Source organism: Leucopleurus acutus, assembly GCF_964270905.1.
Source record: "Leucopleurus acutus genome assembly, chromosome: 3".
Lineage (NCBI taxonomy): Eukaryota > Metazoa > Chordata > Mammalia > Artiodactyla > Delphinidae > Leucopleurus > Leucopleurus acutus.
This window is the reverse complement of record NC_139145.1, coordinates 2,336,709-2,464,575: the sequence shown is the minus strand read 5'-3', so window position 1 is coordinate 2,464,575 and position 127,867 is coordinate 2,336,709. Positions and strand designations below refer to the sequence as shown.

Sequence of the window (127,867 nt, the reverse complement as noted above, 5' to 3'; positions counted from 1 at the left end):
TCAACAACAAATGTGAGAGAAATATTTGCACATACTTGCAAAAGATTTTTGCCAGACAACAAATATGTAAAGAGTGCCTACAAATCAACAAGAAAAGACCAACTGAAAAAAGATGCAAAGGATATGAACGGACCATCCCAGAAAAGACCTGAAAGAAATAAAAATGGATTCAAAATCTGTGAAAAGATGTTTGACCTTATAGGGTGAGACATTCACAATAAAGCTACAATGGGATTTCTATCGTTTGGATTGCTAAAAAGCTAAAGTTTTCTTGTATGCTGCATTGTAAGTCATGGGGCACTGGTTCTCAACCAGGAGTGATTTTGACCCCAGAGGATACTCTGTGATGTCTTAAGACATTTTTGATTGTCATGACTAAGGGGAGGAAGCTACTAGGATCTAGCGGGAGGAGGTCAGGGGATGGGGTTCAACACCCGACAATGCACAGGATGCCTGCCCCTCCCCCAGCAAAGAATGCTCCAGCCCAAAACGTCAATAAGGAAGCAAGCTCTTTTGTGTATTACTTGGGAGAACATACATGTTTTAGAGGCAATTTGGTATTATAGCATCTGCCAAAGTTTAAAGTGCAAACATCTTTTAAAAAATTTCTTTTTAATTGAAGTATAGTTGATTTACAATGTCGTGTTCATTTCAGGTGTACAGCAAAGTGATTCAGTTATGTATATATTCTTTTGCAGATTCTTTTTTTTTAAATTTATTTTACTTATTTATTTTTGGCTGCGTTGGGTCTTCATTGCCGTGCAAAGGCTTTCTCTAGTTGTGGTGCTCAGGCTTCTCCTTGCGTTTGGCTTATCTTACTGCAGAGCACGGACTCTAGGCACCCAGGCTCAGTAGTTGTGGCTCGCCGTCTCTAGAGCACAGGCTCAGTAGTTGTGGTGCACGGGCTTAGCTGCTCTGCGGCCTTTGCGGATTCTTTTTCCTTGTAGGTTATTACAAAATATTGAGTCTAGTTCCCTGTGCTATCCAGTAGGTCCTTGTTGGTTATCTATTTTATACATAGTAGTGTGTATATGGTTTTAAAAAAATATTTATTTATTTGGTTGCACCAGGTCTTAGTTGCAGCAGGCGGACTTCTTAGTTGCAGCAGGCGGACTCCTTAGTTGTGGCTCGCCAACTCCTCAGTTACGGCATGCGAACTCTTAGTTGCAGCACACATAAGGAATCTAGTTTCCTGGCCAGGGATCAAACCCGGGCCCCCTGCATTGGGAGTGCAGAGTCTTAACCACTGCACCATCGGGGAAGTCCCTGTAGTGTGTATATGTTAATCACAAACTCATAATTTACCTTTCCCCCCAACCCGGCAAACACCTTTCAACACCACATTTCCAATTCTTGCAATATATCCTACATGTCTGCAGAGATACATGTGTGAAGGTATTTGGCACCATATTGTTTGTGGTAACAAACACTGGTAACAATCAAAATTAGCCTCAAGAGAAGACTAATTTATACAAACCGTGGTCAGCAGAAAACAGGATGGTGGTTCCTCAAAAACTTAAACACAGAATCACCATATGACCCAGCAATTCCACTCCTGGGTGCATCCCCATCTGAATTGAAAGCAGAGGCACAAAGAACTATTTGCACACCCCATGTTCATAGCAGCATTATTCACAACAGCCAAAAGGTGGAAGCAACCCAAGTGTCCGTCGACAGATGATGGATAAACAAAATGTGGTCCATCCACACGATGAAATATATTATTCAGTCTTAAAAAGGAAGGAAATTCTGACATGCTCTCCAACATGGATGAACCTTGAAGACATCATAGTGAATGAAAAAAGCCAGACGCAAAAGGACAAAGTGTCTGATTCCACTCACGTGAGGTCCCTAGAGGAGTCAAATCCATAGAGACAGGAAGTAGATGGTGGGGACCAGGGGCTGGGGTGAAGGATGGGACGTCAGTGTTTAAAGGGAACAGAGTTTCAGTTTGGGAGGATGAGAAAGTTCTGGAGATGGATGGTGGGGATGGTTGTACGACAATGTGAATGTGCTTAATGCCACTGAGCTGTGCACTTAAAAATGGTTAACATGTTAAACTTTATGTTATACATCTTTTACCACAATTTTTTTTTTTTTAAAAGTGTGCATCCATGCAGTTGACTTCAGTCCTTAACAAGCTGCTTTGGCTGTTGATGGGCAACCATCTCTTAGGACAAACCAAGCGATAAAGGCTGCAATGCTTATGGGTCCCGCGAGAGGGCAGCACATGACCGGGAGACCCGCCTTAACGCTTTGATACACGTTGGCACGTTACTGAAGGTTTCCTTTCTGTTTCCCACCTTTTTTGTTTTGTTTTATTTACCTCTGTATTTCTATCCTTTTTTCCTATTACTGTTCCTCCATAGGCAAACGTCTCAAGTGTTCAACGTGTGTCTTTTTTACATCTATGTGTCATTGAAAATGTATTTTGTTAGGTTGCATGTGTAGGTGATATGCCTAGAAAGATGATGCATGAGTGACTGTGTGGCTGTGTGCCAATAAAACTTTATTTATAATAGCCAGGGATGGGCTGTGTATTGGTCAGGGCTCTCCAGAGAAGCAGAACCAATAGGGTGTGTGTGTATGTATGTGTGTGTGTGTGTGTGTGTGTATAGACATAGACAGATAGATGTAGAAATAAAGATAATTATTTTAAGGAGTTGTCTCATGCTATGTAGGAGCTGGCAAGTCTGAAATTTGTAGGGTAGGCCAGCATGCTGGAAATTCAGTTATGAGGCAGTGTTGCAGCCTTGAGCCTGAAATCTGTAGGCCAGGCAGGCTGGAGACTCAGGCAGGACTTCTGTGTTACAGTTTCGAGGCAGAATTCCTTCTTTCACCAGGAAACCTCAGTGTTTGCAGTTAAGTCCTTCGACTGATTTGACGCGGCCCACCCACATCCTGGAGGGCCATGTCCTTCACTTAAAGTCAACTGATGCAAATGTGAACGGCATCTACACAATCCTTGCACAGCAACATTTAGACGAGGGATCACAAAATGTAACCATCCCAGGCTGAATTTGATCCATAGGCCACAGCGTGCCAACACCCATGTCTTAATTTCCTGGGGCTGTTAGAAATGTCACAAATCAGGTGTCTCGAGCCACAGAAATTTGCTGTCTCACAGCTCTAGAGGCTAGAAGTCCAAAATCACGGTGTCTGCAGGGCTGGTTCTTTCTGAGGCCGTGTCGAAGAATCCGTTCCACATCCCCCTCCTTGGCTTGTAGACATCTGTCTTCATGTTCACACGGCCTCTCCCTGGGTGCACATCTCTGCCCACATTTCCCCTTTTTAGAAGGACACCAGGCTTATTGGATTAAGGCCCACCCTAATGACCTCATTTTTAGCTTGATCACCTCTGTAAAGGTCCCATCTCCAAGTACCGTCACATTCTGAGGTCCTGGGTTTTAGGACTCCCGTGTACGCATTTGGGGAGGATACAATTTGACTCGTAGTAACCTGTTATAAATGTGGATGGTTCTTTCTCCTTACTGTATAATATTCCATTGTATGAACATACCTCACTTTTTTCTTCTGTCCTAGTAAGGATGGGCATTCTGGTTGTTTCTATTTTGGGGTTTTTATGAGTGAAGCTGCTATGGCCGTTCCTATATGTGCCTTCTGGTGAATAGATGCAGCATTGCTGTTAGGTGTGTACCTACCTATGTCAACTGATAGTGACAGGATGCTTCCCAGGGGGCTGCCGCAGTCCACACACACACACACACACACACACACAGGTGGGTTCCCAGCAACCCTCAGCATCATCTGTCTTTCTCATTTTGTCCCTCAGACAGGTGTAAAGTGATACAGCTGTGCTACTCTGCATTGCTCCTGGGTTGACCACTTCTGCTTCCCTCTGAAAGTCGCCTGTTCACACACGTTGTCCACTTTGCTCTAGGGGCGTCATCTTTTTGTAATGGTTTTGAGGAGCAGGGCCACTGTATTGCACACCTCCAGGGCAAACATTCCCAATGGGTTGTCTTAGAACTCAATTAGACTAGAGTGAGAATGACTTCCCCTGCAATATGCAATACAGCAGCCCTGGGTAGGAGTTCCTTGTATATTCCAGCTATTGGCCCTGCTATTTCTCCTCCTGTCCCATCATCTCTCTATTCACTCTGTTCCTAGTGTCCTTGACTGGACAGAAATCTTTAATTTTAATGTCATGGAATTCACACATCCTCTGCCTTCTGGTTTGTGTTTCTGAGGCTTTGTTTAAGAAGTTCTTTCTGGGCTTCCCTGGTGGCGCAGTGGTTGAGAGTCCGCCTGCCGATGCAGGGGACGCGGGTTCGTGCCCCGGGCCGGGAAGATCCCACATGCCGCGGAGCGGCTGGGCCCGTGAGCCATGGCTGCTGAGCCTGCGCGTCCGGAGCCTGTGCTCCGCAACGGGAGTGGCCACAACAGTGAGAGGCCCACGTACCGCAAAAAAAAAAAAAAAAAAAAAAAGAAGTTCTTTCTCACCCCCAGGTCCTAAAGTTCTTTTCCTACATGTTCTTCTATCAATGTTCCCGTTTTTTCTTTCACATTTAGGTCTTTAATCTGGGGGGCATCCATCTGCAGGTGACATCAACCAGGGAACCAGTTTGAGTTTTCTCATGCAGCAAGCAAGTTTTCCTCAATGCTGTTGGTCCAGCCACCCCCGTCTTTTCGTCGTTGGCTTGAGGCATCACCTCTGCAGATATCCGAGGATGCACCTCTGGGCTCTCATATCTCTCTGATGGGCTCTCATCTCTCTCTGATGGGCTCATTTGATTATTTTAAACATCTTGCCCCATTGGATGCCGTTGGTGAGGTGTGGACACTTACTCTATTTGACAGTTGGGGAAACTGAGGCTCGGGGAAGGGAAGAGAACTCCCAAAGTCATACTGTGGGAGGATGAGGGTAGAGTCAGGACCGGAAGCTGGGGCAGGTTGAGTGTTTTCATCGGTTCTGTTTATGTCCGTTAGTGTAAAGCAGGGGGTCGCAAGTTTTTTCTATAAAGGGTGGATAATCAATATTTTTAGCTTTGTGGGCCAGTCAGCCTCTGTCATGACTATTCAACACTGCAGTTCCAGCATAAAAGCAGCCATAGATGACATGTAACTAAATGGGATGGCTGTGTGCCAATAAAACTTTATTTCTAAAAACAAGTGGTGGGCCGGACTTGGCCCCTGGGCTGTAGTCTGCTGACCACTGGCCTAAATGTTTAGCAAACCCTGCTGGGTGTCCAGCTCTGTTCTGGGCACTGGAGATACAGCAGTGACCAAGACAGATGTGCACAAACACAGAAATGAATAACTTCTAACAATGAGGAGGCTATGAAACAAAAACCAGGATGACTGGTGGGTGGCAAGTGGGAGGGGAGAAGGGAGGGAAGGCCTCATAAAGAAAGTGTCCTGAAAGATGAGAAGCCAGCCTTGAAGAAATTGGGGAAAGATGTCCCTGGCCAAGAGCGCAGCCCATGCAAAGGTCCTGGGGCAGGACTGGGCCTGGAGTGTTGGAGGAACAGCGAGGAGGCCCGTGTGGCTGGAACAGAGTGAGCGATGGGGAGAGAGGGAGGAGGGGAAAGCAGGGAGGGGACGGGGCAGGTCGTGCAGGGCCTTGTGGGCTGTGGGGAGGACAGTGGGATTTTATTCTTAGGGTGATGGGAACCATGGAGAAATCGAGGGCCTTTTTACAGATGGGATGGGGTAGGGGCAGGAGTGAAATCCAGGAAACCAGAAAGGAGTTGCAGCAGCCCCCATTGGGCAAATGGCTTCACCTTCCAGATTCTCAGTTTCCCCATCTGTAGAATGGCACCCATGAAACCCACTTACTCCACAGCAGAGCAAGAGCCCACGGTATGTTCACACGCGCAGGTCCTGGAGTCGGATGAAGATCCGAGGTCTAACTTGAGCTGCTAGAAACCACCTAGGCCCGGTCAGTGCCCCCCACACAGTAGGCCCGCAGGGATGCTCCAGGGTGTGAGCAGTGGCGGAAACTGGATAAATGCCCAATTTCAGGAAGATAGAGGCACGGAATGGGGGTGCAGAGCAGAGGGTGAAGGGTTAAAGCCGTGCCCTGCTTGGCAAGTCCTCGGGGACAGAACCCCTCCTGTCCTCTCCCCTTTCACTCTCCCTGGGTCTGTGCCAGTCACGGGGTGGGGGGTTCCCCAGAACTTCCTAGTAGATTCAGTTACTATGATGGGTGTGGTTCCTGAAAAGGCTGGGGACTGGTGGTAGGGATGGGAGGGAGTGGATCATGGCGTAAGCCAGCACGGGGACCACCCTGTGGGACGGCCTGGGCCATATAAGGAGCCTCTACTGCCCCTTCCCTGCCTCCGGGGACATCAGACACCTGCAAGGGGCAGCGGGCAGCCAGCCCGGGAGTTGGGAGGAGTGGGAATTCCAGCCTGTCCCTCATCCAGTCCAGTTACTGCTGCCAGCCGAGGCCCTGACCTTTCTCCCAGATCCTGGAGCTGAGTAATCGTTACCGGAAAAATAAGTCAGGCAGCTGAGTAGCTGCAGCGCATCCTCCTGGGGTTGGGGTCACTCTGGGTCCCCAGTCTGGTTGCTGGAGACCAGGGTACCATGGCCATGATGTGTACCGGGTCAAGGTTCCTCCTCCCCTCCCCCTGCACTCTCTACCCGCTACTGTGCCCACACTGCCCCCAACACAGGTTCCCCACCGCCCCGAAGTGACACTGCCCACCCCTCTCACAGCTCCCTGCAAGGTCTGACAAGTGGGTGCAGAAAAAGGCCCAGGCATCCCTGGCTGCCCCAAGCATTCTTGAGCCTTGGTCCCGCAGACGCCTGGATCCAGGAGGAGCAGGGCAGCAACTTGGCTGGGAGTCTTGGACATCAAAGGGAGCTGGATTTGAACTTCAGCTCTGTCATTTCTTTGCAGGGTGACCTTGAGCAGTTGACCCTCCCTTTCTGAGCCTCAGTTTCCACCTCCGGGAAATGGGAACAATAAAACAGCCCTTCCTGGTTTTGTGAGGCTCCCGAGGGATGCCCATGTGAACATCCCAGACAGAGCATGGTCCTGAGCGGCTATACAGTACACACGAAGGGCTCCCCAAATGTGTGCAGGGTGCTTCCCGGGTGCCGGGTCCCTGTGGAGCTGGAATTCCAGGGAGAGAGACAGACCACAAAGGAAGAAGAACAGTGTTGAGGGACCCTGAGTGCCATAAGGAAAACAGAAATGATCGTTAGACTTTACTGTTGTTTCACCTGGCGTTGTTGATAGCCAATGGGTCGTGTGGATAGCCCACGTTCCACACAAGGCCTCCCAAGGCCTGCGATTATTTAGTGCCAACTGTGTACCATGCTCCAATCGCGGCTTAACCCTGCAAAACCCATTTCCCAGAAGAGAGTGTGAGGTCTCGGGTTTGTCCAAGGTCACGAGCCAGTTGTGCAGGCAGGGCCTGGGAGCGGACCTGCCGGGCGGCACACTTCCTGGACCTGCCTCCCCTCCTTGGGCAGAGTTGGCATCCTCCCAGCTGCACCGGCCCCACCAGCCCTGAGCTTCCCCCCAGCAGGGGTCCAGGAGGGCTGGACTGGGGAGGGGTGTGGCCGGGGCGGACACTGGGGCAGGGCAGAGAGGGAGCAGGGTGCTGCCTCTGACCCCCAGGGCTGCCTGGGAAACGCCAACGCCTAATCCTGGCTCCAGAGGACACGTTGTACTAGAGATTATATAAACCAACCTCTCCATTCGTTGGCTTAATTCTTTCAGGCTTTTCCCCTCATCTGTCATTCTTTAATCGCCCTGTTAACGGAGCTCCCGGTCAGGCCTCTCTCTGCAGCCCGAACCCCAGCCACTCCCGTCTCTCTCCATGAAGATCCAAGTGGGGGCCTCTGCCGCCCCCCAAGGCCAGGTCGAGGTGGTGGAAGGGGTGCCGGGAGGAGGGGTGGGCATAGCGGATGCAGCGTGTCTGAGAGACGGGAGCATAGGGCCCAGAGCAAGGGCACCCAAGTCAGGCTCTGACCCCACTCTCAGTTTCCTCCTCCAGAAAGTAGGGGGCCCGACCTCCAGGTTGCGGAGAAGGCCACGAAAGGAGCGAGCACATAGTAGGTGGTCAGTTAACGCGGGCCGGTCACCATTCTGATGAACCAAGAGGTGGGATGCCCAACCCCACCATGGGGCAGTGGGTACAGGACAGCCCGGGACTGGCCCTGGGACCCCATCCCCATGACCCTGGTGACCCTCGCCAAGACTCGGTGCGGCCCTCTGTGAAGTGGGGAGGCCACCTCCCCTCAGCTAAGCCTGTCAACAGAGTAAATCCTGAGAGTTCTCATCATAAGGAAAATTTTTTTTTCTATTTCTTTAATTTTGTATCTACATGGAATGATGGATAAATGTATGGTGGTCATCTGAAAAATTAAAATAATTAAAAAGCCTCTTATCCTTGAGAAAAAAGAAAGTTAGAACCTAAAAATAAGTAAATAAATAAATACATACATAAGCCAGGCCCATTGCACAGATGGGCAAACTGAGGCTGGGTTCCCCTGTGCGTCCGGGACGGGGCTGGGAGTTGGCGCCCAGTGGAGGGGAGGCTAAGATGGAGAACTGAGCTGAGGGCATCAGTCCCCATGGCCCGATTCCAAGTCATGGCCACCCCTGCTCTGAACCTCTGTTTCCCTCCTCCAACAGATGGGCCGGGTGGGTGGCAATGTCAGGGTGCCCGCCCTCCCCACCCTGCCACTCTGCTCCTTTACGTAACCCAGCAGCACAGCCGGAAATCACAGTGCCAACGACTCTCTCCCTCTGTAACCGACTTCCTGTGGTTATGGCCCACCTTGGATGCCAGCCGCCCTCTCCCCACCGCGCCCCCCACCCCGGGCCGCAGAGCCAGGGAGTCCAGTCCTTATCCGAGGCTCCCACTCCCAGGAAGCCAACCCCCTCAAGTGGTATGTCTACCTGGGTGACCGTGGCTGCCAGGGGCCATCACCAGGCTCCTTCTGCTGCTCGCCTGGGAAATCGCTTACTGGCTGCCTCCTAACCCACAGCTGGAGGTCAGAGGGCAAAGGGCAAAGGCCAAGGAGCTCCCTTTTCAGATCTAGAGGAGCAGGAGTTGCCTCCTGATTTCTGGAAGGCAAAGAAACCTCCCATTTGGCAGGACTTTTCTGAGCTGCTGGCAGGATGCGGGAGGGAGCCCCCATGGTGGGAAGAGGAGACCCCAGCCCTGTTCAAGGGACGTGAGGGGGCATCTGTGGGGACACTCCTACAGCCAGCAGGGCAGCCTGCAAATAATGGCAACCACGGCCATCATATGACTATGCCCATTTTACAGATGGGCAAACTGAGGCAAGGATGCCTCCTGCCTGAGGCCACGCCATCTGTGAGCAGCAATGCTAGGGTCTGAGCCTCCAAAGGCCTGACTGCTGGGGCCTGCTGGGTGGGGGTGAGGGGAGGAGGTCTCGCAGTGCCACTCCCGCTCCCATTGTTGCACGGAACTGGATGGTCTCTTCCCTGCAGTGGCCCCTGCCAGGCACGTAAGTGAGTTCCTCTGGGACAGATGGGGAAAATGAGGCCCAGAAACTGGAAGCAACTTGTCCTGAGTTCCCACGCGGCGGTGGGAGATGCCTAAGCTGGGCAGTACTGGGGGCCAGGTGGGCAGTGTCCCCACGCCTGCCCCGGATGGCTCAGCAACTCCCACCCCGTGAGATCCGGCCTCAGTTTCTCCAACTGAAGGAGAGATGCCAGAGAGACACGAGCAGGACCTCGGAGGTTGGGCCCGGGGCCGGCGTGTGTGGGCAGGTTTCGGAGTTCCAGGCGGTGCCCGAGCCTACACCCAGGTGCCCGCGCCAGGCCCTCCGGCAAAGGCTCTGGGTGGAGGCCTTCCCCGATCGCCTCCGTGGAGGGCTGGGCTTGACTCCGGCCGCCACATTCCATGGTCTTCTCGCTGTCCCGAAACATGGCAAGCTGCCCCTCCAGGTCACCGGGCAGGCATGTGGCAAAAGCAGGATTCCAACCCGGCTCAGCCCAACTCCAGAGCCAAGGCGTCTGGAGAATTTCAAAGCGTTCAGGGATGCAGCTCGCCGGCCAGCCAGGAGTCCCCCTGCCCACAGGCAAGGGCTCACATCTTCCCTGTCTCGTCCGGAAGGGTCATCATTCACCTGCTCTTGCTCTGCTCCACTTTCAAGGGCGTGAAATGTGTCCAGAGGGGGAGAAATTCGGGGTAAATTTCCTGTTCCCCGGGTCTCCAAACCCAGGAAGTGCTACCAGGTGTCTAGCCCCAGTCTCTCTTGCTGCTTTGCTTCCCTTCCCTGCTGTTTGGAGGGCTGCAGAGATGAGCCCAGAGAAGCCGGGGGCGGCGGGGGTGTGTGTGTGCTGCATCCTGAGCAGGTCGACAGCAGCACCTCCCACATTCTGGGAGTGTTGGGGTGAAGGGCTAAGGAGGGCCCAGGTCGGCAGAAACAGGGGTGCAAGTCTGAGGTGACCTGGGAACTTGTATGTCACATGGGGCCACAGAGTCCTGAAACGGACCTGCTCTTCTCTGGGCCTCAATTTCCCCATCTGTAAAGTGGGGGCAATAGTACTACACCCCCTCATAGGGCGGCTTTGAGAATCCCTGCATTGAGTGTGTAAAAGAGTTAGCACAGGCTCGGGCCCCCAGCAGGCACTGGTTGATATCGGCTATTAATGCTCCTATTATGATACCAGTGAGCGAGTCTGTCTACACTGCAGGCAGCGGTGCTACCCAAAGCATTTAACGAGTAGCAGAGCCCAGGCTGACTAATAATAGACTTCAGCTATGGACGCTGGGAACCGACCTCTGGATAGGTGAAGAGGAGGCTCTGTGTCCCAGGGAAGCGACCGTGGTGGGGGGCGGGGGGTGAGCTGGACCACAGGCCCGCAAATTGTGCGTTCTTGTGGAGCCCAGGGCAGCCTGGGGAAGCAGACACAGCGGTCACAGGGCAGAGGACAGAGAGCCCAGGACAGGACCAGGGCAGTGAGGAGGCGGAGGGAGCCTGAGCTGGTCTCGGGCTCAGTGTGTGATGGTGGGTAGGTGCCTCGGTTTGCGCTCCTGTGAAATGGGTTGAGGAGAAATGGGCCCGTCGATGGGGGATGTGTGTACCCGATGGAGTCACATGTAGAAGAGGCATGGGAGGTACCTGGCACAGAGTAGGTGCTCGAGAAACCTGTCGTGCTTTTGTTGTCCATGCCTCCCATAGCTGTCAGAAGGATCAGTGAAGTCCACCCTGTAAGGGCCTGGGCTGCGGCAGCAGGCAAATACATGCTTGTTGGGTAAAGCGTGACGTTCAGGCAGCCTCCTTCTCGCACACAATGTTTTTCAGTTTCCAAAACGCCTCGACCTCTCCTGCAGAGATTCTCCCCGCGTGGACCCTGTGGGTATCTGGGGCCACGTCATTCTCTGTGGGGCTGTCCTGGGCACTGTGGGCGATGAGCAGCCTCCCTGTCCCCCGACCCGTCATGACAACCACGAATGTCCTCAGTATCCCCTGGGGGGCACAACCGCCCCCTTGAGAATCTCCATGGCCTCAGTAGCACCCTCACGTTCAGAGGTCTCCTTTAGCAGAAGAGAGAATTCAGGCTCAGAGAGGGCGCACAGCACATCAGGGTGGAGCCAGCCCCTGCTGCTGCCCCAGGCGTCCGCGCTGCGCAGGACTCTGGTCCCACCTGGGGAGAGGTGGGCAGTCAACGCCACCGGCCATGCCAGGGTTCCAGGAACTGGCAGAAGGAGCCAAGACATGCCACAGTTGCAAAATCTAAGGGCGGCATGCCGGCATGCCTGGGCAGTGCCACTGCCTCGGCCCCGTGGGCACCGCCAGGAAAGAAAAAGCAACTCAGAACTGGGCACCAGCACAAACGGTGGAAACCGAGGCATTGGGATGCGGCGGTGGGGGCGGGGAGGGGAGGAGAAGGACCCAATCAGAGACTGTGCCTTGCTGTGTGGCCTATCAGGACACAGCTGGGTACGTGCTGACCAATGAGAATGCCACAAAGAGTCAGGCCCCATCTCCAAGCGAAGCCCATTGGCCCAATGAAGGGGTGCGGGGTGGGTCCATTTGGTCCCCCAAATCTAGCACTCTGGGTCCCTTACAGACATCCCTTTGCTGGTGCTTCTTAATTTGGGGGCCCCGGGGTTGGTTTGAGGGAGCTCCTTGCTCAGTTACGTGCCCCAGGGCTGTTATCACCTTATCAAAGCCAGAATTATACGTAAAAGTTCAGTAAGTCATTCACTAAACACTTATTGATCAATTGCCACGTGCTGGGCAGTGAGCAGGTGAAGATGAGCAAGGCAGATGCGGAGGAAAAGCCACACTGAAGGAGAGGAGTCTGGGAAGAGGAACAGCCCGTGCAAAGGCCCTGGGGCAGGACCGGGCCTGGCATGTTGGAGGAACAGCCGGGAGGCCCATGTGTCTGGAGCAGAGTGAGCGAGGGGGAGAGAGGGAGGAGGGGAGGGCAGGGAGGGGACGGGGCAGGTCGTGCAGGGCCTTGTGGGCCGCGGGGAGGACTTTAGTCATCCTGAGGGCAACGGAGCCCTGGAGGTCTTTAGACAGTGGGATAATGTGTTGTGCCACCGAAGGACTGGGATTTGGGGTACGGTCCTTCCTTTCTCTGGGTCATAATCTCCTCATTCATCAAATTGGGGAGCGATAATACCTACCTAGGGAGCTGATGTGACGGTAAAGGAAGGTTCCAGCAAGGCAGCTGGTACACGGTGGGTACACAGCCTTCACCTGATCCAGCCCAGCCCCCATTACCACCCACCTGAACCAGCACATCCCCTCATCCTGGTTTCCAGCTCCCACCCGTGCCCTCAGTCTGTCCTCCGCGCAGTAGCCAGGGGGCCCCTGTGAGCACCTGAGTCAGGCCCTGCCCCCTCCTCTGCCCACAGCCCTCCAGGACTCCCACCTCCCTCCCAGTAAAGATCCAAGTCCTCCTGGGACACACAAGGCCCTGCACGACCTGCCCCGTCCCCTCCCGGCCCTCCCCCCCGCCCCCCCCTCACTCTGTTCCAGACACACAGGCCTCCCCGCTGTTCCTCCATTGCACAAGGCATGGCCCTGCCCAGGGCCTTTGCACGTGCTGTGCCCTTTGGAACGCTCTCCCCCCAGACACCTACATGGCTCCCCCTCCACCCCCCTTAGGTCCCAGCTTATTATATTGCACCCCCAAGCTTGACCCCCCACTTCCCCTCCCTCTCTCTCCCTTTCTTTATTTTTCTCCGTGTTGCTCATCACCACCTGACGTCTCCCTCCACATCTGGCTCCCTATCTGTCTCCCCCACTGCACCATCAGCTCCATGAGGGCAGGAATTTTGCCTTTTTTGTTCCCTATGGCAACCTCAGTGCCCAGAACAGTGCCTGGCACAAGAAGGTGCTCTATAAATGTTAACGGATGAATTAATGAAAGAAGACTTTAATTATCTTTACCCCCCCCCGAACTGTTCCAGCTCAGCCCCTGTCCATCCCCTCCAGCCCACCCCTTCCCCACCACCCCCAGCCCTGGGGGCACCCCCGGGGTTCGCTGGGCCGAGAGAGGGAACAGCAGGTGTGGTGAGAAGTACCAGGCAGGGGCCCCCCAGCGCTCCAGAGTCTGGACAGGGCCCCCCACGCGCTGGCAGCAGGGCAGCCCCCTCCAACAGCCGTCAGCCACTTCCGCTGTCTGCAGGATTTGCTTTTTGAATTAGAGGAGGGGGAGTAATCGGGGCGGACCGTGTTTGTGTTTGTGGGAAGGCTTCGTGGCCTGGTGGCCTGGCGCGGCCTTGCTAGACGGCTGGCTGGGACTCAGTTCTGGCCCGATTCCCGGGAGGGAACCGAGGAAACGGGTCCATGTGGGTGTGTGCAGACGTGTGTAGGGGTCTCGACCCCCCATCCGGCCCAGAAGCCCAGCTTGGCTCATCTTGGGGGGCGCCGAGGGCTGGGCAAGCCCTCCGCTCCTGTATTTGGGCGCAGGGTCCCTGCCCCGCAGCTCCAGAATCTCTGCCAGCCAAACCCTGGTGCTGAGGTTTTCGATGATGAACAGATGGTCTCAGGCCTGGCGGGGAGTGGGGTGCTGGGCTGAGCCTTGGAGGGGCACCGCAACCCCCCTGGAGGCATCGCCGGTGCAGGGAGTGCCTCTGCGTCCGGGGTTTGGGGGGTACCATCCTCGGAGGGTCCCCCGGTTTGGCCACGTCATGGTTGGCAGAAGACAGCCTTGTGGGGAGGGCGGAGGCCTGGGCCCGCTGCCATGTCAAATTCCTCCCAGCAGCAGTTGGGGGGTGGGGGGAGGGAGAGGTTTTTTTGTTTTTTGTTTTTTTTCCAACAGAATCCAAAGGAGGAGAGAGAGCTTTTGGCAGGAGGAAGGCATTGGAGCTAAGCCTGGGCCCGGCTCACTCTGAATCACGCTCCTGGCCTTGCGCTCGGCAGCTGGAGGGGGCTGGCGGGAAGGGACAATGGTACTTCTCCTCTGCCTGCACCACCTTCTCAGAAAAGGGGGTGGCCTCCTCGAAGGACAGCAGACCTGGCCTTCAACCAACCCCCAACCCCGGCTGCTGTCCCATCTCCCTCTAACTGCTCAACGGGCTTTGCTGCTTCCACACCTTTACTTAGGCTGTTCCTTCTGCCTGGTTGCCCTTCCCATCCATCTCAGGGTCTCCCCGGGCCACCTCGGATCTGGTCTTCCATCCCCCTGGGCCTAGAGGCCTGAGGTTGGAGCCTGAGGCCAAAAAAAAATTTTTAAAAATCAGTAATACCAATCCTGACTTTATTTACACGTGACATTTTGTTTGTCACAGATTTTCTGCAGATGCTTTAACAGATTAGTTGTCTTGATGACTGAGCTTTCGGTGCCCCCTTAAATATTGCACCCCTCTATAAGTGCCTCTACTGGCCTCATCCACGTTTCAGCCCTGGGGATCTAGTTTGTGCCAGGCTGAAACCAAGGCCTGGGGATGGAGACAAGGCAAAGAATACGAAGGTCAGGCGTCTGGCCCCCATCACTGGAGACACACACTGAAAAGGAGAGAGCCACATGGGCGCTAGCGATAATGGAAAAGCGCCAGCACTGAGAGGCCCACTGGTCACTCAGTTTACCCGCTGTGTGACCCTGGGTAAGTCATTTCCTTCCCTGGGCCTGAACGAGGCCTCTTCTATCAGACAATCTAATAAGGGTTTTCCTGCCGACCCCGAGGGCTGTTTGTGCATGAAATGGCATAATAGCCGGAGATGGCTGCCTACACAATGTAAGCTGTTATTAGGGCTTCAGGGCCACCCTTGGGCCTCAATTTCCTCATCTATAAAATGGGCGTAATGATACCTGCTATGGCTAACCTCCCAGGGCCCTGGAGGATTCAAAGCGGAATAATGATGCTTTGCAGAGGGACCTTGTGAAGGCTGAGAAAGTGGGGACAATCGCTTCTGTTGGGAAGTCTGGACCCCTCGCCCCTCCATTAGAATAACACCTCCTGCAGAAACATTGAAAAGGTATACTGGCTGTGTGACCTTGGGCAACTCCCTCAACCTCTCTGGGCCTCAGCATCCCCATCTATACCATGGGAATGATGACAGTACCTTCCACTCGGAGCTGTAACAATGAGTTAATGCAGAGATCAGCAAACCACATCCCAGGGGCTAGATTTTTCTGTTCAGCCATCAAGCTAAGAATGTTTAAATGGTCGAAAGAAATCATAAAGAATAATATTTTGTGACAATTATGTGAAATTCTTATTTTGGTGTTTGTCAATAAAGTTTTATTGGCACCCAGCCATGCCCATCCGTTGACATGTTGTCCAATGCAGCTTTTGAGCTACAAGGGCAGAGCTGAGTGGGTGCAACAGAGACCCTCTGGCCCGCAAGGTTGAAAAGAGTCATTCTCTGGCTCTCTGCTGAAAAAGTTTGCAAGCCCTGGCTTCCTTTGAACTTCAGTGGGCACAAAATGAGCTTGGTCCAGGTGTGTCCACTACTGTTATTAAATCTGGGCTCTTTTTCCCCTGTCGATGTCTAATCTCCAGCTTCTTCCCCACACCACTGAGGATTCTTGAAAGTCTGCCTTACTCCCCCATCCTGTGCTATCTCCTCCACAATCCCCTGCGGCTGGGCACTTAGGTTGTTCCTATTTGCTAAGGCAGAGCTGCAGTGGACAGCCTCGTGTCTCAAGCTAGTTTGCTTTTATGCAACAAACGCCCTCCATCATACACTGGGTGCTAGGTCCTGTCCTAGGCACTTGGCAAATATCGACTTATTTCATCCTTGGTATGACTACTGTGTTCCCCTCCCTCATTTTACAGATGGGCAAACTGAGGCTCAGCAAATTGAGGTGACTTGCCCAGGGTCACACTGCTGGGATTTGAACCCAGGCTGGGTGACTCCTGTCTGTGCCTTGGGCCGCTCTCCTCGTTCCTTGAGGTAGAGACCCAGAAGCCCAGTCCTTGCAGCAGAGGGGGACAAGGATTCGAAGACTCCATTGGTTCACTGGCAAACTGTCCTCACTGGATATATCTGAAGATCACTTAGGGCCAACGTGGCGTCTGATGCTTGAGCCCCACCTAAGGCCTCCCGAAGGCAGGCCCTGGACTCTGAGATTAGCCAGGAGAACTGGCCATTTCTTCCAGGACAGGGAAGTGACAACCCTTGGGTAGAATCCAGGTGTGGATTTGGGGGCCCCCGCCCCAAACCAGTAGCTGCTTTTCCCTCGGGCCTGGGAAGGGGGGCGGGGCCCGCAGGGCTCTGCAGAATCCAGCAAGCTTTGGATTTATCCCTCACCTTCCCCGCTCCCCCACCCCTGCTGCCATCTGATTGGCACTCTCCCCATCACTCACCAGGTCTGCAGTGATGCATCTGCTCCCGTGTTTGTTCAGTCTTGGCCACCGGATGTGGGGCAACTGAAATTCCCCATCCCTTTGGAGGGCGTGTCAGATGGTGCAACCACTTTGGAAAATAGTTTGGCAGGTTCTTAAAAAGTTAAACACACACCTACCACCGTGGGATCCAGCTTCTACTCCTAAGTCTTTTGTCTAAGAGAAACGAAAGCCTATGGCCATGAAAGACTTTGACATAAATGCACTTAGCATACGACTCATTCCACTGCCAGACGTTTACCACCACGAGCAACAAAGCAAATGTTCATGCGAAGGCTTGTGCACGGAGGTTCATAGCAGCTTTATTTGTAATAGTCCGGAACTGGAAACAACTCAGATGTCCCTCAGCAGGTGAACGGATACAAGGTTAACACATCCAGACAAGGGAATACTAGCCAGTGATAAAAAGGCATAAGCTACTGGTACATGGAACAATGTGGATGAGCTGCAAAATAATTATGCTGAGTGAAAGAAGCCAGACACAAAAGAATGTTATTGACACTTGACCACGCCCATTGGTTTACTTACTGTCTGTGTCTGCTTTTGTGCTAGAGACAGAGCTGAGGAGTAAGTGACTTTGGGTAGTCAGTAAGTCAGTCTCTGGGCCTCAGTTCCCACATCTGTAAAAATGGGGCTAAGCATATCACCTACGCACAGGTGTGGGTATCTCTGTGACTTTCTTCATGTTCTTATGTAAATGTTGGACGCGTGTCTTTATCATTCAGCGATTTGGGTTTTCTCTTTTTTTTCCTCTGCATAATAACGGATCTTGGAGATTAGCTCATATCAGTGCTGTGGTTGAGGAACGCTGGTGCGTGTGTGTGATTCTTTTAAATATACATGTAACATATACACATATTATATAATGTACAAATATAAATTATATAATATTTAATAATTATACATGTGTTCATAATATATACTACATAATACATGTTGAGTACCCATAAATTTTATGTGATTCATTTTTATATGTATATAAAGACTGAAGATACACACACATATGATTCTTTTTAAAAATGGGATTTTAAACAGGCGTTGTCCCTCGGAGACTTTCACTTATTCAACAAATATGTATTGAGCATCTACTATGTACCAGGCACTGTTCTCAGTGCCAGGGACACAGCTGTGAACCATACAGACAGCCTCCCCTCCCCTGACATGGAGCTGAGAGTGTTCCCAGAACATCCTAATTTTGAGTTCGTGATTTAGCTGTTTATTTGGGATTTAGATGCTGGCATGAGTTTAATCCCAGTCTGAGTCACGACTTGCACTTATCATTGTTCCATTTATTAGTAAATTTAAATGTTTGCTAATAGAATAAATACCCAAATCCTCAAAATAAATACCACCAGGGTAAACAGAACTTTCACAATAACTCACACCTCAAAGTGCTTCTTCCCCGTCCTATTTTCTGGGCTCCTCTCCCCAAAGTTAACCATACTCCTGAATCCTCTCTTTTCTTGAAAATAATTGTATCTCAAATATATATTTCCCCAAAATGTCGTCTCATTTTAGTTACTCTGAATTCATAAAGCAGGACTCACGCTGCGTCTAACATTTGGGGATTTTCTGTTCCACTCCGTGTAATGTTGCTAAGTCTATCCTTACTGTTTGCCTGTGGCTGTGAACACCACTGTGCCTGCTGATTAATATGCCACTGGATGAATTTCCCACAATGCACTTCTCCATTCTCTCAGCAATGAGCACATTTGGGTTGTTTCTGGGTGCCCGCCTTCTTCACAGTGCAGTAATGATGATTTTGTGGCATGTTTCCTGGGGCAAAAAGCCAGGGTTTCTTGTGGCTATGTATCTAGGCGAGGAAAGGCTATGTTATGTGGCACATGAATGTTCAGTGTTGTCATTCATATCAATCTGTTTTCCAAAGTGGTTGCAGTGTGGAAGAGCCCTGTGGACCCACAGCCTCTCCATCATTTGGTATTGTTGGACGTTTTCAATTTGGGGCAATGATAACGGGGCCTTGATGTGGCTTTGTCATGCATTTCCTTGATCCTTAAAGAGGTTGGACATCTCTTCATGCACTTATTGGCCACCCATGTTTCATTGTTGTTTTGCTTTTTGCACACTTTCTTTTGGGGCAGCTGCCTTTTTCATACTGAAACTTCTTTTTTTAAAATTTATTTTTATTTATTTATTTATTTATGGCTGTGTTGGGTCTTCGTTTCTGTGCGAGGGCTTTCTCTAGTTGCGGCGAGCGGGGGCCATTCTTCATCGCGGTGCACGGGCCTCTCACTGTCACGGCCTCTCTTGTTGCGGAGCACAAGCTCCAGACGCGCAGGCTCAGCACTTGTGGCTCACGGGCCCAGGTGCTCTGCAGCATGTGGGATCTTCCCGGACCAGGGCTCGAACCTGTGTCCCCTGCATTGGCAGGCAGATTCCCAACCACTGCGCCACCAAGGGAAGCCCTGAAACTTCTTTTTAAAGGATTGTATCATCCCATCAGAAGGCTATACCATTATTTATAGCATGCATTCTCAGCAGGGACAAAAATGAGTTCTTGGGGGGGTGAAAAAAATCTTACTCTTTTAATGTACAAAACGCAGATATACATACAGTATATAAACAAATATTCAGTATATCTGGGTATTAAAATTTCATAAGGGGTGATTAGGAAAAAATGTCTAAAACAAGTGGGGAGATAATGAAAAAAAGGCTGAGAAACACTGACTTATAGCAATTGTCACAAGTCTATGGCGATGAGGGGCATACATACCTTTTCCCAAGTTCAGGATAGACTCCTGGAAATTGGACCATAAGGTTTGAACTTGGCTTAGGCCTCTGCCATGCCTGCCAAACTGCCTTCCCAGTTCATATACACATTTACCTCCAGGCAATTTAGGAAAACGCCTGTTTTTACCACATCCTCACCAGCACTGGGTTTTATCAACTTAGAAATCTTTACTGATTTTGATGGGTGCCAAAGCATGGTAGGTTCTCATCGTTCATTATCCTTTCTTTGGTCTATGTAAGCCTGAACATTTTTTATGTGTTTACTAATCAGTCTGTCTTTTGGGAATGTTCTAGGGTGGAAGCAATGTAAGCCAACACATCTGGAAGAAAGGGGATCTTTTATATACAGTGGCAGTAACTTAGCAGAGTTGTGTCCTATAGTTATACAGAAAGCAGAACTTGTAAGTGATGAACTTGGATATTTAGCAGAGGGGACTTTCCAGTCAAGTGTCGAAGGTGCAGCCCCGTTTCTTCTCGCTGCTTATAGCAAAATGTGAGAGGAAAGAGATAGATAGATAGAGGGAAGAACTGTTAAGTTGGGAGATTCTCGCAAAAGAAGCCAAAATCAGGAGGTTCACTGTCAGGAAAGTGTCCTCCGGACCATCAATCATCACTTACCGACTGGGTAAAATTGGGCAAGAGTCTAAACCAATCTGAGCCTCAGTTTCCTCATCTGTGAAATGGGGATACAAAGGTAATAGCCATCAACTACGTGCCAATAAAAATTAAAAAAAAAAAAAGGTAATAGCACCACCCACCTCATGGGGCTGCTGTGAGGGTAAATGCATAGCCTCGTGTAAAGCATTTAACTCTATGCCTGCAGGCCCAGGGGTGGCCTTGTGGGGAAAATGATGGGTGGGGGACAGCTTCTGTGCCCCTACTACTGCCATCTGGACCCGAATCCCTGCCTGGCTGACATCAGTCCACCCCCCCCTCCTCGCCTCTCCTCCCAGGTACCTAATTCCCTGAGGTAGGGGAGGAGCTGAGGGTTCAAGCTGGGGATTAACAGAGGCAGATTAGAGTCGAGCTGAGAGCAGGGGGTCTCTATCCTCTTGACCCTTTCCTCTCCGGAGCCAGAGCCGGTATATCCACCCTGGCTCCTTTTGGCTTCAGGTTTGTGAGAGGGGAGGCCACCTCCAGAACCTCACCCCCTCACCTGCAAAGCACCCTGGAAGAGCCGTCAGGATTAGGATCCTTGGGCTTCTGACGTGCTGGTTGAGGAGCTCGCCCTCTCTTGGCCTCACTTTTCTCTTCTTAAAAATGGGGAAAGGAATGTTCAGATGAAGTCGGAAAAGCTCAGCGTCCCAGAGCGAACGCTCCCTGGACGCCTGAGATATTGGCTACATACTGAACACCTACTATGTAGGCAGAGCTGCTGTGAACCACCGTTTGCCTGAGATTTTCCGGCCCCCGGGGTGCCCAACAACGCACAGAATTAACTTCCCGAAGACCCCAGAGTCAGCCATGGCTCCAAGGGCGGGTCAGGGCCTGATTCTGTTCCCGGGGTGCTGCCTGCCCCCGCCCGAAACCCTGGCGTCCTCCCTGGGAAAGCTGAGAACCACCTCCCCAAAGGGGTCCCTGAATACTGGAGCCCCAGTTGGGGGGAAGTGAGGTCGCAGGCAGGGGGAAACCCAGGCAGAAGGACGGCAGCAGAACCTCCTCCACCCCACCAGGTCGCGGCAAGCCCCCTCCCGTCGTCCCCCAGTTGCGCCAGACGCAGAGCCTGAGGGGGGGCGGGGAGAAGGGGGCGGTGCCTACTCTGCGGCTGCCGGAGGAGGGGGGACTGCGGGAGAGCGCGTGGTGGGGGGCGGGGGCGCTGCGGCACGGCTTCCCAGCCCGCAGCAGCCCGCGCAGCAGGGGCGGGGGCGCTGACCCTCCACGGCCCGGCCCCTCCCCCCGCTGCGGAGGCTTCTCCCTTAATCTCGACCCGGGGAGGGGGCGCCCGCTCCCCCCCACACCTACCGAGCCGCCGCGCGCGCTCCCCGCCCCCCGCCCCGCCTGGAGCCCCTGCGGGACCCCCAGGGAACCCCTGCCCCCAAGGTCTGTCACCCTCAGTGTCCTAGTCTCTGTCTGTGTCCCCATCTGTCCCGTCTCCCCGCTGTGCGTGTTTGTGTCTGTGTATCCGGGACACCTGCACTCAGGGGCAAGGGTGGCTGCTGCGATGGCCTGGGGGAGGGGTCCTGGGGGGGGGGTCGGCGTGTGGCTCAGCCCGCGGTCTGAAATATCTTTCTACGATTGTCAATCTGTGTGCTTGTCTGAGTGACACCCTGCTGGCTGTGAGTCTGTGTTTGTGACAGCGTGGAGGCTGTGGGTGTCTGGGTGACACCCCAAAGGCTGTGAGCATGTGGGTCCCCGTGTGTCTGTCTGGGTGACACCGCAGGTTGTGAGTGTGAGTCTGTTCGTGGCATCCTGCAGGAGGTGTGCGTCCAAGAACCGCATCGGCTGTGAGAGTGGGCCCCGGTGTATCTAGGTGACACCCGCAGACTGTGTGTGCCTGTAACACGCCGCAGGCGCGTCGGTGTGTGTTCTGTGTCGGTGTCGGAGTCGAGGAGGCCCGGGCCGCGAGTGTCCCCAGCTGTCTGCGTGCGTGTGTGTGTGTGTGTGTGTGTGTGTGTGTGTGAGCGCGCGCGCGCCGTGAAGGTGGATCCGCTCCCTCCGCAGCGAGCCCGACCCGGGCCCCACGACCCGCCGCCGCGGCCGTTCGCCTGGCCTCCCCTCGCGCGGGCCCGGCCGGGGATGGAGCCGCAGCCAGAGCCGCCAGAGCCGGGGCCGGGGCGCGGAGCGGCCTGAGGCGCGGGCGGCGCGCGGGACCGGGGGGAGGGCGGGCCGAGGGGAGGGTCCTGGGCCGGGGGGGCGGGCACGGCGCGCCCCCTCCCTCGCGCGCTCGCTCCCTCCCCCGCGCGCCCTCCCTCGCCGCCTCCTCCCGCCGCCTCCGGCCCCCCCTCGCCGGGGACCGAGCGCGCTCGCTCCGGCGCCGGCCTCGCCTCCTCGCAGCAGCGCCATGGTACGTCGCCGCCCCCACTTTCGTTTTCGCCCGGGGAGTTTTTGGGGTGGTGCGTGGGCTCCGGGCGAAAGTTGAGAGGTCTGGGGGGGCAGGGGGCGGGGGCCGCCCGGGGGAGGGGCTCGATGCGGGGACCCCACACACACCCGCCGCCCCGGGACCCCCGCCCGCCAACCCAACACCCCCGCGGCTGGGGGCGGAGCTGGCGCGCGGGGCGCAGCGGGGGACCCCAAGTGGGGGGCCCCTCGCGGGCACCAAGGAGTTGGAGGGGAGGGCGGGGCTCCCGGGAGAGGGTCCCCCACAGGCCAGGCCTCCGCCCCCTCCCTGGCCTGGCGGGAGAAGGTAGGCGGGAGGGCGCGGCTCCGGGCGCAAGACCCCCAAGCGCGCAGCCGGCTGGGAAGCCGGGCCCAGTGAGGGGGCGCCCGAGGGGGCCGTGCGGGGCGGGGGTCGCGGCGGCCCCCGCGGGCTGCCCCGGCCCGGGCGAGCGCGGCGCGCCAGCTAGCGGAAAATGGCCGCTGCGGAGAGGGGCGGAGAGCGCGCAGCGGCCGCCGCCGGGCGCCTTGAACTTGGAGCCGGGAGGGCGGCCGCTCTCGGCGCCGCGCAGGGGCAGCCACCCGGCCGGCCCTAGCGCCGCCTGAGCCCCGCCCCTCGGCCGACCCCAGCCCCGCCGCGGTCCCAGCCGGGAGGGGTCACCGGGTCTACGCCGGGCGCGCCCCAGGCCCGCGAGCGCCGGTAGCTGCACTTGAGGGTTCCGGTGTCCGGTCCGCCGGTGTCAGTGGCATCTTCACTCGAGGGGTGCGTTTGGAGGCCCCTGTGCTCTCAAACGAGTCAGCACGGGAATCCGGGGGTGCATTCGCGGGTCTGTGCAGCTAGGTGGTCCCATGCCTGTCCGTGGGTCCGTGGGTCCCCGGGCGTGGGGTCCTCTCCTTTATGTATCTGTGTGTCTGCACATCCACGTGGCTGTGTGTGTGTGTGTGTTGTGTTGCGTGTTGTTAGAGCATTGTGCGGCTATGGGACAGTGTGTGTGTGTGTGTTAGGGTAACTGGGCGACTGTGCCACGGGTCCCCGTGGGGCGGTGTTGTGAAGCCGTGTGGCTGAGTTGGATGTCCCGGGGGACGTGATGTCCCTGGATGACCATGGGGGTGTCCACGTATGAGTGTGTGGAGGTTAGGGGATTGCCAGTGAGTGGGGAACTATGTCGCGTGGCTGCGTCTCAGGGGACAGTTGGGTGTCGCTGTGTGCGTTTGACGCGCTGAGTGACTATTCCTGGGGATGGGTCTACACTCTCCCCCCCCCCACCCCCCACCCCCGCCCATTTCCTTTTCTCCTGTAACCCGGGCTGCCGGATGGGGAACGGGTGCTTCCTCCACCTCGCCAAAGCTCTGTCCTCTCCTCTCACTCCCTACGCCGTCCGCTCCAATTACCCCTGCCTCGGGGTCCCCTATCTGCACGGCCCCAGGTGGTCCCAGCTTGAGGTTCGGGCGCGAGGTGGCGCCGGGACGCGATCACTCGGCGCCGATGTCTCCCGCCAGGGGCTGCGCGTGCGCGTGGCCCAGAGGGGGGCGGGGCGGCGGGGTGTCCCCCCTCCCCCCCAGAGGAGGTCTCGAGGGATGGATGGTTACCGAAGCGCGTGGGTTAAGTCTGGACCAGGGGGGTGGCCAAGGAGACCCCCTCGCCCGGATGGGCAGGGAGACGCGCCCCCAGCCCTACCTCCCAGCGCTTGCCCGGGACCGGGCCAAACCCCTGGCGGGCACACAGGGTTGTTTTCTCCCCTCCAGGGGAATCCCCGTCGCGCCCCCATCCCCACCCCAGGGTGCTTTATATAATTTTCTAAATATAAAAGCCCCAAGGCCAGGTGGGAGTCTCTGCTTTCAACTTTCAACCCGCATTCCCTTTTGGGGGGCTGTTTGGGAAGAGGAGAAAAGGGGTCCCACGTTGACACAGGGGTGCATCCATACGCAACACTCAGGGATCCCCGCTCAGGTAAGATCACCCATCCTCACGCCCCGCCGTTCCCCGTGCTCACCCTGCCCTACACCCACTGCCAGTGCTCAGACGCAGCGCTCCCCCACCCCACACCCGGGCACTGCCCTCCACCACACTGGCCTCCATCCCCACCTGTCACCTGGTGCACAGTCAGCAGCACACGCTCCTGACACGCTCTTACAGCTATCTGTTCACAGCCACACGTGTACAGAATTCTGCCCCCACACAGGTGCACACACAGCCACACACAGAGGCACGCAGACACTCGTAAACAGGCACCTGCGTTTGTGGGAGGGGGAGGAGCCAAGCCCATCGCGCCCTCCCCCCACCTCCATGTCCGAGCCAGGTCCCTGCAGGATCTGGAGAGCAAAGACCCCAGCTGTGGGCGCATTTGGGGGGAGGACAACCATGAGGGGGGAGCAGGAATGCGGGTGCTGTGTGTCACCGGGTGTGTGTGTGTGTGTGCCAGTGTATAAATAGTGGGAGGGGTTCTGTCCATGGGTTCGTGTGCTGGTAAGTGTATACTTGTGTTCTGGCGTGTGTGTTATTGTGGCTGGTTGCACATGTGTTGTGTTTGGGCTGTGCATGACCTCGTGTGGGTCTGTGTGTCTCTGTGGGAGTCTGCATGAGTCTGTGTGTGTCCCCTCGGGTCTGGGTGTCTGTATCTGCTGGAGTCTGTGTGACGTGTGAGAATGTGTGTGTCTCCGTGTGGTGTGTTTCTGTGTGTCTTTGTGTCTCTTCGTGGCGTGGTGTGTGTGTGTGTCTCTGTGTTGTGCCTGGACCAGCCCATACGTCATACCCCGTTACTTCTCAAGGCAGAGGACCTTAACATCCCCTTCTGGAGGCTCAATTTCTCATCTGTAAAATGGGAACACACAGGATGCCCCACAAGGTTGCGGGAGGGGTGGCAATGTCAGCCGTGCTTTCACAGGTCCTGGCCCCCTGGCTGTGTCCTCTATTCGCTGGGTACGGCGCCGCTGTGGAGTTCCCTGGTGGTCTCAGGCTTTGATCATCCCTCCCTGAGCTGCTCTCACTTTTGAAAGTGCTGCTGTGAATTCCACTCACATGTTTTAAGTTTGCTTTTTAATAACATGAGCGACTCATGAACATCTAAAAGGATGCAGAAGTACCCAGAGTAAAAATCCAACCTTCCTCATCACCCCCACCCCGCTGGGACCCCCTACTCCAGAAAAGCCCTATTTCATCCAGCTTTGTCTGAGCAACTCCACATGTCACAGATACACATTCTTATAAAGGACACACGTATATTCTTATAAAGGATGTATGTATATTCTTGTTTAAAAAATCCCAAATGAGATCTTGAGTCTACTTGCTGAGTCTACAGCAATGGTTCTTGACTGGGGTGGTTCTGTCCCAGGGGATACTGAGTAATGTCGGGGACACCTGTGGTTGTCCCACTGGGGGGTTCCTGGCACCCAGGGGGTGGGGGCCAGGGATGCTGCTCCACCCCACAGTGCCCAAGACGGCCGCACCAGGGATGGTCCATGATGCTGAGGGGGGAGGAGTCCTGCGCTGCAGCATGCTTTCCCCTGCGCGTTTCTTGGAGGCGTCTCCACATGGGGGTCCCTTGTTCTTTTGTGGAGCTCCGTAGTATTCCAGCCTGTGCCCCCGGGTGGCACTGCTGAACTGGTCCCCACAGATGGACACGGTGGCTGGCTCCAAATTGGTGGCATTAGTGTTACAGGGTGACAGTCAACCCTCATGCGTCCGTATCTGGGACAGTCCCAGATACAGTCCGTATCTGAGCCTAAGAGTGAGTGATGGGGAGAGTGCATTTTTAAACTGAAATGAGCTAAACTGTGCGCCGAAGTACCAGGAGCTAAATCATGCGGCCCCTTTCTGGGATGTGATACACACAGGTCCAATCCAGCAATTGCTTTGTTTAGAAAACACTAGGTGCGGTCCAAACACTGGCTGGTTTACCCACAACAGCCCAGAGGGGTAGAAACTATTATCGTCCCATTTCACAGAACGGGAAGCTGAGGCACAGGGAGTTTTAGCTCCTGGAGGGAGAAGACATAGACCCAGGCTGCAACCCTGCACTGCAACTGGCCTGCTTTGGACCTACTGTGTACACTGTAGGGACCGCTCCTGCTGAACTGGATGATATATATATATGTAACGCTTCACTGATGTTTGTGAACTGGCACCTGCCACCACTAATATAGTAACTCAGTCTTCCCACACGTTATCTTAAGGATTCCCATCTGCCCAGACTTCCAAAATGCGAGATGCGTCTATTGTTGCCATTTTACAGATGTGGAAACTGAGGTTCAGAGAGAGAGAGAGAGAAAGAGAGAGAGAGTCTGTGGTCTCCAAACTGTGCCTTCCAGAGTAACCTAAACGGCCTTGGGAAGGCTGCCCGTGGGGCAGGCGTGGGGGCAGTCTGGGGGTCACTGCCACCTGGGAGAATGCTCCGAAGCCAACGTGTACTTGGAAATGTCTGTGAATTGGGGATTCTGCCCTCCAGGTGTTCATGGCGTCTTTGTAAATAATAAAATATTGCTTTATGTTATGTCGGCATTTGGATTCCTAGACACCTGCCTCTCCCTTTCTTTCTCGGGTTTAAATGCCCCCCGTGGCTGCACAGTGGGTTTTTTTTAAAAACCAATTGTGAAGTGCTATTTGAATGACCGTCACCCACGTGCAGGGGGAGCCGGCGGGACGGAGGGCATATGTGTCATGTATGAATCCTGCTCACTTGTGGTCCAGCCCCAGGGCCCCAGGTCAGTAGCATCCGTTCCTGGGGCGTCGGTTTCCTCCCCTGTAACACGGGAGAATAACAGAGTTGCTGGTGTCTTCCATGCCCCGGGCATGGGGCAGCTGCCCGAAGTTGGCGAGAGGTTATCATTTGTACTCGGGACACACGGGGCAAAATGGCCAAGCTTTCTAAGAATGTCTCTGTGCATATTTGACGGAAGGTCAAGGCGCTGCTAAGTGCCAGTATTCTTATGCTGATCAACCGCATGGGGTGGGCACTGTTCGTCCACTTCACAGGGGAGGACACCAATGGGGGAGCATGCTGGTCTGCTAGGTGGCCCGAGGCCTCTGAGCGAGCCTGGGAGGATTCTTGGAGTGAACTGGGGGAGGGGTGAGGCTAGTTGTCCGCGGCAGGTCTGTGCCCATCTATTCCAGAGGGAGAACAACCAAGCTTGCAGAGTGTGGGCCCTGGGGCCAGGTAGCCGGGCTCCAAGCCACTCCACATGCCTCAGTTTCTGGATCCATGAAATGGGCACACTGCGGGGGTAGGCAGTAGGAATTACCAGACACTCGGGAAGAGGCTGCGAGGTGTTATCTGGCCAGCCTGAGGTACTGCCTGGACACCTTACTCCTGGGGTACGGGGGCGACATATGGGGGAGGCCGAAGACCCCCCAACTCCCAGTTCCCCTTTGATGCTGGCTGAGGAGGAGACAGCAGATTTCTGGAGGCTCCCCTGTTGGTTGAGGCCCTTCTGGCCACGGAAGGGCAGTTGTAGCCAAGCTCCTCTGCCTGGGAACTGCAGCCCCTGTCTGGCTCTCGGGAGGAGCAGGGGGAGAGGATGCCGTGGGACCCCTTCTCCCGCCAAGCACCCCGGGTTGTACATCTTTAAGGGGAAAGAGGCGCGCTCGCGCCGGGCCTCTGCACACGTCACTTCTTCGTTCTTTCCCAACCCCCCCACCCCCACCCCGCTCCTTTCTCCAACTTCCCGGCTCGCTCGGGGCGGGTTGGGGGGGGGTCTTCAGAGTCCACCTATGGACCCCAAATGTCCTGCAGCCACCCACCCCCTGCCCACTCGACTCGGGCTGGCGGTCCAGGGGGACCCGCTGTGGTCGGGGTGTGCGTGGGCCCGTGGGTCCCCGTCCGGTGGCCCGGCCCAGGGCGGCTGGAAATTCGTAATAATAAGCAACGATGGGGGTTCAGGAGGCATGGAGAGGGGGAGCGACTTTCGTTCCTCGCTCGCGCTCTTTTTTCCCTCGTTTCTTTGAAAGTTGGATGTTGAGAAGTGGGAGGTTCGGGGTGGGAGGGGAGAGAAATTGGGGGAGGGAGAGAGGAGGTTGCCAGAGGGAGGAGAGACAGAGACACAGAGAGAGACAGAGACAGAGGAGGAGGTGGGGGGGGGACAGGAAAGGAGAGAGAGACAGAGAGAGGGAGAGAGAGAGGGAGTCGGGCGCAGGAGGGAGGGAGAGCGCGGGAGGGAGGAGGGAGGGAGACCGAGGGAGGAGGCGGCGAGGAGCGCGCCGGCCGCGGCCGCGGGGGGGGGGGGGGTTTGGAAAAATGACTCAGTAAGTTCAGCGCGCCCGCTCCGGCCGGCCCTGCGCCTCCCGCCGCGCCCGGGATGTATTCGTCCCCGCTCTGCCTGACCCAGGTACGCCCCCCGCCCGGCCCCCGGCCCGCGCCCCACTGTGCCCCGGCCCCGCGTCCCCCGCAGCCCGGCCCCGGAGTTTGGAAGCCCGAGGAGGCGGGACGAAAAAGGCGCGCGTCCCTCCCGCCGCCGCGGCCGGGATGCCCCCGCCGCCGGCCGGGGTCCGGTGGGGGGTTGGTTTGGGCCGGGGACACCTCCCCCCCCACCCGGGACCCTCACCGGGGACTCCCGCCCCGCCCCCCGCGACCTCTCCCCCTGGCTCGCCCTACAGCCTCGCCCTCCCCGGACGCAGGACGCGCTCCCCCACCCCAGCCGGGAAGGTCGGGGGGCGCCCGGGAGAAGGCCAAAGGTGGGGCTCTGCGCGAGCCCCAGGCCTCGACCCAGGCCTGCCCCTAGGAGGAATCGAGGGAGTCCTGGTTGGACCCTGGATGCCCGGGGACTGTTGAGACGAGGACCCCTCTGATGCGTTCCCCGGAACCCCCCCCCAAGCTTGTGTGCCGCCACCCAGGCCCTGGACAGCCTTTCCCCCCATTATTGGCCCACGTGTGCGCGGAGGGGGAGGGGGCCCGCAAAGTTGGAGGCGCCAGCAGTGGGGGGAGGGGGGCCCCGACGTCCCGGCTCGGTCTTCCTCTCCCCCCCTCCCCCTGTCCCTCAACCCCATCCCCATATTTTCGCCGCATCGATTGTGAGTTATTGAGCCGCCGCCGCCGGGAGGAGCCGGGAGGCCTGGCGTTCCGGGGTCTGGTCCGGGCACTGCGGCGCTGCGGACGCCCTCGCCAGCCCGGCACCTGCCCCTGCCCCCGCCCGCTGCCTCTCACCCCTGGCCGAGCTCCCAGACTGCCCGGGGCTCGGCCCTTGTGCAATGACCCAGGGGATGTGTGGGAAGGGGGCGACTGCCCCTGTCCCCGGTCGCCCCTGGGGGACCCCTTCCCTCCCCCAGCTCCATGGCAGGGAGGGGGGCCACCCTCCCAGGTCTACTGGTTCCACCCTCCAGCTCTGCCCCCACCCTGGGTCTTTGTGTGTCCTTAGGCCATTGGGGTCCCGGCCTCAGTTTCCCCTGAAGTGACACGGAGCTAAGGCAGGTTTCGGAGAGGGGCAGTGTGGCCTCCAGGCTGTGAAGTGTGGGGCACAGGGAGGTGGGAGTCAAGCCGGCGGCTGAGTGTCCTGAGGACCGCGGTACAGAGAACACGTGGATGCCAGTCTGCAATGGGGGTCCCCCATTCATGATCCGAGGGTGCCCCTCACTCGTGGAAGGTTCCCTCTCACCAGCCCCCTCCAGCTCCTCCAGTTTCTGGCTCCCCATGGGGAATGTCAGGGGTGGTGCTTAGGGGGTCTCAGGGCCTGTCCTACCCATCAACCCCGGGGTGACCTTGGGCACGTCTCTGCCCCTCTCCAGACCTTCCTTCCCCTCCAGAGCAACTTTGGGGGTCCCCCGACGCAGTCATCACTGGCCCCCCTCTGCCTCTTATCGCCCGAAGCTCCCCAAGGCCGCGAGGGTCCTAGTCAGGGTTGCCCGGTGACCTTGGGCCTCCCAGTCTCTGGGCTCAGGGGGTGGCCTGGGTGGCCCCGGGGTGCCCCCGCCTCTTCCACCCTTTCCTCGCGCTCGCTCCCAGAGCTGCCCAAGGGGGCTGAGCCCAGGGAGGCTATTCCAGGCGAGGAGGTTGGACGGTAGCCTATTGTCACTGGGCCCTGGAATTCCCCCATCAGGACTCCTCGGGAGACAGCCTCCGTCCACGTTGCCCAGAGTGGGTGGCAGTGAGAACCAGAGCTGGTGTTGCGCTCCCTGGCTTTCCCTGGGGCGCAGGGCAAGGGTCAGCCAGGCGGGCTCTTGGTGGAAACGTGACAATAAAAAATACCTGAGGTTGCTGTGTGCGAGGGACAGGGCGACCAGGAGACAGAGACAGGCAGAGAGAGGACCAGGGAGCTCCCAGGCTAGGATGGGGATGGGGTGGCCCAAGCGCAGGGGGCCCCCGTCCTCTGCCTTTTCTCCCATGGGTGCCCCCACCCTGGAGGGGAACCCAGGTCCCCCTCCCAGGACTCCCTCAGTGTAATCCTCGCAGCTGCTTGCAGGCCCAGCCTGGTCTGTGTCTCCAGCTGGGGAACCCGGAAGGACCCAGACTACCCACGCAGGACCCCCACTCCTGGCTGCCTCACCGCGCCCTACCCGTTCCTCTCTGTCTGCGTCTCTCCCTCTCCTTGTCTCGCTCCCTCTCCATCTCTGGCTCTCCCTGTCTCTCCATCTCTGGGCCTCCATCTCCCCCCTTGACTAATTTTACAACCTGAGCCCATCCTAAAATAGCTCCCTTTTAGCCGATCCGACCCGGATCCTGAGCCGAGACCGGCTCGGGGCGTGTGAAGTGGGGGGACGGGGGGGGCTGCTCCCGTGCCAGTCCGCCCTGTGCCCCCGGGGTCCTGCCCACTGAGGGGGTGGCAGCCGCGGCCCGGGTGGCCCTGGAGGATTCTGGGAGCCCCGTCCCTGTTTCAGTGGTGACTCAAGTGCTTTTCACTTTTACTCTGAAGAGGAACTGTGTGGGGCAGCCGTTACTTCCATAAATCCTGCCGCCGGGAAGGCCGGCCTCCCCGCGCTTGCCCCGCTCTGGGCCTCCCTCCCGCCCGCCTCCACCGCCACGTTAGTTATTCCGGGTTTGGGGCCAAATCCCTCTTGGCTGCAGTGCCCAGGATTCCCCGGGGCCGCAGGCTGGGCCTGGGCTGCAGCCACGGCAGTGCGGCTGCCAGGGCCCCCTTCCTCATTCATTCATTCTTTCCTTCATTCCTTCTCCTCATTGCCTTGCTGGGCAGCACTCTCTTTACCCCATTTCTCCAGTGGGGAGACTGAGGCTGCAAGAGGGTCCCCGACTTTGTCTTGATTGAATATAATAGATCTTCATTAAGCACCTCCTATGGGCCAGGTGTCTGTTGCGGGTTTGGGGGGGAAGGCACGAGGGGCCAGCCTGGTGTGGGTTCTGGGAGGCTCTGCTGTGATTGAGGGTCCCCCAGCACCTCAGGGCTGGGACAGGGGCCAAGACCAGAGAGGGCTAGGGCCTGCCCGGGGTGGCACAGCATGGCTGGTGGGGCTGGGGATTCAGGGCCACTGCCCACCTGGCTGTTTGGCCAGGCTGGGCAGTTGGGTGCTCCCTGTGGCCCCCCCCACCCGTGGTCTGATGGCCTCTGATTGGCTCCTGTACGCACAAGCTCGCCCCACATCTCTCTCCCTCTTTCTGTTTCTCTCCGTGTCTGTGTCTCTCCCCCATCTTTTCTCTGCGGTGGAGGTGCCTCTGCGCGTCAGGGTCGGCGCCTTGTAAATCACGACGCTGGGATTCTGGCCGAGTCAGCGTTCTCTCCCTCCCTCTCTCCCTCTCTCCCTCTCTCCTTCTCTCCCTCTCTCCCTCTCTCCCTCTCTCCCTCTCTCCCTCTCTCCCTCTCTCCCTCTCTCCCTCTCTCCCTCTCTCCCTCCCTCTCTCCCTCTCTCCCTCCCTCCCTCCCTCCCTCCCTCTCTCCCTCCCTCCCTCCCTCTCTCCCTCTCTCCCTCTCCCTCTCTCTCTCTCTCTCCCCCTCTCCCTCCCTCTCTCCCTCCAATATCTCTCTTCTTTCTCTCTCTCTCTCCAATGTCTCTTCTTTGCCTGAACCTCCTACCTCCCTCACACCAAATGGATGGGACACGCCAAATGTCCTGGGACCTCCTGCCCCGCGAAAGCACGTGTTCACGGCGACCCGCGCGCGCGTGCACTGCCCCCTCACCTGGGTGTGTGTAGACTCTCGGCGCGTAGTGCCTGCAGTCCACGCTCCCACACGCGTGAGCGTGCAGATGTGCACACGTACGTGCCCTGACGGGTCACCGGGCAGAGACCCAGGGCGGCCTTGCATCTGCATGCAGATCTCGCCCAGGTGGCTGTGTGTCTCTGGGCAGGTGATCTAGCCCTTCTTCAGATGTTTCCCCCTTAGCGCAGGGCCTGGTATACAGTAGGTGCCAAATAAGCTTGGCCGTGATTGTGGTTTCCTCTAAAGTAATAACTGTATTAAACATCCCATAGGCATTTTCCAACCTGCCCTCCTTTCCTTCTGTCGCTGTCTGCTCTGCTTGGGCCGGGTGACAGGGACAGTGGTGACTCCCCCAAACCTTGAGACCTGACCCCCCCCCAGCCAGGGTGTCTCTCTTGGTCTTTCCTCGCCGCCCGCCCAGCCCTGTCCAGGGTCTCCCTGAGTTTGGCCAGACCCACGTGGGTACCAGCATCCTTTGTCCGTCGGGGTGTGTGCATAGGGAACAGGCAAAGGGTGAGATTGCTCCATTGCTGATCTTCATGCTGAGGACGCAGCAGTGGATGAAACAGATCAAAGCCGTGCCCTCGGGGGGCTACAGTGTCAGGGGAGGGGCTGTCAGGACCGTGCTGCTGCTTTGGCACGTGACCCAGGGCTGAGTGGGGAAGCGGGCCACACGGGATTCAGAGAGAGCAGGTGGGGTGCAGAACGGGCGTTGCTGGGAAGTCCCGAGGATGGGGCCAGACCCTGTACCCAGGGAGCTGGCAAGTGGGTCCAGGGAGTCAGGAGGCACTCAGGTCCAAGTCCCAGCACGGCTCCTTCCTTGTCTGCGTGACTTTGGGCCAGTGGCTTCAGTGCTCAGTGCCTCAGTCTCTCCTTCTGGGCAGTGGGCACAACAGTTGTTCCCATTTCGTAGGGTTGACAGTTCAGTACACGCTCCGCCTGGCTCCCTGTCTGTCTCCCCAACACCGTGGCCTTCTGGCTCAGCCCCCAGCATCCACCCGGGACACCACGGCACGGAGAGGGAAGCCAGGAGACCCAGGGCTCAGACTCGCTCGTCACTTTGGTGGGGACTTTCTACTCCCTGGACTTAGTTTACCTGAAGTCTTCCCAGGGGTCCTTACCTTCCTGCCCTCACCACCTCCACTTTCCCTATTGTTCACTCTGCTCCAGCCTCACCGGCCTCCTCGCTGTTCTCCCCAAACATCAGGCATGGTCCTGCCTCAGGACCTTTGCATGTATTGTGTTCTCCACCTGCGAAGCTCCTACCGTGGAGTGTCATCTTTTAGGTCTTTGTTCAAGTGTCCTCTCCTATGAGAGACCCTCGCTGACCGCCCCCAGCTGAAAAAAAACAACCCCCTACCCCCTCCTCAAACTCCTTTAAATTTCTCCAGAGCATTTTGTTCAACCTGGCATCTTATTCCATGTTTATTAGCTTGTTTAATATCCATCCCTGCCCACGTCAGGATCTGGGTGAGGGCTAAGCGGAGGACACTGCTGGGTCCCCAGCATCATGCATGGAGCTGACAAAAAGTACATACTCGGTAAATGTTTGTTGAACAACCAAATGAATCTCTCCTTCATTGGATAAGAGCTGTTCATAAGCTATGATGCTCTGAGCTTGAGGGGAGGAACCACTCTAGGTTAGGAACACTTACTCTGGCACCAGATGGGCCTGCGTTCGAATATGAGCTCCGTTGTTTGACATTTAACCTGGAGGAGGGGACATTGGAACCAGGGCTTTGAAGGGTACATAGGGGTTTGGGATAAAAGCTTAGGGATGGATAAGAGATTCTCAGTAATGTTTGTTGAATCACTGAGTGAATGAAGGAGAGAGAATCCTTCGTGGAAAACTTTTGGTTTGGGAATTGGAGTTTCACGTCCTGGTTTGCTGCCCTGGACTGTCAGGATGGGAGGGCTACAGGGAGGCCCAGAGTGGGGCACAATCCAGTGCACAGTTGACCAGTCCATAGTGCCCAGCAGGGGCTTGGACCTCCCAGCTGCTGCTGTCCTCTTTGGCCAGGAAGTCCCAGCAGGGAGAGCAGGAAAGGCTGCCTGAAGGAAAGAACAGTGAAGACAGGGTTTTGAGGGATGTGTAGGAGTTCAGGAGGATTCTTGGCATCTAACTTGCCTTGGCCAAGTGGGGTTTCTGGGAAAGGTCTGGTCTTGCTGCCTCCCCTCCCCTTGCAGCTCTGATTACCAGGGCAATGGATAAGCCCCCGGGGCACTAACCCCCAAAAGGGTGCAATGTCCTTTTCTGCCCTTTGTACAGAATGAGAAACAGGCCCAAGGTGGAACAGTGATTTGTTCCTGGATCATACAGAAGGTGAAAATGGAGGCTGTTGTCACCCAAGCTCATTCCCTCAACAAGTCTGCCTGGCAGTGAGTGCCTCAGCCCTGGGCCTCAGGGTTGGGGGAGAGCAACTGAGCTGGACTCAGAGACCCCAAGTTGTGTGGTCCAGGCTGGGTCTGGGAGAACCCTGAGGAGAGCAGGAAAGGCTGCCTGAAGGAAGGAACACTGGAGAGAGGGCCTTGAGGGATGTCTAGGAGTTCGGGAGGATTCTTGGCATCTAGCTTGCCTTGGCTGTCTCCCTTGCCCTGTCAGCCAGTGAGGGCATATTGGGAAGTGCTTGGGGAAGAGGCATTGGTTGTCACAGGTCTTATGGGACAAAGAGAGTGACAGGCCTGCCTCTCACCTGGGTTGACCTCCCCAAGAGGATGTGGGAGGCTAGGGCAGCAGGTCCATGACCCAGTTACAGGCTGTTTGTCTTCCTCCAGGACCAGCTGGGGTCACCAGTGACGTGGGCTCCCGCCCCTGCCCGCCTCCCTGGCATCTTTCCCCAGAGAGGGCCTGGGGAGGAGGGGGTAGGGATAAGGCAGGGGCACGGGGGCTTGGAGAGGGGAGGAGCCAGAAGAGGAGAGGAGCTCAGAAAAGGGGGAGGGGGCTCAGAGACAAAGGGGTTCAAGGGGATGTGAAGAGTCTGGGCCCAAAACAATCGTAACAACAACATCAATAATAATAATAGCGTAATGCAGGCTTTTGAGAGCAGATAATGGGGTTCATATGCTAGGAAGAGGTGGCATCCCGTTCAAGAAGGCCTGCTGGCTGACACTCCAGCTGCCCCTTCCCAGCTACCTCTTATTACCGCCCCAATAAGCTCCAGGCCTCGGGTGGCAGCCACAGCCATTGCCCAGGCCTCCTGCCACCCTGGCGTCCCCTCCACAGGGGACAGTGTCCTGTGCCTCCATCGATTTCCCACCCCAGCTTCTCTGGCCAGACGACCTGGGCTCTGGTCCCGGCTCTGCTGACCGGCTGTGTGACCCTGGGCGAATCTCTCCCCACCCCTGGGGCTGGCATGTCAAGTGACATGGTGACACAGAAAAAGCACCTCTGAGGTTGGATAGGGCCTGACAGGGGACTGGCCCCCTCCATCCTCCCTCTGCCTCAGCAGGTCAGCTGGGGTGGGGACGGGATGGGGGAGCGGCGGGAAAGGGCCCCGAGGTCTGGTCCCCACCACAGCTGTTACTGTGACTCACACGTTGGGGGCCGTTGGCATGGGGGAGCTGGGCTGGCACAAACGGAGCCCCGTTCTGCCCCACCCCGCGAGGGCAGGAGGCTATTTTCAGAGTCTCAGTAATAGAGGAGATCTGAGGTCATCCCCCAGCCCCAGCACCCCATGGCCAGAGGTGGCCCAGGGGAAAGGGAGCTCAGGGCAGGCAGGGGCGCTGGGTGGGCGGAGGTGGGAGCAAGCCTGGCCACATCCATTTAGCAAAACCAATTCGTGGCCCAGAGCAGCGGTTTCCCTGTCTCCCCGAGAGACCCCGGCCTCACGGAGAGCAGGCTGCTTGTTCTGAGGAAGGGGCCGATGGGGTCCTGGGCTCTTGTCCTGACACTGCCTCTGAGACCCTCCAGGACCTTGGCCAGGTCTCTGCCCCTCTCTGAGCTTCGTTTCTCCATCACACGAGTCATCGTGGAGCCTCGGGCCTTTTCCTGCCCCAGGGAGATTGTAAGCAACGGAAATAATCTTTACAGCAACAGCAATGTCAATAATAATAATAATAGCATAACAGGCTTTTGAGAGCTGGGCGGATAATGAGATTCACGTGCTAGGAAAAGACATCGCTCCCATTCCAGAAGCCCAGCACAGCCCCCAGGCAAGAGCGGGGAGGGGGGACCGAAGTTTCTCTTCTCTGTCTTCTTTTCTCCTTGAATTTCTCATCCCTTGAGGCTGAGAAACCAGGTCCTGGATGTTATGCAGACTCAGTTTCCCTTGCTGAAAAATGGCGAGAAGGAGACAGCCCCCGCCCACCCCTGTAGAAGGGGATGGGGGCCTCCCGTGGCCCCACGTGATTCTCTGAGGGGCCAGATGACGGCTGCCGTTGTCTTCGTGGGGAAGTCAGATGGGTGTGGGTTCCTGTCTCAGCTCTGCCCCTCATGATTGGGTCCCCTCTTGGGGTCTGCTTCTTCATCCACAAAATGGGTGTTGTGGCCACCCAGCAGCACCATTCAGGCAGAGGGAGGGGGATGTTGAAGTCACAGCTCTGGCCAGGTCGCTGAGCCTCCCAGGCCTCGGTTTTTCCAGCTGTGGAATAGGTCTATGGGAGACAGGGTAGGGTGAACTGGCCCCCAGGGGCCGCTCTCTCCAGCTCTAAACCTCCATGGCTGAGCTCCCCTTTCTCTGGTGCGTTCTGCTCTCTTGCCTCCTTGGGCCTCAGCTTTCCCCACCCCTATTATGGATCTATGCAGGAACCACCCCCTCTATGCAGGAACCGTGCCCCCCGCCCCTTCCATCAGCCCCTGACATCCAGGTGGCCCATCTTGGCCTGTGGACCTCAGCCAGTCCTGTCTGTACATCTGGGCTGTAGGAATGACGTCTTGTCCTCATTTTTTTCATCACTGCCAAGAGCCGGTTGAGGCAGCCCTTGGACCCCTGTCTGGTGTCAGCTTCCTCTGCTGAGCAGTACGTCTGACAGACGAGCCCCAAATGACCCTCTGAGCCTAGTTGCTCCTGGAATCGTGAGCATCCAGTGTGTGCTCCGCCCTGCTCTGGACATTTGAGCTCACACTCTAGTTCAGTGGTTTGCAAACTACAGTCACAGGGCCCAGTGCCCACCGTCTGTCTTTATAAATAAAGTTTTATTGGAACACTGCCATGCCCATCCCTTACATCTCCTCTGTGGCCAGTCTTGCACTACAGTGCAGAGTGGAGCAGTTGAAACAGACACGAAAATACTCACTATCCGGTTCTTTATGGTACTTTTAAAGTTTGCTGACCGCAGTTCTAGAAGGCAGAGAATGGATCTGTGCCACCAGCATTCCACCATCCTCAGTTTTCCCCATCTGTACAAAGCGTCCCCATCAGCCTCCACCTGGGACCCCCAGCTTGTCCTGTCTGTACATTGGGGTTCAAGACAGTCCTCCATGAACGGCTGCCTTCGTCTGTGCCTCCCACGTGGTCCAAGCCTCAGTTTCCCCATCTGGGCAATGGGTTCTCAAACGACCCGGTGAACCTCTGCTGGGTCCCCACTGGCCTCCACTTTTTTCCCCAGGACGTGGAGGGATCTGCAGCAGACCCCTGCACGCCTCTGCCTGGCCCTCCTTCTAGCGGGTCTGCCTGGGGCCCCTGCGGCCTCATTCTTACGGGCGGGGCAGTGGGTCCACGGCCCCCAGCGCCTCCTGACCTCTGGTCTTTCCCGCCCCGCAGGATGAGTTCCACCCGTTCATCGAGGCGCTGTTGCCTCACGTGCGCGCCTTCGCCTACACCTGGTTCAACCTGCAGGCGCGGAAGCGCAAGTACTTCAAGAAGCACGAGAAGCGGATGTCGAAGGACGAGGAGCGCGCGGTGAAGGACGAGCTGCTGGGCGAGAAGGCCGAGGTCAAGCAGAAATGGGCGTCGCGGCTGCTGGCCAAGCTGCGCAAGGACATCCGGCCCGAGTGCCGCGAGGACTTCGTGCTGGCCATCACCGGCAAGAAGGCGCCGGGCTGCGTGCTCTCCAACCCCGACCAGAAGGGCAAGATGCGTCGCATCGACTGCCTGCGCCAGGCCGACAAGGTGTGGCGGCTGGACCTGGTCATGGTCATCCTCTTCAAGGGCATCCCGCTGGAGAGCACCGACGGCGAGCGCCTGGTCAAGGCGGCGCAGTGCGGCCACCCGGTGCTCTGCGTGCAGCCACACCACATCGGCGTGGCAGTCAAGGAGCTCGACCTCTACCTGGCCTACTTCGTGCGCGAGCGAGGTGAGGCGGGGCTTGCGCGTGCACGCGGATCTGGAGGCCGAATGGGGGTGCGTTGGAAGGTCGTCGAGGGGGGGAGGTGGGCGCACGCAAAGGTAGGAGGCAGGAGGCGGGCCTTAAAGTCCGAGGGCGGGGACGGTTGCCAGTGTGAGGATCTGAGCCCTGTGAAAGGCCAAGGGGAAGAGGTATGGTTCAGGGAGAGCCTGGGGTCGGGGGCAGGTGCGTCCTGGGGCTGTGAAGGTAGAGGCAGGCCCTGACCTTGGGGGGTCAGGGGTCAGGAGGTGAGACCCTGTCCCAGGAGGTCTGTTGGCAACAGGGGTGAGGATAGGCCAGTGACGGACGCGCGGGGGACAATCTTATCCCTCCTGGGAAAGCTGGAGGAGAGCTGGGGTTGCACTTTGTGACTGATGGTTGATCGACTCTCGGACTTCCCCCAGAGACCTGACAGGTCCCATATTTCGGCCGAGTGGGAAGCTGGGGCGCTGTGTGACTTTGGCTAGGTCACCAGTCTCTCTGGTCTCCAGCGGCCCCCACTCTGGCCCTTCGAGCTGGGTGTTTGCTGGCTCTGTGGTCAGATGGCCCACATGGAGACTAGCAGGGTTTGCGAGGATGGGGAAATCCACGGCAGCTTCCCAGAGGAGTGGACTCCACTGAGCTGAGCTCTGCAGAACGACTGGGCAGTGATGAGAGTGGGGATATCCCAGGAGGTCAGCCGCCTAAACAGAGGTGTGGAGGTCAAGGGCAGGCCCTGGCTGGGAGGGCAGTGGGGTCTGTTGCCCCGCTGTTCCTGGTGGTGTGGCCAGTGGAGCCGTCAAATGGAGGGTATCAGCATCCTTACCTGGATTGGGCTTGGGGAGACTCGCCGAGATCGTGTGTGTGTGTGTGTGTGTGTGTGTGTGTGTGTGTGTGTGTGTGTGTGTGTGTGTAGCACGTTGGACTCTGGCCTGCCACGTGGTGGGTGGCAGCCGTGACTGTCTTCATGCGGATGGAATCAGGGGTGCCCGGAGACCCTAACAGGCACATGTCCCATGCCCCCACCGTGCCCACCCAGGCTGGTACACACGTGGGTGCGAACCCGCACACATCCGGGGCTGCCTGAACGTGTCAGGTGGGTGCACTCGGGTTGCAAACCCAGCCCTAAGCCCCCGTAGACCCCACGGGAGCCCGTGTGATCACAACCAGAAATGATGGCGGAAGGCTGGGGGAGGGGTGGTGAGAAGAGGCGAACTCCGGGGCTGGACTGCCCAGATTCCGAATGCAGCCCTGCCATGTGGTGTGCTGGCTGTGTGACTTTGCCTCAGGCCCTGTCCTCTGCCTCAGTTTCCTCCTCTGTACAGTGGGGGTAACAACCATGCCAACTCTTAGCGATGCTGTGAGGATTCCATGAGGTCTCCTGGTCTCCACTGTGTGTGGGAGGGAGAGCTGGGGCAGATTTGCCCAGTCTTGACCTTGACCCCATCTGCCCCTCCCCCGCCCCCACCAATTAGCACTAAACGCAGGGGGCCAGAGGCAGAGGGGTAGACTAGGTGACTGTTTGCTGCGGGCCGGATTGGGGGTGTGGGCAGGGGCAGCCTTGGGGGCTGCAGTGCCCATTACCATGCAGGTCCTGGTCTCTCTCACCACATCCATCCTCCCCCTCCACGCTGAGCTGATAAAATTTTGAAGCGAGTTTTCTGCCAGCGTCAGCACAATCTCCGGGCGCCTCCCCTCCCCCATCGGCCCCCGCCCCCCTCAGCTCAGCAGGCAGACCAGGCCTCCGCGCCTCCCCAGACACCTTCGCGTCCGACTGCCATGCCTTTGCTGGTCAGCATCCTCACGTGAGGGCCGGGGAAGGTCAAGGCTGCTGCGCCCTCCCGTGCAGGCTCCATCATCCCAGGGGACCACTGCTGCTCAGACAGGCCCCAGCTGGCCCGCTTCAGCTGGCTGGGAGTGAGGGTCGGGCGTGAGGGCCGGGCCGGGCACCCACTCCCAGCCCAGCCGCCTGCCTAAGGGCCGGGTGGTCCTAAACAAGTCGCTCAATCTCTCTGTGCCTGCCTTCTTTGATTTTAAAATGGGATGCTCAAAAATGGCTGGCCGGTAGGAATGTTGTGTTCTCGTGGCAAGCGTTCAACAAATAACCCCCATGCTGTCCTGAACACAGGTACCAGGCACAGGGCTAGGGCTTTGTGGACCGTTGTTATCAACGTTACCATCCTCATTAGGATTATGATTTCCCGCCTCCATGCCTTTGCCCATGCTGTTCCCTCTGCTTGGAATGCCTTTCCCGTCTGGAAGACTCCTACTTACGCTTCAAAACCCCAACTCCCAGCTCCACCTTCTCTCCATCAGGCATTTTTTCTGAGGATTTAGCAATTCTTTTCCATTCTCATGGCAACCTTGCAAGGCAGGGATCATTGTACCCATTTTACAGATGAGGAAACCAAAACCCAAAGAAGATAACTGCCCGGCGCAAGGTCACACAGCTAGGAAAGGGCAGAGTTAGGGTTTGGACGTGGGCGGGTTCTGTTGCTGACACCCCTGCTAGCCTTCTACGCTTGGTGGCAGAAGGGGATGGAAGTACATCACAGTGTAGGGTGTGGGTATCCAGTCATCGTGGCTGGACCACCTCCGGGCTGGGTCTGTGTTCTAGGCTCCTACCAGCTAGGGCCTCCTCCGGGGTTCCCAGGCCGAGGCTGGCCCCCAGAACCCCCTGTTGAGCTTCAGCTCCCCAGCTTCCACAGCAGGACCCCCGTCTTCATCTGGGCCAGAGTTATGTCTCTCTTCTCAGCCAGGTAGTCATCTGACCTCAGAGACAACTGGTCACCTCCCTCCTCTCACCTGGTGGGTCCCAGGGCTGCAGGGGGTCCAGGCCAAGGCCAGAGTGCGGTGTCCGCTCAAATCAGCCCTGCTAGGAGGCCATGGGATTGATGGGGAGTGGGGGAAATGGGCCTCAGTTGGCTTCTGGGGGCGGGTGTCACAGGGTGGATGGTGGGACAGGCACCCGCCATTCGGCTGAAAAGGAGGTACCACCTCTAGCGTCAGAAGCGGGGCCTTGGAGCCGAGAGAATGACAGTGAGAGAGAGAGACAGAGAGACCCAGAGACATGGGGAGACACAGAGAGACCCACAGACGCATCATACACTCGGCCCTTCCCTGTCCCAAGACAAGGGGACAAAGTCCAGCTCCCCCCACGGCCTCTGTCGTTATCTCTCCCAGGGGGTGTCAGGCAGACTGCTGGAGCTGCACCCCAAAGGGGAATCCCAGGCCTCCATCCTTGGGTTTATTTTGGAGGAGAGAAGGGTGGGGACGAGCCGCGAGGAGGTCCCTTTAGCGCTGGGGCTGCCAGGCTGATCAGAGCCCAGGGTACCGCCTGGGGCCGAACTTGGCAGCTTCAGGCATCCATCTGGCACCGTTGTGGACACAGGGGCCTGATTCCAGGGGTGGACTCCGTGTGTGCCCTGGGGGTGGGCTAGGGGGCAGCTGGGGGGCCGTGATGAGGGGGAGACGTGAGCTCCACCTTGGGACATTGGGGCTGCCCGCTCAATGCGTGCACTTCAGGGGGAGGGATGTGTGCAGTTAAGCAGGGCGTGGGCAACCTGACAATTCTCAGTTAAATTAATACAAACCTAAGGACAGGGAGGGGTGAGGAGAGGGAGGGCGGGGCAGGCACTCTGGCCAGGGAGGGCCTGAAAGAAGTGAGGGAGCTGCAGAGGGATGTGAGTGAGAGTGTGCCAGGGCAGTGGGGGCGGGCACAGTCAGTGCAAAGGCCCTGGGGCTGGAATGGCCCAGAGCACAGGTGCTAGTTGGGGAGGTGAGGCCCTGTGCCTGCTGTTGGGGAGGCCAGGAGCGGGTGAGCCGGCTCTCCTCTCTCCTGCCTCCCATTTGAGAAGGAGTCCGGAGAAAGCAGGGCCCAGAGAGGGAAGCCGCCTGCCCAGCCCCGAAGCCCAGCCAGGCCTCCCCGCCCCCTCTGGCGGCCTGAGAAACCTGAGGCGCGGGCGGGCACCGTGCCAGGGCGGGAGGGGGAGGGGCTGCCAGGCCCGCCCGCTCCGGCAGCTGCCAGCCCGCCCCGAGCCCCGCCAGCCCAGATGGTGCCCATCTGCTGACGCTGCCGTGGGCTGGCCTCCCGTTCCCGCCTCCTGTTCCCGCCTTGTTCGGTGCCAACCTCCCGGAAGGGCGCTGTGGGCAGGGGCTGGCTTGGGAAGCTTGCAGCTGCTAGAGGAGCTGCCCAGGGTGCCCAGGGAGGGGTCAGGAGGAACTGGGGGCAGGGGTCCCCGTCGCCTCCTGGATGGACCTGGGAAACAATAATGACAACAGAGATAATAGTAACAGCAAAAACATCGTGTGCCCGATGCTGAGCCCATCCTACATCTGGTTTCATTCTCTCCACCACTCTGGGAAGGAGGGACTATTGCCTTCTCCCCTGTTTCAGATAAGGAAACAGTCCCAGAGATGGTCAGCGACTTGCCCAAGGTCACACAGCTCCTAAGAGGTAGGGCGAAATTAGAACCCACAGATCCTGACTCCTTGAAACCATGAAAGGAAAAAACCTAAAAACCGCTTTTGAGGTTATCAGATGGAACCCACACCTTCCTAGTTGTACAGATCATGAAAAGAGCTGGCCCGGAATACACAGTGAACGAATTAACGAATATCAGTGAACGTTCCCGAAGTGCCTACCGTGCCCAAGGCTGGGGGCTGGGGTCTCCATAAAGCACACCCTGGGCTCGGATGGCAGGAGAAAGGGCCTGGAGCAAGGGGGCCTGGATCAGTCTCAGCTCTGCTCCTGGCTTGCTGTGTGACTTAGGGCAGAGCTCTGCCCTCTCTGGTCTGGGGTTGGAGGAGAGCTGAGGCCAGGAAGGTAAGGCCTTGTGGGGCCACAGAGAGAAACAAGCCAGACCCTGACTGAGGGTCCTGCCGTCTCCTCCAACCCCTGTTAATCTTCATCCCAACACTGGCCGTGTGCTGGGGAGACAGAGGGCGGATGTGGACAGGAGGGCGTGTAAGGGCACCCGTTGGCTTGTGTAATGGATACAGTTTGTGTCCACACGTGCTCCAGGTTGTGTGAGGTGCATTTCCCTCTCTGCGCCTTAGTTTTTCTATCTGGAAAGTGGAGAAAGTAAGAACTGTGTCCACTGCATTGATGATTGGAGTGATCCCTGGACAGCATACAGGAGGCCCTGGATAAACGCTCAGTCCCTTCCCGGATCCTCTTCCCAGCCCCAGGTGGCAAAGGGGAAGAACCTCACTGCATCTAGTGAACCAGCAGGGGCACCTGTGACCCAGGATGGGCCCCCCCCCCCCCACTGGAAGCCACCTCTCCAGGTGTCTGGGTGGCGGAGGGGTGAGGGGCTCTTGGCAGCCTGGATTCCCCCGGGGCTGAGCAGCCAGGTGGACCAGCCGTCTGTCTGTGCAGAGGAGGTGGCTGCCCGGGTTGAGGTCCAGACACCAGCTGACGATGTATTTATAGCGGCAGCAGGAGGCCTCTGGGCTCCTGGTTAGTGGTGCTGAGGGAGCCGCTAACCCAGCAGGTGGGAGCCCAGTGTCCGGAAGAGGTAGGGGCACGATCTGTAGCCAGATGGCCCAGGTTCAAATCCCGCCACTCGTGAGCTGTGTGACCTTGGGCAGGTGACGTCACTGCTCTGGGCCTCAGTTTCCTTCCCTCTGAAATGGGCATGATGCAGATGGTGCCTGCTTCACCGGGCTGGGTAGGGTTAAATGAGTTAATGCGTGAAGAGTGCTAGGACAGGGCCTGGCACACAGTAAAGTGCTCAAACATGATTTGCTGCCTTAAAAAGGAAGGCGATTCTGACACCTGCTACACCATGGATGGACCCGGAGAACATGATGCTCAGTGAGAGAATCCAGACACAAAAGGACAAATACTGTTTAATTCCACTCACAGGAGGTCCCTAGAGAGTCACAACCACAGAGACAGGAAGTCGATGGTAGGGGCCAGGGGCTGGGGGAGGGGCTGGGGAGTCCGCGTTTCATGGAGACAGAGTTTCAGTTTGGGAAGATGAGAAAGTTCTGGAGATGGATGGTGGGGATGGTCGCTGGACAGTGTGAATGTACTTAATGCCACTGAAATGCACACTTAAAAATGGTTAAAATGGTAAAGTTTATGCCACTGATATTTAAAAAATTATTTGTTGTTGATAATAATAATTTGCAAATCAACTAGACTTCCATTTAAAAATTCAAAAAAACGATAAAAATAATGAATAATAGTACATCATCTATTATATTGCAATGATAAATAATAAAATCAGTGATGGTAATATAATCCTAGGAATTATTATCAACGCCTTTATTATCATGATCATTCCTTTGTTTCTAGCCCCAGCTCTGCCCTCTGGCCAGCTGGGCAACCTTAGGCAAGTTAGTGCCCATCTCTGTGCTTCTGTTTCTTCATCTGCAAATTGAGCATAGGGAGTGTCCAGCGATTGGAGTTAAGGTCGTATCTGTGAGAAAGGAGCCTCTTAGCACGATGAGTGCTCAGAAATATTTGGAGTTCTTTCCTGGGTAGCCGGAGTAGGTCCTCCCTCCCCCATGGACACCCCTGCATGGGCGCCCAGCTTGCACGCCTGCACCTGCCAAGGCAGGGCTTCAGAGGCTCCTGAGGGCCCGAGAGGTGCGGAGCCCTCACAAAACGGGAGGCATCTCGGTGCACCTGTGGCGGCCACCCCGGCGTGGCGGGGCTGCAGTTGCCACCCTGGCCCTGTGCCCAGCGAGCCAAGGGGAGGCTGAGGGCAGCTAGGGACATCTCCGGCCCCCCCCGCCCTTCCGCAGACAGCTGCCAGGCCGGCCCCTCTCCCTCCAGCTGGGTGTGGGCAGGAAGTCACAGATGGTCAGAGTCCGTGAGGGACAAGGGAGGGGGCACGTGGGAACACTGGATGTCTTGTCCAGATCAGGAAACTGAGGCCCAGAGAGGGGCGGGGCATTGCCCAGGGTGGCCCAGTAAGGGCCCTTCCTCTGGTCCATTCTGTCCCATCTTCTGTCCCAGGCTGACTTGGATGGGTGCCGGGATGGGGGACCCGGGTACTTGAGGGTAAATGGCTTGCAAATGGGAAAGGGGTTTCAAGGCCTGGGGCGGCGGTGGGGTGGGTGGGTGGTGGTGCTCTAGGTTGCCAGAGCTGAGGTCTGCTCTAGATCCTCCAAGGGACAAGTTCTGGAATTTCCAAGGCCTGAGTTCTAGACGCTTCAGAGCCGGGATCTTTACCATCTGACAATTCTAGAATTCTCCCTCTGGGTTTAGAGCAGCACAATTCAGTAGAAATACAACTCGAGCCACACAGATAATTTTTCTGGTATCCACACTTAAAAGTATAAACCTACAGGGGAAATTAATTTTAACAGCCTATTCTGATTAACCCAGGACATCCAAAATATTGTCATTTCGACACATAATCAATATGCAAAAATTATTGAGATGTTTCACCTTCTTTTTTGTCCTAAGTCGTTGAGATTCACTGCGTGTTTCGGACCGGCCACATTTCAGGCGCTCAACGCCACACGTGGCCAGTGGATGCCGTGTCAGCACTAGAGCATCTGCGTTCCAGAGAATTCCGAGGCAGATCTCCAATCTCCCAAGTTGGGTTCTTGAGAATGTGAGGACAGATTCTAAAAGTCCCAAATCAATCATCAATTATCCAAACAAGTATTGGTTTCTTCAGTATCCAAGGAGCCCTTAAGTGTATTCGTGACCATGGACGACGGTTTCCAGAATTCCACTCGTTGGGTTTTCACGAGTCCTTGGCCAAGGACAAGCTCTAGAATGTTCTCGAGCTGGGTTCTAGAACATCCAGGGCAGGTTCTAGAATTCTCTGAGGCAGGGATCCAGAAAGTTCAGGTCAGAGTCGAGTAAGCCTGTCCTCAGACCCCGGGTGACTGAGCAGAACATTACAGAAAAGATGCCTACAGAGGGAGAAGGAGGTCGATTTTCATTTTTTCGAGGCTCTTTCCAGACTGGCTGAGTCAGGGGCTGCGTGCTTGGGGGCAGCAAGGTGGATGGGGGCCCTGTTGTGGGAAGAGGTTTGGGAGCAGTTCGTGAGGATACATGACTATGAGAACCTGGGACTAGGGGGGCCCAGGAATAAGAATCAGGACTTTGTTTAATCCCCAGTAAATGTCTGTTATTTATTAGATGTTTGGACATGGAACCCCGCGTGTGTTTCCAGAGGCTCTTGTGGGGCTGTTTTGGGAAAGGGCGCTTAGTAGGTCCTCGCTGGAAGGCAGTGGCTATAGTTGGGGATTGTGACATCTGGCAGGAGGCAGGGGTTGTCTGTCTGTGTCTGGGGTGTTGGGGTGCGTTTATGGGGGAACTGCAGGCATATTGAGGGCTTACTAAATTAAACTCTGAGTAAATGTCAGGAATTGTTAGTACCATTTCATTTCACCTTAATTCCACAAAGGTAGAGATTATCATGAACCGCATTTATCACATGGGAAAATTGAGAACCAGAGAGGTTAAGACACCAACCTGAGGTCACACAGCTAAAAGGTAGCATCTGGATTCAAACCCAGGTCTGAGGGCAGATCTGAGGACCTATAACGGTCCCCTGGGAAGGGGCTGTTTGGGGTGTGTCAGGGACCTCCCCCAGAATGTCCCAGGATCCCTCCTTTGGGCCTAGAGGATTTTGGTGCTGGTGAGTGGATGCCAGGTTCAGCTGGATCAAGGAGCACCTTTGGGGGCTGCAGCCTGGCCGGGACCCGGTGAGGGGGGTGGCTAGCCTCAAACCCTCGACATGGGGAAACCAGGAAGGCGAGAGATGCAGCCAAGGTCACGTGTTCCCTTTCAGTCTCTGTCTCTGGATCTCTTTTTCCATCTCTTTGTCTCTCTCAGCCCCTGTCTCTGCCCAGCCCCAGTCTCTCCTGGTCTAGGCCAGTCTCCTCCCCTCACCGCCTCCGGGCAGCCTGTGGGCTGCCCGGAGGTGGCAACAGCAGCTGAATGGGCCCCTTGTTCCTGACCACACCCTCCCCTTAGGGTCACCCCGGGACGAGCTCCGGCAGCCTGCTGTCTTAAAGAGCCAGCGCCCAGAGAGAGGGGAAAAGAGGGGGCCGCTTCACTCCCAAGCCCCACCCCCCAGCCTCCCAAGGATGGAGGAACTGAAGCGCATACATGCTGGGGAGCATCGCACCTGGACATCCCAGCCCCGTGTGAACAGCGGTGGCCCTGGGGCTGTGTGCGTGGTGGGGCTTGGGTTTCATCTGGGACAAATTCCTTCTCCTGTCTTGGCCGCCGTTGTTTCCCCATCTGTATCTGCAGCTCCTTGTGCCCACCCGGGGGGCGGGGGGTCGTTGGGCAGAGAGAATAGTATCTGGGCCAGGTTTGGTACACAGTCGGCGCTCTTCTGTGCCCATCGTGCAATTATGTAGCCCCATTTTACGGAGGAGCTGAGCGGTAAGGCTCTGGCTGAGGCTACGCAGCCCAGATTTCACCCAACTCTGCCACCTCCACCCTCCGCTCGGGGCTGTGAAGCCTCACGTTGCTCGCTTGCCGTCTCTGGGCCTCAGTTTCCCCTTCGGAGCAATGGGAACGGCCCCTGCCCACTTTCAGGCTAGAAGCCCTTCACTTCTCCCACCCCGAGGATGCCGTGGCTGGGAGTTCTGGACATCCCCCAGATAGGAGCCAACCCAGAGGGCCTCGAGCGGGGCTGCACCCGGTAGCCACTCTGCGAGGCCTCGGCGCTCCTGTGCCCCAGGCCGGCCCCACAGACAGCCCGGGACAGGTTGCTGCCGGATGGACAAGCCTGTTCCCTGCTTCCTTATGTAACCAGGTTATGCAAGGGCAGCTGGCCTGCTTACATAAGGGGAGGCCGGGCCAGCCCCAGCTGGGGAGGGGGAAGCTCTTAAAGGGGCTGGTGTCTCCCGAGTCTCCCCTCCAGGGCCCTGTGCCAACCCACGGATGGGAGCCTTATAAACTCCGGCGAGCGATTCCGTGCTCATCAGCGCCATCATTGCCATCATTATTATTATTGCTGTTGATGTTGTTTCGCGTCACTCTGTTCTTTCCCAGGAGGCACAAAGCCCACACTCTGCTTCTGACCCTCAGCTAGTCCCTTTTCTCCCTGAGCCTTAGTTTCCCCATCTGGGCCAGGTGGGTGGTGTCAGTGAAGGAAGGCAGTGGGGCGTAACGGGGGTGCTGGCCCCACCACCTGCTCGCTGTGTGACCTCAGGCAAATGGCGATCCTCTCTGGGCCTCGGTTTCCCCTTCTGTAAACTATGCTTGCCTCTCTGGGTTACTGAGGGGGAAATGAATTCAGACGTGCGAAGGGTTAAGATGGCATCGAGCACACACTCAGCCAGTACAACTTCTTGGTAGTCAATAAATATTTATTAAGCGCTTACTGTGTGCCAAGCCCTGTACTGCGAACAAGACAGACAAAAATCCAGGCCTTGCGGGGCTCACAGTCTGGTGGGGGAGATGGACAAAAAACAAGTTCGTGATAAGGGCTACTGAGAAAAAGAAAGAAAGGCAAGGAATAGAGAGTGGGGGGCTATTTGGGGAGGGACTGTCTGAGGACTTGACATTTGAGCTGAGACCTGAGGGTGAAGAGGAAGCAGTTGTGTGAAGAAGTGGGGAAGGGCACCTTAGGCAGAGGGCACAGCCTATGCAAAGGCCCTGGGGCAGGACCTGGCGTGTTGGAGGAACAGCCAGGTGGCCCTAGCGGCTGGAGCAGAGGGAGGGAGGGGGAGAGAGGGACGAGGGGAGGGCAGGGAGGGGACTTGGGTTTTTACACCTAGGGAGGTGGGAGCCCTGGAGGGCTGTGGGCAGAGGAGGGGCGGGGCCTGACTCAGGTGCTCACAGGCGCCCTCTGGCCACTGTGGGGAGGACAGACTGTGGAGGGTGAGGGTGGGAGTTGAGAGACCAGGGCTGAGGCCACCGCACTGGTTCAGGCTTAGGCAGGCGACAGTGGGGGCCAGCCAGGCAGAGGCTGATTCCAGAAGCGTGAGAATTCAGTGGCAGTGGTCAGCCTGGGTGGGGCAGGACAGTGCACGTTGGTCACCTGGATTACGGGGCCCCTTCGGAGGCTGGCGCTGGCCCCCTTGCTTCCTGCTTGGACTTAGGCAGGGAAAGGAGGGGCGGGCAAGCGCAGGGCCATGGGTCACACCCAGGGCCCCTCCTGGAGTCAGGACGTCGTTTGCGGGCAAGCTGGGGTAGGGCTCTGGTGCCTGGGTGGCCCGCGGGGCTCTGGGCGGGCTGCGCGGGCAACTGCCGGGTGCCCAGCCCCAAGCTGGGTGTTCCACCTGCATGGCTGCATTGTTCCCGTTTTTATTCCCCATCTCGCCAGGTGAGCTTGGGCTGGCATCTGCCCCGCCCTGCACCTCAGTTTCCTCATCTGTGAAATGGGAATGATCATCTGTAACTGCTCGGCGGGTTCCAGGAGCACTGGTACACAGTAGGTGCCCATTCAGTGATCAGCAGCAATAGTGCAGGAGGCTTGGGAGTGAGGGAGCCCCCCGGCATGGGAGGCAGGCATGTGGAGACCCACGATACTCACCGAGATGGGCCACTGGGCAACTAACTGAGTCCCCGTGACTGAGCCCCTGTTTTGTCCCTGCAAAATGGGACCACCGTCACAGAACCCCTGTGACACCTGGTCAAAGGCCAGCACAGAAAGGCATGTAGGCTGCTGTCACACTGTCCCAGCCCCGTGTGACACCTGGGGAAACTGAGATCCAGAGAGAATGAGGGTGCTTAGCCTACAGTCACACAGCCAGTCGGGCAAGGAGATGCCCCTGGAACAGATGGCCTGGCTTCAAGCCATTCAGAGGGCCTCAGTTTCCAAATCCGTGAAATAGGCACACTGCGGGGGTCAGTAGGAATTACTGGACACCCAGGAAGAGGTTGCAAGGATTTATCTGGCTAGTCTAGACACCTTCTTCCTGGGGTACTGGCATGACCTATGGGGGGGGGGTCTTTGGTCTCCCCCCATCCCCCTAACCCAGTTCCCCTTAGGTGCTGGCTGAGGAGGAGATTCCTGGAGGCTCCTGGGTTAGCTGGGGCCCTTCTGGCCAAGGAGGGGGCAGTAGGAGCCAAGGCCCCTCTGCCTGGAAACTGCAGCCCTGTCTGGTTGGAGCAGGCCTGTCCTCCTCTGCCCTGTAGAAGGGCTGGAGCTGGACAGTCTGGCCCACCCCAGACAGACAGGGCTGTCTGTCTTTGCTGCATACCTACCATGTGCCTGCCTAGCCTCTGCCAGACCCAGACACGTTCAGCGAGGCAGCAGGTGGTGCGGCCAAGTCTCTCTGGTCGAGTCCCAGCTTCGTGCACTTGGCCCAATTGCCTAACCTCCCTGAGGCCTCCTCTGCCCCTCTGTAAATCTGTATGTAGCTCCTGGCAGTATAAGCACTCAATAAATGGAAGTTATGATTATTATAATTTTCATACACTGTTCTCTCTCCCTACAAGCCCCTTCTGTGCCTGGCAAACTCCTACTCAGACATCAAGGCCCCAGCTCCAATGTCCCCTCCTCCAGGAAGTCCTCCTGGGCCCCCAGGCCAGGTTTCTGTTATTTTCTTGGGTTCCTCCTGCCCAGAGGTCCTGCCCTCTGATATCCAGGACCTGGAGCAGTTGGGTGGGCTTCCCAAAAGAGGATTTCTGCTGATCCTCAAAGAATGAAGGGGGCCCGAGATAGGCAATGCTTAAGTGATATTCTATACCCCGCCCTCTGCCTGTTGTAGAAATCCCTTGTATCACCACTGGCTGGAGTCCACGCCCTTAAACCTAGTCTTTCCCTCTGAATATCCCCCAGTTTTCCCAACATTCCTCAGATCCCTTTGTCTGACAAGCATTTATTTTGCACCTGTTGTATGCCAGGCCCTATCAGGATCATCCCAGTTATTCATGCAACAGGCATGTATCGGGTGCTGTGTGCCAGGCTCTGCTGGAATAATCGCACTCACTTGTCTGCAAACATCTGTCGACTGCCAGCTATGTGTAAGCATTGCTTGAGCACCGACTGCATGCCAGGCTCTGGGAAGAGAGGAAGCCCAGGGGAGGAAAAAAGTCTCCCACTAACCCTCCCTCCAGGCTTGGGCCCTCTAGTCTCCACCCTCCTCCTGCATTCCAGGCAGCGGGTTAAAAATGTGGGCGCTGGAACCAGAGTCACCGAGTCCCCATCCGCTTGTCCACTCACTGGCGTGAGACCTGGGGCGAGCCCCTTCCCATCTCTGACCCCCTCTGTGAAACGGAGCGCCCAGCAATCTGCTTGCAGCTCAAAACCTACTTTCTGCAGAGAAGGAAACTGAGGTACTAAGCAGGCAGGCTCCCCAGAAACCCCTCCGGGCAACACTGGGAGGGAACCCATCTTAGCTCAGAGAGGGGCAGGGCTGGCCCGAGGGCACATAGCTCCTGGTTGGGACCCTGCCCTGCTCTGGAGCCCTCCCCTTGGTGCCCGCCTCCCTGGCCTGGCTGCCAGCCTCCGGCCTTCCCCCCACCCCACCCCACCCCCGACTCCCGCGGGGCTGCCGCGTTGGTGACGCAGCCGGAGAAACTTCAGAAGGAAGGGAAGCTGGGAGGGGCCGGGCTCCTCGGCAGACCCTGGCTGGCCGGCCGGGTGCCCCCACCCCGTCCTTGGCAGGGGGGATGCTGCGGGCTTCCGCCGCCTCCGTCCACCGCGTGGCCGCAGACGGCTTCCGGGGCCGCGTCCCCTCTTGTGGCCACACGTGAGCGCTTAGCCCGTGGACACATGTGGCTCCCCGGCTCCCAGCCCCCAACCCGCGCCCCCCCCCCCCCCCCCCGCCGGGCTGCCAGGGAGGCAGGCCGAGGCCTTGGCTTGGCTGCTGGCAAAGCCAAGAATCTGCTCCAAATGTAAACAGCGAGTTATTTTAAGTCTGCCCCCCTCCCCGGGTGGCGCTGACACATTTGACATTGGAGGGGACCGGGAGGGGGGAGGGGGGGCCGAGGTTGCGCGTGTGGGTATTTTTAACCTTGTTTTTCACATCCTTGGTGCCACCCGGAGTCTGGTTTGTGCCGAGCGGCGGCGGTGGTGGGGAGCACGGGGCTCGGGTGGCAGCGGGCGGGCGCCTCCCCCCGCCTGGCACGGCAGCCGCCCTCCTGGCACAAGCGCCTTTAACCCGCGCAGGCCGCCCCAGCCCACCCCACCCCACCCCGGGAGGGGAGCCTGGGCTCCAGGCCCCGCCAGCCCGCTCCTCCCGCGCCTACAAAATGGCCGCCAAGGCCAGAGAAGCATCTGGAAGCCGGGAGGGAACATTGAGAAAATGGCCGCCAGAGCGCTGATGTCATCGGTGGCGTGGCCGCCAAGAGCGGCCGGGGTGGGACGAGTCCCGGCCTGCAGGCCTCAGAGTGGGCCCCGCGGCCTATGGGGGCCTCCCCGCCGGCTTTTCGGCCCGGACGCCCCCAAACCACCTGTGCCAAAGCCCCCCTGGAGCCCGCGGACGCCCCGAGTTCAGCCCAAGGCCGCGCGCTCACCGCCCGGGCCTGCGCTGGGGCCGGCGGGGGGCGGTGGACGGCCGCTGCCCTGACCCGCTGGCCCGAGGTGTCCACCAGTGCCCGGCAGGGCCCGCCGCCAGGCCGCGGAGCAGGCGGGGGCGAGAGCCAGGCCGGGTGGGAAGAAAAAAGAAACTTTTCTTTGAAAGTGATTCCGAAGCAGGTTGGCTGGGGCCCAGGCGGCCGGCGGCAGGGCAGAGGGAGATGGAAAGTGTGGTCCAGACTCGAGGAACGCGGCGGGTCAGGAAGGACAAGGCGGGGGAGGCCCGGGCGGGGGCCGGCGTCCGGGAGGTCACCCCGGCCGTGGCCTTCTGCCTCTCGGCCCTGACGCCTTATCCAGATTTCCCCCGGGGGCGGATGAAGGTCGTGAACGTCTAGCATCTTGCTTTTTTCCCTTGGATTTGTCCAAACAGCCCCTGGAAGAGTATCGCCTGGGGGTTTTAGATCGTGTGTACCAGGATGTGGAGGCTCAGAGAAGGAACGTACTTTTGCTGAGGTCACACAGCATTGGTGAGACTGACATCCAGTTCTCGTGATTGCTGGCCTTGGGGGCCTGCGGTCTTGAGCCTGCAGGGGCAGGATGGGGCGTCTCCAGGGAGAGTCAGGGTTTGTACTGGAATTGCTTGAAGCCCAGGGCAATTTCCGTCCTGGTCGTCCTGCTACACTACCAGGGAAGTCCAAGTTCAGTCTAGCCCGAAGCCTTCGTGCTGTGACTCAACTCCTGGCCCTCCTCAAGATGACCAGGAGGAAGCCTTGACGATGAACCTCATGCGGCAGAACTTTGTGTCTGTTTTGTTCGTTGCTGTGTCCCTGGATCCTAGGACAGGGCCTGGTACACAGTTCGTGCTCAGTACGTGTGTTAAGTGAAAGAATCATCGTTTCCCCTTATGCTTGGGTTTGCACAGACAGTCATATGGGATGGGGGTAGAGACTCAGGACACAAAACAGGTTGTAACATAGCTGGACATACGCGGGAATCCCTTGTCACACTTCTTAGAAGGGATACGAGGACATGAGACCCAGATTTCCAGAGCGTCAAGCCCAGGTCCTGTGGACACATAATCCCCCCCCACCCCACCCCCCCCGCCCCGCTCCTTGGTCTCTTGGGCAAGAGAGGGAGCTAGACCAGGCAGGCATTTGCAGGAAAGGCATTCCAGGCAGGGAACAGCATGTGCAAAGGCCCTGGGGCAGGACTCTGCCTGGCATGTTGGAGGAACAGTGAGGAGGCCCGTGTGGCTGGAACAGAGTGAGTCAGTGGGAGAGAGGGAGGAGGGGAGGGCAGGGAGGGGACGGGGCAGGTCGTGCAGGGCCTTGGGGAGGACTTGTGACCTTCATACGTTTAAATGACCCAGACTCAGTCCAGTGTGATGAGAGCTAGGACAAGGTTTGCACAAGGGGCCAGGGGAGGGTGTTCCAGAGAAGGAGACGTTAGAACCGGGCTTGGAGAGATGGTTGGAGTTTGCCTGAGAGCGAGAGGGGCAGGGAAGGTTCATGGCAAGAGCGAGAAGGATAAAGGCCAGGGTCGCGTGTACGGTATGGCCTTCCAGGACAGAGAAAGTTGAACCTCAGCCGGCGATGTTTAAAAATGGCTGGTGACACTGGGGAGCTGGGAATTCCAGGGCCTGGCTTTGGGTCTCTCTCTAGCTGGCTGGCGTTGGGAGGCGGACGTGGCAGCAAGGCAGAGCCAGCTACATTTGGAAGCCCGCTGAGGTTGGAAGAGAAATCCTGCGGGCGAGCTCACCGTGGCAGCCGAGGCGGGCCCAGCGGACGCACCGCTGGGCCCCAGTGGGAACCCTAGGCTCTCCCGTATCCCGCCAGGTTTAAACAAGTGCGATTATGGTATCAGCAAGTCCTGTCCTTTGTAAATCCCAAAGATAAATTAAATATGACCCGTCTGTACACCCCTGGCCATCACCCTGGGCCAGGCTGTTATGCCTACCGGGATGTTTGCCCACCCCTCCCTGTGGACTTCCAGCCTCTGAGAGTCCAGAATTCACTCAGCAGCCAGACTTTTTTAGTGTGTGTGTGTGTGTGTGTGTGTGTGTGTGTGTGTGTGTGTGTGTGCGCGCGTGCGCGCGCACACTTTATTATGGTAAAATATATATAATATAAAATTCACCATCTTAACCATTTCTAAGCGCACAGCTCGGTGGCATTAAGTACGTTCACACTGTCATGCAACCATCGCCACCATCCATCCCTAGAACTTTCTCATCGTCCCAAACTGAAACTCTGTCCCCATGAAACACTCCCCAGGCCCTGGCCCCCACCATCGACTTCCTGTCTCTATGGATTTGAGTCCTCTAGGGACCTCCTGTGAGTGGAATCAGTCAGTATTTGTCCTCCTGCGTCTGGTTTCTCTCACTGAGCATCCTGTCCTCAAGGTTCATCAGTGCTGTAGCGAGTGTCAGAATTTCCTGCCTTTTTAAGGCTGAGTAATATTCCACTATAGGGATGGCCCACACTGTGTGTATCCGTCACCTGTTGTTGGATATTTGGGGTGTTTCCGCCTTATGGCTACTATGAATCATGCTGCTGTGAACATGGTGGGCAAGTATCTGTTTTCAATTCTTTTGGGCGTATACGTAGGCGTGGGTCACGTTGGTGATTCTATGTTTAACTTTGGAGGGACCGCCAAGCCATTTTCCGCTATGGCTGCACCATTTTACATTCCCGTCAGCCGTGCACGAAGGTTCCAATTTCTCCACACCCTCATCACCAGAGACGTTTTAAAATGTAACATAGATCATGGCCGTTGAGACTAAAACCCAAGCTTCCCGCGCGGCCCACGGGGCCCTGAGTGGTCTCATGTCTCCCTGCTTTGTGTACGTGCTGGGGCCACGTGCTCTCTCTGTTCCCCAAACATCCCATGTTTGTTCCTGCCCCGGGGCCTTTGCACTTGCTGTGCCATCTGCCCTCAGCTCTCCCCATGGCTGGCTCCGTCCCATCCCTAGGCCCTTAGAGAGGTTTCTCCCGACTTTTCCGTCAAAAGTCACCTCCCCCACCCCCAGCCACTGTCTGTCCTCTCACCCAGTTTCATTGCCACGGTGGAACTTAGAACCACCGAAATTATCTCGGGCTCCTTCTGTCGGCTCGTTTCCTGTCTGTCTCCCCCGCCTTGGCTCCCTGCCATTTCCCCAGTGCCTGGCAAGTGGTAGGTGGTCGGTAAACATCTGGGACATGAATGCCGGGGCGGTGCCTGGATCTCCCAGTTAGGAACTGTGGGAGCCTCAGCAACCAGGATGGAGGGAGTTGTCTGGTGCAAAGGGGGCGGGTGCTCTGGGCCGGGAAGGGCTGGACCGGAGGCCACGGCGGCGCCTTTGTCATGGGCTGGGACAGACCAAATTTGGGCTCGTGGCCACGGACAGGAAAGAACAGTTTGTACACTCCGTCAATGGGATCCAGTTTACATTTCTATTGTCGGTATGGTCATGTGTTTGTTTGAGGGAAAGGCCACAGGCGGTGGTGACGTTCAGGCTGCCTGTGAACACCCGGCGGACCCGGGAAGTCGAGAATACTGGTCCCAGGCCAAACCAGGGTGTCACTTGAAACACAGCCGCTGTCCGGGGCCAGTCTCACTTATACTAGCATGAGTGTGGTTAGCTGTGCTTCATGCATCGTGCTGGAGAGCCTTGTGTGTGTATCGGAAAAAAAGACCTTTCAGGAAGGTCCTGGCGTGAGGGGAGAATGTGAGGCACATAGATACAGAAGGAACCGTGTTGTGGGCAGCGGGAACCACACGTGCAAAGGTCCTGGGGCAGGACCAGGCATGGTGTTTTGGAGGAACAGTGAGGACGCCCATGTGGCTGGAGCAGAGTGAGCGAGGGGGAGAGAGGGAGGAGGGGAGGGCAGGCCGTGTAGGTCCCTGTGGGCCACGGGGAGGACTTGGGCTTTTACCCCCAGGGAAGTGGGAGCCCTGGAGGGCTGTGGGCAGAGGGGGGACAAAGGTCGTTTAACTTCTGAGTTTGGAAAAATGCTGTCACCCAAACAGTATTTATCCCTTTGTGATTGGCCCCTCCCCTCCCGGGGCTCCTCTGATTTCAACCTCACACCCGTATAAAGTAAGGCAACAAAGGAGAAAGCCCACTTTACAGACATGGAAGCAACCTAAATGCCCATCGATGGAGGAATGGATAAAGAAGATGTGGTACATATATACAATGGAATATCACTCAGCCATAAAAAAAGAATGAAATGATGCCATTTGTAGCAACATGGATGGAGATTATCATACTAAGTGAAGGGAGCCAAAGACAAGTATCATACGCTATCACTCACATGTGGAATCTAATTTTAAAAATGATATAAATGAACTTATTTACAAAACAGAAACAGACTCGAAGATCTCAAGAACGAACTTATGGCTACCAAAGGGGAAATGTGGTGGGGAGGGATAAATCAGGAGGTTGGGATTAACATACACATGCGACTATGTGTAAAAGGCTCAGACGGGAGAGAGGCCTGACTAGTCCCAGGTCACACCCCGGGTTGTGCCAGGGCTGGGGCTTCAGCCCAGGTGTCAGGGTATGACTCCAGCTTCTAAAAGATGCCCCAAGGTCATACGAGTTTGGAACCTGGAGCCTCTTCCTCATGACCCCAATGCATCTGAAAGACTTTGAAGAGTCCAACAGCTGCCCTGAGAAACCCGCAGCGATGCTTCTGCTTTTTGACCGTGAACCCCATGCTCGGGTGGAGTCGGCAGACACCCCCAAGGCACACCCATAGAAAATCCCCTGCGCGGCAGCGGAGAGCGTGCATTTTGGTTCCGTGGTCCTGCTCTGGCCTGTTCGTGTTTTCCTCGTGCGGTCGGGAATGTATTCTGGGCAGCACAAAGCACCAAGTCGAACGCCTGATCTAAGCAGGGCTGCAGAAAGCCACGTATTCAGGGATGGGCCGTGGGGGATCTGGGGGACAGCGACCAGGTCAGGAAAGAACTCATTAACAGGCAAACGTTTTAAAGCCCGTGATCGACATGATATAAAATTCAATAAGACATTCAAGAATATTCCCCCCCCCCTTTTTGAAAAGTAAATCTTATTGGAGTATAGTTGATTTACAGTGTTGCATTAGTTTCAGGTGTACAGCAAAGTGATTCAGTTATACATATACATATATTCATTCTTTTTCAGATTCTTGACCCATATATAGATGATTACAGAATATTGAGTACAGTTTCCTGTGCTATACAGTAGGTCCTTGTTGGTTATCTATTTTATACATAGTAGTATGTGTATGTTAATCCCAACCTCCTGATTTATCCCTCCCCACCACATTTCCCCTTTGGTAGCCATAAGTTCGTTCTTGAGATCTTCGAGTCTGTTTCTGTTTTGTAAATAAGTTCATTTATATCATTTTTAAAATTAGATTCCACATGTGAGTGATAGCGTATGATACTTGTCTTTGTCTGGCTCCCTTCACTTAGTATGATAATCTCCATCCATGTTGCTACAAATGGCATCATTTCATTCTTTTTTTATGGCTGAGTGATATTCCATTGTATATATGTACCACATCTTCTTTATCCATTCCTCCATCGATGGGCATTTAGGTTGCTTCCATGTCCTGGCTACTGTGAATAGTGTTGCAGTGAACACTGGGGTGCATGTATCTTTTCGAATTATGGTTTTCTTCGATATACTTTTGAGAGGAGCAGATAAAAACCTGGTTGGCCCATCAGCTTTCCTTGCTGTATGGCCTTGGGTAACTCACTTACCCTCTCTGGGTAACCCATGGTTGTCAGCCTCGATCGAGGATTGCTGGAGGGTGTTAGACAAAACTGTTAAATACGTAGCCTGACATCTGGTGTTCTGTAAGCCGTCTGTGCTTAGCAGTTACCATTATTATTGTTGTTATTGTTATTATCATTATCATCATCATCATCCCATATCTTCTCACTCTACACCTCAGCTCCCACCTCAGTGAGGTGGAGGTGCTCTGAAGTTTCCCTGGCCTGTGCGTCAGGGTCTGGGGCCTCTGCTCCCATGGACAGTAGGGTCTGGGGGCTCTGCTTCCATGGGGTGCTTTTCAGCCTAAGTGGAACAGAGATATGCAAACAATTTATCTGCCCCCAGCTGTCCCCAGGACCACAATTAGTGACAGAAGGGACCTTTGGCAAAAGCAGAGCAGCAGGGGACCCCCAGCTGGGGCCTTTATCTGACTGTTCAGACAACGGCGTCCAAACACAGTGGGTCACTCCAAACCACCGATAAGAAAGGAGTCCTGGAGTTGGGGCAGGACCAACTGAGCCCCCTCCAAGGGCCCACTGGACACCTCCTAGTCAAAAGCACAGGACCCGACTGTGAGGCCTTGGGGTGTCTGGGGGTTGATCCCAGGCCCATCGGTGCCACCTGGTGCTGCCTGAGTTTGCATATGTCGCCTGCCTCTCTCTGTGCCTCAGTTTCCCCATCTGGAAAATGGGGATGATAATCGCATATCCCTCTTGGGGGAGTTTCGAAGATTAGATGAGTCGGTGGAGGGGAAACTTGTAGCTCAACATAGTCAAAGGAATGACTCACCACGTATTAACTATTGGAATGTACCAGTTCACGCGGTGTGACCTTGACGACCCTCCCAGGAGCTCCAGTCACAGCCGCTCACTCACCGGGGGCTGCCACTCACATCTCTGGGTTGGATGGCCTCCCTTGCACCTGGCACAGCCTGGAATTGTACTCCTGGCTTATTTGCTTACTTCTTCATTGCCTGTCACTCCGCCATTAGGATGTCAGCCCCGCGAAGGCAGGGAGTTGTGTCCATCTTGGTTGCTGCCGTGTGTTAGACACATGGCACCCTGGAGGTGCTCAGCAGTCAGTTTGCCAAGTGATCAAAGGAGAGAAGTAAGCGGTAGTGCAGTTCAGCTCTAATTTATGGATGAGGAAATGGAGGCTCAGAGATGTCAAAAGTACTTGCACAAGGACACACAGCAGAGGTTGGCAGACTTTCAGGGAAGTGAATGCCTTAGACCTGGTAGGTCACCTGCAGTTTCTGTTGCATACTCTTCTTTCTCTTTTGACAGCCCTTTAAAATGGTACAAGGCCCTTTTCTTTCATTATTGCCTCCCCCTAAAGAGCCCTTTTAGACAGTTTTTTCCCCTAATCACTGCACCTCATGAAATTTTAATAGCACAGGTATATTATATATCTATTTATATACTGTATCTATATCTATTTATCTATGTTTTATAAATAAAAAGAGCAAAAATTTTTAGCCCCCTCCGTCGCCCCAAGAACCAATTTTTGCCCCTACTGAGAACGGATGGGTCTGGAACAGAGTCCCTCCGCCTCGGCACTGCTGACACTGGGGGCCGGATGACTCTGTGGGGCTACCCCAGACCAGCCTCCCTGTCCCCGCCCCCTCAAGGCCAGGAGCCCCCCAGTCGTAACAAACACAGATATCCCCAGACATCGCCTTGGGGTGCAGGATCACCCCAGTTAGGAACCTCTGCGCTAGGCGGACAGTTTCTTTGAATTGACACCAGCTTTGGGATATAGACTCCCTGAGCCGGTCCTCAGCTTACCAACCTCATCCGTTGGGTACATTTAATCAGATGGCGCTATGGAGCTCCTAACACAGTAAAAACTCAGCAAATGAAAGCTGCCCATTTGGGGCCTGGGGCATCTGGGGGCATTGGACATTAGCTGGCCTTTAGCATTATACACTCTGGGTCCCTCTGTTCAGACCGAAGGAAGGTCCATTTTAGGACCGGGCCTCTAGATGGGAGGAGGAAGAATTATCGGTGTCTTCTTTGTTTTTTTTTCCCTTGATTCTTCATGGAAAAATCCAGAGCAGCTCAGCCCGATAGAACTTTGTGTGGTGATGGTGGGCGTATTCGGTGCCGTCCAGTTCGGTCGCCACCAGCCACGTGTGCCTGTCGAGTATTGAAAGGTGACCGGTGCGGCTGAAGTCCTGAAACTTTAATTTCAATTTAGCCAATTTAAATTTCAAGTTGCACGTGACTCGGGGCTCCCGTACTGGACAGCTCCAGAAGACAGGGTTTCCAGGAGCCAAATGACAGGCAGGTGGTCAGCAGGTGGGTGAGAAATAGTTCACGGTTTTAGAGATGATTAAAGATAAGATGGCAGGGACTTCCCTGGCGGTCCAGCATTAAGACTCTGTGCTCCCACTGCAGGGGGTGGGGTTCAGTCCCTGGTCGGGGAACTAAGATCCCACATGGCCTGCGGCATGGCCAGTAAGATGACACAATAAAAAGGAAGGCGATTCTGACACCTGCTACAACGTGGATGGACCTTGGGGACACGATGCTCAGTGAGAGAAGCCAGACACAGAAGGACACACAGGGTGTGATTCCACTCACAGGGGGTCCCCAGAGGAGTCACATCCACAGAGACAGGAAGTAGATGGTGGGGGCCAGGGGCTGGGGGAGGGGTGGGGAGTCAGCGTTTCATGGGGACAGAGTTTCAGTTTGGGAAGATGAGAAAGTTCTGGAGATGATGGTGGGGATGGTCACCAGATACCATGAATGTACTCAACGCCACTAAACTGTACACTTAGAAATGGTTAAATGGTAAAGTTTATGTTGTGTGTATTTCAACACAATCTAAAAATCAAATTAAAACAATGTTTAATGAGATGGCCTATAATTACAGCATCATATTATTTAGAAACTACACTTATTTAAATTTAAAAAGAACTACCAGGAGTATAGGAGAAAAAAGAGAGAGAGCTTCTTCAGCCCAATAAAGGGATCTGCAGAAACCACAGCTAACATTATTCTTAGTGGTGAGAGACCGAATGGGTTCCCCCTAAGATCAGAAGCAGGATGAGGACACCTGCTCTCACCACTTCCAGTCAACAGGGTTCTGGAAGTCCTAGTCAGTGCGAAAAACCAAGAAACAGAAATCAGAGGCATACAGATTAGGAAGAAAGAAAGACAACTTGCCCTATTTGCAAGCGACATGATGGTTTTCATAGAAAATCCCAAAGAATCTACCAGAAAAAGAAAAAGACTCTTAGAACTAATATGTGAGTTCAGCAAGGTTGCAGAATACAAGATTAACACCCCCCAAACCAATCGCATGTGTAAATGCTAGCAATGATCAATTAGAAACCAAAATTAAAAACACACTCTCATTTACAATTGCTGCCCAAAAACCTACCATGTATTGAATGTCAACTTGGCACCAACCCTTTTACACTTGTTATTTACTGACTTGGAGACCCAACAGACCCTGGGAAGTGAGTTTTATTATAGTCCCATTTTACAGATGAGGAAACTGAGTCTCAAACAGGTGATATGGCTGGGCTGAGGTCAAGAGCAGTGAATAAGGGCTCCAGACTAGAGCCAGCCGTAGCCTAGGGCCATGGCTTTCAAGGTACAAAGTAATAGCACCCAAGACAGAAACAGCAAGGAGATAGCAATAATAGTAATAAAACCCTCCTTCCAGTTGGTGAAGTGCTTACTACATGTCAGCCTCTGTTTGAGGCCCTTGATGGCATTCATTATCACCTTTTCCCTCCCGAACAGCCCCTGAGGGAGATTCTGTAATTGTGCCCATTTCACAGATGCGGGGAGTGAGGCACAGAGAGATGAGGGGTGGCGTCTGAGGCCCACAGCCTGGGCTGCCTGGTTCCAAAGCATAAGCACACAGGCGGCGCTCAAGAAACATCCCCCTTCTCGGGTAGGCCCCTGAGTGCCAGCCGGGCATTGTTGCCCTCTGAGTGCGTGTGGGTGTTGCTTCCGGAAGAGGGTCTGTGCCCAAGGCCTGGAGCCCGACAGCTGGCTGCCTGGGCTGGGCCCTTCCCAACCCAGTGGCCACCCGTGCCCAGCCATGCGGCCATCCAAGCAGGACGGGCCGGCTCCAAGGGGCCGCTGGCTGCCCGAGCCCGGGAGTGGCCACAGGGCACGGGGCCGAGCCGGGCACAGCCCTCTCACCACTGCCCAGCCTGCCCAGCCTAGTCGGCCACGCAGGGGCTGCTCAGCCCAGCCAAGGAGGGCTGCCTGCATCCGCTCCTATCGTGGATGGGGAAACTGAGGCAGATGGGGCCGCTCCTGTGCTGTTTACAGCATCTCTGGGTCTTGCCCGCAAGTAGGTGCTCAGCGCACAGCGTGTGCAAAGGCAAAAGCGCGATGCCAGGCAGACGGCGAGGGCCCAGTGACTGTTGTGCGAAGTGTCATCATTATTATTATCCCCAAAGCAACCCTGGGTGCACTGAGGCCCCAGCAGGGGAAGTGACCCCCGCCCCCGGGACCACGTGTCCTTGGAGCTTCCCAGAGCTGGGATGGGAACGCGCGCGTCTCATCGCAGAATCCAGGCAGCTCACGCAAGCGCCTGCTGGATGTCGGGATGTAAGCACTAGCTACCGAATTAAAACAACAAGGGGCAGGGGAATTCCCTGGCGGTCCAGGAGTTAAGACTCTGCCCTTCCACCGCAGCGGACACGGGTTCGATCCCTGGTCAGGGAACTAAGATCCCGCAAGCGGTGCGGACAAAACATAAAATAAAATGATACACTACTGTGTAAAAAAACAACAGCAAGGGGTGTGGGGCGGGGCGCTTTTTCGTCATTCTAACCCTCCCTTTTCCTTGTGTACAAAATGGGTACACTAACAATGCCAGATTTGTGGCTCTCTTCATGATTTAAGGGAAAGTATGAAATGAGAACAAGAAAAAACATCTGTGGTCATGTTAGGGACTTAAAAATAACAGTAGTAATAATAACGGGGTGGATGTCACCATGGATCTAGAGCTCAGTATGCCCTAAGCGCTTCATATGTATCAGCTCCTTGCCACCTCCTGGCAACCCAGCCAGGCCTGTGAGATGCTTTCGCACATTTGAAGAGAGAACTCTGAGGCTCAGGGAGGTTAAGCGATTTGCCTAAGGTCACACAGCAATTAGCTCTGGGCCTTGGAGTGTGGCAGGTGGGAGGGGCCTGATTCTCTTTCTCTGGCATTTGATGGTGATTCCCGCCACCTTTGTCCTTGACCTGAGAGACAAATGGGAGGGGGGCTAGGGGTCCTGTCTGGCTGGGCTTGTCCATTTCCTCTCCCCCGCAGTCTGGGGTGGAGGGTGTGAGGGCTGCAGAGGGGCCTGGCTCTACTCGCCCTCCATCTAGGCCTCCGGAGCCAATAACGCTGAGCTCAGCGTCTGTCTGCTTCACCCGGCTGCCAAGGAGCCTGATTATTTTTAGATAAGATGGAGGGGCGGGCGCCGGGGTGGGAGGGAGCCCCCAAGCCCGGCGGGTGGGGCCGGAAATGTCACAGCTGCAGAAATATGCCCCTCGGCCCCCTCTCCGGGGATCCTGAGTGGCAACCCAAGACCACAGGCTGGGCCCCCAGGACTCGGAAGGCAGAGGCGGTGGGGAGGGGGCCCGAGGGGCCAGGGACTCACCTCTCTGGCCCTCTGTTTTCCCGTCTGTGAAATGGGCGTGAGAGTTCCCACCTCATATGGCAGAGGCAGGATTAAATGAGTTATCCTCACTCGACAGATGAGGAAACTGAGGCTCAGAGAGCACTTCCCCACGACTGAGCCAGCCCCTCCACTCGGGTTCTCGCCATGGTTCAGGACACAGGCAGGCTGGCGCTTAGTGACCTCCGACGTCCATGACCCCCTGGGGCAGCAGCCAGGGAGGGGGCCGTGCCATGCTCCAGACCACGGCGCTGGCCCAGCCTAGCACTGGGCTGATGTCTCCTCCCCTCCTGAGTGGGGGTCCCTGCGATGTCACAACTCCCCCTCCCTGTCTTTGCAGATGCAGAGCAAAGTGGCAGTCCCCGGGCGGGGATGGGCTCCGACCAGGAGGACAGCAAGCCCATCACACTGGGTGAGTCTGGAGGTGGCGGGGTGGAGGGCACGGGCGCATCCCCATCTTTTATTTAGGAATCGTTTCCGGAGCGCCCCCTGTGGGTTCTGTGTGGTCCTGCGTGAGCACCTGAGTCACTTCTCCCAGCCATGCTGTGGAGTAAGTAGGTGCTGCAGTTGTCCCATTTTGCAGAGGCAGGGACTGAGGTCTGGAGACGAATATGGGCCTTCCCGGGGGCATCCAGGGAGCTGGGGTTGGAACCCCCGACCCTGAGCTCCGGCGTCTGGGCTCTGAGGTGCTCCCCCCATGGGAGAGGCCCTGGTGGGCCCTGCAGTCTCATGGGACATTGAGTGGATGAGTAGGACAACTGAGTTCTATGTTGCGGGTGTGGGAGCAGAGCCAGAAGGACAGAGAGGATTTGGAAGCTTCAGAGTCGCTGCTTCTACTCTGGCTCCCTGACGACTCCCTCCCACAGTCTGTCCTCCTGAAGTGGTCAGAGGGTACCCGTGAGCACGAGTCAGGCCCCGCCCATCCTCTGCCCACAGCCCTCCAGGGTCCCACCTCCCGGGGGTAAAAGCCCAAGTCCTCCTGCCTTCCCCTCCTCCCCTCCTCCCTCTCCCCCCCCTCGCTCACTCTGTTCCAGACACACAAGCCTCCTCGCTGTTCCTCCAGCACACCAGGCACCACCTGTCCCAGAGCCTCTGCACGTGCTGTGCCTGCGATCTGGACAGCTAACTGCTTTCTCTTGCTCCAGATCCCCCAGGTCTCAGCTCAAACGCCTCCCTCTCAGAAAGATCTTCCCTGAGCCCCTCAGCTCAAGCAGCCTCAGTCACTCTCAATCTCAGCCCTCTGTTTTATTTCCTTTCGAGGAAGTTAGTGGTTGCGTATGTATTTGCTTAGTTGCTTAGTGATTGCAAATGTGTTTGCTTCTCACCTAGTGGAACATCATCTCCTCAAGGGCAGAGGTGTTTGTTTTGATCACTGCTGTGTCCTCAGTACCTAGAACAGGACCTGGTACACACTAGGTGCTCAAAAACCATTTCTAGAAAGCAAAAAAAGGAGAGAAGGAAGGATGAAGCAGAGGGAAAAAAGAGAAACTAGAGGGATAGTATATTAGGGGCAAGGAAGGAGGAGAGATGAAAAGGGAGAAAGGAAGAAACAGCCAGTGGGTGAGGGCATCCCCGTTGGAAGGTCCGTCACAGGCATGCACAGGGAGGCTGGATGGTTCCAGGAGGTTCACAGGCCCCCAGGCCACACCTCACTGGCCATCTGTGACCCGAGTCCTCCTTGACCTCCTGTGATCCCCAGGCGCCTCCCTCCAAGCCAGATGTTCAAGGCAGGCGGCGGGGGCCATGGCGCTTGGCCTGGTCCCGTGGGGAGCTCCAGCGTCTGGTAGAGGAAATCACTTCCTCCCCGCCCGCCAGGGAGTCCCCTGGAGATGGAGCTGGGCGAGCACTGCACAAACAGGAAACCCCGGTGGGGGTGGGGCGGAGGGGCGTGCTGACAGCAGTCGGCCAGCTGGGTCAGCAGGAAGTGGCCACGGCCACTTCCCCCTGGACACTGGGAGCCACCGCCCTGTCCTCCTCGGGATGTTGTGGTCCTGAGCCTCCCATCATGGGCCTGAGCAGGTAGTAACTGCTCAGTGAATGGTGGACACAAAGCTCATAAGCAGGGGGCTTGGGTGGCAGACAGCTGAGGAGCTGGGCACCGCTGTGAGCTCCCTGCGGCCACTGCTGCCCCCTGGGGGCCTGGACAAGAACTGCTCCCACCCCCCTCCCCCAAAGCCGAGAGCTGCCATTCTGTGGGTCCCACCTCCACTCTGACCACTCTCTCTGGCTCCTTCAACTCCAGCCCTGTTGGCCTCCGATTTGCCAAGTGCATCCCACCCCCAGGCCCTTTGCACAGGCCACTCCCGCTGCCAGGAACATCGTAACCCACAGGGAGGTGGCAAACGTCAAGTTTAACATCATCCTCGTCGGGGCAGCCAGTTCTCACAAGGCAGTTTCCCTGTGCCAGGTGCTGTCTGGGCACTACCCAAATCTTCACTCACGTGTTCGCCTTATCCACCCCTACCTTGAGATCTTGGTTGAATGTCACCCTCCCAGGGAAGCCTTCTCTGAGCCCTTCGTGTAAAATAGGTCCCCTCCCCAGCAGGCTCTCCCGACCTTGACTGCCTCACCACTGCCTGACACGTCTCACATTTAACTGAATCATCTTTAATAACTTTCTTTTTAAATTGCGGTACAACACACATAAAATGTAGAATTTTAACCCTATTAAAATGTACCGTTCAGTGACATTAAGTACATTCACAGAGCTGTGCACCCATCACCTCTGTCTAGTTCCAGAACATTCTCATCAACCCACAAAGCAACCCCATCTCCATTAGTCACTCCCCCTCCCCGAGTGACCAGGAACCCACTCTCTCAGTGGATTTGCCTGTTCTGGACGTTTCCCATCAATGGAATCACACAGTGTGTCCTTCTGTGTCTGGCTTTTCTCACTTCTCTCGTGTTCTCAGGGTCCGTCCACATTGTAGCGAGTGTCAGGGCTTCACCTCTTTTCACGGCTGAGTGACGTTCCCGTGTGTGGAGGGACCACATTTTGTGTATCCATCATGGTTGATGGACATTTGGGTTGCCTCCAATTTCAGCTACTGTAAATCATGCTGCTGTGAACATTCATGTACAAGTGTTTTTGACTTCCTGCTTTTATGTGGCGTCCTTCGCCCACCCTGGGCTGTGAGTCCAAGAGGGCAGCTGCTCCTGTACGTCTTGTTCCCCACTGTGTCCCCAGTGCCCAGCTCGGGGCGGACACTGGAGGTGTCTGGTAATGGGTCCTGCCTGTGAGGGTCTCCGGGTGTGACAGGCCTGCTCCCAGCTGTCTTGGGTAGGCCAGTGCTCCCGCCCTCTCGAGGCCAGCCTCAGTTTCCGAATCCATGAAATGGGTCTAAACAACCCCAGCCCAGAGAGGAGGGTCCCTCTTCCTTTGACATTAGGCGGGAATGGGTCTGGGCACACTGGGGATTTTAACTGCTGCCTGTGGACCCTCCATTCACCCCATGGTTCTGAGCCCCTGCCGTTTGCCAGGCTCTGGTCCGGGCACTGGGGACACCACAGAGCTCACAGCCTGGACGCAGAAGGCTAAGAGACTGCAGCATTGCATGGGGTGATGAGTGAGGCAAAGGAAGCAACCTGGTCCCTCCTAGGTAGTAGCATTCATAGCTCACAACCACCCGAGATGACAGGGTGTATGGTCCCCACTTTTGAGATCAGGGAGCATCAAAGCTCAGGGAGGTAAAGTGACTTATCCAAGATCACACGCCGATTGGGCAGCTGAGATGTGAACCCAGGTCTGGCCTCCACTTGTGTGCGCAGCCTGCCATAGCACGGGGGCTCCCGAGGAGGGCTGGGAGGCGGTGTGAAGCCCAGGCTGGAGAAGGGGAGGCTGGCTGAGGCTGCCGTGAGAAGGACTGAGCAGAGACTCAGGAAAGGAGATCCGCTCCAGCTGTGTTAGGGCAGAGGAGTCCCCGTCGGCTTGGAGGGGCTGAGCTGGCCATCCTCCTGCTGCAGGGCTGTGGTGGTTGGGGAGGGGGGTAGACAGGGTGACCGGCCAGGCTGGGTCCAGCCCCCGGAGTCTGGGCAGCCTGGAGGTGTCAAGGGGGGGAACAGACCCAGCTCAGCTGGCCGCCTGCTGACCCCCATCCTTCCTCTCTTTTCCAGACACCACCGACTTCCAGGAGAGCTTCGTCACCTCCGGTGTGTTCAGCGTCACTGAGCTCATCCAAGTGTCCCGGAGTAAGTGTCCCCGCCCACCCTGTGCTGGGACCCGAGGCGGGGGGGGGGTGGGCTCACACAGGGGAGGACTGTTGGAAAGGAGAAGTGGCTTCGGGATGGGGGCTCTAAGAGGGAAAGGGACTCGGGGAAGGAGGAGGAAGTAGCCCATCACCCTGCCGCCCTCCCCCACATCCTCTCCAGCCACCCTTGTCACCAAGCCTAAGTCTCTAGGAAGGGCGGTATCCAGGCCTTTCCCAGAGTCTAAGGTCAGGGTGACATGCTCTTCCCCAGAGAAGACTCCAGATGCTGGGTGGAAGGGCTAAAGAACCTTCTGCCCCAGTATCCCCCATTCCTGGGACCTCCCTCACCCCCCCCCAGGAGACCCCAGAGGCCCCCGCCCGCAACCTATTTCACCTCTTGTCCTCTTGCCTTACCTATGGACCTGCTGGGGACCTACCCCCATCCCCAGACACCCCCATTTGAATCCTACCCCAGGGACCTCTGGGCACTATCCTGCCTTAACCTTAACCCTTGCCCTCCCCATCCAGATCAGCAGAACCTGGCCTCTGAGAGTTCTGGGAAGCTTGGCCTCCAGCTTTGTCTATGCTTCTGCCTCACAGTGTGACCTTGGCCTCTCTCAATGGCCTTGTTCCTCTGACCCATCGTATAAGGCCAGTTTCAGCCAAATTAGGAATCAGGCCAATCTGGGAAGCGGTTCCTTTTCGTTCTGCCAGCCCCCAGATGGCTCTCCCCACCCCTCCAGGGCAAAGTGCAGCCCTGGACCTTGTTCCTCCCTCATCCTCCTCTCTGTCGCCCTCCACAGCACCTGTGGTGACTGGAACAGGACCCAACTTCTCCCTGGGGGAGCTGCAGGGACACCTGGCATATGACCTAAATCCAGCCAGCACCGGCATGAGAAGAACGCTACCCAGCACATCCTCCAGCGGGTATGTCCCCGGGGCCCCACCTCTGGGCACCTCACGCCCCCCCCCCCACCTCCATCTGGCCCCAGCTGGTTCATTCCTCTCCCTGTTTTCACGTTCTACCTGGGAAACTCTTACTCATCTTTCAAAACCCAGCCCCCAAGTGACTCTTTCCCCAGCCCTGACATCCCACGCCGGGCTCCCACAGCCTCGAGTCCTACAGGCCTAGCCCCTGCGACTCCATGAGAACACAGACATCGGTTCTTGCTGAGATATGCTGTGTGATTGTGAGCGGGTCACATTCTGTTTGCCTCGGTTTCCTCACCTGCTAAGTGGGATCATAATCCTACCAGGTTGTTCTGAGGATTACAGTAGGTCAAGCGATCAGCCAGGCTTTCAGGGCTTTAGTCTCCACTCTGCTAGCTTGCTAGCTTGGCCCTTTGCTGAGTCCCTCCCTGCCCCTGGCCCCAGGTGTCCCACCCAAGTGATGGGCAGGTTAAAGCGGATGTCATCTGAGAAGCAGCCGAAAGTCCGTGGCTGGCGTGACGTCTCGCGATAGCACCCTCCTCGCCCTTCCCCTAAGAGCCGGAAGTAGCAAAGCCCGCCGGGCCCGTCTCCGTGGTAACCGGTCTGCTGGCTTCCTTCCTCGCCCCTTAGGAGCAAGCGGCACAAATCGGGCTCGATGGAGGAAGACGTGGACACGAGCCCCGGCGGCGATTACTACACCTCGCCCAGCTCTCCCACGAGTAGCAGCCGCAACTGGACGGAGGACATGGAAGGAGGTGGGGCTGGCGGCGGGGGCTGACCGACCTTCCGGTCTGGGTTACCGCGACAGTGACTACGTGTGCCGGCAGGCACTGCGCGGGCACCCCGGGGCGGAGAGTCGGCCTGGAGCCACGGGGCCTCCTGGGAATTGTAGTCTCGCGGGCTGCGCGTGGTTGGAAGTAAAGTCCGGGTTCGCGTTCCCGGAGCTCTTCGGTTCCGCTCTGGCCGGGGAGGATGGAGATTATCCCTTGCTCGACTTTCCTGCCCTCCGCCTGTTAACGGCCCATCTCTGTGGGGTTCCTGCTATACAGAATTGACTCAGTAGCGATTCTGATCAACAGGGTGCTTCATCCTCGGGTCTGCCGTAGACGCTCACCTACAGCGTCCTGATACGTGGATTACCTTTCCACTGGGGTCCTCCCTGTAGTCCTTTTTTTTTTTTTTTTTTTGCAAGATTCCCATCTCCATGGGATCTTGCTCTCTGTGAGTCCAGTTCCGTAGGAGCCCCGCCTCTTTTCTTATAGCATCCTTTTCCTGGTAGATTTTCTTGTTGCTGTTCTGTCTTCATAGGGTCCTCTCCAGAGTGTCTGTTTCATGGGGCTCCTGTTCTGTAGGGTCCGCAGTTCCGTAGAAGCTTTTTTCTGTTGAGTGCTGGCTCCTTCTGATTCTTTGCTTACTTACCGTCTCCCTAACGGCATTCTCCAAAGATTTCCCTTCTTTGGAGTTTCCATCTCCATCACAAGGTTCTCATCTAAAGAATCCCTTTCTGGGAAGTCCCTGGTGGTCCAGTGGTTAGGACTCGGTGCTTTCACCACTGCTGTGGCCCGGATTCAATCCCTGGTAGGGGAACTAAGATCACGCAAGACGCGCCGCGCGGGCAAAAAAAAAAAAAAAAATCCCTTTCACCTTAAGATTCTGCTCTTCAGTGGGCCAGCGTTGCACTTAAAGGAAATGGTTTGCAGAGGAGCCTGTGGGGAGGATGCCCCTGGCATTCCTCAGATTCTCAGCGGGGTCTGTGCCCCCCAGCTTTAGAAGCATGTCTCTACCCGGTCCCTTATCCCTTAACAAGGGTTCACCCCACCGTATAGCCTAGTGGTTATGAACATGGACACTCGAGTCCCCCAGCCCTTGCAGCTTCCTGGTGACCCCACCTCTCTGCGCCTCGGCTTCTTCATCTGTAAAATGGGGGTGTTAATACCTGCAGTACCCACCCCATAGGTTTATTGTGGGGATTAAGTGAATTAATGCATTTGATGTCCCTAAAACAGGCCTGGCATATAATAGGTACCCAGTATACCTTAGGATTTGTTTTCTTCTCTCCCCCTCCTCCTCTTTCCCTCTTCCCTGTAGAGTCTGATTTCTTATAAAGATCTGTCTATACAAAGTGCCATACCTATAGGATTCTTGAAGAGCAACATAACATTACAATTAAGAGGGCAGGTTCACTATAACAGAAAAGAATCTGATATATATATATATATATGTACACACACACATATATATATACTTACATATATGGAACTGAAACATTTTGCTGTATACCTGAATTATTGTAAATCAACTCTTCTTCAATAAAAGAAAGAAAGAGAGAGAGAGAGAGAGAGAGAGAGAAAGAGGGCAGGTTCAGGCATCAGAGAGACCAGGGTTCAAATCCCGGCTCTGTCTTTGGCTGTGTGGTGTGTGGGCTGTGTAACCTTGGGCAGGTGACTTAACATCTCTGAGCCTCGGTTGCCTCATCTTCAAAGTGGGAGTGATGAAAACCATCATTCTTTTGGAGAGTTGGAAGGAGGACACGATAGAATGTGACTTAAGTAACCACCTGGCACATAAGTGACCAGGAAACAGGAGAGTTTCTTTGGTGTTCACGTCTTTATAAAATTCCCATCTCTTGGAATCGGTCTCTAACACAGCTGGTTGTGACATTTGAGGTCCCAAGCCTCCTCCCTCTTCCTCATTGTGGGTTCCCAGGTATTTAATGCTGGGAGGACCTCTCTATTTATTAGGCTTTAACTTTTTTTTTTTTTTTTTTTTTTTTTTTTGCGGCACACGGGCCTCTCACTGTCGTGGCCTCTCCTGTTGCGGAGCACAGGCTGCAGACGCGCAGGCTCAGCGGCCGTGGCTCACGGGCCCAGCCGCTCCGCGGCATGTGGGATCCTCCCGTACCGGGGCACGAACCCATGTCTCCTGCATCGGCAGGCAGACTCCCAACCACTGCGCCACCAGGGAAGCCCTAGGCTTTAATTTATGGGTCAGAGTGTCTCTACGGTTCTGTCTCTGTGGGTTCCCTATCTTTCTAAAGTTTGTCTCTATAAATACCTGTATTCAGTAAGCTTTAAGTCTGATTGTAGATAACAGAAAATACAAAAGGAAGTGCATTTCTCTCACAAATAAATGTCCAGCCATCAGCCGCCCTGGGCAAGTGTGATGTGAGGGACTCAGTCTCCTGCCTTATGTGCCACTGAATGTGGTTTTCATTCCTACCTCATGGTCCAAGATAACTGCTGGAGCTCCAGCCATCATGTCTGCTTTCCAGCCAGCAGGAAAGAAGGGTCAAGTCTGGGCATGTCCTCTCCCTTTAAGAATAATTTTCAGAAGATGCACTTACCCCTTCTGCTTATCTCTGGGCCCCTGAGTTAGTCCTAAGGCCATACTCTGCTGCAAAGGATGCTGGGAAATGTAATCTTATTTGGGTCAATTATGTGCCCATCTCACATCAAGGGTTCTGTTACTAAGGAAGAAGGATAAAGCAGATATTGGGAGACAGTTAACTTCTGCCCTATCATTTACTGACTGGGAACTCAAAAGCACCTCTCACTAACACTGTGATTGAAGAGGTTGTCTACATATAAAATGAATACTACTTGGAGCTGAAAGACAGCCTGTGCTGATGTAGCCACAGCAGCCCTGAGAGGAAAAATTATAGCTTTAATTGGAAAAAGAGAAAGGCTGGAAATAACCCAGCATTCAATTCAGGATGCTCAAAAAAGAAAAACAAAATTTTAAAAGGAAGGAAATGCTAGAGAGAGTCACTGGGGCTTGATCCAACCTTCCTACACTGAGAATAAAGTGGCCATGATGGGGGAGGACAAAGAGGAAGCCTGTACCAGCTTCTGGCGTGTGATGGGGAAATCACAGAGCTGGAAGGGAATGCCAGAGGGGGTCAGTCCTCCTATAGCTCCCATTGGTTGCCTCAGGTGATGGCAGACTCACTCCCTTCTGTGGGAGTCTCAGTACAAACCTCTAGTGTGTGCCTTCCCCTGCCTTCCGGGTGCTCACAGGCTCGTAGGGAGATATGAATTCTATCTTTTCCTCCCTCTCTTCTCCCTCCCTCTTCTTCCCCTTCCTGCCCATCCTTCTCCTCCTTTTTCTCCTCTTCCTGGTTTCCCCTGGCTTCCTGTCTAGACAGTCCCCAATTAGCTGTTCATTAAGGGGGTTAAGCTGATTAGAGTACTCTCTCCCTTCCTCCACTGTGGCCACCATGGGCAGCGCCCAGCTAACCCCCCAGCCCCAGCCTTCTCACTCCGGTGCCCTGGAGGGGCAGAGGCCTGGGGGAAATCTTGCCAGCCCCGCCCAGGCAAGACCCCTGCAGCCACATCTCTCAGACCCCATACACCAGCTTCCAGCCCTTTGCCCCTTCCGTGCCCGGGCCAGGAGCACCAGGAGTGCCCTTTATCCTCCTGGCCACATCCTCCCAAGGCCTTCCCTGATTACCCAGCCAAGCGGGGCAGAAAGGGGGTCCCAGAGTGCTTCGCTCTTGCTGCTTCTGTGGCCCTCCCCCAGGGGACATGGGCCTCCCACAGGCAGTTATTATATGGAGTGAAGCAGGGAACTCCAACCTCTCTCCTCTCCCCCCATCTCTTTCTGAACTTGGAGGGCAGGAGGGGGTGGCAGAGCGTGGCCTGAGGAGTTACAGAGTTGCCTTTGAATCCCAGCTCCACCACTTCTTGGCTCCCCAGGACCTCCCAGAGGGTCAGTTCTGCCCCCAGAAGACACTGGGCGGTGTCCGGGACGTCTCCGGCCATCATGACTGGGGGGCTCCTGGCATCCAGTGGGTGGGACCAGGGACACTGCTCCACACCCCACAGCACCCAGGATGGGCCCACTGAGGATGACCGGTGTCAGCAGTGCTGGGGGTAGTGGGGGAGGCCATCCCACGTGTTAAGTGTCCAGTGAGTGGTGGCCAATCCCAGCAGAACTGCGCTCCGTCCACCCACCTGTACACTCCGCACACTCTCTGCCCCCACCCTGTGTTCCGGGCCCTGGAGACCCAGTGGTTGCCTGCAGTGGGCCCCCCAGGGGAGCTGGCACTGCAGGGGGACAGGCTACTTTGTCAAGCAGACGGGTGGGTGCTCAGATGGGGGATGTACAGGCCCACCTGTTAGATGAAGCGTATGTGCTTAAACGGGGAACAGACAGGCACGTGTGACAGGCAAGTGGAAAGATACTTGGGGGTGGGCACCTACAGGCACGTGCGTCCGTTAAGGTTTGTGTCTTCGACGGGGGACGTAGGGGTGCCTGACGCTTACGTGGAGATATGTATGTTAATCAGAAAGATGGCCACTCGGATCGGGGAGGTCAAGGGCACGCCTGTTAAATGGAGAGACGCGTGCTTTGATGGGGCACGTATGGGCACTGTGTTAACCAACATCGGTTGCTCACGTGGGGCCGTTCCCAGCATGTTTGTTCAGATGCAGGAACGCAGGCAGGAGAGTGACTCTTTCTTGCAGCGCCGGGCGCCCCCCGCCCCCCTCCTGGACCCTGGCTCCCAAAGGCCCCATCTCAGGAAGCTCTAGAAGGGCCTACGGAGGTGCAGCTGGGGGCAGGGTCCACGCCGGGCTATTTCCATCCAGGACAGGCTGTTCTAGGAAATCCTAAGTGAGCGTCTGACCGCCGTAACCTCATTCCCCCTGCAGCCCTGAGCCAGCCGGGAGCCCAACACAAACACGCACTCACGCACGCACGCACGCACACACAGCAGGGCCAGCCTCCTCCCTGCCGGCTGCCCTGGATGCCACCAGCTCCTCCTGTCCCTGGGAAAGCCCGGGCCTGCACCCAAGGCCCCGCTTGGCTGCCAGGTCCCTCTGGGCCGCCAACTGCATCCCAGGACACGCTCCCCCGCTCACACGCTGATGCGCACCCAGAGCCGACCAGGGCAGCAGCGTCTGTAACAGCAAAAGCAGATGGTGGCCTGAGTGCCCATCGGGGGGCTGGTTCCCAGAGCTGGCTCACCCCTGGCCGTGCCATCGCAGAGAATGAAAGCACCCCACATGGAAATGCCACAGTAGGGGTGGGGGGAATGCAGCAGCATCGCAGGTGGGACAGCCCTGGGGACCCACGCAGATGCCCACTCACAGAACCATCAACCCGAGACCCCAGAAACAGTGGTAGCGGGCCTCGGAGGAGGGCAGGGGTCCTAACTGGGGCGGCTGTGCCCCAGGGGACACTGAGCCATGTCTGGGGACATCTATGGTTGTCATGACTGGGGGTGCTCCTGGCGTCGCGTGGGTGGAGCCAGGGAGGCTGCACCACGCCCCACGGCGCCGAGGACGACCCACAGAGGATGACCCCGGCCCTGATGCGTGCAGCGTGAGAGGATACCTTCTGCGGGGTGGCAGGCAGTGTGTCCCTAGAGACTGTCATACTGGGTGAAGTAAGTCAGAGAAAGACAAGTATCACATGATATCGCTTATGTGTGGCATCTAAAAAAAAAAATGGTACAAACGAACTTATTTACAAAACAGAAGTAGAGTCACAGATGTAGGAAAGAATCTTATGGTTGCCGGGGGGCAAGGGAGAGGGAGGGTAAATTGGGAGATTGGGATTGACACATACACACTACTCTGTATAAAATACCTGGCTAAGGGCTTCCCTGGTGGCACGGTGGTTGAGAGTCCGCCTGCCGATGCAGGGGACACGGGTTCGTGCCCCGGTCCGGGAGGATCCCACATGCCGCGGAGCGGCCGGGCCCGTGAGCCATGGCTGCTGAGCCTGCGCGTCCGGAGCCTGTGCTCCGCAAACGGGAGAGGCTACAACAGTGAGAGGCCCGCGTACCGCAAAAAAAAAAAAAAAAAAAAAAAAAAAAAAAAACCTGGCTAATAGGGACCTGCCGTGTAGCACAGGGAACTCCACTTAGTACTCTGTGGTGACCTATGTGGGAAAGGAATCTTAAAAAGAGGATATATGTATGCGTATAACTGATTCACTTTGCTGTGCACCTGAAGCTAACACAGCATTGTACATCAACTAGACTCCAATAAAAACTATTTTAAAAAAAAAAACAACCCTCACCATGTGTGAATCCACTGTGGGCCTCAGTGGGTGCGTTTCACTGTAAAATGGATTTTAAAACAATTCCTAAACATGTCTGTCTCCAGATCCCCACTTAACCCCAGAGCCCAATTCCAGAGAAGGGGCCAGGCCAAGGACTCTGCCTTTTTTCAGACACATCGTCATCCTTTGCTGTCACTAGAAAAAGCCTCTGCAGAGGGGGGTGGGAGTGGGGGGTGGGATGCAGGGAGGCAGGCGGGGGGCATTCATGGTTCTTCAGGGCGGACGTGTGCCCCGCATCTCTGGGGTCCGTCTTCCATGTCGTGACAAGGCTCCTCCTTAGCCAGCATCCATTCTGTGCCACGGCCTCCACGGAGGCTGGATGTGCCCATTTTACACCTTTTATTCATTGAGGCCGAGCTGGAGACCTTCTGGGTTCCCCAGGGCCACCGGGGTAGATAGTGAGACCCCCGTCTGCAGAGGAATGGCAGCAAGTAATTCCAGTGCGTGGGTGTGTGCCAGGCCCTGATCTAACGGCTTTACATGTTGTATTGCATTTAATACTCACGATGACCCTACAGGGAAGGTTCTGTACCCCCGGGTAAGGATCGTTGGGAGGCCACAAGCACAGAGCCACTTGGGCTTTGGGGCTTTGAACCAATCCTCTGCCCACCCTGCGGCCTTCTCCAGGGCTCTGGTGTCCCTGGGGGGCAGGGGGCAGCCCTGAGCCGACTTATGTCTGGAAGGAGAGAAGGTGGGGGCCGGACTCTGTCGTCCAGGGGCCCGTGTGGCGTCAGACTTCTCCTCCCGTGGGCCGTGTGACCCTGGGCGGCCCCCTTCCCAGCTCTCAGCCTTGGTTTGCCCCTCCTTACAATGGGCTCCCAGCCCCTCATCCATGGGTTGCTGGGAGAAGGGGGGGCAGGGGCTCTGCAGGGAGGTGCAGGGGTCCTGGGAGTGGAATAACCCTGCCTGCCGGCCCTTGACCCTCTGGCCCTCCCCGCAGGCATCTCATCCCCGGTGAAGAAAACAGAGATGGACAAGTCCCCTTTCAACAGTCCGTCTCCCCAGGACTCGCCCCGCCTCTCCAGCTTCACCCAGCACCACCGGCCCGTCATCGCCGTGCACAGTGGTGAGCACTGCGGGCCCCGGGCGGGGAGGGGCGGCTGAGCCCTCTAACCAGGCCACTTATGGCCGGGGAAGTCCCACCGGCCGTCTGACCACGAGTCCTATTGCTGTAGCCTCCCACCCGGGCAGGAAAGCCTGCAGCTGCCATGGTAGAGAGCACCGGGGCCTGACTCTTTTGGGGCCTCAGTTTCCCCTTCTGTACATGGAGGTGCAGCCCGGGACTCACCCCTCAACCTGCTCCCCATGTGTCATACTCAAGCGACCCACCAACGGACCCCGGGGCGGAATGGCCGCAACAGGAGGCAGGCACCCAGAAGGACACACACAGGCCACACAGGGGTACGGGAAATCTCAGCCACACAGACAGGAAGTACCACGCTCACAGTGTGGGGTGTGAGCTGAGCCCGTCACCCGTCCACTGGGCTCATAAACGTCCCCCTCCCAGGGCTGTCCATAGGACCGAATGAGTTAAATCAGAATGAGTTAAATAAGAGCTTGAATGTCACCTGTTGCCCCTTGGTTGTGATAATGATGATTTAGTTCCATACAAGGGCAAATACACATACAGGGCAGAGGCAAACATCAAAACAGCACAACAGTTTAGACTAGGAGCCGGCCAAGCAGGCCCCCCAATTGCCACCGTTCTTGTAAATAAAGTTTTATTGGCGGAGGGCCACACCCATCTGTTTACATGTCATCTGTGGTGGCTTTCAGGCAACAAGGGCAGAGTTGAGTAGCTGCATCAGAGACCCTATGGCCTGGAAAGCCAAAAGTAGTTACTGTCTGGCCAGGGGCTAGAGAGAGAGGAAGGGGGAGTGACCACTAGTGGACACAGGGCTTCTTTTGGGGGCAGTGAACTGGTTCTGGAATTACGAAGTGAATATAGTAAAAGTCACTGACTTGTTTAGAAAAAGAAAAAAAACAAGCAAATACCACACTGGAATATTACTCAGCCATGAAAAGGGGTGAAGCACGGACACTCGCTACAACGTGGATGGACCTTGAGACCACAATGTTCAGTGAGAGAAGCCAGACACAGAAGGACACACAGCGGGTGATTCCATTGATGGGAAATCCACAGACAGAGAATGGCTTCCTGGTTGTCAGGGGCTAGGGGTGGTGCTAATGGGGACGGGGTTTCCTTTCAGGGAGATGAGAATGTTCTAAAAGAGATTGTAGTGATGGTCATACAGCTCTGTGAATGTGCTAAAAAAACACAGTGAATTGTACACTTTAGAAGCATGGACTTTATAGTGTGCAAATAGTATCTCAATTAAAAAAATATATTGACCCACCAGCCATTTATGGAAAGAGTTAGCCAAGCCCCGGGTCAGGGTGTGGCCAGTCAGGCTGGGCTCGAACCCTGGGTCTGCCACCTGCTTGCTCTGTGGCTGGGGCAGAGGAGATTCCCTCTGAGAGCCATGGTCATCCTCTGTCTTTTTTTTTTAATTTTTATTCAGTAGTCATGACTTCCTCTGACCACAGCCGGGAAATGTTCTCTCTGATTTTTTTTAAATTAATTAATTAATTAGCTTATTTATTTTGGGCTGTGTTGGGTCTTCATTTCTGTGCGAGGGCTTTCTCTAGTTGTGGCAAGTGGGGGCCACTCTTCATCGCAGTGCGCGGGCCTCTCACTATCGCGGCCTCTCTTATTGTGGAGCACAGGCTCCAGATGCGCAGGCTCAGTAGTTGTGGCGCACGGGCTTAGTTGCTCCGCGGCATGTGGGATCCTGCCAGACCAGGGTTCGAACCCGTGTCCCCTGCATTAGCAGGCAGATTCTCAACCACTGCGCCACCAGGGAAGCCCCCATCCTCTGTCTTAAAAAAAGACGTGATGGGAATTCCCTGGCGGTCCAGTGGTTAGGACTCAGCGATTTCACTTCCGAGGGCTCAGGTTCAATCCCTGGTAGGGGAACTAAGATCCTGCAAGCCAAAAATAAATAAATTTAAAAAAATAAAAATAAAAGTGCTCCAAGGGGTGACGCCAGAACTCTGTGGGGTCACAGTAGGTTCATTGAATCCGGGCGTGTAAATGACAGCAGGGCCTGGTCGTGGCAGATGCCACTGGGCCGCCACATATTCGTATTATTAAAGGTGCCGCAGCGTGGGCGTGACGCACACCCACAAACACAGTCACTCGGAGACAGGGCGGCCTGGCGGGAGCCCCTGGTGACCACTGCCCCCCTCCTCTCCACAGGGATCGCCCGGAGCCCTCACCCGTCCTCGGCCCTGCACTTCCCCACCACGTCCATCTTGCCCCAGACGGCCTCCACCTACTTCCCGCACACGGCCATCCGCTACCCACCTCACCTCAACCCCCAGGACCCGCTCAAAGATCTCGTGTCGCTGGCCTGCGATCCGGCCAGTCAGCAGCCTGGACCGGTGAGTTTGGGGGGCACGACCTCCCTGGGGCCCTGGCGCGAGTGTCAGGCAGCCCTTCCTCCGCCAGGGCAGCTTCTGTTTTACAAACGGCGGGGTCCACAGCCCCTGGAGCCAGACCGGGTGGGAATTCAGGCTTTTGCAGATGTCTGAGCGGACGGTATTCTAGGAAGCCCCCAAATCAAACACGGTTACGGCTGAGCTCAGGCCGCCTTTGGCCAGACTTCCACCAAAGCTTTTGGTGTCCAGAGCCTTTCAGATCTGGGAACCGCGGGCGAGGTGGTGGATGAATGAATGCGTACTCGCGGCAAATGCGGGGAGATGCGTCTAGGCCGCCCATGAGGTCCAGCGATGCTGTTTAGGAGGCGTGGAAGGAAAGCCAGTGGGTACACAGTAGCCTGAGGAGGCAGGGAAGGCATGGCGATCCCAGGATGCTGGAGGCCTGCGGGGTCAGGCGAGCACCGGGCACCCACCAAACTCGTCCCGGCCGTGCCCACCAGGCCGGTCCACAGCCCCGGGGTGGACGGCAGCCCGAGGCGGAGGGGCGCCCGCCGCCTTAACCACCTGTCTCTCTGTTCCCCCCAGTTAAGTGGAAGTGGCCAGCTCAAAATGTCCAGTCACTGCATTTCCGCTCAGATGCTGGCACCCCCGCCCCCCGGGCTGCCGCGGCTGGCGCTCCCCCCCGCCACCAAACCCACCTCCGAGGGAGGAAGCTCGTCGCCGACCTCGCCCTGTAAGCACCCGGGAAGGCGTCCCCGAGGGGCCCCTCCCCTCCCCGGCCCTGCCTCTGGGGTCGGGGTCTCAGGCCCAGCCCGGTGGGTACCGGCGAGTTTGGTGGGTCCCCAGATGGAGGCCTGGGGCCCACGTGGTCAGGTCCACACAGGGCCAAGGCAGCCTGAGGGGATGGCCAGGGGCAAGTCTGGGGTCCGCCCCCATTGGCCGAGCGGCCTGGGGCCCCCGTGTCCCCCCTCTGGGCCTCTAAACCCTCTTCCGTGCAACAAGCAGCTGGCAGTGGGTGAAGATCTCAAAGTGGAGGTGGGAGGGCCCGACCCGGCCCCCAGAAGCCTTTTGCCTGAGGAAAATGAGAATCTGTTGTGGTGATGGTGGCTTTAAAATCAGGACATCTCACATAGAAATTCCACAGTTCCGGATTCTCCGGGGGAACTGGCCCCAGTGGGCCCTGTTCCTGCTGGTAACCTGGGCTGGGCCACATCTTTAGACAGGACACACCCTGCCTGCCCACCTGACCCCAGGAGGCCCTGGGTTGGCTGCCTCGCCTTCTATAACTTTCTGCTCTCTGGATGTGGGTCCAGGTGGTAGCCTGGTGGGAGACCCTGGCTTGGTCTCCTAACCTTCTAGAACTTTCCACCCTCTGGATGTGGCTCCAGATTACGGCTCACCAGCCCCCAGGGCACCTCCCCCTCCCCCGCCACCCCCAACCCCAGTCCAGGGCTGCTCCAGGCTGGGAAGAGGTTCCTAGAATTCCCATCCTGGGGTCTATCTACCCCATCAGTGGTGGCTCTGCCCCCAGCCTCTCCCCAAATCCCCTTCCTCTTTGGGTGTCTCTCCCTCGCTCCCCAGATGAGATTCCTCACCCCACCCAAGCAGGAGGGGCCAGCCCTCCCATCTGGGCCCCATCGGCCCCCCTCCCCGCATGCAGCACCCCAGTATTTCTTCCCCAGCATCCACTGCCTGCCGAGACCCGGGGCAGCCTCACGTGCAGACGGGCTTTCTCCAAACACCATGATGGAGCACAGGGCACTGGGTTGCAATCCTGCCCCTGCATCTCGCTCCCTGTGTAACCTTAGGCAAACGTCCTCCCCTCTCTGAGCCTCAGTTTTCTCAGCCGCAAAATGGGAGAGTCACCAGAGGGTGGTGGCGAGTGAGTCAGTGCAATAGATCAGGGAGAACATTTAGCGGGAGGCCGGGTGCAGAGGACAGAGTCGGCAAGCGGCGCTGGTCTTCACCTACTCTCCCTGCTTTCTCATCTGTGAAATGGGCATAATGTTCACGTCTGCCGCGTTGAGGCTGCCGAGGGTTAAAATGGGATAGTGCCCAGTGCCTGGCTTACAGTGACGCTTAATAGACGAGGGAGAAACATGGATTTCTTCTCCTTCCTCTGCACCGGCTTCTGAACTGCAGGTGCAGCCTGCTTCCCAGTCCCCACCCCCAAATCCCCCAAGCCTCACCACCTCCCACTTATCTGCGCTCTGGTGGAGACCACACGGGGACCCTCCCGCCACCCCTGTCCCCTCCCCAGCCTGGGTTGCGAATCATTCACTCACCAGCAAAACATAGTGCGATTAAAATATAATCTCATATATATATATGTGCACACACGCAGCCTTCCCCATGCCCTCTCCAGGAGGGAAATTAATAAATAAAACTCCCTCAATAATTCATGGCCCCCCACGCGGCGGGATGCAGGCCGCAGGAGCAGGATGGACCAGGCAGTGGAACACTGAATAATTCACAGGCGGTTTCTGGATTATGAAACTTTCGTCCTGCACCTACCCTCTCAGCAGACACCTGCCCGCGTGACCCCGGGGGCCCGAGACCGTGGGCTTTTCGGGGTGCCTGGACCATCGGGGGAGGGCGGCAAGCTCGGAGGCACCGGCTGCTGGGTATGAAGGCCCGGCTGTGTGACCCTGGGCAGCGGCCACCCTCTCTGGTGCTCCCGCGTCGCCCCCGCGCTAACGGGCTTTCGGTCTCTCTCCTCCCCGCAGCCTACTCTACGCCCGGCACGTCCCCTGCAAACCGTTCCTTTGTGGGATTAGGACCAAGGGATCCAACGGGCATTTATCAGGCACAGGTAGGGGCCAAGAGGCCGGCTGGTGGGGGGGGTGGGAGGGGCAGGGCAGAGGGGCCGGCCTGGGCGCGCAGGGAGAGGCCGGCCTGCTGGGTCCCGTGCCGCCCCCGCCAGCCGCACCCCTGGCACGGTGGCCAGCCTCCCAGCCCCTTCCAGGGCCTCGAGCCCACGCCCGGGGACGTGGTATGGCCCCAAATCCTGCCAGGGGACACTCCTGGCAGAGCTGCTGTGGGCTGGGATTTTCACCGCCCTGGCCCCATTTGTACCTATGGGAAGACTGAGGCTCGCAGAGGCAAGGGGATTTGCCCAGGATCACACAGCGCGTCAGCCCAGGCTTTCAACCCCCCAGCCTGCATCCCCTCCCACGCCGGCCGGAGGGAGGGACCACAGGAGAGGGAGGGTAGGGGGTGCCAGAGGACCCCAGGACACCAGGGGCAGGTGGGAGACTGAGGCAGCCCATGGCAGGGGGCGGGGCCTCCTGGTAGGACATGCAAGCCCCCACCCCTGGCTCCAGCCTGCGAAGTGGGAGTGGGGCGGCAGAGGCGGGCTTAGCATCACTGCAGCTGAGTGTGCACCAGGGTGGGGGGCGTGAGGCTGGCTGAGGACGAGACGAGGAGGCTCAGAGAGGAGGAGTGAGTTGTCTGAGGCTGCACAGCAGTGCAGGGCAGAGCCTTGATGGGTCTGGAACTGAGACTCATGGCTCCCAGCTTCTCTCGGGGTGGGAGGTGGCCTCAGCCCCTGCCCACGTGTCCCCGACACCCGCCTTTGGGCCAGGGTCCACATCTGTGTTGCGTGCAAGCCGGGAGTGTGTTGGCAGGGGGTGTTCAAGGGTGGTGGCTGGACCCCAGAGCCGTGCTCCCTGGTGCGTGTTGGGGAGGGGGTCACGGGACATAAAACAGCCAGAGGGCGTCACCAGCTGCCCCAGGCCCAGTGAGGCCCAGACACACAGAGAAACCTCTTCAGGGCTGCCCAGCATCTCCAAATCCCCAGAGCCATAGAGTATGGGGCTTTGTGGGGTCCCCAGGGGTCAGGTTCGAATCCTCAAGCCACTTTGGGAGGGTCCCCCGCAGTGGAGTTCATGGGGAGGCGTGGGGAGGCGGTGGAGACGAGGATGAGACCAGAATCAGCCATGCTGACCATCCAGCACAGCCTGGACCCCTGGCGACCATCTGAGGCTGGCCAGGTTGCTGCTGGCAGCTCAGGGGGACAGAGTGGGTGGGCAGGACCTGGCTATCCCCCTCCCTCCCTGCCCAGACTTTAGCTGGGGGTGCTGGGGTCAGGGCACCAGGGCTAACTGCGGGGAGCTCTGAACCTGTCTCTTCTTCTGGCCTTGGGCACCTCCTGGGAGTCTTTGAAGGGTCTGGAGCATTAGGGGACCAATTTTACCCAGAAAGGGCACTGAAAGGCCAAGACCACCCCACACACCCTCGCACACCCAAACTGTAAGTGTCCTGCTTTACAGAGCCCCAGCCAGGATCCAGACAGAGGGGGTCACTTGGTCAGTGCTACCCACCGAGCTGGGGCGGCCCCAGGATTCCCCGCCTTGAGTTTTGGGTTCTGTCCCGGCCTAGACACCCCTGCCCCCCGGTGCTCAGGGAGCCAGGCGTTGCCTCTCCCACCCCCACTTGACAGCCCTCCCCGCTGGAGGCTGGGAATGTCCTAATTGCTGCAGAAAGCAAAGCTAATAAAAGTGACAGGGAGGGGGCCCTGGCCTCTTAACCCTTCCCCAGCCTCCCCCCCACCCCATTGTCAACCCCTGCATGGGGGGACGGGGGACCACCCGGAGCCAATGGCCTGCAAGGGGAGGGAAACCAAGGTGCCGGGGAGGGCGGCACCTTTGGTCACCACCCCCCTTGGCCAGCAGGCCCCGCTGGGGACCCAGAGAGAGTGGGTCTGGGGCTGTGGAGGAGCCTGAGGGTCAGGGGGGCGCATCCAGGGCCCTGCCTGGGTGGGGAGGGGTGAGAGCCTGGTGTCAGGTAGAGTAGGGTGTCCAGGCAGGGGCATCAGCACTGCCAAGGGCTGGAAATGATGGGGAAACAGCCTGAAGGAAGAGCCTGTGGAAGACCTCAAATGTGGGCTTTGGCCTGGGGGCCGAAGGGAGCCACTGAAGGGATGAGAGGGAGGGAGGAGCACAGCCAGGGCTGGGAGTTGGAAAGAACTTCGTGGGGCTGGTGGGGGAGGGTGGCACAGAAGGTGACAGACGGATGAGAGACCCCAAGGCTTATGGAAAAGGCAAGGCCCCCCATCTGGGTCTGGTGGAGGACCCCGCCAGCACCACGCAGGCAGGACCACGGGTCCCTGGACTAAGGGCACCCAAGTCCCCCGGTGGGTTCAGCCCCCCACCCCCGGCAGACCCTGGAAGGAGGGAAGGGTGGGAGGAAGGGGCCGTGAGACCCGCTCCCCGCTCTTGGAGCCCCTTTGCAAAGGGCTCGGAGCCCAGAGGCCTCTCCTTTCTGGCCCAGTCAGCACTTCCTCCGCCTTCGTTATTCCTGGCCGGTTGGCTTTCCTCTGCCCCCACCCCCGGCCCCTGCCCCGCAGCCTGCAGCGGCTTCTCTCCCCGCACCACCTGCCCTTCCATCTCCTGCCCTCGCCACAGTCAGTGCCTTGCCCCCTGATCAATAGCCTCTCCCCTCAATCAGCGCCCCTCCCCCAATCCATGTCGGTTGATCTCTCCCTGATCGATTGCCCACCTTCTTCATCCCCTCCACCCCCGTCTCTCACCATCAGTCCCCCCAGTCCTGAGGCATCCATCACTTTGACCCCCAGAGTGGGGCTCTTGTGGACTCTGACACCCCCGCCCCCTCCGCTGTGTGAAGGGGTCCACCCGGCCGAGCATTTTACACCAGAAGCTCTTTGCCCATCACGCCCATTCAGCAGATGAGCAAACCGAGGGCCAGAGGAATTTAAGCCACATGCCCAAAGCCACACTGGTGGCTCCAGCCAGGCCAGGGGGATGCCAGAAGAGCCCAGAACTCACTACTGGCACCGCGTGGCCTCTGTCTCCCCCTCAGCTGATGGGGGACGATGTTGAGTTGAGGGTGCCCCCCCCCCCCCCACTGCTATGGGCAGAGAGCCTAGGAGGGGAGGAGGCAGGGAGGAAGGGCCTAGGGGAGGCCAGCCACCACCAGGGAGGGTCACGCCCAGAATCTGTCTGGTTGCCAACGGAAACCAGACATGAGGTAATGGCCAAGATGAACTTGAACTTGGCTGGAGGTGGGGGGCTGGGAGCCATGGCGCCAGTTCGATGGGATGGCCCAGCGGCTGCGGGGTGGCCTGGTTGGAGGGGGCGCGATTGATTTACAGCAGGGGGCGGAGGAGCAGCGCTGCTGTGACCCCAGAGGGGTGGGGCTGGGGGTTACCTACCCCCAGGCCCGCCCCACACAGGCGAATAGGATGCATTTCCAGGGGAAGGGTCTGTACAGCGGCTTCCCTGTGGAGACCCAGGCCAGAGCTGTCCGTGCAGACCTGGCCACCTGACCCAGAGCCTCAGTCCCCCCCGCTGGAAAGTAGGAGTCATGACCCCCTCAAAGGCCAGGCTAAGGGGTCAGCCCCAGGCAGGGGGACAGGCGAGGACTGAGGCCTCTCGGGCCTGAGTTCGAATTCTGGCTTCTCCCCTCCCACGCTGGTGGGCTTGGGCAAGTTACCTCACCCCTCTGAGCCCCGGTTTTCTTCACTGCAAAACGGGGTCGGGGGGCAGTAGTCCCTCTTTCATGGGGGTTCTGGGGGAACCGTTAAATGGGAAAATGTCACCCTCTGCGGACAAGGTGGGCAGATCCCCTCCCCTATTTTATACTCAGGGCAATGAGGTACGGGGGTGAGGTTGCCGGATTTAGCAAACAAAACCACAGAATGCTCGGGTAGATTTCAATTCCAGATAAAGGATTGAAAAGAAATAATAAATTTTTTTTAGCCTCAGTATATCCCAAAAGTTGCATGAGATGGACTTATATTAACAGGTTTATCCGTAGTTTATCTAGAATCCAGACGTCACTGTACATCCTGAGGTTTATCTAGCAGCTCTGCTTAGGGGCAGAGTCACTTGCCCAGGGTCACCCAGCCGGTTATGCCAGGTCTGGGAGAGGGGAGACAGAGGTCCCAGGTCCCAGGGGGTAGGGGGGCCTCAGTGGGTATGGGCAGTGGCTGGCGGAGCCTGACCCCCCATCTCTCTCCTTCTCTCTCTTTCTCTTTCTCTGTGTCCCCCTCGGGCCACCCAGTCCTGGTATCTGGGATAAGAAAGATTTCTTCCCACGCCCTGCTCCTTCGTCCCGGGAATCGCGGGGAGCCGCACAGCCGGCCCCCGGCCCACGTTTTCGGTGGCAAGCTAGAGCAAGCAGGAACACCCCGCTGACTCCCAGCCCGGCCGAAAGACAAAACACACAGACACATAACACACAGGAGGAAAAGAAAAAAGAAAAAAAAAGGAGAAAAAAAAAAGACAAACGGGAAAAAAACAAAAACAAAAGAAAACCACACATAAAAATAAACCCACCCAACCAAGAAGATAAAAGGTAAAGATGGCAACGCTTCGGACTCTCGGGATGCCGCGGCCGGACGGACCGGACTGGAGGGCCAGGCCCCACTGCCCCTGGGAGCGGGCGCTCGGGGCGTCCTAAGTTATTCATCTCCTCTCGCTGCTGCTCTGGGAGGGCCGGCTGCCCCCACCTCCGCCCTGGACCAGGTGAGCGCAGCCTGGTGCCCGTGCCCAGCCGACGGGGCAGGACACCCAGCGAGGCCGCCTCTCCCGCGCGCCCCCATCGCCACTGCCACCGGGACAGTGTTTGCCAAGTGGGGAGGCAGCCCCCGGGGGGCCGGCGAGGACCCCGGCGGCAGGCAGCAGAGGGCACCGCGGAGGCTGGGGTGGGCAGGGGTGCGACAGGGGCAGAAGAGGGTTGCGGGGAGACCCCGGGCATCGCCGGGGGACAAGGACGCATGGCCAATACTCTCTCAGGAGTGCCCCGCGGTTGTGGACGTCTCCGCCCCCCACCCTCCCCACCCCAGAGCGCGCCGGGGACTCGGTCTTTGGTGAAGCCCTGTGCGCGCCGGCCCGGTTTGGGAGACATCTCTATGCAAATGACCCCCAGCCCGCCCCCCCCCCAAGGCATAGGAGGCCACCCTAGCGCACCCCAGTCCCCGGGGGAGGGCCCCGCGTTGCACACACTGTAAGAAATGCACTTTCCGAGGAGGGGGCTGGGGGCGGTGGAGCGGAGGGGCCCGGGGCTGTTCTGGACTCTCCATCCACCCAAGCCCTGAATGGGGAGGACCCCACCACCCCGCTTAGCCTGTGGAGGTGTGGGAGGTGAGAGCGAGTGGTTTAAGTGCCTGATTCCCACCGCCCGCCCCCCCCCCTTTGTCCAGCTGGGAAGCGAGTGGCCGTGGGCATCCTCCAGCCTCCTCCCCCGTAACCCGGCCCCTCCAGTTGCTGACCCCTCATTGCTATGCCCCCCTCAGAGCTAGAGCGATGGGAACCCGCCCAGTGGGCCCAAGGGGCAGAGCTGGGCATCCCCCCAGCGTCCTGCCGTGCTGGGGCACGGGGGTGGGATCTGGGGAAGGCGGTGTGCCCCCCGCCAACGCCTCCTCTGCCAGTGCCTTACATCCTGGAGCGACACCCCCTCCCTGGTGCCTCCCGGCCCAAAGGGGGACCACGGTTTGCACTTTCATCCCCCCACCCCCCGCCGAAGTGGGGCACAGCCGGGAGGTGCATCGCAGCTGGGCCGCCAGAAGGAGAGAAGGCCAGGCTGGGTGCAGTCCACATGTGCCTGGACAGGGCAGGGGGCTCTGGCTGGGGGCAGGGAGGGTCAGCGCCTCGGGGCTTCCTGCAGCCTTGTAGGGGGCCTCCCATCTGCTAAACATTTTCCGTTGAGCCGCTCCAAAAACACTAAATCTGGGGCCACCGGGTGTCCCCTCACCCCAGCTGCCCGGCCCCATCCATGCCTCCACCCCGGGATGGCCATCTTGGGGGGGGGAGCCTGGGAGGGGGTGTTAGGTGTTCTAGGGTCACCAGGCCCAAACACAAGGACCCCTCCCGGCCCATCCGTCTGAGCCCCAACTGGCCTCCTCCATGCCTGGCGCTGGGGAATCCTGACCTCCATCCCCGGGCCCAGGCCTAAGCCATGGCCCTGGGCAGGCCTCCGCTTCACCTGCTCCCAGCCTGGCCCTCCCCTCCCTCTCCCGGTGAAACCCCGGTGCCCCGGGCCCGGCCAGCCTCCCCCCACCTCCCCAGACACCAGACTTTCCTCCTCCCAAACCAGCCCAAGGGGCTTGGCGAACCCACTCGATCATAAAGAGAAACGCCCCCTCCCCCGCAGACCCTTCCCCACCAGCCCCACTCCCGCTGTCCGGAGGGGTTCAAGAACCCTTGGTCCGTCCCTCTGTCCCCAGGGCCCCTCCACCGGGTGGCTGTTGGGGACCAAAGCGTGGGCCGCTCTCCAGGAGAGCAGGGGGTTGTGTAGTTGGGGTATCCGGAAGCTTCTCAGCCGGGAACCTTAGGGTGCGGGTAGGTGGGGGAGGGGAGGGGGCACCTGGCAGCCCCCAGCAACCTAACTTTGCATGGTGCTTAGTCGAGGATTCCTGTGACCTGGCTCCTGACGTCAGCTCGCGGCGGCTGAAACTGCATGGCGAATGATACTAGCTCTATCTCCCTCCCCCAGCCCTCCCCCAGCCCTCCCCCTCCACCTCCTCCTCTTTAAAAGAAAAAAAAAAAGATACAAAAAAAAAAAAAACCTTAAAAAAAAATTCCATGTTTCCTAATTTGCACGAAATTTTCTACCACATGATGTGCCTTGCCTTCCAAAAATAAGTATTACCTTTAAACAATATCAGCGCACACAGATAGCTGCATGCACTGCTCGTGTAGTTAAAAAAAAAAAAGACAAAGCAATGACATGAAATAAAAAGTAAAAATTGAAAAGGGATGTATTTCTATTTGTAAAAAAAAAAATTAAGAATTAAAAAAAAATCACATTGCTAAAAAAAAAATCACATGCTTAAAAATCAGCGATCCACGGAACAATCGCCCCACGGTTTGCCCTCCCCCCAGCCCACCCTTGGCCGCGTCTCCATGTCTCCTGCTGCATTGGGGGTGCCCCCTGGTGCTCTGCGACGCCCCCCAGCCCCACCCTCGGTCTCCAGAGGGGTTGTTTCCGAATCCCCTGCCCACAGAGGCTGGCGGACAGACCTCAGGGGTGTCCCCTGACACCGGGCAAGGGCTTCTCCCCTCACTGGGCCACAGGCCAGCCCCCCAGACGCCACGCATGCACCCGCGACCCATGCGGTCCGCCCGTGGGGTGGCCGCCCTGCCGACAGCCAGACTGCCCCCGTCCCACCTCTCCCGCAGGCTGGCGTCCCCCTGGCTCAGGGTCAAATCGCTGTCCCGCCCCCAGCCCCTTCTCCCCCTGTGCAGCACCCCCCCCCCCGCCTTCTTGCCAAAGGACCCACCTCACCCCACCCCTGGAGACTGGCCTTGGGTGGCAGGAAGGACCCTCCTGCTCTCCCACCCAGTTCTACTACGTCTTCCAGCTGTAACTGTGGAGGGGGGTCTGGTGTGAAACAAAAAGACAAAAACCGAACCCAATATATGCAATATTTGTCTGTCTGTACTTGTAGGTCTAGTTCAGCCATCGGAGGCCCGGCCGGGGGTCCAGGGGTCAGGGGCACAGTGTCCCAGGCCCTGGCAGGGGTGGGCAGGGGGCTGGCCGTGCTGTTGTCTTCTCGGTTTTATTTTCTCGTATTTTCCTTCCTTCCTTTCTCTCTCTCTCTTTCTCTCTTTTCTCCCCCAATTTCCTTTGCCTTTCACTCAACCAAAGCTGAGACAGTAGCAGTTAGTGGGGTGTCCAGGCAGGAGGACCAAAGGGCCGGGTCCTCCAACCTTGCCACCTCTGGCTGGCCGTCCCCGGGCCCCTCAGACATCTCCTCTGGGGATCTACCAGGCAGACGGTCCCCATTCATTCCCCGGCCACCACCTCAGACTTTAGAATTGTCTCCAGAGCCGGTTGGGACCTTGCAGACAGGCCCGGGCTTTCATCCACCACCATACGCTCATGTCATGTTTTCTTTCGAAAAGTCACCTCAGCAAGCCCCCGGGGCCAGAGCGAGAGCCCAGACCACGGCCTCAGCTGGGCCTTGACATTGCCCTTGAGAACTGCCCTTTGGCCTGAGAGCCCAAGGCCATGCTTGTCGGTTTCCATGGGGGCTGATTTCTGGTTTTCATTCCCTGCCCGCCCCAGGGAAGTGGGAGCAGCCAGTGGCACGGGGAGTGGGTGGCCCGTCCCTGCAGGACCCCTCCCCCAAGGGCTTCACCGGGACCACCTTGTCCCTCACGGCCCGCACTCCACAGCACCCCGGGCCCCAGAGCTCCACCCTTCCTCGCCCCCAGCTGTGCGTCAGGAGAAGGCAGAAACACTAGGAACCGGCCGGCTCACCTGCCTTTGCAGTTTGGGTCGATGCCCGGGGAGGGCGGCGGGCAGGGGGTTGGGTGGTGGTGTTGTTTTTGAACGTAGATGAAACTGACATCTCAAACCTGCGGCCCACTGGCCCATTGTCCATCCCATACGGAGTCCCCCAGCCTGACCTTGGGGTCCAGCCCTTGCTGTGGAAAAGACTAAGGAGACCTCCCCAATATATGCAAATGGCCCCCATCCCTCTCTTTGGATGAGGGAAGTCACCGGACCCCAATCTGGGTGGAGAGGGTGGTGTGGAGAGGTCAAGCTGACCTGGCCCTATTTGACTGGGGCGGGGGTCCGGGGTGCCCCGTGCCCAGGTCTGGAACCCCGGTTCTGGCCGAGTTCTGAGCCCAGATTCCCACCCTGAGCTAGACAATCAGACCGGAAAGGAACCTCAGAGGAGACATGGGGCGGGGTGGGGCGCTGCTGCGGCTCCCTAAGCAGCAGTTTCAGCCTCGGCATCCCCCTCCCTGCTCCGGAACTTTCTCTCTGTCCCCAGAGACAGCAGTGTTCAAGAGCAAGCAAATTTGGCTGGACAGCGGCCAGTGAGGCAGGACCCCCGGGGCCCGGAGCAACCGTCCGGCCCCCTGGAAGAGACAGCACGCAGGACGCCCCCCCACTCACCCCTCCTCTGGCTTCTCTGACGGTACTCTGACCTCCAGCGTAGGGCTATACTATACATTATATATATATATATATGTATGTGTATAATTTTGGAATTTTTTTTCTCATAATACAGATTATACAGTGGCTACTTTTTATTTTGGCCTGGATTCTCTCTCTGAGACCCTGATTTTTACTTTTTTGTGGGGCGGGGGGGAGAGAGGGTGATGGGTGAGAGGTTCCAGAGACCCATCCTCAAATCCAGCGTCCCCCGCATCCTCCCATCTTTCCCCGTTTCTGCCGCTTTGGACACTTCCTGAGGGTCTCATCTCCACACTGACACCACCTCTCCGCCATCCATGTATCCCTAAGTGTTTCAGAGTACGTGGGGTCCGAGCTGGCCCCAGAGGCCCACACTCCCCCCCGGCCCCTTCCCCGGGCAAGGCAGGGAGACAGACCCAGAGCGATCCCAGCAGGACTTGTTGCCAGCGATACCAAAACAGACTTTTCCCAAGCAGTGCCTCACATGTCTGCTGGTGTGGCTTTGGGGTTCTCCTCCCCCAGTCCCTGGGGGTCCCCTAGGCCTCAGAAAAGAGGAGGTGGGATCCAACAGGATTAAGGGCTCCAGAAGAGGAAGGAAGTCCCACACCCCCCAAGCTCCCACCCTCCCTACAGCCCTGCCTTCACGCCACCTGGCTAGAAGGGGACCCACTGGAAAAGGGACAGGAGCTACCTCAGCCCCCCCTCTAGTGGTGAGCCCCCAAAGCCCATTCCCAAAAATGCATCGACATCCCATCCTCCCAATCTTGGGTCCCAGCCAGGCCCCCTGAAACCAAAGCCCCTTCACATCCAGGGGTCCTGGCCCCTACCCCCAACTTGTCACCCCCCAGGGCTGCACATGGGGGCGGGACAAGCCGTGTCTGACGGGCAGAACACGTGTCGTGGGGGGAGGGACGACAGAGAGAGGGGAGAGGGACCCATTTTCCTCTCTGAATTTTCTTTCCTTCTTTCTCTCTCTTTTTTTTTTCTTTCTAAAATTTTTGGTGGTGTTGCTGTTAATTTCCTTTTCCCTCTGAGATGTTTTTTGAGGTTTTTTTTTTTCCCCCCATTTTGTATTTTGCCGATATTACCAGGATAGTTTACTCTGATTCTCGCTTGCTGCCGCACACACCGGATACAACACACACGCGCGCACGCATGCACACACACACGCACACACCCCATGCTCATGAACCCATGTTGGGAGAAGGTTCGGGCCGGGCTCACTCCCCTCCTCCTCTTCCTCCCCAAGGTGGGGACAGGACAGGGGACAAGGGGACATCTGAGCAGACCCAGGCCCAGCCTTCTCCTTGCCCGGCTCCCCTGCCCTGCGCCCTCACATCATACTCCGATCATAACCTTGTATATTACGCAGTCATTTTGGTTTCCGCCGACGCGCCTACCTAAGTACCATTTACAGAAAGTGACTCTGGCTGTTATTATTTTGTTTGTTTCCCTATGCAAAAAAAAAAAAAAAAAAAAAGAAAAGAAAAGAAAAAATGAAAAAGGGGGGTTCCATAAAAGATTCAATAAAAGGCAAAAAAAAGAAAAAATGTATAAAAATTAAACAAGCTATGCTTCGACTCTTTCTAGCTGTCTTGGGTCCTCCTTTCTGTGTTCCATTCGGGCTGTTCTGAGTTCTGTACCAAAGTGAAGGGAAGAGGCTGCAGGGCAGGCGGCCTCAGGAAACCAGTTCCGGCATTCTCCCGGAGTCTTTGATCAACAAATTCCATGGGCATCTATGGGGCACCTGCTCTGTGCCAGGCACGGGGAACTCCACCTCCTACGTGGCTCCAAGGACAGAGCCTGGCACACAGTTGGTGCTCCAAAGATGCACAGAATGCCTTCCCTCTTTTTTTTTTTTTTCTTTTCCACCTAGCAAACTCCCATTCATTCAGCAAAGACTTCCTGAGTACCTGCTGGGTACCAAGTACTGGGGACACAGTGGAGAACAACAAAAAAAAAACGCCCCAGATGATCTGCCTTCATGGCACTTACAGTTCCAAGTTGGGAAAATGGACAGTAAACAATAAAGATAAGTAAATGTCGGAGGACGTAAGTGCCAAGGAGACAAATGAAGCAGAATAAGGGATAGGAGAGTCGGCCTCACACGAGGAAGTAACGTTTAAACAGAGATTTGAATAGAGGGGGAGAAACGGCCCCCTGAAAATCTGGCAGAAGAGTTTTCCAGGCAGAGGGCATAGCCCGTGCAAAGGCCCTGGGGCAGCACCGTGCCTGGTGTGCTGGAGGAACAGCGACGAGGCCCGTGTGTCTGGAGCAGAGTGAGCGAGGGGGAGAGAGGGAGGAAGTCAGGGCAGGGAGGGGACGGGGCAGGTCATCCAGGGCCTTGTGGGCCGCGGGGGAAAACTTGGGCTTTTACCCCAGGAGGGATGTGGGAGCCCCCGAGGGCAGTGAGCAGAGGTAGGACAGGACAACTTGGTGCCAATACCCTCTCCTCCAGAAAGCCCTCTCTACTTGCCTGGGCAGAGCCCCTGCTAGCCCTCCTAGCACCCCAGCACCCCAGTCTCTTCCACACCACCCCTGACCACTCTGAGCTGGCAGTATCCATGTCCAGCTCCTACCCCGAAGCCACAGGGGCTCCTCAAAGGCTGGGGTCAGGGAAGCATCATGGATGTGAGGGGCAGTCACTTCTCCTCCTTGGAGGCTGGGGTCTGAAACCTTGTCCCCCATCCTGGCCCCCATTCCAAGTCCCCCAGGGACCCCCAAGACGTGCAGTCAAAGCTCTCCGCTGCACAAGCTCCTTCCATCCTACCCACAAGCCTCCCCGGGAGGGACGTTTATATCCCCTTTCACTGGCGGGGAAACTGAGGCACGAAGCGAAGGCAAGACGCACGGAGAGGGACCCAGGTGCGGTGCGCCGACGCTGACGCGCAGGTGCGCAGCCCCCACGCTGCTGCCCAGTAACAGGCGCAGAAGACACAATCGTTGGGGGGCAGGGGTGGAGTCCGAGACCCCCTCCAAGATGGACACGTACCCTTCCCATGCCCTACCCCCAACCGGGGTGGGCTCTTCTGCGCTCAGCGGCGAGGTTCTGGCGCCCCCTGTGGGAGGAGCTAGGACGTGGACCCAGAAAGCGGGTCCCGGATGGAGGGGTCAGCTGACCCGCATCCCCACAGTCCGGCTCTCCTGGCGGAGGGGCGGAAGGGGAGCTCTAGCAGGAGCTTCTTTTGCGGGGTGGGGATCTCATCTTGGGTGAGGGGCTCAGTCCGGGGGTGGGCGTTCAGCTGGGATGGAGGGTTCAGCCAGGGGTTGGAGATTCATCCTGGGGCCGCGTCTCTGCCGGGCTGGGGGCTCAATCTGTCCTTTTCTCTCAAGGAAAGCCTCAGTGTTTTTCATCCGTTGGCCCCTGGGGTGAAGCAGTTTTTGGCGTTGAGAGGCTGTCCCAGCCCTGCCTCCCCACTAAACGCCGTAAAAGGGCCAGGCTTGCGACGACCTAAAGAACGCACCCCCGAACGCCCCCGTCGCCCCCTAGTGGGGAAGTCCCGCCCCCTGCGGAAGGGGAGGAGCCCCGATAGCCCCTCCCTTCTCCCTTCCCGACCCCCTCAACACGGCCACCCACCCGGAAGCCCCAGACCTCGCAAAGAGGAGACTGGAGGGCAGAAAACTCCTGCCCTCCCAGAGCTGCCGTCGGAAAACACCCCCTGACCTCCAGGATCCCCCGAGTCTGTGGTGGGAGGCCCATTTGGCCCGCCCCATCTTCACCATTTCAGCATAACAAAAAGCCGACATTTATTAAAACGCTTTTGGGGTGCTGGGTTCTGCGCTCAGGATTTCTGTAGACCGTATTTCATTCAAACCTCATGACGACTTGTGAAGAATCTGTTATCCTCCCCTTTTACAGGACAGGACACTTAGGCACAGAGAGGTTAAGTGACTTGCCTCGGGGCCACACAGCAAAGAAGTGGGGACTCCAACTCCTTCTTCTGCATGGCGCCTCCCCACAAGGAGTGCGGGACTGGAAGAAGGGGTTCCTCCCCACTCGCACTCCTGCACCCTCACCCCAGGCCCTGGGAGTCCCTGCCTCCAGGACAGTGCCCCGAAATGAGCACAAGGTAGGAGGAGCCCTCATCTCCCAGGAAACGGCCTTGCTCTGAGCCAGCTCAAAGTTCACGCTCAGGAGTAGCAAGCCGAGGCCAGGAGCGGGGCTGGGAGACAAGTGACTCCTGTGGGTTCCTCGAAGCAGGCCTGGAAAACTCTTGCAAGTGCTTGCACGTGGGCAAGAGGAGGACCTGGCTTCTCCGATGAAATCCAAAGGGCAATAGAAATCAGAGGTGGGAGAAGAAATCAAAAGGGCCGAAAGCTGCCAGCGATGCAGACTGGGTAGAGATATGAGATAGTAGGGGGTCTCGGGGAGGTGGTTGCTCCTTGTGCCAGGGGTGTCCTCCAAGCTCAAGAAGAATCATCAGGTGGAGACCGAGCTTGGGAAGGGGTACAGGGCGACCAGGTAACACGCAGAGAGCCCTCCAAGAGGGACTTGGGGCAGGTCCTGAGTCCTGTGCACTCAAGGGCCACTTTCCCCTGAATCCCAGGTGGAGTCCTCTCACTGGCCCCAGGGCCGGGTCCTTGCTGATGCGGCATGGAGAAGGCACTGGGGCATCTCTGGATGGCTGCCTGGAGGAGGTGAGTGGGAAACCTTCACGAGGAGGTGCTTGCCATTGCTTCATGGTTCGGAGGCCCCTCTCTCCTCCAGTTCCAACCCCCCGTCGCCCTCTCCCTCCTTCTCCTCATTTCTCACAGTCTCCTCTTCCTTCTCTTTATTGCTGTGGAGACAAGAAGGGCCCAGGTAACCCAAGTTAATAAGGACTTGGGTTCCGGGCTTCTTACAATGTTCACAGAACCTCTGAGTCCTGCAGGCACCCTTGTTGTTCCCATGGTACGGAAGGGGACGACGAGGCTCAGGCAGCTTAGGACACCCGCCCCGTTTGAACACGAAGGAAGTGCTTGAGCCCATAGTTGAGCTGCGTGAGCCAAAACCGATAAGGGGTTTCAAAACCGAGGGTGAGTGCACAGGCAGAGAGGTGGGGGATGGACCGATGGATGGGTGGATGGCTTAACGAGTGGCTGGGATGGACCGACGGATGTGCGGATGGGTGGTGGGAAGGTGGGTGGTTGGATGGATGGACAGATGGAGGATTGGATGCTGGAGGGAGGGAAGGAGAGAGAAACGGAGGGAGACAGGGAGGGAGGGCTGATGCATGGATGGATGATGGACGGCTGGAGGGAGGAAGGGAAGGACAGGTGGATAGATAAATGGATGGGGTTCGCGTGGGAGTGGTAAAGGCTTTACAGACCCCCTCCCCCCCCAAAAGGCTTTACAGACCCCAATTGAAACACATATTAGGGATGGGCTTCTCTGTGAGGAAGCCACCCTCATTTTGCAGGTCGGTAGTCAGGAGAGAAGAGAGTGAGGTTATGTGAGGCCCCCATGGATTCTGAATCAAAGAATTACCCACTGGGGCTTCCCTGGTGGCGCAGTGGTTGAGAATCTGCCTGCCAATGCAGTGGACACGGGTTCGAGCCCTGGTCAGGGAAGATCCCACATGCCGCGGAGCAGCTAAGCCCATGCGCCACAACTACTGAGCCTGCGCGTCCGGAGCCTGTGCTCCGCAACAAGAGAGGCCGCGACAGTGAGAGGCCCGCGCACCGCGATGAAGAGTGGCCCCCGCTCACCGCAACTAGAGAAAGCCCTCGCACAGAAACGAAGAGCCGACACAGCCAAAAATAAATAAATAAACTTATTTAAAAAAAAAAAAAAAGAATTACCCCCTGGTCCTGCCCGGCCTCCTTGGAGGATGTTCGGGGAGGGGAGGGGCCGAGAGGGGGCCCGACACGGGGAGGGGCTTAGGGGGCGGGACTCAGAGAGGGGAGGGGCTTAGAGAGGAGCGATTTAGAGATTTCGGGAAGGAGGGGCTCAGAAAGATGAGGACCTACCTGTCCCAGGGCTCGCTGCACCAGATGGCGTAGACCAAGGTGAGGACAAAGATGAGGAAGAGGGAGGCCAGCGCAGCCCCCAGCCCCACCAGCCACGGCTTCCTCTGGGCCACTGCGGGCGGGAGCAAGGCGGGGTCAGCAGCCTGGCCGCCAGCTTGGGACTCTTTTCGCCACCGCACTCCCACTCCCTTCCAAGGCCTTACAGGGTTGGGCCTGAACCAGCCGCGGGACCAGAGCTGCGAGAAGGGAGAATTGGCCGGGGGTCGTCCAGAATCTATCCATCCTTCTCCGTCTGTCCTCTCCCCTGTCCAGCAGGTTCTGGGGTTGCCGCCCCAGCCAGAGGGGGAAGTGGCCTGCGCAGGGCACCCCAGGGCAGGATGTGGCCGGTGCCGCAGGAAGTCGGAGGTGGGGCCCCCTCACTGGGTTCCGGGCACCATGGGGAGGGGCTCAGTGTCCCAAGCGTCCCAGCCCCCGTCTCCCTGAGGCCCATCCTGACCCTGTCACTCCCCACGGCCAGGGACATGGGAGGGGAGGCTCAGGAAAGATGGGGAACTCATTTCCTGAGTGCCTGCTATGTGCCAGGTCTTGCAATGACTCTTGAGCTCCGGCACCTCCTTCAAGCCTCACACTCTGGCGGTCAGAACTCTTGTCCTCACGTTGCGAAGAGGAGCCAAGTCGAGGCTCGGAGAGGTCAGGCCACTTCCCCTTGGCCACACAGCATCCCAAAAGAACATAGTTCTCCCAGCTAGGAACACCTCCTACCCCAACCCTCTCCCATCCTGGGACATGAACCTCAACTTTGACCTTAGCCAGAGCCTGCACATGCCCCATCCTTTGGGCAGCCTGGGCTTCCATCCCAGCTCTGCCAGCAACAGCCAGGGAGAGCTGGGCCAGTGGCTTCCTTCTTTCTAAGTCTCAGTATTTTCAGCCGGAAAATGAGACTAATTGCAAACTGACCGAGACGGAGACCGTAAGGATGCTAGGCATTCAGTGGGAGCACCTATTAGGGAGATTATTCCACTTTTTTATTTATGGTTTTTCTGCCCCCTGGTGGACGATCCTGGGATGTTCTCAGACAGAAGCTCCCCGCCTTCTGGACTGGATCCTACCAACCGCAGCTACCTTGCTCCACAAGGGAGCCCTAAATGCCAGCCTTTATCAAAGTTCTCATTAGGAAATGGTTAACATCAGGGCAAGGTCCAGGGCCCGGAGAAAGTGAGGAGACTGGGGAGGTTGGAAACAGGGAGGATCCCTTTCCAAGATCCCTTTCCAAGATCTCACACGCGGGGGGGGGGGGGGGGGGCACCGCACCCTCCAAGACCCAGTTCCCAGAAATGGAGTCACGTGACCCAAAACCCTGGGTTGGTGCGGGGGAGCGAGGCTTTCCTAGGAGACGGCCCTCGGGGCTCAGGACAGCAGAATCGAGATTGCAGGGGGAGCGCTTAATCTGCCCAGGGTATCTGGGCACCGTGGAGTTTGATTTCCCACCCTTGCCTGGGCATTACCCCCAACCCCAAAAGCCGTCTCCTCAAGGGGAAACTAAGTCCCACGGGATGACAGTAGCCCTTCTGAAGGGCTCTTCCCCAAGAGCCAGTCCCTGGCTGATACCGGTCCTGAAGGTGAGTGGGAGGGAGGAGGGCTCTGGCAGATAGATATCAGGCAGAGGGCCAAGAAATCAGGCAATGGGTAGAAGCAGGTGAGGCCATGAAACTGCAGGGGTTGGGGTTTTCTCAGTAACCAGGAGTGCTCTCTAAATGCAAGGAGAATCACCAGGTGGTACAAATCATAACACATACAGACCACATAACGCACAAAGATCCCTTCTTGAGGGGGGAGGGGTGGTCCCAAGCCTCTTCATTCAGGACGCTGTACTCTCAACCCCAGATGGAGTCACTGCAGTGGCTTCAGCTTCAGGTCATTGCTTCTAGGGTGTGGAAGGGGCACCTCTGGGGGGCTGCCTGGAGGCAGCGGCTGAGGAGTTTTCACATGGCCGTGTTCTTGACTTGCTCCTGGTCTCTGAGCTCCTCTTTCTCCTCCAGCTCCAGCCCCAAGTTGCTCTCTCCTTCCTTCTTGGCCTTTTTCTCCTCCTCTTTCTTCCCCTTCTTGTCTTCTTTACTGTAGGGACACAGAGGCCCCAGACCACAATAAGAAACAGAGTCACTCCCATTTAACGAACACTTACCTGTGCCAGGTCCTATGAGGAGCGCTTTACAGAAAGAATCTTTGTTGAATCTTCAAAACAGCCCTAACAAGGCAGCCTTGTTATTTCCATTTCACAAAGGCAGAAACTAAGGGTCAATTGTCCCATGGAAGGATGGGTGGATGGGAGGAAGGAAGGAAGGAAGGAAGGATGGATGGATGGGAGGATGGATGGATGGGTGGATGCATGGATGGATGGGTGGGCGGGTGGATGGGTGGAGGAGGAATGAATAAGGCAGGGAGGAAACTACAAATTAGGAGCACCTGTGGGATCTGGCCCCTCCAGCACATCCTGGGAGTAGGAATCCCATTTTACTGGGCCTGAGCTGGGTCGTGGACAAAGCAGTCTGGCCCACGCCTCTCCCTCAGGCATCTTGGGCTCAGCTGAGAATCTCCCAGCCAGGATAGTGTCCTCCCAGCTCCTGAGCTCCTACTTCTGTCCCCAAGCCTTTGCCCAAATTAGGATCTTGCCCTGAAAGAGCCCCCAGCCCTGCCCGCATCCCTGAGCCAGGATCATGGGAGACGCTGAGCCCAGGAGAGTTACCCACACCAAATCACACACTTCTGCACAGTCCCTACACAATCCCACACCACGGTCTTGTTCGACAGGTATTTATTAAGTGCATACTGTATGCCAGGCCCTGTGCCGGGCCCTGGGGCCAGAGCCAGGACCAAAGTTAAGTTCTGTTCACTTCCAGTTCACTGTTCACTGGAAGCCACTATCTAGTGTCGAGAAACCGGTAAATGACTAAGATAATTTCAGCTAATGATACATGCAAAGACAGATGCAGGGTTGTGGCGGAGAGAGTGTCAGGAAGGCTGGTGGTCGAGGTGGGCTTCTGTGAGGAAGAAACATCTGAGCAGGGACTGAAGGAGAGACGGAGCCAGCCAGAAGATATGACGAAAGGTGTACAAAGTAGAACCAACAGTAAGTGCAGAGGCCCTGGGGCAGGAACGTGCTTGAGGTGTTCAAGGACAGAAAGAGGTCATCCGCGCTCACCCACCCCTCCCCTCCTCGAGGAGGGGCGTCACGCAGACCCCCTGACACCCACACACATCTACACATGCTCACACGGCAGTACCTCAGGTCCACTTCCTCGTACAAGTGGGGATCCCTTCTGAATGCAGACCCCTCTTCATCCTCAGCTCTGCAGAAGAGATGGAGATGGAGGGATGAGGGCGGGTGAAGGGTGGGAAGTGGGGGCAGCCTCAGCCTCAGTCTCCCCCAGGCTGGGGGGACTCCAGGAAGCAAGAGAGGGGGGCTGCATGGCTGTCCTGAGCTGTGGGAGCAGGGGGAGCAGGGAAATGGGGAGACAAGAAAGGGACCAGAGAGGGTCATGAGGTAGGAGGGGGTGCCCAGCGCTTTGGGGAGGAGATGGAGGGTAGGGAAAGGGGCTCCCACCTCTCTTTGGAGCACCAGATACGGTTGGCCAGCATGAGGATGAAGACGATGAACAGGAACCCCACGACAGCAGCCAGACCCACCAGCCATGGCTTCAGATGACGCCCTGAGGCTGTTAGGAGGTGGGGGCAGAGGAGACTCAGAAATGGGAAAGGTGGGGGGCCCCCGAAAGGACAGGGGGCGAAGGGTGCAGGGGATGCTCAGACAGAGGGGTCTTGGAAAGACCTGGGTTTCACAGGTGGTTTTGGTTTTGTTTTTTGACTGCGCCCGGCAGCATGCGGGATCTTAGTTCCCCGACCGGGGATCGAACCCGTGCCCCATGCCCCCTGCAGTGGAAGCACTGAGTCTTAACCACTGGACCGCCGGGGAAGTCCTTTTAAATTTTTCTTTCTTCTTTTTTTTTTTCAGCTGCGCCGCAGCTTTTGGGATCTTAGTTCCCTGACCAGGGATTGAACCCGCGTCCCAGGCAGTGAAAGCACCAAGTCCTAACCACTGGACCGCCAGGGAGTTCCCTCAGAGGTGGGTTTTAGAGAAGGGGACGGGGCTCTGAGAGGAGGGGGCGCTCAGGGATGAGGTGGGAGGCCCAGAGGAAGTGGGGGAGTTAGGGAGGCTGCCTCCAAGAGGGGCCTGACCCCGTTCCTCTCCTGCCTGCCCACTCCTCTCGGAGGCTTCGGTTTCTCATCAAAGGAGGAGATGGCCAGCCTGTGTCCAAGCCCATCCCCGCGACCCATCCTCCCACCCCTGCCCCAGAGGTCGGAGCCCTACCCTGCTGGGCCTCCGCCGGCGACAGGAGCAGGGTGCAGAGCAGAAGGGTCTCCAGGGTCCCCATGGCACGGCGGATCCAGCCAGTCCAGGTACGGGAGTGCACAGTCCGGTCAGAGTCAGGGGAGACCCTGCCCAGCCCCTGATAAGGGGGCAGGCAGGTCTGGGGGCGGGGCAGGCCCAGACCAGAGGGCCCCTCCCTTTGCCCCACCTGGTTGGCATCCACCCCCTCTCCCCCGCCTTCCAGGAGGGCAGACTCTGGACCTGGTGTAACGATTAACACGGGAGTCCGGCCCCTCAGCCCTGCACCCCACCCAGGACCGCCAGCCTCAGGGTCCCCCAGGCTCCCTGCCACAGGCGCCGGGCTGAACTGGCCCTGAGCTTCCTTCCCGGCTCAGTGCTTTTTACACATCATTACGATTCTTTCTCTGCAGGCACCATGAAATTTTGCCCCCTGCGTTTTACAGAGAAGCCAGGGGGCCCAGGAGCGCCAGGCTGGGCAGAAGCAGCTAGAACTAGATGTAAACGCGGGTCTCTCCCACCACCAGCTTATACTGGCTCCTCTTGGGTCCCCGACCCCTGGGGACCCACAGCCAGCTCCAGGGGGAGCAAACGGGGCAAGAAGGGATGGGCCACCATCTACCTCTAAACCCAGTTGCTGCCGTGTGGCCAGAGAACGGGGCCCCTGGGATAGCTGATGACTCAGATTCCTGGCTCTCCTGAGTGTCAACCTTGATCCCCAGGTTGATTAGATAGGGGGCCCTGCCTGGGCGAATGGGGACCCCACCCCAGCTGCCACGGGACAGCCACAGCCCAATCACATGGCAGGAAGGCTGGGATGGGGAGGCCTGGTCCTTCTCCAGGCCTGAGACCTCCGTCGGACGCCTGGGGGCTGGGAGAACACCAGCATTATTGCCCAGGCACGTACGGAGTGCCTGTGAATTCCTGGAGCCCCCTCCCTTCCTGAGGTCTGACCACGGTCGCTGTGCAGGAGGGCCACTCAGTGGAGCCCAGGACAAGCCCAGTTCGACCAGCCAGGCAGGCACAGGTGAAGCTCCTACTGTGTGCCCCAGCCCGTGCAAAACTCAGGAGTGAAGGAAGCCCTCAGGCTAGTTAGGAAGTCAGGACCCCCAGAGACGGACCCATCCAGCTGCCGAACCAGGAGAGAGGTGAGAGGCGGGAGCTGAGAAGATTCAGAGGTGGAGGAGCCCAGAGGAGCAGGCTTCTGCTTTCTGAGGCAGGTCGCTGGGCCAGCCTCTTTTCGCAAAACGTTCTCTCTACTCCGACCGAGTCATTTCTGGGCTGTGTGCCTCTGTTTTCCCATCTGATAAATGGGTGCAATAAATCGTACCTCGGAGGATTTAACGAGATAATGTTAATACAAGGAAAGGGGTTGCTTAGCATACAATAGCAGGCACATTCGAAGCTCTAGCGAAGGGTTGGCCACTATTATTGTTGTTATTATTATTTTTAATCTTCTTAGTGTTTTTTGGTTTACAGGTTGCCAAGGGCTTCGTGGAGGCCAGGTGGAGTTAGGCTCTGGGACTATGCGGGAAACCAGAGTGTGGAAATAAATCAGTGTCCAGGGCTTCCCTGGTGGCACACTGATCAAGAATCCGCCTGCCCATGCAGAGGACATGGGTTCGAGCCCTGGTCCGGGAAGATCCCACATGCCACGGAGCAACTGAGCCCATGCACCACAACTACTGAGCCTGCACTCTAGAGCCCGTGAGCCACAACTACTGAGCCCACATGCCTAGAGCCCGTGCTCCGCAACAGGAGAAGCCACCGCAATGAGAAGAAGCCCGCGCACCGCAACGAAGAGTAGCCCCCGCTCTCCGCAACTAGAGAAAGCCCGCGCACAGCAATGAAGACCCAACACAGCCAAAAATAAATTAAAAATAAAATTAATTAATTAAAAAAAAATCAGTGTCCAGCCACTGGAGTCCACCAGCCAAGAAAGAGAACATTCTCTGTCAAGACAGCACAGATCAAAGGTGAAAGGGCTCTGATGGGCACAAGTCTGGTTTATACAACCGCCAAAGGGGCTGGAACCGGCTCCCGGGCTGGAGGGCAGGGCCCGGCTCAGCCCAGCTTCCAGAAGGAGCTTCGGGCTGGTGGGTCTTTGAAGGCGATGGAGGGGCGGTGGCAGGGCGGGGCTGGGGCTTCTGCGGGGGCCCCCTCGCCACCCTGAGCGGCGTCCTCGTCAACCCGCCAGGCCAGCGCCAGCTGCAGGTCCAGCTCCTCCAGATTTTCGTCCTCGGGGCTCTCGGGCAGCTCCCGGGGGCCATCCTCCTGGTCCGGCTTCGGGCCGAATGCCCAGTCTGAGGCAGGAGGCTGGTGAGGAGCATCCCCAGGCCCGGCCACCCTCTGCCCCCTCCCTGGCAAGGAGAGGCCCTCGGACACCCCCCCACTAAGTGGCCCAGCACTAGCCCAAGCCAGGCTCGTAGTGGGTAGTGGCTCACCGGCCAGGTCGTGGGCGAGGTCCTTGATGAGATGCCCAACAATGGCGTAGGCTACGGCCACCACCACGAACGCGGCCAGAAGCAGGTACAGCGCGTACCTGGGGAGGCGGATGGTGTCCAGCGGCGGTGGGCGGTACTCCTCATAGAGTGGCGAGGCCGGGCTCCAGCCCTCCATCCCCTCCTCGAGTGCCAGCGCTGGCATGGCAGCCACCTGGAGCAGGGGCAGCCCGGTGGTGACCCGCCAGGCGGAAGTATTAAGGAGCTTTTGGGTAAGAGGATTTGGGGCTCCCCCACGGCCTCCATCTGCCTGCATGGATCACGTTGCAAATCACTTCCGCCCACTGGCCCCCCTCCCTCGCTCATTTCCAACCACGCCAGGTGCTACCCTGCACGTCCATCCCCACCTCAGGGCCTTTGCACAGGATGTCCCCTCTTCTGGGAAAATCCCTGCTCTCGTGGAGCTGACGTTCAGGATGGAGAGATAGACTCTGAGAAATGCATAACCTCAGAGTAAATGATATATCGTGTTAAAAAGCAAAGAGTGGTTTGAGGGTACTGTGGGGGGAGACCATGGTCTAATAGAGCAGCCTCTCACAATAGAGCAGCCAAGGCCATGTTCAGATGACATTTCAGCAGAGACCCAGAGAAGGAAGGGAACCGGGCATGGGAGTACCAAAAGCAAGAGCTTTCCAGGCAGAGGAAACATTCGGTGCAAAGGCCCTGACTGGGGCAGGACCTTCCTGGGCTTGTTAGACGGGACCTGACTCAGGTGCTCACGGGCGCCCTCCGGTGGCTTCTCTGGGGAAGACAGACTATGGGCTGAGGATGGGAGCCAGGGATGGGGAGGAGGGATTGAGCTGCTCCGGGTGGGCAATAATGATGCTGGACCAGGTGGAGGCAGAGGCTTGGCGGGGGTGGGGGGTGGGGCAATGGGCAGAGCTGGGGTAGATCTTAAACTGGTCAAACCCCAATGTTTGCAGGCTGAGCACCTGAAATGATGGAGTTTCCATTTCCTGTGGGAGGAGCCACTTTGGGAGGTAACGAGGAATTCTCAGGACAGGCTAAGTTTGGGATGCCTCAGCAATATCTAAGTGGAGAGGTCCAAACTGGACCCCGAGCCAAGAGCTCAGAGGAGGCCCCGGGCTGGAGTCAGGACAGTGGGCGTCATTGGGACATAGATGGGGTTCGAGCCCCAAGAGTGGATGAGACCGCCCGGGCGGGGGTGTGGGTGGGGCCGAAGGACTCAGCCCTGGGCGCAGAGGCGGAGTCCCTGAGAATTTCCCAGGAGCAGGGTGGCTGGCCGGGTCAGAGGCTGCTGAGAGGGGGAGGGCGCAGACTGAGATGTGACCACCGTATTTGGACACTGGGAGGTCACCTGTGGGCAAGGACGGTTCTGGTGACAGGAGGGGCGGTCCTAGTTGGTGCAGGTTTGAGAGAGCTGCAAGTCATGGAGTCAGGAAGGGCTGTGGGTGGTGGTGGTTCATGTTTTTAAGAAATTACAGCTTGAAGGGGGGAAAATGGCGGAGGGGGTGGTGGTGGGATGCATTGGGAGATTGGGATTGACATATATACACTAATATGTATAAAATAGATAACTAATAAGAACCTGCTGTATAAAAAATAAATAAAATAAAATTCAAAAAAGAAAAGAAATTACAGCCTATCTATGCTGACGGGCAAAGAGGGAAAACTGGAGAAGGGAGAAAGGCTGAAGTGATGGCCGAGTTGGCGAGAGGGGCTGGGGGCCAGGGGATAAATGGGGGAGGGGGATAAATGGGGGAGGGGGCCCGCAGCTAGCGCCCGAGGGTGACGCTGTGAGATAACAAGAGATCTGTTTGGTCTTCGTCCTGGTTCCTGGCTTGGAGCTCCCAGGACCGTGTAATTTCCTGAGTGATGGGGGAGAGGGGAGCCTCCTTTGTGGTTCATAATCAGCCCCTTTCCACCACGCCTGCGTGTATGCTAATGAGGGCAGGGGCGTGGCATCTTCGGGATGGGGGCTGGTGGCCAGGGGAACTGACCCTGGGATTAGAGGGATGGAACTTTCAGCCCCACCCCTCAGGGAGAGGAGAGGGGCTGGGAACTGGGATTATTGCCAATGGCCAGTGATTTGCCAAATCATGCCCACGTGATGGAACCTCCATTAAAAACCCTACAGGAAGGGGCTTGGAGAGCTTCCGAGCAGGTTAAAAGCATCCACCCCAAACTCCACGGGGACAGAAGCTCCTGTGTTTCCGACCCTTCAGACCTTGTGCCTCTTCATCTGGCTGTTCATTTGCCTCGTTTATGATAAACAGGTTAAGTAAAGTGCTTTCCTGATTCTGTGAGCCATTCTTGCAAATCATCAAATGTGAAGAGGGGGTGGTGGGAACCCCAATTCATAACCAGTCTGTCAGAAGTATGGGAGGTCCGGACTTGGGACCTGCATCTGAAGTGGGGGCAGTCCTGCAGGACTGAACCCTGAACCTGGAGGGTCTGCACTGATTCAGGGTAGATAGTGTCAGAGAACTGAATTGAATTGCGGGACGCCCAGCTGACATCCATGGAGAAACGGAGAATTGCTTGGTGTGGAAAATGCGTCACATGTAAAATTAGGTTCTCTTGTTAACACCCATTTTATAGAGCGGTAAATGGGCTGCTTGAGACTGCATGAGGAGGCAGTAAGGGAGGTAGGTAGGATGGGCCCAGACTCTTTGTCATACCACTAAACCCCGTCCCCTATGCCCCCAATAGGAGTAGGTGAGGATGAGGTTTGGAGAGGGCCAGGATGCAGGGCTGTTCCCCCTCAACCCCTTTGGGGGGGTCTGGCTGGGCAGATTTTACCCCTGGGAACTGATGTGAAACAGGGCCACAGGCTCGTGTCGGTCACAGTGTCTGGGGCAGGGCAGATCCCAGAGCTGAGCTCTCCAAACGCCCTGGCCCCCCACACCTAGGATATGTTCCTTTAGAGCAGCCAACCCTCACCCCAGAGGCCCCCCAACACACTCTGACAGTCATCACTTGGCAAAAATAATTTACTAGTCCATTTGGGGAATGTCCTGGGACCTGCTTGTCCCTCCCTGAGCTCCAGCCCAGGCCACCCCACCCAGGGACCACCTGCCCACCCCAAGGACAGCTCTCTGATGCCCCCACACCCTGCCCAGGCCCGACGGGGACGGGTTTGCCCATAGCACCTTTCCCTGCACCCCCTCATTCCTAGAGAAGCTGGGCCACAGCACCCCAACCCCCCAGAGCACAGCCCTGTCCCCGGACCCCCTAGATACCCCTCCCACGCCAACACTGCAGCCCTGCACTCAGAGTGGCAGAGAAGAGACTTCAGCCTGGCCCCGGGGAGCCTGCAGTCCACCCAGGGGTTCAAGATGCGAAAGCGGCTGGGAGGCAGGGAAGCGAGATGCAATTCATTCCAACATGGTTTATGGGCAGAGTCCTCGAGGGAGACAGCTGGGCGCGGCCCTATGAGGGGGGTGGGCGCAGGTGCTCCAGCCCGTCTGCGTACTGGAAGGCCGACCCTGTCTCATACTCATACATGTCCAGGGCCACCTCGCAGCTCTCCCGCACCACGCGCTCGGGGTCTGCCGCATGGGCCCGCAGGGCGTCCAGGCAGGCGGGCCGGGCGATGGCCCCTAGGGCCTCCGCGCACTCGTGCCGCACCATGGGGTTCTCGGCGGGTCGCGCCAGGGCCGCCGCCAGCTGGGGCACGGCCGCCTCGTGCTGCAGCTGGCCCAGGACGTAGCCGATCTCGTGGCGGAAGAGGGCACTGCCGCACTGCAGGCCTGCGGGAGAGAGAGTTGCGGGCTGGGGGAGCCATCGGGACGGGAAGGGACCTGGGGCGGGGCAGCCTGGGGACAGAAGTGTCCAAGAGGGGTGGAAAGGGTTCCCGTCGAGGACACCCCGCCCTGGTGCTCAGCGCTGCCCAGAGGGAGGGCCCGGAGACACGGGGCAGGAGAAGCAACGAGGGGCCAGCCAGGCACTGGGAACTCCGCCCTCCCTCTGGCCGGACCGGGCGTGGCCTCCTCCTTCCCAGGCCCAGCGTCCCTCCCCGCCTCTCCCTGGACTTCTGTACTCTGCGTTGTCCTCACACCAGCCAGTGCTATTTGCAGGCATGTTGTGCATTTGTGCTTCTGGGTTGCTTCCCACACGACTCCACACACGATAGAGTCTTATCAGTGACACTGGGAGTCCCGGGCCTTTCACCCCACCACAGCCAGACAGGCCACGCTTCTCCTGAAGGGGACCCGCGGCCGGACCTGGGAGCGACCTGCCTGCGATCAGATGCCACTTTTCAGGCAGCGCTGGTTTGAAGCAGGCCCGCCAGACTGTGCGGCCCCTGCTCCGAGCATTATCCAGGACAAACCCACCACCCACCCACTCTGTGCTCCCACCCGGCATCCCCTGGGTCCTGGGTCATGGTGATGGCCGGACATCTCCCCTGCCAGACAGGAAGCTCCAGGAGGGCAGAGGGGGGCTCTGAGTGCTCTGTGGACCAGAAGCAGACCACCTCAGGCAATGGGGGGGGGTGCCAAGGGACCCCAGGATTCCCCAAGTCCCCGCCCCCTCCTTTTCAGGTGGGGGAACCACAGCCCTGCAGGCTTGCACGGGGCTCCCTGCAGAGCTGGGATGAAAATGACACAAGTAAATGATGACAGGGCCTCTGGGGAATTCCCTGGTGGGCCAGCAGTTAAGACTCTGCGCTTCCAATGCAGGGGGCGCAGGTTCGATCCCTAGTCGGGGAACTAATATCCCGCATGCCTCGCGTGGCCAAAAAAATTTAAAAAACAAAAACAAAAAAAAACAGGGCCCCTGGGGATCAAATCCCAACTGCTGCTTGGACCACTGTGTGATCTTGGGCAAGTATCTGTGCCTCTCTGGGCCTAGGCTTCCTCCACAGAGAAGAGGGGGTAATAAGAGGAGTACCTGCCCCAGGATGCAAGTGCCCTGGGACGCTGGGCTGCCCCGTATGACAGATGTGGCCACTGGGCCTCCCCAAGGGGCCCCGACCCTGCCCCCCGGGGCCCCTCCTCACCCTCGGCCAGCGCCAGGGCAGCCTCCTCCCCGCCAGCATCACGCAGGGCGAACATGGCTCGGTATCGGTCGAAGAGCGGCCGGGCCTCATCCAGCAGCGCCACCCGCAGCCGCCCCACGTCGCGCTCCTCAGCGGATGGGGCCGGATCCACGGAAAGGTAGGGCCCCTGAGCCACCGGCTCCCCACTGTGCTGCTGCAGCCACTCCAGCCGCCGGACAGCCAGCTGGCACGTCTCTGCCACCTGCGGGGACAGGGGGGTGGATGTGCCGGGCCCTCCCCCAGCCCCCAGGGCTCCCGGTTTAGCAGGGGTGGAGCCAACAGACACAGGACCAACTGATCTTTCCAGACTGGAGACAAACCAGCAGGGGCTGCTGTGACTAGAGAGTGACCAGGGGCAGAGGGCCAGGAGGGGCTAGCTTGAAGGTGACATCAGAACCAGTGAGAGAGGCGTCAGGTGGAATCAGCCAGTGCAAAGGCCCCAAGGCAGGACGTGCCGGACCCGTCAGGGAAGAGCCAACAACAGAGATGATCTGAGGTGGCTGGGCCAGACTACTTGGGGCCTGCGGGCTTGGGATTTTGTCCTAAAGGTGATGACAAACCGTGAGTGGGGCAGTGGTCCTCTCTCAGCATCCCTGGGCCGGGTGGTTACCCTGGCAACCAGGCACAGGGTCTGAGGCCGCTTCCTGGGCCCGAAGCATGGAGGGGGGTGGGGGAGGGGCTGCGTTACCTCGATGACAGGGTCGGTGGAGTACTGCTTCAGGATCTCCAGCACCTCTGGGTCCCCAATGGCTCCCAGGGCCTCCCCTGAGAATGGGGCAGAGGGTACATGTTGATTGGCTGGGGAACGCCCTGAATGCCTCGGCGGGTGGAGAGGCACTAACCAGCACCAACGCCTCCTCCGGGATGCCCCTCCCCATCGCTCTGCCTGTATCCTGCAGGGCCGCTCCAGCCACTGAGGTTTGGAGCTGGAGCTGGTCCAGCCCTGAAGCTATGCCAGTTAGAGTCCCTTCCCCAGAAATCAGGCTTTGCTGGAACCAGACTCAGATCCCGCCCCGGCCCGCACCCCCAGAGCTCACGGCCTAGAGGGGAGACACAGACAAGCGTGTCATTACAACTTGGGGACACGGGTGGCAAGGAGCCAAGAACAGTTGGCAGAGTCGAGCCCATCAAGGGGAGCCCTGAAAACCTGGTGGACGTTTTTAAGTTGTACTGTGGGCAAGGAGGGTCAGCAGACCAGCACCATCCTGCCTCAGGGCCTTTGCAAAGGCCGTGCCCGCTACCTGGAGCACCTTTCCCCAGACATCTACCTAGATAACTCCCTTACTCCACTTAGGTCTTTTAATTGGTAACCACCAATTAAAAATGGCAACACCGGACTTCCCTTGTGGTCCAGTGGTTAAGACTCTGTGTGTCAAATGCAGGAGGTACGGGTTTGATCCCTAGTCGGGGAACTGGGATCCCACATGCCCCGTGGCGAGGCCAAAAAAAAAAAAAAGGCAACACCTCCAGCACCCCCATCCCACCCATGGCTTTATTTTCCTCCTTAGCACTTCCGTAAGTGTTTCCACCATAACATGATTGGGTGTTCTACAAAATCACACACTCAAACTAACAGCGCCTATGGGACAAGAGAGGTTTGGGGTCGAACATTCTCTGTAAGGAGAGCTCCAACAGCAGCAGCGATTGGGGTCTTGAGAGGTCCCCAGGGCAGCCTGGCATAGCTGGAGATCATCGTGGGGAATATTAAAAAGGCCCCAAAACAATCAAATGGAAACAATTCCCCCTGCTGGCTATGAGCTCACTGGATACATCAATACAAACACAGCCCCGGCTGCACAGACCCGCCAAGGATGTTTCTATTCCATCTTGTTTGCCGTCGGAGTCCCTTGTGAGAACAGGGCCTGGCCCACAGCAGGCAGTCCATAAACACGTCCGGTGAACGAACTGAATGAGTGACCTCAGGGGCTGACCATCCATGGCCACCATCCAGAGACACCATATGTCTTTGTATGAACGAAGAATGGTTTTTCCATTTTTAAATGGTTTTTGAAAAATCAAAAGGGGACTTCCCTGGTGGTGCAGTGGTTAAGAATCTGCCTACCAAGGCAGGGGACAAGGTTCGATCCCTGGTCTGGGAAGATCCCACATGCCACAGAGCAACTAAGCCCGTGAGCCGTTTAAAAAAAAAAAAAGAAAGAAAGAAAAAATTCAAAAGGATCACATTTTATGACGTGTAAAAGTGATGTGAGATTCAAATCTCAGGGCCCATAAAGTTGGACTGGCTGGCGGCCACACGCCCATCTGTTGACTGGGGTTCAGGGTGGCTCTTATGCTGCAGCGGCAGAGTTGAGACCCGGGACAGAGATCGTGGGAGGATGCTTATCGCCCACCCCTTCCAGAGCCAGCCTGGTATAGCCCGCACCCTCACCGCCGCTCACCTGCCTCGTGGCGCACCATGGGCTCCTGGCGGGTGTCACGAAGCACGTCCACCAGCATGGGGATGGCCCGTGAGTCCTGCATCTGACCCAGGCAGTAGGCCAGCTCGTGCTTGAGCAGGGCCGAGTCGTCGCTGAAGGCCCGGCTGATCCAGGAGATGGCTGCTGGACCCCCGAGCCCGCGCAGTGTGAACAACGCCCGGAAGCGGGCCTGCAGGGGCTTCTGGGGGTCCACCAGCATCTGCCCCAACCCCTCCACCTCCTGCTCCGTCACCATGGTGCTGCCACTGGGCTTGGGCTAAACAAGGGGACTCGTGGGCTCGAGAACCTGCAGCAGAAAAACAAGAGGCCAGGTGAGAGGCACCCTTCACCGCTCGCTGACTTGTGCGTTTCAGCATTAGGACCTCGGGGGTGGGGCTGGTTTCCTAACTGCTGACCAGCCTGGCCATCTGGGTTCAAAGCCTGGCTCCGACCCTGCCGACTTGCTGTGTGGCCTTCCCTAAGGTACTTTCCCTCTCTGAGCCTCTGGCCTATACAAGAAGTTCCCTACATACAAACGAGTTCCCGTTCTGAGAGCATTTCTGTAAGTCCAATTTGTTCATAAGTCCAACAAAGTTAGCCTAGGTACCCAACAAACATAATCGGCTATAGAGTACTGTAATAGGTTTACAATACTTTTCACACAGATAATACACACACACAAAAAAAACAAAAAAATAAAGGACATTGAGAAGTTTCCCTATCTCCTCCATCATTTTTCCACGCTTCTTTGGTATTATCGCAGATTTCACATGTTCCATGATCTTGTCCTTCTTCTTTAGAATTGTTCTGATGGCTGAACGATTCATGTTACAAGAACGAGTGACGTCTACCATCTTTTCGCCTGGCCCCAGTCTCTCAATTATTGTCACTTTTGTTTCCATCGTTATTGGTTGGCGGTTCTTAGCAGTACCAGCTACATCACCGCTGCTTTTACGCTTGCTTCCGGACATCCTGGGCTTGAAATAAAGATACTGTACCACTGTACTCTATACAGTGCTGTACAGTAAAGTACACAAAAGCACAACCACTTGTAGAGCCAGGCTCCCGAGTCAAGCTCTAAACCACAAACGCCACGTTGAATAGATGGATTAAGATTCAAGGACACAGCTGAGGCTGGACTCCATCCTCCAGACCAATGACATGCTCCGTGAACCTGACAAGCAGGCTGTAGCTCCCAGAGGCGTAAGTAGGGTTGAGCAGGCATAATGGGGGAAGTGCAGCTGCCTGGGCACAGGTGACCATCAAAGGAGGTGACATGCAAAAGAGTGAAGCCAGGGGTTAGCAAGCTGGCAAGGCATTATGGACCATGGAGACCCAACTCCTTCTTCTACACAGATGAGCTGTGACCTGTCTGGGGTCACACAGCAAGTCAAGTGCTGACAGCGCCCAGGACTCATGAATCCCGGTCTGTGCAGGGCCTCCCTCAAGACACAAAGGAGAGACACACACTATTTTGTTCACTGTTGTATCCCCAAGGCCCAGCACAGTGTCTGTCGCTATGGCAGCAGGCACTCAATAAGTATTGTTGAATGAATTGGGCACCCACTGCCTGCCAGGCACGGTACTGAGTGGTTTATACACAGTATAAACCACTGTATCATCTGTAAAATAGGCGTAAAGGGCACATGGACATCACAGAGTTGCTGTGAATGGAATGATGCTCATAGAGCACTTAGTACCCACTGCTGGTACTTAGTAGGCACTTGATAAGCCAGAGCTGGTATTAAATATTTCCACAGGGAGGGCCTTCCCTGGTGGCGCAGTGGTTAAGAATCCACCTGCCAAAGCAGGGGACACGGGTTCGAGCCGTGATCCGGGAAGATCCCACATGACGCGGGGCAACTAAGTCCGTGCGCCATAACTACTGAGCCCTCTCTCTAGAGTTCGCGGAACACAACTACTGAGCCCGCGTGCCACAACTACTGAAGCCCACGCGCCTAGAACCTGTTCTCCTCAACAAGAGAAGCCACCGCAGTGAGAAGCCTGCACACCGCGACGAAGAGCAGCCCCCGCTCGCCGCAACTAAAGGAAGCCTGCGCGCAGCAACGAAGACCCAACGCAGCCAAAAATAAATAAATAAATAAATTTATTTTTTAAAAAATCTCCACAGGGAGCCCAACACCCACCTCTATACGCAGGAGAACAAGTAAGGGGGTACATCTGGAAGCCCGCTACCCATATATTAGGCCCATTTTTCAGTGGGAAGGGGGACAGGGATATGGACATGGGGTTGAGGGGATCAGCCCCCAACCAAGGCAGAATCTGGGAATCCGCCCCCTTGAGGATTTTCTAAACCAAGAATTCCCAAGAAAAGGATCTCCGATAGGGCTTCCCTGGTGGTGCAGTGGTTGAGAGTCCGCCTGCCGATGCAGGGGACACGGGTTCGTGCCCCAGTCTGGGAAGATCCCACGTACCGCGGAGCGGCTGGGCCCGTGAGCCATGGCCGCTGAGCCTGCGCGTCCGGAGCCTGTGCTCCGCAATGGGAGAGGCCACAGCAGTGAGAGGCCCGCGTACCGCAAAAAAAAAGATCTCCGATAACTAGACGCGCCCTTCAGAGAGGGGTCGCCCCGACACGGCAAACCTCGGGGCTGCCGACAGGATCCCCCAGCGACGACCAGCTCCCCAACGCTCCTTGGAAGAGACTCCCAGGAACTGGATGTCTCTACCTCTGTTTATGTGGATCCCCCAGTACTGGATCCCTCACAGGTTGGTTCTCCCAGAACCCCAAGAAAGGGGTTGCCCAACATGGGACCCCCCCGCCACGTGCTGACTCTTTAGTGAAGAGATCCCCGGAGGCCGAGTGTCCAGAATTCATGGGGAAGAGCTGCCGGGACCTGTCAGAAGGAAGCCCTTCGATCCCCCCAGCCAAAGAATCCCAGAGCCGGGACCCCCAACGAGGCGTCCTCCACATTTCCCCCGCCGCCAGAACGCCCCAGCGAGCTCCCGGATCAGAGGACCTACCGGACCGGCCTGCTCCCGCCACTGCCAGCACCCGCGACGCTCCTAAAGCGCTCTGGGGGCCGCCATCTTGCCGCCCACGTGACAGAGCCGGACGGTACCAACGCAGCACCGAGGGGGAAATGTAGTCAAAGGCTCCGCAGCGTGAGGAGGCCCGGAAGCGCGAGTTAGCACCGGTGCCATAGCTCACAATCACACGTCAGGCGGAGTCTACGGCATTCCTCAGGGAAGGGGAAGGGCAACTTCCATCCTTTCCCTGTAAGAGATTTTCTCCGGCCTCCCCAGCCGGTACGACGAGTGGAAATGGTTTGTGCCGATTCAGCCCGGAGGTGGGGCCGCCTAGCGATACAGCTTGCGTAGTGTCCCTGGGGCGCGGTAAGTTTCAGGGGCGCGGCCAATGGACTCGCGTGGCTAGACGCGGGATTGGTAGGGATGAAAACAAGGACTTGATCCAGTCGTTCATTTATTCATTCATTTAACACATAGTTTATGGGCGCTGAGGACAAGACGGCCTGCAGCCCTTACCCTTATCAACCTCACAGTCTGGTTGTCTGAAGGAGACAAACAGTAATAGGATAAGTAAAAATACATATTAGGTGGTGACAGGCTAAGGAGGAAACGATAATCACGTTGGTGCGTGTATGGGGTGGGCGGTTTTAGGAAGGACTTGGCTTTACTCTGACAAAATGAGAAACCACTGGAGTGTCGTAATCAGGAAAATGCCATACTCTGTTAACAGGATCATTCAGGCTGGTGAGTAGAAAACAGACAGGAGGGACGGTGAAGGGAGAGAGAAGTATTCAGATTCTGGATTAATTCTGAAGGTGGAGCAAACAGGATTTGTGGCGGGATTGGACATGGCATTTGGAAGAAAGAGTTATGTTAAGGCTAAGTACAAGGTTTTTGACACGTAGGAAGGATGGAGCAACCATGAACCATTAGCCTCCCCATCCTAGACATCCAGGATCCTGTTAACTCTGCCTCTGAAATAGAGTCGGAATTCAGGTACTTTGCTCATCTACCGCCCCCATGAAGGTCCAAGCCACCACTGGCTGCCACCAGCCAGAGAAAAGAGAGCTTGTAAGTGATTGTGTCAAAAGACTATAGCGGGGGCTTCCCTGGTGGCGCAGTGGTTGAGAGTCCGCCTGCCGATGCAGGGGACATGTGTTCATGCCCCGGTCCGGGAAGATCCCACGTGCCGCGGAGCGGCTGGGCCCGTGAGCCATGGCCGCTGGGCCTGCGCGTCCGGAGACTGTGCTCCGCAGCGGGAGAGGAAAAAAAAAAGAATATAGCGGTTCCTCAAAGAGTTAAACATAGAACAACCATATGATCCAGCAATTCCACTCCTAGTTACACCCAAGAGAAATGAAAGCAGGGACTCAGATAATTGTACATCCATGTTCATCAAAGCATTATTCACAGTGGCCTCAGGCCCTGGTAACCTCTATTATATTTTCTGTCTCTGATTTTGACTACTCTAGGAAGCTTAGAAAGTGGGATCAAACAATATTTGTCCTTTTGTGTCTGGCTTATTTCAACTGAGCATAGTTATCCTCAGGGTTCATCCATGTTGTCGCGTGAATCACAATTTCCTTCCTTTTTAATTTCCTTCCTATTGCATGAATGGACCACATTTTGTTTATCTGTTCATCCCTCAATGGACATTTGGATTGTCTCCACCTTTTGGCTATTGTAAATAATGCTGCTCTGAACATTGGTGTACAAGTACCTCTTTGATTCCCTATTTTCGAATCTTTGGGGCATATACCCAGGAGTGGAATTTCCGGATCATATGGGAGTTCTATGTTTAACTTTTTGAGGAACTGCTGAACTTTGTCCACAGCAGCTGCACCATTTTACATTCCCAGCAGCAACATTCAAGGATTCCAATTCCTCCACATTCTCACCAGCACTTGTTATTTTCTGTTTTGATAGTAGCCATCCTAATAGATGTGAAGTGTGTGACTTATTTGGAGATGCATAAAAAGTGAGATATATTGATGGATGGATAAATACATAATAAGGCAAATATAGTAAAATGTTCATTGGAGAAGGTGGACGGTGGGCATATGACAGTCCACTGTAAAATTCTTTCAACTTTTCTGTACATCTGAAAGTTTCCTCAATAAACTGTTGGAAAAATAGGTGGCAGGGAAAAGGAGGGCTACTTCTATTCTCAGTGTTTAAACATTTCAAAGTTAAACATTTGAAGAGTGTCTTAACTTTTTAAAATGCAGAACCTTTGAGTCTGCAAATCCATTTTGAGGAATTTCGCTGACACTAGTGTAAAGAAAAGTGAAAAAAGAAGTATTCATTGCAACATTATTTAAAATGGCAAAAAAGGGCTTCCCTGGTGGCGCAGTGGTTAAGAACCTGCCTGCCAATGCAGGGGACATGGGTTTGAGACCTACAAAAGGATGGGAAGATCTACCCACGTTGTATGAAAAGTGGTCCAAGATGTACTTCCAAGAAGTGAAGAGAGCAAGGCACAGCATCAATAATGTGATCTCATTTACATAAATGGATTTAGATATGTAAATTACATATGGGTAAAATTTTTGAAAAATGGCCAACAATTTACCCAGAGTACTTACTTTAAATCTTATACCTCCCTGTGCTGCTTGAATTCTTTTTACTGTACTATTTTATTTTGACATTTGTTAGGGATGTGACAGCAGCCCCTTCAGGGTGAGCTGGCAGCCTTCACAAGGTGGTCACTTTGATCAGGAGACAGAATTCGCCTAACTACTCAGGGTCCTGTTCTCAGCCATCTCCTGCTTTCTGGGTCAGGCAAGAAGCATAAGGGGGTGAATCAAACATAACGGGGGCCTGGGGCACCCAGGCTCCTTCTATGGGTGGCTGCCACCCCTCTCCAGCCAGTCATTGCCCTTTGTGGCCAGATGTTCCTTTTTTTTTTTTTAATTTTAAATCTTTATTTATGTTTTGGTCACACCATGTGGCATGTGGGATCCTAGTTCCCTGACCAGGGATTGAACCCGAGCTCCCTGCATTGGGAGCATGGAGTCCCAACCACTGGACCACCAGGGAAGTTCCCTAGATGTTCTATTTTTAAGGGAAGCCAGGCAGCAGTCGATTTTACATCCCCTTTAAAACATGAGGGCGATTGATGAAAAGCATCAACATGCCACACAGAGCAAAGAAGTCACTTGGATAGGCCAACTGCTGGTTTAAACATTCAGTTATTCATCTTGCAAATATCTATTATCTGCTATGTGGCAGGCGCTGTCCTGGGACAGAGGGCAGAAAACGAACAGACCGTCTCTGGCCTCATGGAGCCGACATCCCGATTATTGTTACTTTTCTTTTCTTTTTTTAAATTTTATTGGGGTATAGTTGGTTTACAATGTCAGTTTCAGGTGTTCAGCATAGAGGTTCAGTTATACATACACCTGTTTCCATTCTGTTTTAGGTTCTTTTCTCATATAGGTTATCACAGAATATTGAGTAGAGGGACTTCCCTGGTGGTCCAGTGGTTAAGACTCCACGCTCCCAATGCAGGGGGCCCGGGTTCGACACCTGGTCGGGGAATAGATCCCGCATGCTGCAACTAAAGATCCCACGGGCCGTAACTAAGACCCGGCACAGCCTAAATAAATAAATAATAAAATAAATAAATATTTTTTTGAAGTATATTGAGTAGAGTTCTCTGTGCTCTACAGTAGGTCCTTGATGGTTATCTATCTTATACATAGTAGTGTGTTACTTTTCTATTGTCTTCCTGTGTGTTGGAAAGCTGACCCCAGAGAACTGGCTTTACAGTGGACCTGCCTGGCTCGCAGGGCCGCCATCTGGACCACGTTTGGTGGCTCAGACTAATGTCCACACAGGACTACCCTGGGCGCTGTGTTGACTCTGGAAGGCTTCAGGGCAGTGTGCCAGGTGTGATCGGGCCCAAGGATGCTCTGGGAGTGAGTGGAGATAGACGCAGGGGTGCAGGAAGCAGATATGGGAAGCCACACCCAAAAGCCGGGCCTGTGTATGTCCGAGAACTTGGAATCTTGAACCTTCAGGCTTGCGGGGAACTGATAGCAAGAGAGCAGTCTGTGCCGAGCCCAAAACACCACACACCTTCGGTTCTGAGGCTCTGCTGCTTTTTTTTTTTTAATTCAAGTATACTTGAATTATAATGTTGTGTTAGTTTCAGGTGAACAGCAAAGTGATTTGGTTATACATATACATCTATGTGTATGTATCTATATTATTTTTTTCAGTTATGCATATATATTCTTTTTCAGATTCTTTTCCATTATAGGTTATTACAAAATAGTGAATATAGTTCCCTGTGCTATACAGTAGGTCCTTGTTTTTTATCTATTTTATTTATAGGTTCATTTGTGCCATATTTTAGATTCCACATATAAGTGATATGATATGGTATTTGTCTTTCTCTTTCTAACTTACTTCACTTGGTATGAGAATCTCTAGTTGCAACCATGTTGCTGCAAATGGCATTATTTCATTCATTCTTTTTTATGGCTGAGTAGTATTCCATTGTATGTCTGTACCACATCTTTATCCATTCAGCTGTTGATGGGTTGTTATAAACAAAAGTCCATTGGAGAAAACTGGGGGTTCAGACTGTAGTTTAAGTTATTTCCACATTTTGGCTATCGTGAACAGTGTTGCTATGAACATAGGAGTGCATGTATCTTTTTGAATTATAGTTTTGCCCAGGTATTCCCAGGAGTGGGATTGCTGGGTCACATGGTAATTCTATTTTTAGTTTTCTGAGGAACCTCCATACTGTTTTCCATAGGAGCTGTACCAACAACTTACATTCCCACCAACTATGTAGGAGGGAAAGGTTTTTAAAGACAGGGTAAGGGAGAGGGTTTGTGGGGTGTGTGATCAGCTCATGGACATTCTTCTGATTGGTTGATGGTGAGGTAACTGGGAGTCAACATCATCAGCCTTCTGATTCCAACTGGTGTGGGGTCTACGTGCTTGTGGGCATCATGCAGTTAACTTCTTCCACCTGGTGGGGGTTTCAGTATCTGCAAAACAGCTCAAAGGACATGGCTCAGAATATCATCTATAGCCCTTGAGGACGAACTAAAAGTCCTTGACTTTGTTTAATGGCTAAAATATTATTATTTTGTCTTGCTTGACTGTTTTCCTTCCTTTCTGCATTTTCTCACTTCTGATAAAATTTACTCTTTTGAACTTGGGGAAGACCTAGAAGGCTAAAGTTCTTCTACAGACAAGAGGCAGGCAGAGACTTCCTTGGTGGTCCAGTGGTTAAGAATCTGCCTTCCAATGCAGGGGACGTGGGTTCGATCCCTGGTCGGGGAACTAAGATCCCACATGCCATGGGGCAACTAAGCCTGCATGCCACAACTAAAGAGCCCACGCACCACAACTAGAGAGAAGCCTGCACACTGCAACTGGAGAAGCCCGCGCACTGCACGCCGCAACTAAGATCCGACGCAGCCAAATAAATAAATATTTAAAAACAACAACAAAAAAGGAGGCAGGCGGAGGACATGGAGGTGGGGTGTGTGTGTGTCTGTTCCGGGAAGCCTCCATAGCGTCCTGCTCAGTTACAGTAGGAATTAAGAATGCCCCATTCTGGCTTCCTGACTCCACTTTTTTTTTTTTTTTTTTTTTTTTGGCTGTGAGGTGCGTCTTGCAGGATCTTAGTCCCTTGACCAAGGATCAAACCCAGGCCACAGCAGTGAAAGCTCCGAGTCCTAACCACTGGACCTCCAGGGAACTCCCTACTCCATTTTAAATGAGGTTTCTGTTTACTAGTTTTCACACAGATCTCCAACTGTAGGAGTGGAATAGCTGGGCCATCTGGTAATTCTACATATAACTTTATGGGTAACAGCCAGTGTTCCCATAGTCGCTTCCGTATTTTACAATCCCACAGCAATGTATGAGGGTTCCACGTCTTTGTCAACACTTATTTTCCTGGGTTGGGGTGATGGCGTGTTTATTTTTATTATTATTTTTTAAATCACAGCCATCCAGTAGGCTAAAGTGGCAGCTCTGTGGTTTTGATTTGCATTTCTCCATGGACTACAGGTGGTGACCATTTTCTCATGAATTGGCCATTATTTTCTTTGGAGAAATGTCCGCTTGGATCCTTTGTCCATATTTTGAGCAGAGATTTTTTTTTTTTTTTTGCGGTACGCGGGCCTCTCACTGTTGTGGCCTCTCCCGTTGCGGAGCACAGGCTCCGGACGCGCAGGCTCAGCGGCCATGGCTCACGGGCCCAGCCGCTCCGCGGCATGTGGGATCTCCCCGGACCAGGGCACGAACCCGCGTCCCCTGCATCGACAGGCGGACTCTCAACCACTGCGCCACCAGGGAAGCCCCTGAGCAGAGATTTTTATCTGTTTTGTTCCCTGCTTGGAGGGCCTGGAGGAGCACTCATAGGAACGCAGTGTTTGTTGAATGAATGAGTGAATGTGTTTCAGTAGTCAGTGAGGTTTGCACGACCTTCACCTGCACCTGTTGTGGGTCTCACCTGCGCTTATCACGCGGTGTGACTACATCCTTGCGGTGTGGGTCTGCGCAGGGGTACCTGTTTCTGCGACCGTCCCCTACTAAGAACGACACCCTAAACTGAGAGGAGCCACTCCCCCCAGATTCAGACGTAGCCGCCTCCGCGGGCCGCGGATCCCGTTCCCGCGCGGTTACCCTGGGCAACCCATGGCGCCACGCTTCCTGTATTGATTCGAATCTCGGGCTACGTCACGTCCTCCAGCGACGCCTGAGGCGCGCAGGCGCAGCCGCACGGAGCGGGGACTGGGCCGGGGCACGCAGCGCGCCGGCGCGGGGGCGTGGCCGGCTGCGGGAGCGCGCCCGCCGGAGGGCGCCGGACGGCGCGGAATCGCGACCGACGCCATATTAAGGAGCGCGGACCCCGGGTTACGGTCAGCCGCGAACGCGGCCGGACGAGGTGTAGCTTCTCTTACTGGAGGCGGGCGCGGCGCGGCGAGGCGCCAGGAGAGGCGGGGCTGGCGGATCCAGCGGGCGACGGGAGCGAGCCAGGTGAGGCGGTCGAGGTCTGGGGACGCGCCCCTTGGACCCAAGCGCGATCCCCGAGCCGGGCGGGCCTGCCCGGCCCCCGAAACCGAGCCGGCGGCCCGGCCCGCCTTCCCTAAGCTCAGGCCACCCCCACCCCTCGGGAGCCGGCCGGACGCCGGCGCGCCGCCCCGCAAGCCGAGCTAGGCCCGGGTGACCTCAGCATCCCATCTCCCGTCCTAACCCCCACGTCCGAGCCTCCCCCTAGAGCAGGCCCTGCGTGACCTCCGCAAGCCGAGCCACCTGCAGGCCGTCACCTCCCCGCGCGGTCAGCGTCCCTATCCTTTTGTAATTAGCAGGTTGAGCTCTGACCGCTCCCCGCCCCAAACCGGGGGACTCCGTCCCCCCAGAACGGCAGGCCCACGCCCTAATTGGCCATGGCAGTTACTAAACAACAGCTTAAAACCTTTTTAGGTTGGCAGGCTTCTGCCGAATTTGTATCCCTACTTATGGCCTGTTAGTTAAGCCTCTCTATGAGGCTCTTAGAGGACCAGAAGATCTCACTCTTAAATGGATTCCTGAAATGGAGGCAACCTTTAAACAAATAAAGAAGGCCCTAGTCACGCCCCGGCCCTAGGCTTACCAGACTTAACAAAACTCTTCTCTCTCTTTGTTCATGAGAAAATGGGGGTAGCTCTGGGAGTGTTGACACAATCCTTGGGACCATCTTAGTGCCCAGTGGCCTACCTGTCTAAAACACTAGACTTGATATTTCAGGGATCGTCTCCCTGTCTAAGGGCATTAGCTGCTGCGGTACTACTAACAGAAGAAGCCTCCAAACTGACAACAGGACAACCGCTTACTGTTGACACTCCGCACCAGGTTATGGATGTCCTTAATTCCAAGGCATTCCGTTGAATTTCAGATAGTAGAATCCAAAAATGTCAAGCTGGGGCTTCCCTGGTGGCGCAGTGGTTAAGAATCCGCCTGCCATTGCAGGGGACGCGGGTTCGAGCCCTGGTCCGGGAAGATCCCACATGCCATGGAGCAACTAAGCCCGTGCACCACAACTACTGAGCCTGCACTGTAGAGCCCACGAGCCACAACTGTGTAGACCGCACGCCACGGTTACTGAAGCCTGCACGCCTAGAGTCCATGCTCCGCAACAAAAGAAGCCACCTCAATGAGAAGCCCGCGCACCACAACGAAGAGTAGCCCCTGCTCACCACAACTAGAGAAAGCTGGCGTGCAGCAACGAACACCCAACACAGCCAAAAATTAAAAAAAAAAAGAAAAAATCAAGCTTTATTCTTAGAGGGGTCAGAAATATCAGTCAAGCCTTGTACCACTCTAAACCATGCCACTCTCTTGCCCAGCCCAAATCCCAACACCCCTCTACTACATTCCTGTTTAGAAGTTGTTGATCATGCCTACAGTGCTAGGCCAGATCTACAGGACACCCCTTTACCCAACCCAGATGCAGAACGGTTTACAGACAGCAGTAGTTTCATTTGAGAAGGTCGAAAGGTTTTGGGATATGCAATAGTCAGTTTAACAGAGGTGATAGAGTCGGGCCCACTCCATGGGGCAACTACCTCTGCCCGGAAAGCAGAGCTTATAGCACTAACTAGAGCTCTCCAACTGGGAAGAGGACTACAAATTAACATTTACACAGACTCAGCATATGCCTTCCATGTAGTCCATACTCATGCGGCCATTTGGAAGGAAAGGGCCTACTGACCACACATAGCGCCCCAATCAAATATGGACCAGAAATCCTGGACCTGTTGGAGGCCATAAAATCCCCTAAGGAATTAGCTATCATCCACTGCAGGGCACACCAGAAGGACCTGGTGGACATAACCAAAGGAAATAATACAGCAGATAGGGAAGCCAAGGGCCCCCCAACATGGCCTACAGGCTCTCCTGATGCAAAGTTTAGACCCTTCACCACCACGGTATTCACCATCAGAACTTAAAGAGGGACAAAACCGTGGGTTCACTCTAACCCCTGAAGGGTGGCTCCAGAGCCCAGACACCAAACTTCTTTTACTAGAAGCCTCCCAATGGAAGATTCTAAACCACCTTTAGCAGGCTACCCATTTAGGAGCCAAATCCCTCTTCAGACTGGTGGGGACAATATTCACAGGAAAAGGAATCCTCTCAACCCTGCAATCTATATCCGGGGCCTGTCTGGTCTGTCACCGGGCCAACCAAGAAGGGGCTATAAACACCCCCACCACTGTTCCATCCAATTCAAAGGCAGGGGAACCAACCAGGGGAAGATTGGCAGATGTATTTCACCCACATGCCCCCTTGTAAAGGCTTCAGGTATCTCCTAGTCATGGTAGATAGAGGCCTTCCCTACTAAGACAGAGCATCCGAGGTTACCACTACCCTCGTGGAACGTATTGTACCTCGGTTTGGAATGCCACGCTCATTACAATCGGACGGTGGCCCTGCATTTATTTCAGGTCTGACCCAAGGCATCAGCGAAGCCCTCCAAATCAGTTACTATCTTCACTTGGTGCCCTCAGGCATCAGGCAAGGTAGAAAGAGCCAATCAAACTCTCAAGAAATATCTAAGTTAGCAATAGAGACACACCAGACATGGGTCACCCTTCTTGCTATTGCTCTCTTAAGAGTCCAGATCACTCCAAAGGCCAGGCCTCATATAAGTCCTTATGAAATCTGTGGAAGATCGCTGCTGGGCGATCCAGAGACCCACTATTTAGTACAGTATCTCCCAACGTTAGGATTGACTCAAGAATATCTGGGAATACCAGGACCAAAATAGTCCTAAGCCAGATCCCAATTTCTCAGAAACCACTCCCCACTTATATGCAGGTGACTGGGTATATGTTAAGACCCTTGCACAGGAACGGAGACCACTCGAAGCAGTGTGGACAGGACTATACCAAGCCCTGCTGGCCACCCCAACAGCTGCCAAAATACAAGGCTTTACACTTGGATCCATGTGTCATGACTAAAGGCAGCCCCTCCTCCAGAGGACAAGAATCCTCAATCCACCAGTGATTCACCAGATGCCTCCTATAGTCGCGAGCCTTTGGACAGCCTCCACTTTCTCTTCAAAAGACAGGTGATGCCCCCCGAACCCTCAAGCCTCGATAGCCTGATTTTTTAATCTTGTCACCCTCCTTTTCTTTTTCTAGGCTTTTTCCCTCCCATGGGTTATTCTGTTCTACTCCTGTGGAACCACCTCTTGGTATTTTTGTCTTAACTCAAATATCCCAAAGGTGGTATAACTCTAATTCCACCCACACCATCCGCTCCTAATCTAAATGTGCCCTATGAGTCAACTCCTCAGTATAACCTTTCCCTCGTCTCCCTCCGATTGGCCTTGGATTTCTGCCTCAGCACTCTGATTTTATTGCTCCTTATTACAAGATATAAACCTCCAAAACCCCCATCTGTTGCATCTAACCCCAACCCAACAACGACAATACATATATCAGTTAGCATGGGACAAAACCCTCCAAGGAGACTTTCAAGATTATACCCTGGACCAACTTTATCAATACTTAAACATAGCCTCCTAAAAACCGTTCTGATTCTTCTCCCTTTTTCCCTTCCTGTGCATACATACAGTCGTCACCCATATCTACCGCCAGTTCAGGAAGCCCTCAGACTCCTCAACCAGTCCTCACCAGGTTCATACAGAAACTGTTGGATGTGTACCACTGTCTCCCATCAGTATGGCCTAAAGGCAATTCCCATTCCACCAGATGAATGGAACCAACTTGAATCCTATTTAGCCCTCTCATATTTCAATAGACCAGGATGGGCTGTCAATTCTAGAAAACCTACAGTGGACCATATACTGCTCAACCACATACATCAGAGGCCTCACTATAACCTTCAAAGGCCCATATTCTCAGTCTCTATGGCACAACCAGCTCCTCTACGTGTATCCTCTCTCTCTCGACCAGGGCCCCCTGTAGGTAAATTCCTCAATATTTCCCAGGCCTGTAATCATAGGTTCACCGTTTCCCCTACCCAAACATGGGTTTCCCTCGTAACTGACGACAAAACAAACTATCCCCATACTTAACAATTTTGATTCGCCTTTCTACAGCATTTACTTCCCAAAACCTCCCAATGTTACCACTGATTGGACACAGGCTAGCTATTTTGGGACCTCCATCTGCCCCACCCCATCCCCAAGTTGCCCGTATCAGAACCACAAGTTTTTGTTCCAACCCTCTAATATTAAACAAGAAGACTACAGAAAACTCAAGACACCCGAGTACTACGACATAGGGTGGAACCCTACTATTCCTTCTTTTAACTGGGCTTATAACTTTTTTCCCGTTCCTCAAAGATTGTTTGCCTCTCCCCTTTAGCTGGAATGACTTTAGCTACCACCTGTGGGGGCATAGAACATTCCCGTACTCATTTAGGAAAACCCTACTTCAACATCACTTTAGACATCTGCTTAGACCCTACAAATCATCACCTATTTCCTTTGCTGATCCAATGCTTATTTATGCCTTCCAGCCAACTGAATGGGGACCTGTACCCTTGCATACATTATTCCTAACCTTACCCTTATCGGTGACCGTATCCTGCTTCCGTTATACTCTCAATCACATAAACAAAAGCAGGCAACCCTCACTGTAATACCAGCCCTAGGGATTATCATTGAGATAGGAACGGGCTCAGCTGGACTTTTAAATTCTATTGTCACTGCCCGACAGCTCTCTCGAACTCACACAACAGATTGTCAACCTAGCAGCTCAAATTAACACTCTACGAGAACAAATAAATACTCCAGCAGGAGTGGTTGTACAGAATAGGAGAGTTTTAGACTTACAGCTAACCGAGGTGGGACCGGTGCAATGTTAAAGGAGGATTGCTGTTTTATTTGCTTATTTAAAGAGGGAGAAATGTGGTCCTCCAAGGACAAAGAACAAGGTAAACTCAGAGGGCCAACATCGCCGGAACAGAGAGTTACGGGACTCATCACTCTGTCACGTAGCAACCATTACATCTTTTAGCCCTCCCAGGCATTCTGCCCTGCTCCTTTCCCGTCCCATATAAGGAAGGGTATTTGTCCTGTTCTTCCCCGACTCTGCACACTGGAAGTATGCATACCCTACCCAATCAGATGACTCGCAAGTTCCTTTGTTCCCTGGCTATAAAAACAGACAAGTGGGCTTCCCTGGTGGCGCAGTGGTTGAGAGTCCGCCTGCCGATGCTAGGGGACACGGGTTCGTGCCCCGGTCCGGGAAGATCCGACATGCCGCGGAGCGGCTGGGCCCGTGAGCCATGGCCGCTGAGCCTGCGCGTCCGGAGCCTGTGCTCCGCAACGGGAGAGGCCACAACAGTGAGAGGCCCGCGTACCGCAAAAAAAAAAAACCAACAAAAAACAAGTAACCCGTGGTAGGGGTCAGCTCTCCCTATCAGAAAGTCATCCCGCTGTTCTGGCAGCGACCCTTCCCTTTAATAAA

The 127,867-nt window shown here is 56.3% G+C and overlaps 4 protein-coding genes across 7 annotated transcripts; 1 reads left to right on the top strand and 3 right to left on the bottom strand.

Moving 5' to 3' along the window:
* The first annotated feature begins 28,741 nt into the window (after positions 1–28,741).
* On the top strand, positions 28,742–87,555 carry NFIC (nuclear factor I C). Of its 4 annotated transcripts, XM_082836012.1 has the most exons (11): positions 28,742–28,874; positions 38,333–38,864; positions 64,994–65,065; positions 68,767–68,841; positions 69,644–69,767; positions 70,401–70,525; positions 77,779–77,904; positions 80,098–80,282; positions 80,865–81,012; positions 83,006–83,091; positions 87,303–87,555. In XM_082836012.1, exons 1-11 carry the CDS (start codon positions 28,845–28,847, stop codon positions 87,318–87,320), a joined length of 1,521 nt encoding a protein of 506 aa, XP_082692138.1. In that variant the 5' UTR covers positions 28,742–28,844; the 3' UTR covers positions 87,321–87,555. The 4 variants fall into 4 exon arrangements, with proteins under 4 accessions (XP_082692138.1, XP_082692137.1, XP_082692139.1 ...); XM_082836011.1 differs by lacking the exon at positions 83,006–83,091; XM_082836013.1 differs by lacking the exon at positions 80,865–81,012 and having other exon boundaries at positions 87,303–87,409.
* Positions 87,556–100,102: 12,547 nt separating this feature from the next.
* SMIM24 (small integral membrane protein 24) lies at positions 100,103–102,631 on the bottom strand (the record flags this gene model as incomplete). The annotated part of the gene is made up of 4 exons (XM_082836928.1): positions 102,487–102,631; positions 101,722–101,827; positions 101,402–101,467; positions 100,103–100,235 (listed from the first exon to the last, which is right to left on the bottom strand). Exons 1-4 carry the CDS (start codon positions 102,548–102,550, stop codon positions 100,103–100,105), a joined length of 369 nt encoding a protein of 122 aa, XP_082693054.1. The 5' UTR covers positions 102,551–102,631.
* A 1,937-nt stretch (positions 102,632–104,568) lies between these two features.
* SMIM44 (small integral membrane protein 44) lies at positions 104,569–105,150 on the bottom strand (the record flags this gene model as incomplete). The annotated part of the gene is made up of 2 exons (XM_082835455.1): positions 104,569–104,807; positions 104,949–105,150. The coding sequence occupies 2 exons, from the start codon at positions 105,148–105,150 to the stop codon at positions 104,569–104,571; spliced, it is 441 nt and encodes a 146-aa protein (XP_082691581.1).
* A 3,092-nt stretch (positions 105,151–108,242) lies between these two features.
* DOHH (deoxyhypusine hydroxylase) lies at positions 108,243–115,451 on the bottom strand. The gene is made up of 5 exons (XM_082837302.1): positions 115,407–115,451; positions 112,407–112,731; positions 110,696–110,772; positions 109,969–110,209; positions 108,243–108,718 (listed from the first exon to the last, which is right to left on the bottom strand). The coding sequence occupies exons 2-5, from the start codon at positions 112,678–112,680 to the stop codon at positions 108,399–108,401; spliced, it is 912 nt and encodes a 303-aa protein (XP_082693428.1). The 5' UTR covers positions 112,681–112,731; positions 115,407–115,451; the 3' UTR covers positions 108,243–108,398.
* Positions 115,452–127,867: the final 12,416 nt, after the last annotated feature.

Coding starts and splice junctions, on each gene's coding strand:
- DOHH (XM_082837302.1), bottom strand. CDS start 112,680: ATGGTGACGGAGCAGGAGGTGGAGGGGTTGGGGCAGATGCTGGTGGAC. Junction 110,773..112,406: donor CATGGTGCGCCACGAGGCAG/GTGAGCGGCGGT, acceptor CCCCATTCTCAG/GGGAGGCCCTGGGAGCCATT. Junction 108,719..109,968: donor TGCCCTGGCGCTGGCCGAGG/GTGAGGAGGGGC, acceptor TCTCTCCCGCAG/GCCTGCAGTGCGGCAGTGCC.
- NFIC (XM_082836011.1), top strand. CDS start 28,845: ATGTATTCGTCCCCGCTCTGCCTGACCCAG. Junction 65,066..68,766: donor CAGCAAGCCCATCACACTGG/GTGAGTCTGGAG, acceptor TCTCTTTTCCAG/ACACCACCGACTTCCAGGAG. Junction 80,283..80,864: donor CCAGTCAGCAGCCTGGACCG/GTGAGTTTGGGG, acceptor TGTTCCCCCCAG/TTAAGTGGAAGTGGCCAGCT.